The sequence below is a fragment of the Pituophis catenifer genome, unplaced genomic scaffold (genome assembly GCF_029215685.1).
Source record: "Pituophis catenifer annectens isolate HBS135680 unplaced genomic scaffold, rPitCat1.0.hap2 SCAF_1, whole genome shotgun sequence".
Classification (NCBI taxonomy): Eukaryota; Metazoa; Chordata; class Lepidosauria; order Squamata; family Colubridae; genus Pituophis; species Pituophis catenifer.
In genome coordinates, this window is record NW_027256881.1 from 198,787,282 (window position 1) to 198,931,460 (window position 144,179).

At 39.1% G+C, this 144,179-nt stretch overlaps 2 protein-coding genes across 2 annotated transcripts; one reads left to right on the forward strand and one right to left on the reverse strand.

Annotated features, from left to right (window-relative positions):
* The first annotated feature begins 8,840 nt into the window (after positions 1–8,840).
* STK39 (serine/threonine kinase 39) lies at positions 8,841–96,188 on the forward strand. The gene is made up of 14 exons (XM_070956925.1): positions 8,841–8,878; positions 19,605–19,714; positions 20,533–20,634; positions 22,419–22,552; positions 26,287–26,335; positions 26,437–26,502; positions 47,443–47,565; positions 47,662–47,691; positions 48,426–48,488; positions 50,924–50,991; positions 80,858–80,910; positions 83,219–83,287; positions 90,978–91,042; positions 95,616–96,188. The coding sequence occupies exons 2-14, from the start codon at positions 19,691–19,693 to the stop codon at positions 95,688–95,690; spliced, it is 921 nt and encodes a 306-aa protein (XP_070813026.1). The 5' UTR covers positions 8,841–8,878; positions 19,605–19,690; the 3' UTR covers positions 95,691–96,188.
* A 39,669-nt stretch (positions 96,189–135,857) lies between these two features.
* On the reverse strand, positions 135,858–136,850 carry B3GALT1 (beta-1,3-galactosyltransferase 1). The gene has a single exon (XM_070956926.1). It carries the CDS (start codon positions 136,848–136,850, stop codon positions 135,858–135,860), a length of 993 nt encoding a protein of 330 aa, XP_070813027.1.
* Positions 136,851–144,179: the final 7,329 nt, after the last annotated feature.

Below are 144,179 nucleotides of genomic sequence, written 5' to 3' on the forward strand. Positions count from 1 at the left end.
TGTCAGTCCTACAAGAGATTGGACTGCCATTAGATGACCTACAAGGTCCCTTCTAATTCTGTTAATCTGTAATCTAATCTGTATGGTTGCTTCCTTTCAGCCCCTAAGAATGGCATCTACTACATCTTGCCTTTATCCTTTTATTTCTATGTGGGTGGATTTTTTTCCAAATATACTGCAGTGTTTTGCCATTTTTATTTCCTAAGATTGTCTGTCCAGCCCAGAACCATCCTTGTAAATAATCACAAGGATGTAAACTGCTCTGATTTTCAGCATGGCTGCTTCCCATTTAATGTTTTCATTATTTTGGGTGGCAACTATCCTTGGAAATAATGCTTGGAAAGAAATACGACTATACCTGTTCCAAATAGAAGTACTGTAGGCATAAACAAATGCATTCAAAATAACAGCCAAGCTTTCAGTAAGACATAGTTACACACAATTCTAGTGTTTGCAGTGAAATCTTTTCATATGTTTTAAATTATTCCAAAGTCCAAAGCAGGTAAATCATTCATATTGAGTAATATTAAGCTTCACCTTTGTTCTTTGTCAGACCTGGTCATCTCATGGCTGTGTGCTGCCTCTCACATCCCTGATTTCTTTTTTTGAGGCTTTCAAAATCAAAATCATGCTGGGGAAATATACTGCCCTAATTTTTGCACACACACACACACACACACACACACACACACACACACTGACAAACAAAATACCTATGCCATACCTCTTATAGCCTTAATGCTCCTATTTTTATGAATTCTCCACAAGTGCATATCTTGACCTCCACAGGGAGATCACAGCCTACAGTATTTCTGCAGTTTATAAATATGTGTTAAATAATATCGAGAAATAAATGATGTTTCAGATAGCAATAAAGAAATTCTTCAGAAGCAGTCTGGTCTAATAAGGAAGGCGCTTGGCAGAAGTTGACCATAATATTCCAAAATAAGCGGGAACTTAGTGTGCAATCAGAAATGGCCCTCAAGGAGTCAGTTACTATACAACTTAGAAAGGAGATATACTCTTGAATTTGGAAGCTTCCTTGGCCTACATGGCAATGCCTTGGGTTATTGTTCAACAAGTTAGGGTTAGGGTTTATTGGAGGTATGTTAAAAGCTAAATTTGGGGTTGTTTCTGTTTAATTACAGTAAGTCAATATAATTAATAAAATGGTTTCCTAGGTACAGTATTCAACATTTTTGCTTTCTCTTTAATTTGCATTAATGTTTTGGGGAAAACCTGGAGTTGCATTTAATTCTTTGGAATGGGGCAAGAGCCCATTGGGCACATACATAAATAACAATGTTCCTTGTAGCTATGATTTGGAGTACAGTGTGAAGGGTGACTGACAAACTCTTTCTTAGGCTGGTCTTAGTAGAGATGTGCTCCTGAGAAGCCCCAGGTTGTTCTTTTAAAGAAGACAGGTTGGAAATAGCTGTGCAAAACTTAATCCATTGTTTCTTTTTTCTCTTTCAGGCAGTGGTGCTACCGCTGTAGTCCAAGCAGCGCTCTGCAAACCCAGGCAGGAACGCGTAGCAATAAAAAGAATCAACTTGGAAAAATGCCAGACCAGTATGGATGAATTGCTTGTAGGTAGAATGAGCATAATGAATGAATGAATGAACGAACGAACGAACGAACGAACGAACGAACAATAAATAAACAAGCTGATTGATCAACCTTTTAAGAGTTCTTCAGTATCTTATAAACAATACTTGCATATGATTGTTCTACCTGAACTGGGAACATTAATTATAGTAAACTGCTGTGAATAAGCAATGTGGATTTTTATGGTCGATTATATCTACATTTTATTGTAGCTATGGTACAGGTAGGCTTCAATTTATGATCATTCATTTAGCAATTGTTCAAAGTTACAACACTGCTGAAGATAGTAACTTATACAGGTAGTCCTCAAATTACAACAGTTCACTTAGTGGATCGTTAGAACGGCCCTGGAAAAAAATGATCATTGTTTTTTCACACTTAACCACTATTGCAACATCCCCAAGGTCACATGATCAAAATTCAAACACTTGGCAACTGACTCATATTTATGACAATTGCAGTGTCCTGGGGTCATGTGATTAGTGTTTGGGACCTTCTGACAAGCAACATCAGTGGGGAAGTCAGATTCACTTAACAACTCTATTATTAACACTGCAGTGATTCATTTAATATCACTTGCATCACACTGGGTTTTCTCTTTTGTGTTCAGAAGAGACATTTGTAAAAATCTGCTTCAGAACTGTGGGAAGATCTTACAAGGACACACCAGGCTGTGCTGTGTTGAAAGCTTATGTTCACACATTGATCTTAAAGATGAAGGGACTTTGGTTGAATGAAATATGACTTACAAAATCATCACTCAAGCCATTATTGCTGCGTTTATCCTAATGATATTTTTTTCTTATTTTGCATTGGATAAATACAATGTCAAAGAAATTTTAATCTTACTAAACAAAGAGATGAAATAGTCCATTAAGGCAAGAAGAAAATCATTGTGATATTTAAAAATGCAGATGTTCCGAATTGTATTTTTATCTATAATATACCAATAAGAGAGAATATTTGTAGTTCAAGGTTGAAATGAGGGGTCCTTGGTGAGCGGAGCTTGGTTGTTTTCTTGCAGAAATTTCATTACCCAAACTAGATAGCATCATCAGTGCTAGATTAGCACCTAGTTTGGGTAATGAAACATCTGCAAGGAAACAACCAAGCTCAAAGCACCAAGGACCCCTCATTATCTATCTATCTATCTATCTATCTATCTATCTATCTATCTATCTATCTATCTATCTATCTATTCATTCTAGTGTGTTATTATTTAGATATAACAAATATAATTTCTGAAATATTTAGAATTTGTTGGTAATATTAAAGTGACTCAAGCATTATTAACAAATCATATTTTGGATTATCAAAACGTTTTATTTGACTTGAGCAGAAAAAAAAGCTGCATTTTTCTTAAAAAATAAATTGGAATTGTAATTAACTCATCAAACTGCCAGAGATGATGGAAATTGCAACTCAACATCTCAGAAGGACTTTCCTTTGAGAGACATTCAGTTTAGTTGCATTATTTTTCTCTGAAATTTCCAAGCACAATGTTCTTAAATGATGAATATACATTTCCTAATCTCATCCACTGTATTTATTTCCTGACGGCAAATAGCTACGATAACCTTACATTTTTCCTTGCAAGACTACTATGTCATATTTTGCCTTCTTAACAGAAAGAAATCCAAGCCATGAGTCAATGCAGCCATCCCAATGTAGTTACGTATTATACATCTTTTGTCGTCAAGGATGAGCTTTGGTTGGTTATGAAACTACTAAGTGGAGGTGAGTCTTCATACTGAAAATATGAAAATGCAGTCCTGTGTTGGAATGATCTTTTCTAATCAATCAGTGTTTTTCAAATAAAGTGTTAGATGGGTCATTTTATTTACAACTAGTTAATATCTGTAGGAGAGCCAGTTTGGTAATAGGCATCAGGCTAGAAACTAGGAAACCGTGAGTTCTAGTTCCGCCTTGGGCACAAAGTCAGCTGAGTGTTGTTCTGACCCAGCTCCCCAAACATGACAAACCCTTTGTATTTAAATCAATGATTCCTTTATTAGGAGCGCCAGTAGCCCCTGCAAAAAAGTTTCTCTCTCACCACAGGCTAACAAGTCCGACTGGCCAGGAGATGAGTAGTTGTCTGCCACATCTATTCATCTCTGCCCCCTGCCTTTTATTCCCAGAGCTAGGGTGGGGCTTCGCTAGCAGCGGGAGCTTTTCCTTCCCAAGGATCGACCCACGGATTTCCACTGCTTTCCTCTGCCTTCTGTGCATCCACGTGTCAGATACTGGACCCAGTTGTTCCTTCTCTTCCTCATCAGTCATCTCCAGACCTAGGAGCTATTGACTCTCCATCTGAGGGCTGATGGACAACCTAGGCTCGCCCCCCCTCCCCCTCTAGCAGCTCCATTCCCTCTTCCCCCTTGGAGCTCTCAGATTGCCTTGATGCTGACCCTGACTCCCACACCTCCTCCTCCTCTGAGTTGGCTGGGTTGGTTGGTTGGTTGGTTGGAGGGGCTGGTGGCTGACAGGCCATAACATACTGTCATAACATTCACAGTTGTGTGATTGTTATTTGTGGCTTCTCACAAGCAGAGCCAATAAAGAAGTTGGTAGTAAAATTGCAAATCATGATTATGGGATGTCTCACCTAAGAACCACAGCTGATCTGCTTAACAGACAGTGAATTGACATAAGTCTGGTACGCTTACATGATGTTTCACTTAAATCCACAGTGATGGAGTTGCCATTCTCATTTGTAGTGATTAAATGAGGACTACCTGAATTGATCTTTAATTGGTGGCAGATAAACCTGAGGATTTTAATTGATTTTTTTTCATCCCAGCTTTCTGGCCAGAGGAACATTTTGTAGGTGTGAAAATTTCTGAAGAAATTACTTGTGACACATTCTAGGGCTTAATTTAAAAAAAATAATAAGGAAAATGCTTTTTTGTCAGCCCTTTTGTCAGCTGTGAACAACACTCTGTATTTTGGCAATTTCAACAGTGTCAAGTTTTGCAGATAATATTCTGAAGAGAAGGCAGGAGGTTGGCCACATTCCTCCTCTTGAGTAAATTAGTAGAGAAAGGGGAGCATTAGGGTCCAGCTAAGGCAGTAGAGAAGATACATACTCCTAAATTGAGGCAAAATAACACAGAAGGCAGGCCTTGCAGAGGAAAACACAGATCAGGATGTTGACCCCAGGGAAAAGTCCCAAAAGAGGGTCAAGAATTGACCAAGGACATGCTGGCTGGTAGACAAGATGGAGACTACTGGACAATGCAGATGGGGCAGCAAAAGTTTCAGGAAAAACACGCTGCTTGCAAGGTAGAAAGTTCCCAAGGAGGAAAACTGCTGCTTTTGAGGTGGAAGTAAAACTGCAAAAAGGCACATAGAGCAGAGATAATGTTGATCCAGTAGAGCAGGGGTTCCCAACCTTTTCTATACCCCACTCCCTTAGAATGCTTCTGATATATTCTCGCACCCCTTTAAAAAATAAACAATTATATGCATATAATTATACGTATACACTATAATTTTGAATCTTCTAAATCCAAGTTTTCGCACCCCCTGGAATATTGTCTCGCACCCCCGGTTGGGAACCCCTGCAGTAAAGGATTATTTCATTATTTCATCATGAACTTCACTTGGGTCTAAATAACTAAGGAAGCACAAAACTCTTGAATACTAAGAACGGGAGAAGATAGTGTCCTCAATAGATAAATGCAGGATATAAAATTCAACACTTGAGAGGTTTATTGACGGTGATACTTTTGCTGTAGGAAAGTGGGAGATGTTTTAAAATATAAATTTCATCCCAAGCTGGAACCCACAATAACTCTGTGAATCCTCATGTCCCTGGGCCAAAATGCCAGATTCAACAATAGTTGAATTGAACAGAGAAGAGGTTATCCTTACTAAGAGGATAGTTGCCATGACTATGAATGGCTAACTTTTGGTGATCAAGAGAGACATGGGGTGGATACTTCAGTAGTGCACAAGTTGCTACTGATGATGATCTACTGGTGGAAGCTGAGATAATTTATGTGCGTGGGGTAGGTAGGCGGGCTAGAAGTAGGAATGCTTCTAGTCATCAAGATTAGAGGTTGGAAAGAACTATGGAAGTGTGCCAGCTAGGACTGTGGCCAGATAGCTATACTGCTTGACCATGATTTGGCCCAGCATTCATGGAAAATACTTCTTCTGGGGAGCAAAGGATTTTGACGTTGGTTGAGTCATAGTTTGACCTACCTACCTATGTGACCCACCTGTGGAAAAAGAGGAAAACTGATGCAGGTCAGCTGATTCTACAGGGAGGAAAGCCCTAGTGTCAGGGTTCCAAGTAACATACCCATAGCAAACAAAACTCTGAGGCAGACAATTTCCTCAAAGAATAGGTTTATTGGATATGTCACATTGGCACAGGCTGGTGAAAACTGACTGATTATTCCTGCAGTTTTCACCTAATTCAAAGTAAACGTTTGTCACTTTCTCAAAACAATCAGTCACATGGTCCAAACAGGATACTGTCCAGTTGCTAGGTGACTCCAGTCCCCTCCTTCCGAGCACCTGCAGGAATGTCCTTGGTTCCCAAGAGAAAGTATTTTGTTTTTACTACAACACCCCAACTATCTATATTCTCCCCACCCCCCATCCCTCTTCTCCAGTGTGTTCAGCACTGAAGTCTCAAAATGGCCTCAGGCCAGCTTCAGGGTTGACACCCAGAGTGTCATATGTGCATGCATGCACAACCCATGACAACTTCCTGAGAAAGAAAAGAGAAGACAATTTTGAGGGAGAGTTGTTGAAACTTCTCTGTCTTCTAGAATCCAGAGGCTGGGGCTGGCTAGAGGGGGTGGTGAGATGGTGATGGAAACACAAGCCAAGTCATAGTGCAGAAATTGGTGGAAAGTGAGAAGAACCCGAGAGCCAAGGTGTATCAGTTTTGCTTGAGACTGCTGAATCTGACTCATGACTGTCCCGAGTCTGGTATGCTTCAGCATTTTTTTTTTATTGATCGCTTCTCAGAGTTGCAGATGATTCAAAACTAGGGGTTAATTAATGTGAAATTCAAAGCAACTTTGGTAGGTTAAAATCATAGAAATGAAATTCAATTGATAAAAAGGCTGACAAATAATAGAGTGAAATATAAAGATTATGAATAGTAAGATCTCCACTTAGGAAATAGATAACAAATGCCCTGTTACGGGAGATGCTAGCTTGGTAATAGTAAAAGTGAAAAAAAAGTTGGAATGTGGTTCATTGCAAGCTGAATATGAGTCAGCAATGTGATGTAGCTACAAAAAGGCATTTGCCATATTAAGCTGCATCAGTAGCTTCCAATTCATAATCATTGAGGGAAATAAAATACATGCGAAAAAGCACAAGAAAAATGATCATCAGAAATGCAACTAAATCTTATGAGAAGAGACACTGGCAGTGGGATGCTTAACTTGAGAAGAAAAAAATGAGGATGTGATAACATTTTTCAAGTACCTGAAGGGATGTCATGTAAAAAAAGGTGGTTTTTTTTTAAAAAAAAAAAATCCTCTCCAAAAGCAGAACAAGTTGCAGGAAGGCAAATTCTGACAGAATGTTAGAACAAACTTTATGGTGCTCCCACTTTCATTGAATATGTTCACGTGGATCCTGGGCAATCAACTACCAAGAATAATTTAATTTAAATTTCTGTACTAAGCAGAGGATTAGATTTGGTAGTCTACATGGCCTCTTCCTATTGATTCTAATTTCTTTCAAGTTTTTGGGTGAGGAAAATGTACATGTTGCTTGTGACCTGACAGTTATGTTTCCTGTCAGATATTCTTAAATGCAGTTACCTCTAAAAAATCTCACATGGAAGTTGTTCAGCAGCAGTGGGCTGCTGAAGCAATTAGTCAATTTAATTACAGGTTTCTTATACTTCCTATAATTTTGTTGCACATTTTGAACCTATGATTTTATGATCCAGTTCTCTATGCTTTCCATGTACTCAGTCTTGTTGATGTGTCCGTGTATTTTAAATGTGTGCAACTTTAAGACTTGTAGACTTCCAACTCCCAGAATTCCTCAACCAGTCTGGGAATTGGAAATCCACAAGTCTTAAAGTTGCCAAGTTTGGAGACCTCTGGTTTCTAGATTTGTTCTTTCGGTCTCAGAAAATTTAGGTTGAAATCTAGAGCAACTTAAATACGTATAATGGATCTTGGAATACAGGATGAAGAGATTGGTGTTCTAATTTTCTTTTGTAATTTCTCTCTTTCTCTTTCTCTCTCTCGTTCTCTCTAGGCTCAATGCTGGATATAATAAAATATGTGGTGAGCAGAGGAGAGCACAAGAGTGGTGTGCTTGAGGAATCAATAATAGCCACAATTCTGAAGGAAGTTTTGGAAGGCTTAGACTATCTACACAGAAATGGACAAATCCACAGGTACTAGCATGTTGCTTCATTGTGTGTGAGTCGAGAATGCAAAGTTTCATTATTAATTCTATTAACTTGGGATGGCTATATAAATTGATTAAATCAACCAGTAAATTCAAGGCTAGAAGGCTAGGGTCTGATAAGCCAAAGGGCTCTGATCTAACCTTGATTGGGAGGGGACACATCCCATAAATTCTTCTATACTATAGTTGTGCAACACAACATGAGGAGATATGAAATCCTAATCTTAAATTAACCATTTAGTTGATAATGCTTTCTCCATTCGCAAAATCATCTCACCCATGTTAGCAATTATTATTAGCCTTTCAAAGGGGATGATCAAACCTAATCTCTTTTTGATCTATTGTTTTGATGAGGAGATGGCAGAAAAATTGCTGCTTTCTCTTTGAAACTGCAAAGGGTGGAAGTTTCTTGTCTTGACAATTATTTTTACTCCATTTCTTTCCCTCATGCACAGTAGCAAATGGGGATTGATTGATTAATTAATTGATCGATACAAAGCCAGCTGCAACCCTTGATTTCCTGGGTGAATATAATAGAGTAGTTTTCCATGAGATAAGCGGCGTGGTCTGAAGCACAACAGAGATTTTCCGGTTTGCATAAGAACGAAACGATGAGCTTTTTTGTAAGTTGTAAGAACATATTTTCCCCTCAATTTGTCATCTTTAAAATGAAATTATCTGAGATTGTACAACCAGAAAGTTTTTAATTCCATTCAGTGGTATTGTTCCACAGCAAGCTTCCCCTCCCTCTTCTTCCTCCTCCTCCTCTCACATCACATCTGAATTTAAATGCTTTTTTTGTTTATTCCTTTTTCTAGAGATTTAAAAGCTGGTAATATTCTTCTGGGTGAGGATGGCTCTGTACAGATAGCAGGTAATCATCATTATTGTTAAAATTTAAAAATGTGTGATGGGAAATTTGAGATATTCCAAGAGATCTCATTAATGTTTTAAATGGTTAGAATTTGTTAAGTTTAAGGGTGTTTGATAATCAACTATAAGCTAAGCATTCAGTTTTCCTGAGGAGATTTTTTTTCTTAATGGAGTGTATCAGTCAGCTTTTCAAGAAACAACACAGTTGTTCCCAGTCTGTTGTGCTCCATAATTTTGAACTATAGCTTTTATTTTTCTCACCTGGCAAGTCAGAAATTTCTAGAGGACAGCTAGTACAAAATCAAAGTAGATTGGCAGCCAATAGTGTGAGCTGCCAAGACTTCAGTTGATATTTCACCTCCAGCCCCATATTTATTAGGGAGGCTTCAGCATGCTATGTTGCAGAGGTAGATTTCAGCAGGTTCTGACCAGTTCTGGAGAACTGGTAGCAGAAATTTTGAGTAGTTCGGAGAACCGGTAGTAAAAATTCTGGCTGGCCTTGCCCCCATCTATTCTTTGCCTCTCAAGTCCCAGCTGATCAGGAGGAAATGGGGATTTTGCAGTAACCTTCCCCTGGATTGGGGAGGGAATGGAGATTTTACAATATTATTCCCCTGAGGTGGGGAGGGAATGGAGATTTTACAGTATCCTTCCCCTGGAGTGGGGTGGGAATTGAGATTTTACAGTATTCTTCCCCTGCCACGCCCACCAAGCCATGTCACACCCACCAAGCAGGGGTGAAATGCTCCCGGTTCAGACCGGATCGCTTGATCCGATAGCAAAGGCGGCAAGTGGTTCGGAGAACCGGTAACAAAAATCTCTGCACCCCCCCCTCCCCATGCCCAGCTGAGCCACATGATCATCAGAGGCTTTTTTTTTTTTTTAACTTTTAAAAGCATTTTTTCCTGCAACCTCTTCGGCTGAAAAAATGCTTTTAAAAGTAAAAAAAAAAAAAAAGCCTCTGATGATCGCGCGGCTCAGCTGGGATTGTCAGAGGCTTCTAAAAGCATTTTTTTCTGCAACCTCTTAAGGTTGTAGAAAAAATACTTTTAAAAGTAAAAAAAAAAGTAAAAAAGTTGGCCACGCCCATAATCATAATAACAAGACCAATCAGAGAAGATAGTAGAAAAGATGAGAAGGATAATAGTAATATAGCCATACTACATGGGTAAATATACTAGACATAAGATAGTGCTGAGGGAATTAGGTTTTCAGCAAAGTGATTGCACCACGAGGGGAAAAAACTGTGTCTGGTTTTTGACATGCAAAACCTACCATACTATGGGCTCAATCTCAGACAATAGGATTCCAGCTTATTTCCGGTACACTTCCTCACTTACGGTGCTGGAGCAGATTGGAAGTTGTGTATGCTGTGTAGAAGAGGAGGAAGAATCTGTTTTGTCAATGGCTTTGATTTTTCTGGCAGTGAGTCAGCATTGTGTGTCATTTCCAACACGGCTTTGATGACATGGAAAATCTTCTGGTTCATAGGGAAAGCATTGGCACTCAGGGTAGATAAAAATCGATGAATTTTTTTAAAAAAATTTAAACAGATTTTTTTTTATTTTTATCATATTTATTTTAATAAAATGCTTTTGTAGTAAAAATCTATCTAAAGATAGTTTTCTATTTAAGATACATTAATAATTTAGTTTATTCAGTATGAAATGGAGCTTAGTTATGTAGCATGAGGCTATATATTCTGCAATATTGGAACTGTTGGCAAGTCAGCAGCGGGTCAGAGGAGGAGCTGCTGCAGGATAGTTGCTCTTTAAAAATTACAATTTATATTGAGTTATAACTAATATAATCAAGCCTTTTTACTAGTGATTTAAATCATGATTTAAATCAAATCCACCCTGTGGGCAGTTCAACTTTTTCTCTTTTGATAAATTACTTGAAGAAGGGCTATTCCGAATTATCCTGTTTCCCCCAAAATAAGACATCCCCTGATAATAAGCCCAATCAGGCTTTTGAGTGCATGGCAATAAGGCCAAGCGCTTATTTCAGGGTTCAAAAAAATAAAAGACAGGGTCTTATTTTCGAGGAAACACAGTATGTGGCTGCTGATCTGTGTTCTAGAATTCCATTTCTCCACTTACGGGTTGCGGGACAACAGATAAAGAATTGTGCCTTTCTCGTCCTGGTTTCTGAGCAGGCTTACCTCTTTTGATATATGCCGAATGCAAAGCAACATGAGGTTCCAGAGCCCTGGATGGAACCCACATGTACTTTTTGGCAGAGAGCCGGTTTGGGGTAGTGATTAAGGTATCAGTTTGGAAACTGAGAGGCTGGGAGTTCTAGTCCCACCTTAGGCACAAAGTTGGATAAGTTACTTGGCTCAGTTAATCAACTGCAGGAAGACAAAGGCAGTGATAAATCACTTCTGAAAATCTTGCTAAGAAAACTGCAGGGACTAGTCCAGGCAGACTCCAGGAGTCAACACTGACTTGGAGGCATTAAAAAAAAATCATATAAAAAGCACAAGAGCCTTACCACTTAATTAGATCTGACATTCATTCTGCAGAGGGAAATGCAACAGCGGAGAAGGGAGAACGGATGAGAGCTGCAAATCACACAGCGCATCTATGCTAGGAGAGAGAAAAACAAAGCAGCTTAAAGCAATGGTACATGCTGCACTCAGCAATGTTTTAAGGGAAGTTAATTTAAGGCCAGGAAATTCCATGAATGAAAATGACTGTCTTCAAAAACAAAACCCCAATTTTAAGCTTATGCAACATAAATTGCATAATATAATACAACACAACACGATACAATGCAATATAATATATAATCTGCTTACCTTAAAATGTGTTTTTAAATTATACAGGATTTCTTTTTTTAAAATTAGTTTATAACGTAAAATACAAAAATACGAAAGAAAATAGTAGGAAAAGAGGGGAGGGAGAAGAGAGGAAAAAGTGTAGGGAAAGGGGGGAAAAGAAAGACAAGACATTGACTTCCAACACTCTTTGGTGCAGTAAAATACTCAACTTTTTCCCTTCATCTTTACCTTTTTATCTTCATAGTATGAACTAGCCATTTCTATAACAACAAACCTATCTAATTGGGAAAAGCCAAAATCAAAGTCATTTTTTTCCACCTCAAGCATAAAGTCCAGAAGCGGTTTCCAAGCAGAAACAAAAGTAATTGTGCTTTTTCTTTAATCAGACCAGTCAATTTAGCCATCTCTGCTATCTCCATCAACTGTTACAACCATTCATCCATTGTGAGAATCAAAGTGTCCTTTCATTTTTGTGCATAAAATAATCTTGCTGCTGTCAACATACACTGTATAACATCAAAGTTCCACATTTCTTCCCCAAGTCTTTTTCCATTTAACCCAAAAGAAAAGTTTCTGGTTTTATTGTTATATTCACTTTGAGAATCTTCTGTATTATGATGTGAATCCTACTCATTTTACTGGGTTTCTTTTGACTTGTTTCCCATGAAATATTTTTATTTTATTTTATAAAGCTCTATGGATCTCATTGTTTTATTTGGTGTATAGATTAGAAATCAATTATTGAAAGTGAGTGGTCTGTTTATTTCAGCCAGTGAAGGCAATAGTTTAACACATGAAGATGTCACACAAATTCATTTGAGTATTTTAAAGAGTCACAGTATCTCAAAGTCTATGAAACCCTTTTTTCTTAGCAAAAAAGAAGGTACAGACTCGGCACCTTGGCAAAGAATTTAAATTTCAATAGTCTTAATTCTGTGGTTTGTTTAAATAATGCAATGCATAGAATGCATAGCCTAACGTTGCTTTGTAAAAGCGATAAAGTATTAAAGACTTTGGCAAGTTGCTGAGTTTTAATTCTGGAACAATAAAAGTCAGTGTACCAGCATTGCAATTCCTGACTTGAAACCATCACAGAATTTGCCTGATACTAAGACACTAATTACAATCTTAATGACCTGAAGCTTGTAGTTGTTGACCTATGCCATCAGCTTGATGGCTGCCTAGTTCACCATAACATTTTGTCACAATTCAGTTAAGGCTTATTGTTAAACAAGCCACAGTGGCCTGTTATGATTAAGAAATAATGATAAACTATAATGGGTAAACACTCACAATTTGTTAAAGCAAAACAGTACAAACACATGGCAGCTTAATATGTACCAAACCAAAGTTGTATTTATTTCTCATATTTGTATGCTGCCGTAATCAAGGAGTGATTCCTTTTTTAAAAAAAATAAGCTAAAATGGTTCTATCGTCTTTATTTTTCCTCACAGAGTTGACTGACCTCAAATGCTTATAGTATTTTCATTCATTCTCTTGGTTTGTACTGTAAATACTTCTGTTTCAACTGTAAGATGAATATGAGGATTTTGTCTGCATTTCTGACTTGTAAGGGAAAGCTTTTAATTAATCTTAATTTCCCATTTCAGAGGAAACTGGAAACCATATTTTTAATATTTCAGTCAACCTAGGCACTGAACCATAAAGTTCATTTAACATTTTGGCTTTTTGTGAAGTTGGTAACTATGGCAAGGTTCAGGTGAAGTAGAAATCTGGATAGTTTCCAAAAGGATGGCTTTATTTAATGTTGGAGACACGCAGACACATTCTGTGTACAATCCGCAGGTTCTCCTAGTCTCAGAAGAGCGGTTGTAGCGGTCATAGCTAAGGGGGCCTTTGTGTAACTTCGTGGTGTGCACCTGTTGTGCCCTGTTCCTGGCTCACGAGGCCCTTTGTGCAGTCAGTCATGCTCTGGCCATCTCTTGGTTGGATTGCTGCAATGTGTTTTATTTAGGTCTACTCTTGAAGAATATTTGGAAGCTACAACTATACAGAATGTAGTGGCACAGACAGTTCTGTAGACCCTTGAGTGGTATATATATGATATCGCTGTTATGTGAGATAAACTAGTAGCAAGTTTGCTTCTGGGTTCAATTCAAGGTGTTGGTCATTACCTTTGAAGCCCTTTGCAGCAGGGGTCCCTGGGCCACAGTCCACTACTAGGCCTCAAGCCCTTCAGAACTGGGTCGTAGAAGAGTCAGGTGAGTATTGCATCCCCACTTGACCGAGCAGCAAGCAAACATGGGTGCCCATGCTCCATTTGTGTGAGCAGCACTTTCCCGCCTCTCGCATTGAACCACGTGCTTTCCCACCTCTTGCATTGAACCACCACCACCCAGCTGGTCCACAAAGCTGGAAAGGTTGGGGAACTCTGCTTTATGGCATGGGTTTCTGAGGTGTTGACTCTCCCCAATGGGACTAGCCTGCCCCTCTTGTTCCAGTGGAAGAGGGCTACTAAAAGGCTTTCGGCTGGCAGGGTCCAGTCTGCTGTGAGTCCCGCCTTCTGGAATATCTTCCCACTGGAAATGAGATATGCCTCCACATTGCTGGCCTTCTGGAGGAGACTAAAAAAACTGGCTCTTCTGACTGGCCTGGGGCCCTGACAGGGAAATGTTACATTGGGGGAGAGAAGATCCCCATCCCCAGGTCATCCATCGTCTTGGTTTCTAGCTTTCCTATTTAACTCAAGAGTCTTGATAGTACAGTGGTTTAGTGCACCCTGTTATTAACACAGCTGCCTGCAATTTCTGCTGGTTCGAATCTCTCCAAGGCTCAAGGTTGACTAAGCCTTCCATCCTTTCTAAGGTAGGTGAAATGAGGACCCAGTTTGTGGGGGCAATAAGCTGACTTTGTATAAAATATACAAAAGAATGAAGGCTATTGCTTAACGCATTGTAAGCCGCCCTGCGTCTCCGGAGAAGGGTGGCATATAAGTCAAATTAAAAAAAAAAAAAACCTCTCCTCATTTTAATTGCCTCATATTATCTTTTAGAATTTTTATTATATTATAAGCTGCCTGGAGTTGCTATGTCAATGAGATGGGCAAGATAAAAATGTAATAAATAAATAAATGTGTTGTAGTTGAACAAATTAAATCTTTCTGCCTCTTCAATATTAACAGATTGATTATAGCACAACCATGTGTAATAGGATTTGAGTTCATTGGATTGCTGGCATATACACATTGCTGGAAAGAATGGACATGAGGCAATGTAATTAAATAAAAATAAAATGGTTTGTGACAGTCAATATGGCGGCGCTGGTGACAATGCAAACTTTGGCTTCAATGAGCTAATTTAGCCTTTGAGGCAATGTTGACTCCTGATGACTGCCTGGACAGCTCCCTGCAGTTTTCTTGGCAAGGATTTCCATAAATTGTTTGCCATCGTCAATCTTCCTAGGGCTGAGAGAGAAGGACTGGCCCAAGGTCATCCAGCTGGTTTGTGCCTGAGTCAGGTCTAGAACTCACCATCTCCCTGTTTCTAGCCTTAATCGTACCTTAATCACTAAGCAAACTGGTCTAGACACAAGCCATGATATAAAGATCCAAAAAGAACCATTATTTTGGTTGAAGGTAGAAAAAAGTAGAAAAGAAACCCTGCTAATATATTGAGAATATTTTTATTGCTTTGCCCATCAAGGCATGTACAGTGTCTTATTACTTAGGTTTGCAGCATGCTGTGCATGTATCCTGTAACAACTGCAAATTCTGGCAATTCATTTTCTATTGGAAAATGAAGCTCAAATAAAAATACCATTTGACCAATGTTGAATTAGTAATGATAACGTTTCCACCAGAACTGTGATTGACAGTTTAAGGAAAGATATTTATAAACAGAGCTATTAAGTGATCTTCATTCTTCTCTTTCAAAATTAACTTGGATCCAATGCTCAGTTTGTTCCTGACAAATCATTTTCGTTAAACCTTTAACTGTGTTATTTAACGAGAGCCTTGCTTTTCAAAACAGAATGTGAGTATATACATCACTATAGTTTTGTTCCAAGTTACAAAGAGTTTAGACAGTTGAAGTGATTGTATAACAGAGAGATTTCATTGGAGGTGACTGAACAGAAGCAGGCCCTGATAAAGATGCTGCATTCAGTGAAATTGTGTTGTGTTTCCTGAAAACATTGTCGCTCATCTTTCTAGGGGTTTGCATATTTTCACTGTAGCTCAGTTTTTCTTTAAACTGTGGTGTGAGGATCCCTGGAGATCCCCCAAGACCCTCTCAGGGAATGGTGAAATCAAAAATATTGCCACATATTGAAAATATTTGCAGAAATTTTAAAATGGTCACTCTTCTAATTATCCTTTGTTTGTTAAAAAAGAAGATTTTTTTCCACAAAAAATAATTTACATCACTATTTAATGCAAGGGTGTCAAACTTGCAGCTCACAGGCCAGATGCGTTACATGCCACGCCCCTCCCAGCTCCGCGAAGGGAAAAAAGTCACGATATGTCATGTGATGGCAGCGTGACACCACAAGTTTAACACCCATGATCTAATGGGTTTAATATTGTTAAATATGAACAGTTGGGATTGTATCATTTCGTAATGTAGGTGAGTGATTGTGCGTTTACTTTTTAGTGGCTGTAGCTGGGTGCTACATTTTCACAACCTTTAAAATGCTGTTAAGAGGGCAGGAATGAATAGGTTAAAGCAATGGGAAAGCAGTTTTAATTGTTTCAGGGACACATCTTGTAACAGATTGTAAGGGCATTAGACAGCCTGAGAATGCTGGCAATAATGGGTGATACTGTTTGAGTATTCATGTTAAAAACCTGAAATAGTACTTTGAAGTCAACCCAGCAGCTAAGAGTTGGAGAAAGACTAGGTATAAATTAGTCTATCCTTTAGCATTATAGTTCCAAATTATTACTGAAAAAGAGTTTTTCTTTTCTTTCTTTCTTTTCTTTTTTTTTTTTTGGATGTGTAATTGCTAGTGATATTTTAACTTATGAATGGTATCATTGCAACCTAGAAATAATTGCTGTAATAAATGTAGACTAGCACTTAGATTTATGACTTTTGTTGTGTCGTCCAAAGTGTTAGAACTAAAGAGAATTAAATTGCACATTAATATAGAATGGAAAGGAGAAATCCCCTCTTTGCTTTGATGTAGTGCATTCAGTTATTAAGAAGTGATTGTTTCTGAATATTATATAAGCATTACTAGCTTCAAATAGTTCCTGTGGTTTTGGGGGGAAAAAACTTGCTAAGAAAAATGACTTCATTCCTTCCTTGCAAGTTTAAGACCAGAATGCATATTGATATGCATAATTCATATGTATTGGCTCACAGCAAAGAGTTGTAAAATTCTATTTGTTACAACTATCACCCTGTTTAAAATAAGTAATTTTAATTGTGTATTTTGGGATGCTTTTTTAAAAAAATTGTCTGAACATAAGAGTGCTCTATGATTTCAAGATGGGTGCAGATGTTCTGTACTTAGTTAAATTATTTAAAGAAGAATATAAGAACCCTGTTAGATGAATATGTTGAGCCCAGCCTGTTGTTTTCAAGTAGTTCACAAATAGGACAAAAATGCAAGATCATTGTCCCACTTCATTAGAGAAGGACTACATCTCCAAAGATAGCCAAAGAAATCATTCTCGGACACCAAAACATTCAGGGGTTAATAAAACACCAAGGCTTGGGCTTGAACCCACACAGTTAGTCAAGACAATGGTATCTTGTGGTCATAACATCCTGTCCCCATCGTTACCAGTTGGTAAGCTTTCACCTCTAGTTTGGACTAAGTGAAAGGTCCAGCCTACTTCAGAGGTAATGTCAGGTACAAAGCATTAGGTAATCCCAGAGAGAGGAATATAATGTGAATCTGAAGCACAAATTAGCACCACATATCTTGAAATAGCCTTTACTGCACTTTCAAAAAGTATAGTGAAAAGAAATAATAGGTAATAAACAATAAGTTTGATTGTACATCTACAGCCTGAATAGCAATGACATTTAGATGTATATACCGCTTCACAGTGCTTTACAGCCCTCTCTAAGTGGTTTACAGAGTCAGCATATTGCCCCCAACAATCTGGGTCCTCATTTTACCGACCTCGGAAGGATGGAAGGTTGAATCAACCTTGAGCCTGGTGAGATTTGAACTGCCAAATTGCAGGCAACCAGCAGAAGTAGCCTGCAGTACTGCACTTTAACCACTACACCTATTAGGAGTTCATCTCTACATGTATCTGATTTATACTGCATTTGGTATTTTGTCATCTACTGAATGTCTGCTTTTATATAAACACATGACTTGATCTCAGAAGTGGCAATATTCGTGTGTGAACTATGCATAGCGCTGTCTACATTCTTCTGGGAGGCAAGTCTTCCTAAACGATCTTCTAGCAATGATAGGCAACCAGCAATCCATACCTTTAGAATCGAGATGTGTTTACAAAAAGAATAAGGATGGGGTCACTGCTGATGATTCGAATATGGTGCTGCCCTCCTCCACACATGCACATTGATAGGTATAGGCAGTGGTGGGTTTCAAATTTTTTTACTACCGGTTCTGTGGGTGTGGCATGGTGGGCGTGGCTTGGTGAGTGTGGCAGGGGAAGGATACTGCCAAATCCCCATTTCCTCCCGATCAGCTGGGACTTGGGAGGCAGAGAATAGATATGGGGAGGGGCCAGTCAGAATTTTTACTACCGGTTCTCCTAACTACTCAAAATTTCCGCTACCAGTTCTCCAGAACTGGTCAGAACCTGCTGAAACCCACATCTGGGTATAGGGAGTCCTGCATACAAGCGTGTGCACATATGTTCCCTGTGTCATAAGAATGTCTTGCCATTGACATTTTTTGCCTGATAGTAGGAATCTACTTCTTGCTCCCATTTCTTGCCTGTGACTCATTTCCTTCCATTCCTAAAGCCACCTAGTTCGCTACTATAACATATTCCATCTAGGCCAGGATCTCATTGTAAGATGTGATCCGTAGCTATTTCTTGATTTGCGCAGACACTGTTGCTACACTTCCCTTGCAACATTTGACCCTTTAATCAGGTTTCTTTTCCCCCGAAGCTTTGCATGGCTGTTCACATTTTCCCTCTGATCTTATGTCTTCATAAGACATTTGAAGCAGAAATAGATGTCAGGCTGCCCTTTTTTTTTTTTTTTTTTGCTCCTACCCTGCTGGAATTTTGATGTGGATCTAATAATAGCATCTTTACATTCTGAACTGAGTGTAGGGGAATGTTGACCTGAACCGGTAGCGTGAAACAAACAGGTTCCTTGTTTAGTCTCTGTATGGATTTTATGGTGCTATGAAGGAGACTAAAAATTTTTACAGACATGATTCATAGATGGAAGAGAGATGTCTCATTTCTAAAACCTACATAACATTTTAGCTATCGAGTAAACATTAAATTAACCGCTTCATTTACCGTGTTTTTCGGCGTATAAGATGCACCGGAGTATAAGACGCACCTTAGTTTTTGGGGAGGAAAATTAAAAAAAAAAAGCTGATTAGTAGGTAGATCGGCCTCCCAGAATACCCCCAATCAGCTGTTCCCAGAGGTGACTTTTAGCAACAGGTTCCTTGGTTGTGAGCTCTGTGCCTTGCTTTTTTTTTTGTTTTTTTTCCTGCCTCTGAAAGCCTCCGAAACAGAGCTTCAGAAAAAAAGACTCTGAAGCTCTGTTTGGGGACTTCTTTTCTGAAGCTTTGTTTCTGATGCTTTTTTCAGCCTCTGAAACCTCCATTTGAGAAGTTGGGCAGGGCTACATTCAGAGTATAAGACGTACCAAGATTTTCACCCTCTTTCTTGGGGGAAAAAGGTGCATCTTATACTCCAAAAAATAGGAGTCTCATACTGAAGCTGCATGCTTTTAAATAGGAGCTTCACATTTAGAATCAGAGTTGATTGAATGCTAAAAGAATGTCTGTGTTTTCTCTTCCTAGACTTTGGAGTTAGTGCATTTTTAGCCACAGGAGGTGATGTAACCCGTAACAAAGTAAGAAAGACCTTTGTTGGCACTCCGTGTTGGATGGCTCCTGAAGTCATGGAACAGGTATAAGACCCAGATGTTTATTATGTGATATAAATAAAAGGTAAAGGAGTCCCTGTGGATTTTACTCCGTTTGTCAGCATTCTGAGTAAGGCACCCACTGAAAGCAGAACTCCAAGGCAGGTAGATTCCTCAAAGAACAATTTATTGGATATATCATATTGGCACAACTGGTGCCAATATGAAAGTTGTTACGGTTTTCACCTAATTAAAAAGTGAAAGTTCCCCCTTCCCCCGTCATTAATCACATTGTCCAATACCTGGTTGCCTGGTTACTCCACTCCTCCTCTTCCCAGCCACTTGTTGGAATGCCCTTGGTTCCCACAAGAAAACTTTTTATTTTGACAGCAAAAGCCGAGCTATCCAATTTTTTCCCCTCTCTTTCTTTCCCTCTGCCTTGCGGCAACCATGAAGCCTCAAAGATGGCCTCAGCCCGGTTCGCTTCAGGGTTGACACCGCTAGTTGTTGCTGACTCTAGGGGGCAGTGTTTATCTCCGTTTCAAGACCATTGAGCCAGCACTATCTGAAGACATTTCCGTGGTCATGTGGCCAGCATGACATCACGGAGCGCTGCTCCCTTTCCACTGAAGTGGTACCTATTTATCTACTTATATTTGCATGCTTTTGAACTTTTAGGTTGGCAGGAGCTGAGGCGAGGACAGGAGCTCACCCCATGACGTGGCACTTGGGTCTTGAACTGAGGCTGCCAGACAAGCCCAACATCTTAACAGTCGAGCCACCGTGCCACCCTATTATGTCATATACTGATTTACTATACCATTGCTAAATTAACTTTTCTGTTTTATATTTCCCTTTGATAGGTGAGAGGCTATGACTTCAAGGCTGACATCTGGAGCTTTGGAATAACAGCCATTGAATTAGCCACAGGAGCAGCACCTTACCACAAATACCCTCCAATGAAAGTAAGCCTAGCTGGAAAATAAGCATGAAATCTAAAGTTGCGTAACTAACATTTCAAGTTTGGGTCTAGAGCTTGTACAAGTGAGATCTGCATCAGAAGTGTATGCTGACCTCGTAATAGCTGGGACATGGTTTAGGATCCTAGTTATTAATGCTCCCAGATATAAGCTGTCAGGGGCTGAAAGAGGTTGATTCCCTGCCATCTCACCTCTCCATTTTTTTGTCTACATTTGTCTCCATCTCCAGTGATCTTTTTAGACAGGGTTTTCTTTAGCCGGGTGTGGTTGTTGCCTCCCTTTGTGATTTAAAAATGATGGTATAGGTAGTCTTCAACTTACAACAGTGTGTTTAGTGACCATTTGAAGTTGCAACGGCACTGAAAATGTCCGTTCTTCACAGAGCCATTGCAGTATCCCCTATCAAAATTCAGACACTTGGCAACTTGTTTATATCCATAAGGATTGCAATGTCCCGGGGTCATGTGATCATTTTTTGTGACCTTTTGACAAGCAAAGTCAATGGGGAAGCCAGATTCACTTAACAACCAGGTTACTAATTTGGCAACTGCACTGATTCACTTAGGTGGTAAAATGGGACAAAGCCAACTTAACAACTGTCTCACTTAGCGATGTAAATTTTGGGCTCCGTCGTGATCATAAGTCGAGGACTACCTGTATTTCTGGGTACTACATGCTTATAGTTCTTTGGTCCAAGTCAGCACAAGAGTGCTTAGTTTATGTATGTGTATGAATGTCGCAGCATGTGGCCTCGGGATGCTGGCAATGGCTGTAAATATGGTCTGGTTGTTGAGTGCCCCCAAATGAAGTCACATGACTGGGGAAAGCAGATGTTGTAATTTTGGAAACTGGTTCATAAGTAGCTTTTAGGGGCTCCATCATAACTTTCACCAGTCATAAATCGAGGATTACCTGTAGATCTTTCCTACTCCATGATATTAAAGGTTCCAAAATTGTTATTTCTTACTTAATACTTGTCCTATCAAGGATCTCTGGATGGTGAATATCTCTTCTTGTTTTTTCTTCAGAACACCTGAGGTAGACTGGAATGAAAGATGTTGATTAGCGCCATAATCCATATTCAGGTGGCCACTTGAAAATTGAGACTTTCTAGTCCCACCGGTCCCACTCCCCAAATCTTCAGGGTTATTTTTAATTTCTGAAATTGTCATTTACCGTATTTTTCAGAGTGTAAGACACACTTCCCCACCCCCATAAAAGAGGGTGAAAATTTGGGTGCGTCTTATACTCCGAATGTAACCCCGCCCATCCACTGGCCCCCCGGAAAATGGGACATGCGGAGGCGGCAATAGGCTATGGCAGTCCCTGCAGCCTGAAACAGCTGATCTTCAGGAGGCCAATCCAACTGACAATTAGCTGCTTGTGCTAATCAGGCTGTGCTGAAATTGAAACGGGCTGTTTGCTGCAAGGAGGCAAATTGCTGGGAGGCAGAGGCAGATTTTTTTTTTCTTGTTTTCCTCCCCCAAAAAGGTAAGTGCGTCTTATAATCTGGTGCGTCTTATACTCCGAAAAACACGGTATATTTAGGCCTTCATGCCTAGTTTCAAATGGATTGGTATATATTCTGTAAAGTGGTACGGTAGTTTAGAGTCAAGAGTATTTATTTGTGTTTCTACTTTATTATGTACGCGTTGAAATTATTGTCTAGCTTTCTTTACATAATATTGTAATTTAGCATTATTTAAATCATGGTTAATTTGGCCAAGACTACTCTCCTAATTTCTTCTTTTTTTTAAAAAAAAAAATAGGTATTAATGTTGACCTTGCAGAACGATCCTCCAATCCTGGAAACAGGAGTAGAAGACAAAGAAATGACCAAGAAATATGGCAAGTCCTTTAGAAAACTAATTTCCTTGTGTCTTCAAAAAGATCCTTCTAAAAGGTATGGTGTTTTTAAAAAGGAGAGATATAAGAAAGTGAGGCGAAGCTTTTAAATGAGGATATAGTTTTAAATAACAAATATTTTAAATAATAAAATATAGATTCTTTTCTATTTAAGTGTAGAGACATCAAGACGTCCATCTGATTGCTTGACCCTTGCTTTTTCTGAGTGACATAATTGGACATACTTATTTTATATTTATTTATTTTATTTATGAAATGTATAGATTGCTTCAGTGTGTTATGACTTTGGGAAACTCATATAATACGCAGTAAAAATACAATAAAAAGACAAGAAATGATCAAAAGTTCCGAAAAAGTCAACAATAATTTAGGAGTGTCAAATTGGCTGGATGGGTCACACGCAGGCCACGTCCATCCCAGCGCCGCGAAGGGGGGAAAATGTCACAATACATCATGTGACAGCAACTTGACGGCAACGTGACTCAACTTTGACACCTGTGATTTAGAAGAATCAGAACATCACACAATGAGTTTATCACTCGCTCCAACTCAGAGTCTGAAGTGAAGTGATCAATAACTCCTCGTGTTTTCCCTGTGTTTAAAGGAGGGAGTAATGAGTTCATTATTAGAGAAATACTCTTTGACCCAGAGGGTTTCCGTAATTCTAGAACATTCTGTAATACAGTATTTCGTTATTGGGGAGATGATTAAGAAAAGTCTATCTCACATGTTGACTCTCTTCAAAAATCATTTGTTCCCTATTTTCAAAATACTTAATTTTCTTACCGTTTTAGGTAGAGGTAATGATGACGCTAACAATGGAGATAGCGTCCCATCCTTTTTTCAGTTGCCACAGGTGCTGAATAACAGCACCCCAGAAACCAATGTACACATCACATCAGATTGCCAAAGGGGTCTGGAATAGGTAAATGATAAAGAGTATGGAAAATGGGAAAAGACATTTTACCACAATCTATGCTATAGGAAAAGAATATGGAGGATGGAGCTGTAAAATTTGCCTCTTTTATTTGAGGCAGTTTATTTCTGAACTCGGCTTCATTGGACATCACTGTGTCTCTGGAATAATATATTTAAAGGCAGAAAAGCTGTTTTGTTGGTTTACTAGCTATGCTGAAATAACTTTGTTTTTGACATACATTGTTGCATGTCAAATAAAAATAATAATAAACAAGACATATACTGTTTTTAGTAAGGGTTCTCTGGCAGAACTAAATAACTTAGATTTCCTCTTGTGCTATATATGTTTTAAGTGTATAAGCTACATGCACATTTTTGGGGAAACTGATTTTCTTTTGTTCGACTCTGGAGTTCCTTTGTAAACTTATTTCTAAACCATTTGCCTTTCGCTGTGTCTCATTAACTCTACATCCCTGGGGCACGAGCATTAAGCTAAGGTCTACCACTTGGCTAGAGATAAAATGTTCTCCGTACTTCAGCCTGAAATGCTTTAGAGAACCTGTGTTTATTAAGATGTCAACTGCACCAATGGCTCCTTATTGCAGCATAGGATTAAAAAAATAGCATTGGGGGGGGAACGATAAACACTATAATTCTAACCATTTTTATTTATTTATTAGAGCTTGTTAATGTTGACAAATCTGCTATTCTTTATTTTAAATTCAAAAGCATTGTATTCATTATTCTGCTAACATGACCACGTAAGGTGATTTCCAGTTTTATTTTAAGTATCAGAAAGACCATTACTTATTGTATGGTGAGAAATGGTTTCTTTCAGACTATTAATGGCATCAGAGTCCTAGATAATGCTTTATCTTCCTATCCTTTCTCTCTCTCTCTCCCATCCACATCCCCCAATTAAGAAGAAATCAGCATTATCTTGTTAGCAGTATAAATAATTCCATCCTTATGTGGTTGCTGAGAATATTTCTAGCCACTAGATGGTGGAATTGCTGAAGTCTGTTCAAGGCTGATCAAAATTAAACTGATTTTTTTTTCAGAATCAGCAATCTATTGCTCTGGGAAGAGAGGGTTTAAATCCTTTATGTTAAAAGTGAAGTTGGATTGAAAATAGTTCTTGGATAAGAAGTTTGATCCTACTTTCGCCAAGAAACATGGAGGGTTATATAGAATTTATTGGTGCTTATTAATGCTTGAAAAAATATTTTATTATTTTTTAGGATTTACAGACATTTTTTCAGTTACCTATGTATTAGAGTTAGTCCACTTCTTCCACCTGCTCCTGGATAGCTATGTTGAAGTCTTAAAGAGCTCAAGAGAGATGCTGATAATTGAGGATTTCTGCTCCTATTTCATGCTTGTATTAGATATTTCATACTGTCGTTTAGTAATAATAAGCCAATGTGTTGGTCTACACCATTTCTGATGCTATTTTCAGAACTGAAATTGTTGTTATGCTAATAGACAAATTACCTATTTGATACAGGTGATTTCTAAACAGAATAAGAACGTAATAATTCTCAAAGTGGGATAAGCATCTTCTTTACATCCAAAGTTGGGCTAATTCTGAAACTGCATAAACAAACTTATTCTAAATCTGGGTTTTTTCTTTCACCATTTATAGCAGTAAACCTGCCTCTCCAATTTCCAGGGAAGAAGTTTCCTAGGTCTCTATAGCATAGCTGGAGTAGGAAACCGAATAGGAGGGACAATTTATTTGGATTTATGGATTTAATGGATTTATTAGGGATATTGATTCTGTTGCTAACAGAATATCATTACAACTAAATTTCAGTAGTATAACCCTTTTATTAATGAACTAATTCAAAAAGAGGTGGTGTTTCTTCTGAATGTCCATTAAATCCAAAGGTATGATATTCATGGTGATTTAAATTATTAGTATAATGATATATTTATGCAACTTATGCAAATGTGTCAACCCTCACAGAGTGGTTGTTGTAGGAAAAATAGGAGGAAAGAGAATTAAGTATATTTGCCACCTTCAGTTCTTTATAAAAACAATATAGGTGGGATAAAAATGAAATAAATAAATAAATATCTTAAATGTAAATCAAGCTGCCTTATCTTGGCTACTTTTGATACAACTGATTGCCCGTTTTAAAGTGACAGTTGAATGGAAATTTTATCAATTGCATCTGAAATTTATTAAATGTTTATTAAACTGAGATTTTTACTGTCTGTAAATAGGTTGGGAGATGCTTCATTTATTTTCTTTTTAAAACAATCTTCCCACATAAAACAGTACATTGGATTTATATTTATGACAAAATATGAATTCTTCTCAAAGGAATGAGTCTACATAGCAATAGCAATGGCATTTAAGCTTATATACGGCCCCATGGAACTTTACAGCACTCTCTGGGCAGTTTACAATGTAATCTGGGTCCTCATTTTACCCACCTTGGAAGGATGAAAGGCTGAGTCAACCTTGAGCACCATTAAGATCGAACTCCAGGCTGTGGGCAGAGTTTGCCTGCAATACTGCATTTTAACCACCGCACCACCAGGGCTTCTGGGAACAGTTGACATAGGTTGTAAGAAATTATTTAAACAACTTTTTAATATGGATAGCAATATTAGTAAATACATGTTTTTAAATCTGGCATTTTCATCATTTTGATCTTATATATAAAGTGTAATTTATCTTTTTTTAAAAAAGAAAAACATAGGATATTGAAATCAAGTATACATTCTTAATACTTTTCACCGGATGTTGAATGGTGAATTTTCTAAATAACATGTAGTAGTCCTGGTCCATCAACACAATGCTTGAATGATATTCTAAATTGCCTTTTTTAATCTATTTTTTAGGCCTACTGCAGCAGAACTTTTAAAATGCAAATTCTTCCAAAAAGCAAAGGTAAAATATTTAATTCAGCAAGTAAACCCTGATTTGAGATCAATATGAATGCTTCTGCTTCTTGGGGGTAGACTTAATTATAACAATCTTGATCTTTACAGACTAGAGAATACTTGATTGAAAAACTACTTACAAAAACACCCGATATAGGACAGAGGGCAAAAAAGGTAAGGTTCCTTGTAATTGCTTTTAACTATGTTTTTTTCCTTTTTTGAAAATTAATGCATAATAAAGTCACAGTTATATTACTGATGATCATTGCCCATAACTACAGATAGTCCTTGATTTACGACTACAATTGAGCCCAAAATTCCTGTTGTTAAGCGAGACATATGTTAAGTGAATTTTGCCCCATTTTACAACTTTTCTTGCCACAGTTTTTAAGTGAAGCACAACAGTTGTTAAATTGGAAACACGGTTGTTAAGTGAATCTGGTTTCCCCATTGACTTTCCTTGTCAGAAGGTCCCAAAAGGTGATCACATGACCCCAGGACACTGCAACCGTCATAAATATGTGTCAGTTGCCAAATGTCTGAATTTTGATCACATGACCACAGGGGATGCTGCAATGGTCATAAGTGTTAAAACGTTAAAACCGTTAAAAACGGTCATAAGTCACTTTTGTCAGTGCTCTTGTAAATTCAAACTGTCATTAAATGAACTGCTGTAAATCGAGGACTACCTGTATAATGCTGTTAAAGGGAAGACAATGGGTGGCAGCTACTTTCTTATGATAATTCTTCTTGAGCTCCAGGTTCAGCATTTGGACAGCTACCATGCTTGAATGCATAGAGAACTTGTGACTAAATATTGCTGAATCACAGCTCCCATTATTTCTTATGATTTACTATGGGAACATCTGGTGAATTATAGGTTTCCCATTCCTGCTGTACAGACACAGAACTGCTATGCTAAGTTAGCAGAACTGAGGCCTTGTGGGTTACAGAGATTGGCAATTTTATTATACTGTATTGGCATAGTTATTGTACATAGTGGTATAGTAACAATAGTGTATTTGTATGTTTGGTGGGGAGTGAAAAAGCAGTGCAGATGAGGATGGGTTTTCTAGAAGATTGTCTTTATTACTGCCCAACCTCATTTTAGCAGTGATTATTAACCTTTTTCATAGTTTAATTATTGTTAGCTCCTTTGAGTATATTAAGTGGAATAAAAAGTTGATATACAAATAGTGTAATGAAATAAATGTAGCTATTCTTTTAGATCCACTTTAAGGTTTAGGAGGCTGAGATTTTCTTCTGGGACTTTGGGGCTTTAATTTTTCTTTTCGTATAAAGCTGTTGTGGCATTTGCAATCAAGGAAAACATCACATTCATGGTAAGAATAATAGTACAGTGGCCCAGAGATGATTCTTCTCTTGAATTCTAATCAAAAGAAGGGAAAATTTAATTGAATCTCAACCTGTAAGTAGATCCCCAACTAAACAATATTGACATCTCTTTGCTGTGTGATAATATCTTGTTTAACCTTCTCCAACATGGGTAGTTTAATCTTGTCAGCTTCAGTCAAAGTGGAAATCATATGGGATAAGGAGAATTGTTGTACAAGTATTTGAACAATTAGTAAAGACTAGCAAAACAGGCATGTTACATAGCATTGATTGCAGCTACTCCCTATTTCCTTTTCTATTATGTTGCTCTGTGTAGGTATGTGTGTGAGAGAATGTGCCAACTCTTTGAGGGGAGGCAAGGTCAAGAAACAAAAGCCTCAGGGATTCCAGAAATTATTTTTATTGTTACAGGTTACAATAACAAAATCTTGGAAGCGTATCAGTTTAACTCTACTCCCTTATATATCAAACAAAATCAAGGCAGGGCTATTTTAAATTTCTTTATCACATTTTTCACTTCCTCGGGACTGTGTTTTGACAATTGTTTTCCCTTAATGGTTGTTTGCGCCTTTCCTCCTCCTCAAGGGCAGGTCTACATTCTTTCATAGAGAGACTGGAAGAGGGAGATTTTACCTTAAATTAGCTCTTCAGCTGTCACAATACTATAACTCCCCAGAATTCCCCTCTTAGCACCCTTCTGTTTTAAGTCATTTGTGTTTCTTTAGCAAAAACGGATACAGAAAAAAATTAAGTTACCCTGGATTCTGATATTTCTGACAGAACAATGCCTCAGCGCCCCCCCCCCCCCAGTGATCCGGTGAAGTCTATAACATTTTTTTAACCCTTAAGGAGTATATAGATCATTTATGGGCATATCTTTTTAACAAAGGTCATAAATAATAAATCTAGCTTGAAATGACTTCCTTTGCTAGGCCTGTGACATTGGGGATGGAAATTGCAAACTGGTTTGAATTGTTTTGATAGCTCTTCAAGTAGATCTAAGATGTCCTTAGCATTTACATAGCAAATTACCACTCAGTCTTGTTGTTCTTTTAGTACAGAAAAATGTACTGATAGGAATTCAGCTTGTTCAGGGACAGCCACTAGATGGAGCGGATTGCATGTTATTTTTTCAAATAAGTCAATAGGTACATTCTTGTTAAGAGTCCTAACTTTGGTTGTAGTTGGCAGAGAGTTGATCTTCTATAGATAAACAACAAATCTGCTTAATCCTATTAAGCAGTATACAGTAGCCTGTATTTGAAAGCCAAAACATACCAGTACTTTTCTTTTCCATCTCAATGCCAGCTAGTAGGCCATTTTTGAAATTGGAGATGTCACAAGCAGAGCTGTTCCATAAACAAAGCAAAATTCTGGGTTTTAATTGGGTTGGTTAGGGTTTTCAATTCTACTTCATATCAGCAAAGCTGATATGTTAAAAGTATCTTTTAACATAAAACATTCACTTTGAAAATTAGAGGAAAAAAGTTCCCCTTTTGCTTTCTGTTACCAGGAAAAAATGATGGTATTGTGATATATAACTTATTCAGAAGAGGCCCTTTGTAAAATGCAAACATCTTAAAGCAAGCTTGTCCTTCAGAAATCTTAAAAGGCTATTTTTGGAAACTGATTCTGGCTCTCTCTTTGTGTGTATGTGTGTGTGCACATATGTGTGTATCTGTGCATGATTTGCTGGTGGTCTCATTGGAAGTCTTGTCTTTCCGAGGGTTCTGCTTTAGAATTTCATGGAAACACGTTTTACTCAACTAGGTTGCTTTGCAAAATGCTACCATTGAATGCTTTGCAGAACTCAAACATTGTGTATTGCTCAAATTTTTCCTTTTTCAATTTTAAGGTGTTTATGGGTGTCTTGATATTTGTAAATAAACATAGAGCCTGATTGAGTAGGTATTATGTGCTTGCAAGCCTACAGTTTTCTGTTGGAAAGATATTTAAACATGGGCTTTATTTTTTCATGGAGATAAAAAAGGCCCAAATTCTTTCTGAATATTTCAACTGAACTTGGCAAAGGAAGCTTGTGTAATTTTTAACATTTTTTTGTTTGATTGATTCAAGAATCTGGCTTAACATTAGTATGTGTCAATACACTTGAAGGACAGACCTGAAAATCATTGTGTATTGTGCATTTGCTTATTAATTACTAATTGCACATAATTATTTCTTTTTAAAAAATTGTAAATAACTGCTTTATCAGTAGCCTGAGAGAAGCATTTGTTACAGTGAATTGTTTTTTGTATTTATTCTTAAAATATACAGCAGAGGGCAGTAGTACATTTGCTAATAATAGTCTGAAAATTGTTTTCAAAATAAATTCTGTGATTTGTCCTTGATATATTGGGTTTAATATGGTTCTCTTTGTAGTGTATATTCAGGGCAGCTTTTTTCCCAACAAAGTGCCAGCCAGATGTGTGACACCAACTTCCATAATCTCCATCCGTGTGTGGAAGGTACCATTTTAGGGAAAGACTGTTTCAGAGCTTGACTTATGGACTAGGAGTTTACTCCTTTGGAGTTGTGCACATGGGTTGTGAAATATTATTTCACTTGGCAGAATTAGGAATTTATAAACTGGTTGTACATTGCTTCTTTCCTTTCCCTATCTTGTGCATTTGCTGTAAGCATCTGAAACACATGATGTCATTTTTGTACATTTAGCATAGATTGGAGGGGACACTCAAACAAGAGACTTAATTATGGTTGCCACTAGAGGGAAAAGTTTAAAGACATCATTTCTAAGCCCACTTTGAACTCTTTTAGGCTTCTTTTTTCAGCCTTTAAGTTCTTGTGGTTGGGCAAAAATGAAAAGCTCAATTCCCTATAAGGTTCCCCTTATTTATCCAGTCTTCTATGTTGGCTTATCTTGCAAATATAGTAAGCCTTTGGAGTCATAAGTGCTTGAAGGCAGGACAAAATAGTTAAGGGCATCTAGTAGTAACAACCACGGTGGCGCAGGTGGTTAGAGTACAGTGTTCTGCTGCCTGCCGGCTGCCTGCAGTTTGGCATAGTGTTTACAGCATGACTACTATTTTGAGACAACCAAGGGCGAAAATACAGGACACAGAGATTGTGTCATTACAAACAGTGGTTTATCTACAAGTTTATTTATTTATTGGTTTGATTTATATGCTGCCCTTCTCCGGAGACTCAGGGCGGCTTACAATGCGTTAAGCAATAGCCTTCATACTTTTGTATATATCTGCTTAGTAGGGCTTTTGGCTCCCCCTAAGTGGTGTTCTTTTTTATACAAAGTCAGCTTATTGCCCCCACAATCCGGGTCCTCATTTTACTTACCTCGAAAGGATGGAAGGCTGAATCAACCTTGAGCCTGGTGAGATTTGAACTTGCAGTAATTGCAGGCAGCTGGTGCTACTTAACAGCACTTTAGTCTGCTGCACCACCAAGGCTCCTATATATGACACACACACACACACACACACACACACACACACACACACACACACACATATATATCTCACACACACACACACACATACACACATACACGTGCTAAGCAAAGCCAGGCAAACAATCAATCTTCAGCTCTACACAGAGAACTACAATGCAGATATACGTGACAAGAAGAATAATACACAAGGAGAGAGAGATGCCCTCTAATGGCCTCCCTTATATAGGCAGCTTCTTAAAGGGCAGTAACCCTGCTGACTCATCCTCAGTCTTAAAGGGGCTGGTCAGCTTTAAATCATCATTACCCTGACACAGTTCGAGTCTCACCAGGCTCAGGGTTGACTCAGCTTTCCATCCTTCCGAGATGGGTAAAATTAGGAGCCAGATGGTTGGGGGCAATAGGCTGACTCTGTAATCTGTTTAGGGAGGGCTGTAAAGCGGTATTGCTAAGTGCTATCTAGTAGGATAAACAGAACAACTTTATTTGCCGTATCCTGCTAGCTAATCATTGTTATCCTATGCATAACTTGCTCAAAGCAGTCAAGCATATCATATTAGTTACTGCATCTAAAAAAGTAGCCTTAATGTTGGGTGCCAAAATTGGGTAATTGCAGTTTTGTATTGTGCCACAAAAACTACCGCTGGTTGCTGTTACTGTTAAATTCCTTAAACTGAGAAAAACAGATGAAACTAGCATATTCTACACTCACAGCTTCTTATGTAAAGTAGAAAAGTAGAATGTGAATTATTCATGTTTTTCATTCACGCCCTCTGAACAGGACAAACTGTTCAAGTCGGCAACATTTCATGATCCACAGAAGAATGGATCGTGCTTCTTGTTTCCCGAAGGACTTCTAGTCTTTTATTAGTTCTAATAGAGTCTATGGTTGGGAAAAGCTTCCATTTTAGCGGTCTGTTAAGTGGGCTAGTAGAGTTCTGTGTTGAATTCTCAATACAGGCAATCCTTGACTTATGATCACAGTTGAGCCCCAGAATTTCCGTTGTTCAGTGAGACATTTGTTGAGTGAGTTTTGCCCCATTTTACGACCTTTCTTGTCTCAGTTGTTAAGTGAATCACTGCAGTTGATTAAATTAATAACCCAGTTGTTAAGGGAATCCAGCTTCCTCATTGACTTTGCTTGTCAGAAGGTTGCAAAAGGGGATCCAATGACCTCAGGACACAGCAAGTAAGTATGAACCAGTTGTCAAGCATCTGAATTTTGGATCACATGACCATGGGGATGCTGGAAATATTGTAATGAAAAATGACCATAAGTCACTTTTTTCCGTGCTGTTGTAACTTTGAATGGTCACTAAATGAACTGTTCATAATAAATGACCAGGTCTTTGTACCTTTTACTCTGACATAGCTCTCAATAATAGAATGACTAAGGCATTTTTCTGAATTATCTGGCCAGCATGGAAAGTGAAACTATGAAACCAACTTTTTCCCCCCATGGTCATTGCAGGAAGAATGATGTCAGAAATTGGTGCTTGAGAAATACTGTTCAACTTTTTGTGGAAGTTGCTGCTGTTGTTGTTGTCGGGGAAGTGGGGAAAAGGATGAGAGAGAAATAGAGAAATCACCGTTTATTTTCTCTATATGGCTGAGTTTCCAATATCTGTGTCCCAGATTTGAGGAGAGATTGTCTGGAAGTATGGAGTATACTCAGGGGTGAAATCCAGCAGGCTCTGGAGAACTGGTAGTGAAAATTTTGAGCGGTTTGGAGAACCGGCAAATACCACCTCTGGCTGGCCCCAGAGTAGGGAGGGAATGGAGATTTTGCACTATCCTTCCCCTTGGAGTAGGGTGGGAGTGGAGATTTTGCAGTACCCTTCCCCTGTCACACCCACCAAGCCACACCACGCCCACCAAGCCACGCCCACAGAACAGGTAGTAAAAAATTTGGATTTCACCGCTGAGTATACTTCTATATATTGATGGTCCCCACCTCTATATTTCTAGTTTGAAAGGACAATGGAAAATGGTTGCAATTTTTTTGGCTTTTTTTGTTTACTATTGATTATACATTATTGGGTGTTTTTGATTGTTGAGTTATGTTTTAGGGAACTTGTTTTCCTTTTTCTTAGTTTTGCTATTGCTAGTAATTTGTTTTCTATTCCTCCTTTTAGAGGTCTTTAACAGATAGAAAGAGAATACAGAGAATATTGTGATGATTTTTTTTCCAGAGATATGATAGTTCAGCATACATTATATCAGAAGTGGATTCTGAGTGCAGGAGAGTTATGCATGGGGATCCATTTACTCAATGTTATCTCATTAAATGATGAGCAAGATACAGAGGAATCTCTATAATATACAGTATTTTTCCCATATCATTATTCTTTCCTCATTTACAGAGTAAAGCAAAAATCTCAGATTCATGTCTGAAATCAAGATTGCCACGTGCAATAAAATGCAGTAAATGTATGCATTAAAGAACCCTATTCTTTTGTAGCTAATAAGCAGCTACATTAAAAAATCTTTGGTGAAAGGACCTCTTTTAAACCGTTTTTCTTCTTTCCCCATAAATGTTCCTAATTGTCTTAATTAAATGGGATAATATTCATTTTTATAAACATCTTTTATGGTAATTCAATTATAACTGAACAAATGAATATTTGATGATTCGCTTGTAGTGCAATAATGACATCAATTTGCAAATACTTTAAACTGAATTCTAGTGGTTTAAGTCTGAATGAGTTTATTTCATCATTCATAGTTGCCGTTGCTTTTACTGTAGTTTATTATCATATCATAGTGTTTTTCCCCCGCTCTTAAAAATTTTTTTACACTCAGATGGAATTATCTTTATTGGTACTGCTATTCTCAATTGGTTTCAGTCACATTAGCAAAAATATCCTCCCCGTATAAATTCATGAACATTTCTCCATCTTCTAGCTTCTTCTTGACTTGTAACCAGAATAATTGCGGGGGACAAATCTCACAAAAACATATCTGCCTCCAGCAAAATTGGGTTTTCTTGTGGTCACCTTGCCTTTTTGGCTTTTCCCACCACTGTTTATTTCATCCTCTACTTTGTCCTGCATTCTCTGTTACAGCTGACATTCATCTTGTCTTCTTCCACAACTGTGGTACCCTGGCAGGTGCTTGTTGATCCTGCACACATACACAAACACAGAGTTTTTGGTTTGGGTAGTTTAATGTTGGTCACTCTTGCTCCATTTCTTTCACCTGTGTATTCTTGTGAATGAGCTGTATGTGTGTATAATATATGACCTGTCTCTTTTCTTACCGTAATATGTTAATTTGTCTTTCTAAGATTGAACATTCTTATTATTTCCCTGATACATTTACAAATCATTTGTCCTTTCAAGCAACCCTTTTGTTTCACGGAAATAAAAGAAACAAAATTAGAAGTCTGCTTTCTTTACTCCTCGGCCACAATAATATTAACTGTAGCGCATGACATGACTTAGTTTAGCCCATCTCTGATAGTAGATTTCCTTGGAACAAAGGAAGAGAAAGTGTAGCAAAAGTGAGCCTGTATTTCCTAATGCATAGTGGTTAGCATATTAAGTTATGATTGGGAATTAACCGAATAAAGTCTCCCTTGAGTTGACGTTGAGTTTTTTGACCACAGCATGGAACAGTATTGAGTTGGTGTAGGGTTTGCCATTACCTTCTCAAGGAAAGTTTCTTCAACTTCTTGTACTACTTCTCTGCCTTGGGATTTTCTGATACTTTCCTATCCAAATGAAGGCCAAGTATTACCTTGCATGGCTTTTCAATATTTGTTATGTGTTTCCTTGCAAAATTAATTAGAGCTAATCCTTGCTTAATGACCACTCAAAGTTACGCCAGCACTGAAAAGGGAGATTTGCGACCAATCCTTGAACTTGCAACTGTTGCAGCTTATCTATGGTAACTTGTTTGTGATTCAGGCACTTGGCAAATGATGAACATTTATGACAGTCACAGTGTCCCATGGCCATTTGATCGCCATTTGCAACCTTCACTGCCAGATTCCAATAAGCAGGTCAGTGGGGAAACCAGCAGGAAATCCCAAGTCATGGTCATGTCACATCACACTTAACTACTCATGGCGGTTCATTTAACGACAACAGCCACTGTCACGTGATTTTTTTCACTTTATGATTGCATTGCTTAGTGACAGATTGGCTGGATCCAATTGTGGTCAGTAAATGAGGGCTACTTGTACATTAGACTTTTATGTCTAGTAAGATGTACAGTACTTTGTGTGTGTGTGTCTCTCTCTCTCTGTGGGAATATCCACTGCAGGAGGAAGGAAGGTCTTCTCATCAAAAGCTATGGATGGTGATAGACTATGGTGGTCCAGTGAGGTTTGATAGGTAGATGTTTCTCAATTTCCCAGTCTAAATAAAAAAAAATCCAACTTTGGAAAGGTCCAAAGTTGCCCAACCAGCTTCCATGCCCAAGAGAGAACTAGAATACAGAGCCTCCTGCCTTCTAGTCCAACGTCTTTTAACTATTTACACCAAACTATTTTTCTGTTTGTACATGTATACACATACATATACACATACATGTTAAATGCCTTATGCCTTCACTTAATAAAAATCCTCCATGGAGTCCCAAAGTTCTCTTATACAACAGGTGGAGTATTGGGGGTCCAGCTCCTCTCTCAGAAGCCCTCCGAATCTTCACCTTCTAGTCCAGTGGTTCTCAACCTTCCTAATGCCGCGACCCTTTAATACAGTTCCTCATGTTGTGGTGACCCCCAACCAGGGGTGGGTTCTAAATTTCTTTTACTACGGGTTCTGTGGGCGTGGCTTATTTTGTGGGCGTGGCTTGGAGGTCATGTGACCGAGTGGGCGTGGCTAGCTGGTCATGTGACCGGGTGGCCATGGCTATGTGTATAGGGACTACTCAGAGGGCTGAAAAAAGTCATTTCTGACAGGTCCTCGCACTTTTGACTGGTCCTCACACTTATGACCATCCTCACATTTATGCCTGTGCAGCATTCTTAACAACCATGTCACTCATTTCACAACTGCTTCTCTTCACCATGGTGACAAGATAGGGCAAAAACGTAAAATGTGAGGACAGTCGTAAGTTCGAGGACTGGTCAAAAGTGCGAGGACCAGTCAAAAATAACTTTTTCAGCCCTCTGAGTAGTCCATATGCATAAAAGGATACAGGAATAGAGAGGGATGAAGGAAGGGAAGGGAAATTAGAATAGGAGTGAAGGTAAGAGAGGGAGGAAGAGAGGAGGAGAAGGAGAAAGAGGAAGTAGGGAGAAGAAGAAGAGGGGGGGAAGAGAAAGTAAGTAAGAAAAAAAAGACAAAGGTGGTAGGTTTGAGGAGAAAGATTGCTGTACAATAAAAAAGATGAAAGGGAAGAAAGCCAACCCCAAACAAATATAAAGATATTAAGATAAAGAATGAATTGTTAAACTTTAAAGAATAAAAGAGGACAAATAGGAATAAATAGCAATAATTAGAAACACACATACAAACATACAACATATTTTCTTTGAACAGAGTATTTGGCCAGTTCACAAATTTAAACAGTTGTAGGAGGTTAGCAGCCACCCCTTTCCTAGAAGAATGAAATATTTTGGGAAATATTAAAAAGGCAGAATATTATATTTCCCTGGATGAGAAATGGAGAAGCATATTTTACAGACAAAGCAGCTCCCACCTTCCTGCCCCCCACCCTTTGTTAATGGGCCAGAGGCAGAAAGTCAATCCTTTGTCAAAGGACATTTGCAACACAATAGCAACAGAAACTAACACAATGGGCCCCATCAAGCCATGTGATCCTGTCCACTATTAAAACATCTTTCCAAACAGTCTCCATGTTTCCAGTGTCTTTTTCCCCACTTGGAGCAGAACCCAGAAGGATATTTCTTCCAACACAGTATTTAGTCATTTCAATTAAATTTACACTTTCTATATTTCCTTTTTACCATATTTATTCCTCAACTATTTTTTTAAAAAACCAATATTACCCTTCATCCTCATCTTAATCTTAATCAAATTCAATTTTTCCCTTCTATTCTATATTATACCCCTTTGCATTGTCATCTATTTTTATATCCATCCTCACATTGGTTAATTATGTAATACAGTTGTTTAATACAAATTCAACATTTTAATATAAATCAATTAGTTATATAACTATCTTTTTTGTATATTTATCAATATGAACATGAATATTCCAATTATTTCCATGCAATCCAATTTCTTACAAATTAATTAATTATATTTACCAATAATAATAAACCAAATAATTTCCCCCATATATTCCTCCAAACCACAACTTAACCATTTCTGCTTTCAACACAATATACAATTAATAGTATCTCAATTATTACAATTCCCTAGTTAAATAGAGCTTTTTTTCTTTTGTGTTTTAAAATCTTGAACCTCCTCTTGCCTTAAATTTCCCATTTTTGCAGTTTTGTACCTACCTTTTTTGGTGAGGAAAAAGAAAAAGAAACCTCTCTGCCTCATTTTGTCACGTTGCAGCTAAGACCCTGCTTTCTCTTTCTCTTTTCAATATAGCTAGGGGGAAAAAAACTTGCTCCAGGAATTTACCTCTTTGCAGCTAGCTCTTTGAAGCCCCGCAGCAAGAATTTAAAGTTTTTTTCCCTCTAGCCATCAGCTGGGACTCCGGAGGCAGCAATAGATTGGGAGTGGGCGGGGTAAGCGAACCGCGACCGGGCGATCCAACAGAGGGTGAGGGTGAGTGAAGGTGTGGGGGGGGGGGCGAGAGAGGGCTTTGGCGACCCCTGTGAAATGGCCATTCGACCCCCAAAGGGGTCGCGACCCCCAGGTTGAGAACCGCTGGTCTAGTCCATCTCCTGGGGTGCGGGGGAGCGTACCTCAGCTAGCATGGGGCTTTGACATCTTGTTTTGATTTTATGACGATTAAAAGGGCAGAATGCCTAAAGTATAATCATATCTATAATGCCATTTTCTGGCTGCGAAAGAGTTCATCCCATTCTCTCTCACTGTGAAAAATACACCAGTTTCCCTTCTCTCCAAATAGTAAAACATTAATAATAAAAAAGAAAATATAAAGCATTCATTTAATCTTTAAATATTAAAATGCCAATGTTCGATATTGAAGGAGATAGATTAACAGAACTATTTAGATCTTGGTCTGCTTCTTACAAAAGCAGAAAATGGAAAAGAAATGCTCCAAATAAACCACAAGATGGCGCTGATTTGTTTAAAAAATATTATTTTGGGGGCACAATCTACAGGAAGTATCTGGAGAGGTATCAAATAATTATTACATATTTTTTAAAAAGTATTTGTACACAGCCAGAAGTTGTTATTATTATTATTAGTTCAATTTATATGCCGCCTTTCTCCGGAGACTCAGGGCGGCTTACAAAGCATTTAAAAAACCATTATAAAAACATTTAAAAATTAAAACATTAAAACCAATTCACACCATTCATGGCCGGATCTCACAAGATCGCAACAGTGAGATCAACGGCCCCAGGCCTGCCGGAAAAGCCAGGTCTTCACCGCTTTTCGGAAGGCCAATAGGGTGAGGGTGGTCCGGACCTCAGGAGGTAACTGGTTCCAGAGAGCTGGGGCAGCCACAGAGAAGGCCCTCCCCCGCATTGTTTAGCTGACGGGTCCCGGAGGAGACCAACTCTGTGGGATCTTACCAGTCGCTGGGAGCTATGTGATAGAAGGTGATCTCGAAGATAACCTGGCCCTGAGCCATGTAGGGCTTTAAAGGTAATAACCAACACCTTGAATTGTGCCCAGAGACCAATAGGGAGCCAGTGCAGCTCGCAGAGAATTGGTGTAATGTGGGTGTAACTAGGTGCACCCACAATAGCTCGCGCGGCTGCATTCTGGACCAACTGTAGTTTCCGAACACTTTTCAAGGTAGCCCCATGTAGAGCGTGTTGCAATAATCTAACCGTGAGGTGACAAGGGCATGAGTGACTATGAGGAGAGCCTCCCGATCCAAGTAGGGTTGCAGTTGGTGCACCAGGTGAACCTGTGCAAAGGTCCCCCTAGCCACACCTGTCAGATGTTGCTCTAATCTTAGCTGTGAGTCTAGGAGGACACCCAAATTGCAAGCCTGTTCTGAGGGGGACAATTTCTCCCCCCCCCAAGAACCAAGGATGGACAATCAACATAGCCATTCGGTCTTGTCTGGGTTAAGTCTGAGCCTGTTGACTCCCATCCAGATCCTTACAGCCTCCAGGCACCGGCACATCACATCCACTGCATCACTGAATTGACGCGGGGTAGAGATATACAGCTGGGTATCATCAGCGTATTGCTGATATCTCACCCCGTACTGCTGGATGATCTCACCCAGCGGCTTCATGTAGATGTTAAATAGTAAGGGAGAGGAGGGAGCCCTGAGGCACCCCACAAACAAGGGGCCTAGGGGTCGATCTCTGTCCTACCCTACCAACACCGACCGTGACCGACCAGAGAGATAGGAGGAGAACCACCGTAACACGGTGCCTCCTACTCCCAACTCCCTTAGTCGTCCCAGAAGGATACCATGGTCAATGGTATTGAAAGCCGCTGAGAGGTCAAGTAGCACCAAGATGGAGGAATGACCCCCATCTCGGGCTCGCCAGAGATCATCCATCGGTGTGACCAAAGCAGTTTCCGTGCTGTAGCCAGGCCTGAAGCCAGACTGAAAAGGGTCCAGATAATCCGTTTCATCCAATGACTGCAGGAGCTGAAGTGCCACCACTTTCTCTACAACCTTTCCCACAAAGGGTAGGTTGGAGACTGGACGAAAGTTCTTTAATTCTGCTGGATCCAGGGAAGGCTTCTTGAGGAGGGACCTTACGACCGCTTCCTTCAATGGTTGCGGGAAGGACCCCTCCCTCAAGGACACGTTAGAATAAAGAATGCAGCTGAATACTCGAGTTCATAAGTTGTACAGAAAATAAAAGATGGGAGATCAAAATCAAATTCTTCGTATAAATTCCTACCTTCACCTGTTAACTATTTCAAAAATCTTATTGAAGCAAGATCCTTTAAAAAAAAAAAATAAAACCCCAAAACTAGACCCCCTCCAGCTTCTCAGGGTATTCTAGCTGTTTATCAGAGGCTACTCCCCATTCCTTATCTAGTTTCTTTCCAAAAACTTCTGAGTTTGGCGCTTTATTATAAAACCACCATGCATTTCCTATCTTCAGCCAGGGAGGTGGGTCTCAGGTCTCATTACCCTATATATGCAGCCAAGCATCCCTTTCTAATGGATATGTGGGTTGACAGTCTGGTAAAAGGGGTTTGCAGTAGGCAATATTCACGTCACCATATCAATCTTTGAAGAAGAAATTTGAACTTTCATTGTTCAAGTCTCTCAATTATACATGTTGTTATTGTTGTTGTTTTCTTTAATTCTGCCAGGATTATATCCATTGGAGGAGGGAAACTGACTGTCCTTCTGGATTCTTTTGCTAAAATTAATTTCTAAAAATGCAATTGTGTTTATGTAAACAGAAATATCTGGTACTAATTTCAGAGTTGTTAATATGTCATGATTTTACACTATAGATTACACTGCCCACAAAGGTAGGTTTTGTAACCCTTAAGCAATAAGAGAAGCATAGATTAAAAGAAATAAATTGAATTAAGTAATCAAATGAATTTAGAGAGAATGGCTGGCATGTGCACCATTTATCTGTTTCCAAACCAACTGAGTCCAGGAAAAGAATTTTTGATCCCATTTGTTTGAGTTAGGCTAAACCTCACCTCTGCGAAGGTGTATGTGGGGCATTGAGAGCAGATAAGTTTTGAAGATGAGGTACATGCTTCCCCTTTGTATGTATAGAAGGTTCATTCTGGAATAAAGATTGGGTTCTGTAATCTATTAAGTGTTGAGGTACCTTCAGGAATAAAGATTGGTTTCATTTTGGGGAAGGAGGAATAAACACAAGGGTAATGAATCTTTCTCTCAGGAAATGATGAAAGGTCCAGGCCTGTTGGGGACATTTACCATGTCTCAGGCTTTTTGGATTAAAACAACAAAGCAGCCATGTCACTGCAGTTTCAAACCTTAACATGACAAACTCTGTAGTGGGAGCAAAGAGGCCAACTTAATCTTACTGTGGTGTGGTGAAGCATTTTATTGTAGCATAGAGTGTGAGCAACAGTTTACAGCAGGAGTGCCCAACTTGACAGACTCATGGACTTCAAATCCCAGAATTCCCCAGCCAGTCATGGTTTACCTATAACATTAAATCGTGAATTATGGTTTACAAACTGGTGGCTAAATCAAAACCAAGCAAGCCATTGTATGGCTTAGCATAGTGTTTGGGTCTAGGTTATGCATGCAGGTAGGCTCCCCTGAGGCCATCAAGTGTTCATGCTTTCTGGAGCATGAATTTTATGCAAGCACTTAATTTTTTGTTAGGTCCCTGAGATTTATTTTTAAAGGATGAATTTTACCTCAAACCATAGTTCATCTAGATCAAACTCATGGCGTCATGACAGCGTCATGTGACATATCGGGACTTTCCCCCTCCCTTCGCTAAACTGTGTGTGGGCATGGCAAGCGCTTGATGCATTCAGCCCATGGGCCGGGAGTTTGACAGCTCTGATATAGATCATACTTCTGAAGGCTAAGGGAGTTGTTTCCACTGGCCATGTTTTGGATAGCTCTTTTCATGAATGCTTCTTACCGTTCTGGAACTAATATTTGTCAGGTGCAAAAAACCAGGTCCCTACATGAAGATCCAATTAAACTGATTTATTACTAAAAAGCCTATGCACAGGATTCAACCTTTAGCGCCTGCTAGAAATTAGATAAGGGTTAATGGAATTGAAGAGAAGTTTGTCTTCGTCCACTTGTGACTATGTAGGGATTCTAGACTGATTCCTCTTTTAACTCCACCCCTAGGTTCTGCCACTTCTTCTCCTACAACATCACTACCACAGGTTATTTCTTGTGTCTGCCTCAAGTTTATTAATAGGTCTTTGGGGATGATATGAATTAATTTATTCTCTTCTTACTAAGGAGCAATTTTACTTACCAGTTCTGAGAAGCTCTGCCAAGAAAGATGGTGTCTCTCTATTTTATTTTATTTTTTAAAAATAAAGGGACCTGGATAATAACACAGAAAATTAAAAAGAAAGTGGTGAAGGGGCGTATTGACTTTTAAGGCCAAATGAAGATTACATTGTGTTAAATTTCATGATCTCCATCCATTTGTTCAGTCTGCAGTATATTGCCTGGATATCTTTTTAAACGTGAATAATTTGTGTTATATGTTTATATGCAGCTCCTCATAAAGTGCAGATTGGACTGGAAAGGTCAAAACATTGATGAATAGGTTTTATCATTTTCTTACACTCTTGGTATTTTTCTGCATTCCATAACTTATAATAAATCTACTTGAGATGCAAATGCATACAGCATGTGGAAATAGGGAGGCAAACAGAGAATCAGCTTGCAATTTTCTTTCTGCCTAGAAGTTGTAATATCTATGTGATTATAAGGGCAGCTAGAAATACTTCAGGCTGAATTTTCTGGTTTTTTGTTTTTTTTTAAAAAAAGGAGAGATTATGTGCAAGGCATAAGAAAATACATTAACTGCATAATTGCACATATAAACTCTATATATTTTTTTAAAAAAATAGCATCCATGAGGTCTCACAGTGTGTTTTCATTAACACTTAATTTAGAATTTGCAGGACAGATACCACAGAAGGAGAACGCCAAAAGATATGCCTGGACTTTTAATACATCTTTTAAAAGTTTTATTAAGAAATTGTCCTTAAATACATCACAGCGTCAAAAGGATATAAACCCAATCAGTTGGATGAGCCCTAACAGTGGAGAAGTTCCGTGTTTTGGAACTTGACTAAAAGGGAGCTGGGAAAAATGGGCAAATCTTGTAGTCCTTTTCCCTATTTCTCCACCCTTCGGAATTTTCATTTCTGGGATAATTAGCAAGGGAAAAATCAGTGTTTGTATTTATAGTCATTGGAGAGAAAGGGATTACAAGACAGTAAGTACCGTATTATTCAGACTATAAGATGCACCTGACTATAAGACACACCTAAATTTAGAAGAGGAAAACAACAAAAGTTTTTGACCTACCTTTTTTGGGCCTTTTTCCAGCCCTTTTCCAGTCTTTTTTTGGCTGATTCTCAAGGCTTTTTTCAGCCCATTTTTGAGACTTTTTGCAGCTCATTTTTGGAGCTTTTTTGGCCCATTTTTGAGGCTTTTTGGGCCCATTTTCAGGGCTTTTTTGGGCCCATTTTTGAGGCTTTTGGGGGGCCATTTTCAAGGCTTTTTGCGGCCCATTTTTGAGGCTTTTTTAGCCCATTTTCAAGACTTTTTGCAGCCAATTTTTGGAGGTTTTTTGGCCCATTCTTGAGGCTTTTGGGGCCCGTTTTCAGGGCATTTTGGGGGCTGTTTTTGAGGCTTTGGGGGGGGGCTGTTTTCAAGGCTTTATTTGGCCCATTTTGGAGGCTTTTTTCACCCTGTTTTTGATGCTTTTTTCGGCCTGTTTTTGAGGCTTTTGGAGACCGTTTTCGAGGCTTTTTGCAGCCCATTTTGGGAGCTTTTTCCAGCCTGTTTTTGAGGCTTTTTTGGCCAGTCTTTTCCTTAAAAAAACGGGCTGAAAAAAGCCTCAAAACTGCCCCAAAAAGCTTCAAAAAAGGGCCCAAAAAAAAAGGCCTGAAAATGGGCCAAAAAAAAAAAAAGGCCTGAAAATGGGCCGAAAAAAGCCTGAAAACAGGGTGTGTGGAGGCAAAAAAAAAAAAAAGGCCAATGGGTGGGCAGGGCTTCGGCAATATTCGGTCTTGTACAGACATTTTTGCCCCCTTTTGGGAGACAAAAAAGTGCATCTTATAGTCCAAAAAATACGGTAAGTACACAATGGAAAATATACAGTAGTCCTTGATTTACAGCAGTTCATTTGATGACCATTCGAACTTACAACGGCACTAAAAAAGTGACTTATAACCATTTTTCACACTTAGAATCATTACAGCATCCCCGTGGTCACGTGATCAAAATTCAGATGCTGGCAACTGACTCATATTTATGGCAGTCACAGTGTCCCGGGGTCATGTGATCACCTTTTGCTACCTTCTGACCTGCAAAGTCAATGGGGAAGCCAGATTCACTTCACAACTGTAGCAAGGGTTCGTAAAAATGGGACAAAATTCACTTAACAAATGTCTCACTTAGCAACAGAAATTTTGGGTTCAGTTGTGGTCATAAGTCGAGGACTACCTGTACCTTAAAAAGAACATCTTGTTCTCAGCAAGCGTAACCTGCTCCCCACTTAGGATACAATAGGAAGCTTTTAGTGTGGGACTAATTAGGATTTTGCCAATTCCCGATAGCACAAACTGGTCCTGGGCGTTAATTAACTAATCAAGGTTGCAGAGCTGAGTTAACTTGTGGTTAGCACCTTTCAAGGAAGTGCAATCTGTGCAGCAAAGCAAATATTAATTTAAGAAGAGATAGCTTGTCCAAGCAATTTATGCCTTCGGAAATTCTGCAAAGGGGACAGGGAGGGGAGGAATCTAAAAAATACGAGTGAGGCAGTCAGGCGCAGGACACAGTCTTAACAGTATGTTGTTTTCCTGATGAATTTTCCCATAGTATAAATCTGCTGAGGATGAATTTTAACAACTTGAGTAGACTGAAACATTTAAATCTTAGAGAAAGATTTCCTCTGTGGGTAAGAGTGTCTAAAGGAACAATATAGTCAGGGTGCAAACAAGGGTGCAAATTAGCTTCACTGCCATCTCTCCCGCTAACTGAATAGCTTGCAACCTTTTGGTTTCCGTTTTTGTTTTGAATACCTGGAACCAGCAGGCACCCTTTGAGTTGTGGAAAATGCCTCATAGATTAAACTTGATACCTGCCTGCCTGCAGAGGAAGGGCCTGTCTGGAACCGGGGGAAGCCTGGTTTCCGAGATAATTTGAATTCACACAAGACCCCATTCCCACCTTTTCTGAGAGATAGAATGGAACTTAAGACTAGAAGGCTTTAAAACGCTCTTTATTTTCTTACATTATTTTTTTTTCTCCAGAATTTTCCCCTCAAGACAGAGGCTGAGACCCAGTAGCATTATAGAGTTGTGTGGTAGTTTTCTTCTCTTTTTCCACAATGGCCATTATTCTTTCACTGGCAGTGAACTGTTTTCTGTTCTTATAAGTACATATTTAGCCCTCGCTTGCTTCTGCTGGCTGTGAAAGACAGCAGAGACAAAATCAGAGTTTGTAAGTGTGTACTTCAGTCTAAGTAGGAAAAAGTAGTTGGGGTAAAGGTGTCATTTCAGAAAATGCATCTTCCCTATTTTTGTGACTGTAGACCCATCAACATTAGTCACTGATTTAGAGACTTGGGTTGTGTTACTGGCCGCCGCTAGTTCTTCTGTGATATCCAGCAGTTTGACAATTGAAAACATTGAGCCACCTTACTCAATGGTGAGTAAAAAGCCACCAAAGTGGTGTCATTAAAAAGCCGCATTAGCCTGGTTCCTAACAACTCTGTAATCTTAACACCATTAGCCTGTGTTAGAAAAACAAGTATTGAAGGTTTCGTCTTAGTAAGGCCCTTCCTTCAAAGGCAGAGAAAATATTCCTTGGCACTCCTCTTTCTTTCTCATCTTTCGGTGTTGTAGCTTAATGAAAGTAAATTGAATAAGAGAATACTTTGAAAATTGTGGCCATTGGTGATCCTCATTTGTAGGCAAAATCCTCATTACCGTACTTTTCAGAGTATAAGACACACTTTTTCCCCCCTTAAAAGAAGGTGGAAATGTTGGTGCGTCTTATATACCGAATACAGCAATTTTTGGCCTCCCGAAACCTCGTCCTGTGCGTCCCGTTTTTGCCAAAAGCAAGCCCATTTTAGTTGCAAAAATGGGATGCGCAGAGGGTTTGGGAGGTCTGCAGAGTGCTCCTGGGGGCTGGGGAGGGCAAAAACGTGCAAGAGGTTTGGGAGGCCAAAAACCGCTCCATTTTTCATGAAAATGGGCCTGTTTTTCTCAAAAGAGGATGTACAGAGGGTTTGGGAGGCCTGCAGCGTGCTCCTGGGGACTGGGGAGGGCAAAAATGCGACACGGGGATTTGGGAGGCCAAAAGTGGGCCACCACCCCCCCCACGTGTCACATTTTTGCCCTCCCCAGCCCCCAGGAGCACGCTGCAGGCCTCCCAAACCCTCTGCACATTCTGTTTTTCGCAAAAATGGGACACAGAGGGTTTGGGAGGCCTGCAGTGTGCTCCTGGGGGCCAGGTAAGGCAAAAACAGAATGTGCAGAGGCCAAAAACTATTTTTTTTTCTTGTTTTCCTCTTTGAAATCTTTGTGTGTCTTATAGTCCGAAAAATATGGTAGATAATATAAAAGACAAACTAATACTGTGTGGTGGGAGCCTCCTCTCCCACGTCCAGGTAATCAGTTATTTTCACTTTGGCATTTGCTACTCTTGTAATCAGTTTAATAAGTAGGTTTCCTTTGAATTGCTGATAAGTAAAGTCTGATCATTTTGTGTAGCTTACTTTTAAAATTAAGGCATCGGATGGAGAAAATGGAGTGAAATTACACTTCAGCACATACCGTATTTTTCGGAGTATAAGATGCATTGGAGTGTAAGATGCACCTTAGTTTTTGGGGAGGAAAATAAGAAAAAAGCTGATTGGCAGGTGGATCGGCCTCCCGGAATATCCCCAATCAGCTATTCCCAGAGGTGACTTTTAGCAACAGGTTCCTTGGTTGTGAGCTCTGTGCCTTGCTTTTTTTTTTTTTCCCCTTTTTTTTCTGCCTCTAAAACTTCTGAAACTCCATTTCAGAAAAAACTTTTTTTCCTGTCTCTGAAAGCCTCCGAAACAGAGCTTCAGAAAAAAAGCCTCTGAAGCTCTGTTTGGGGGCTTTTTTTCTGACGCTTCGTTTCTGATGCTTTTTTCAGCCTCTGAAACCTTCGTTTGAGAAGCTGGGTGGGGCTACATTCGGAATATAATTCACACCCAGATTTTCACCCTCTTTTATGGGGGAAAAAGGTGCGTCTTATACTCTGAAAAATACAGTAGTCTTTATTCTGACTTAAATAATTATCTAAGTCTCTTAGATCTTTGGGGATAAGAGCAATCCAATATATTGTAAATATTAAAACATAAACATAAGTAGCTGACTCTTCATGGGGTTATCAAAGCAACAACAAAGACAGCTCAGATGAAGAAAGAAATCCTTAGTCCATTGTCACAATGTCCCTACAAGGATTGCTTGGATGGCCACAGGTCATCCAGTGAGCTCCATAGTTAAGTGAGATTTTGAAACTAGCCTTTCTAATTCTAGGCATGTGACTTAATCATCACACTTTCATGCCTCTTTTCAATGTTGTCTTTGTCCTTTTGTTAGGTTAGGAGAGTACCGGGTTCTAGTGGCCATCTCCATAAGACAGAGGATGGAGACTGGGAATGGAGTGACGATGAAATGGATGAGAAGAGTGAAGAAGGCAAGGCCGCTTTTTCCCAAGAGAAGGTAATGTGGGAAACCACATTGCAGTGATAATGAAGTAAACATTCATTATTTTGATACTCCGCTGGTAACTAATTAATTATGATGCTTGCCTTGCAGTCACGAAGAGTAAAAGAAGAAGATGCAGAGGTAAATAGTTAATTTCTTTCCCTTTGTGTGTAGGAGTGTGTGTTGTATTGAATTTTTCTCTGTATTTACATGAAAATGAATGGTAATTTTCAGTAATATTTTACCATTTGAAGTTCAGTGTCTTTTTAATATTTTCAACGAAATGTAGATTTCAGTTTTTAAAAACGCATACTGCTTTTCCCTAATAACTAGAATCTGAGGCACAATTCATTGATGCATAATGTGACAGTATTAGTTTTTAATAAGATTGCATGCATTAGTTTTTGTATGCCACTTTTAAATAACTCCATATGTGTAAGTCTATAGTCTGTTGTTAAACTTGAATTATAAAGCTAATATTTAGCAGTTGGTTTTTTAGCTATTCAGAATTTATTAATGTTCTTTGTAATTTAGTACTTTGTCCAGAGAATTTGTGCTCTTGAGTCAATTTGAAGTATAATGATAAATGAATAAAGATTTAATGTTTCCTTCCCCTTTTGTTCTTTCTGTGCTAGCTTAATCTGCAGAGGAGGGTTTGAGGGCAGACAGAATTTCGGTGACACATAAGACTTCTGTTCTCACAAATTTATTATGCAGGATTAACAGGCTTTATTTAATGGAAATACAGCATCAAATCTTGTTTGAAATCCTGCTTGCTATTTTTTTTTATTCCTGGTTTTTACTACTTTGCATTGTGGATGTATTAAGTAACCTGTTTTGTGCCATCTTCTAAAGATTTAAACTCTTCTTAACAGATATCCGTGTATTCCAGCAATATCCCTGACCAAATACAGAACCTGTCTATAAAAGGTTCTCAGGTATTGTTACTATTAACATTAGATATTATGCATAGATTTGTTGGTTAATTCAAAGTTCCCCAACATTTCCGGTTTTGCGGACCAGCGGGAGAGAGAGAACGGTTGGTTCTGCACAAGTGGCTGGTAAGCCTGTGCACGTGTGCGCAGCTCCATTTGTGCGAGCGGTGTGCACACACACCTGCCGCTCACTAAAATGGAGCACATGCGTGCACGCTCGCCTGCTGCTCATGTAAGTGAGCATGTGTGTGTGTGCGCTCGTTGGCCGTTTCTGCAACCCTGTTGCAAACGCCTCACGGTCCACTAGTGGGAACCCCTGAGTTCCTTTGCACTCAAATTGTGTCATCTAGTACAGGGGTGGGCAGCTATGGCCCTTTTATGACTTGTGGATTTCAACTCCCAGAATTCCTGAGCCAACCATGTTAGCTCAGGAATTATGGGAATTGAAGTCCACAAGTCATAAAAAGGCCATAGTTGCCCACCTCTGATCTAGTAGATACAGACTTTGACTGAAGTAGCCTTGTAATAGCTTCCTTGCAATCCCAGTTTCTCATTAATTACAGATTCACTAGGCCACAAACTGATTTAAAGATTGACTGGGTTCTCAAATTATGTATTTCTTTCCTTATGGCTAGTTCAACAAGCCACAGTGTTCTGGTTTATACAATGCTCAGCCATGAATCATTGACCATTAACCAGTCGTAATGGTTAAATCCACGCCATAGGCTAAGCTAAAAATACATATATGCATTGCATATTTGTATTTTGCATTGTATTGCATTAAACATTTATCTAGCTGCCCATCTTATACCAAACTCTGGGCAGCTCCCAATCAAGAATTAAAACAACATAACAAAGTATTTAATCTATAAACATTAAAAAAAAAAAAGGCCAATTCACACTTCCACCATGCCTTTTGACCTCATCCTTTCCCAGAGCTTGGAGGAAGCGCCGAGTCTTCAGTGCTTTTTGAAAATCTAGGAAGGTAGAGGCCTGCCAAGCTTCATGGGTCAGAATCTTCCATAGGGCTGTGGCTGCCACAGAAGAAGCACATTTCCTAGCTCCCGTAAGGTGGCAATGTTTTAAGTGAAGGGACTGGAAGCATGCCCACCCTACCTATTCTGGTAGGACAGGTAGGCAGGAAGGAAAGGCAGTCCCATAGATAACCTGGTCCTGTCTCATATAAGGCTTTAAAGGTGATAACCAGCATCTTAAATTGCACTGGAAGAAAACTGGAAGCCAGGGCAGTTTCCACAATAGAGGTAAACCTAAAAAGGGTGTTCTTAGGTTTATATGGGTAAACCTAAGAACACCCATCACGGTGTGCAATGGCACATTCTAGAACAGTGGAAGCTTCCAGATGGTCTTCAAGGGTAGCCCCATGTGGAGGCCTTGCACCTCTGATTCGTAGGTGACAGCACGAGTGACTGTGAGCAAGGTTTCCTGGTCCAGGAAAGGTGCAGTTGGCTTGTTAGATGAATCTGTGTAAAGGCCTCCTTAGCTATGGCTGCGATTTGCTCCTTCAGCAGGAGCTGTGAATCCAGGAGGGATCCCCAAATTGCACACCAGCTCAGTCCAGAGAAGTGCCAGACTTGATGATTTAGTGTGATGTATAAAACCAACATTGATAATGTCTATGGAGATTCTCAGTCATCCTAGTCATGGTTATCCCAAAGGTGCTTTTTCAAAAGGCAACTGGACTTTGTTTTCCCATGAGGACATTTCGCTTTTCATCCTAAAAGCTACTTCGGTTCTGACAATTCTGACAGAACTGAAGAAGCTTCTTGGATGAGAAGTGAAACATCTTCAAGGGAAAACAAAGTCCAGTTGCCTGTTGAAAAAGCACCTTTGGAATAGCATTGATAATGGCTACTGGTTGAGGAAGCTGTTTACTTAGTAGTCAAGCAAAGTTGACTGTTCTCATGATGATTTGAAGGGAAGATGTAGTGTAAACACATTATTGCTGAAAGTCATGTGTGAACAGCGTCACTAAATTCTGTTTATATCAAATGTGAATGTTTTAATTGTCACTAAAGGCTATGGCTACTTTCCAGCTATTTAATCTTTTATTTTATGCAATAAAGTTGCAAACAATAATCACTGCTGGGATTCTCATAAAATGTACTGCTCTGTTAAATAAACAAGAAATTTGTTAGTAGTACCCCAACGTATTAAGTTGGGAAAGTGTTTAAAATTCTAAGGGCTTTTGTTTTTAATACCATACATTTATCAGATTAATCAGGGGAATAGACTTATATTAGTTTTTCCCTTTGCCACCTTACTGTAATCTGTGCCAGTTTTAATATCTGACTTGCAATTTCAGATTAGTGATGACCTCTAAGTTAAACTGGATAATTATTACCTTAAAGAATTGAACCCATCCCAGTTTTTAATATGGCAATTTAAAAAGATGTATTCCCTCCTCCTTTTTCATTAAGGCACGTTCCGCTATTACAAATGAATATAGCTCTGTTCCATGTGCTGTGAATCTTGTTTTACGACTAAGGTAAGAGGAATAAGCTCTCTTTATCTTCATTTCCTTTTTTTTGGCCTAGTCAAATCTGTTCATGCATGATTCTATTCATTAAATTCTCGTAATATTAACAAGAGAAATGTTAACATGGATGGTCAGCCTCCCAGTATAACCAGCATGAATGGTGTTCTCACAACTAATTGCTCTCCTTTAATTGCTTTAAAAAATTAAAAATGGAAGAACAAAATACAGACAACGGAAAGATCTTTAGACTAAAAGCATTCTTCATTAAATATTTTGGAGTTTTTTTTCCTTCTTCTTTCCTTCCATTTCAGGATCATAGAGATTTTAAGGAGCTTCTTTTACTCTATAGCAGTCAGCCAGTAACAGAAATAATCATTGTTACATTACAAATTGCTTGTTGAAAACATTTTTATTGGGCAGGTTTGGTCAACAGTGAGAAGAGGTTATGAGAAAAATAACTGATATATTTTTCAAGCACATTACCATTTTTAAAACGATGCAAATACGGCTGTCATAGTTGTTTGGAAGGAGACTGAGGTTGATTTCCATTTTAAGAAAATGAGTGATTCCTAACCAGGTTTTATGGACAGCTAATTAATTTTCTTAGGTTTAGAATATTTTTTGTATATTCCTAGTTTAGTTTCTCTTTTCTTCTAATCTACCTAAAGTAACTGGAAAATTAAAACCTCTTCAAAGCTGATTTGTATCTTTATTATTGTAAAGAAGTGGTATTTCTCCCAGTTTCTCTGAGGAATGATAACCTAACCATCTGTTCTATGCCATTATTAGTTCTATGCCCCTCCTGGTTGCCTGGGAAGTGATGTGTGGTTGGACCTATGTAGTAGTATTGGCAAAATAGAATACAAGAGAATAGAATAGAATAGAATAGAATAGAATAGAATAGAATAGAATTGAATTGAATTGAATTGAATTGAATTGAATTGAATTAATGGCCAAGTGTAATTGGACACACAAGGAATTTGTCGTGGTGCATATGCTCTCAGTATACATAAAAGAAAAGATACATTCATCAAGAATCATAAGGTACAACACTTAATGATAGTCATAGGGTACAAATAAGCAATCAGGAAACGATATCAATATAAATTGTAAAGATACAAGCAACAAAGTTACAGTCATACAGTCATAAGTGGGAGGAGATGGGTGATGGGAACAATTAGAAGATTAATAGTAATGCAGACTTAGTAAATAGTTTGACAGCGTTGAGGGAATTATTTGTTTAGCAGAGTGATGGTGTTTGGGAAAAAACTGTTCTTGTGTCTAGTTGTTCTGGTGTGCAGTGCTCTATAGCGTCGTTTTGAGGGTAGGAGTTGAAACAGTTTATGTCCAGGATGCGAGGGATCTGCAAATATTTTTTTTTTGAGGGAAGAACTGGCCATTGCCTCTCATTTTAAAGAAATATTTACATATTTCTCCATTGTTCGTTTGCAGTGTAGTCCTGTATAAGGTCTATGGGTCAAACCTATCAGAAAATGCTAAGACGAAGGCTTTTCTTTTATGTAGGTTTTATTTTGCATTCCTTATGTAGTTGGTGAAAGGAAGAATGGGTTATGCCTCTTGTAACAGCCAAAGGTCTGTGTGTTTCACCACAAAATACACTTGGAACTTTTTCATTTGATAATCATGAGAGAAAAATATGCACGTACGAAAAGATAAAATGGATTGAATTTTTTGTTTTTGTTTTACTCTTCCTTTTTGTCAGGCATCTACTCTAAGTTAGAAGACTAGAAGGCAAAAAAAGCCCCTTCCAGCTTAAGGCCTGCAACATTGGTTTTGATAAGAGTACGCTTCTGTCCCTTTGGTTATAGGAAAGGGGATGTTGGGTGTATCAGGAGAAATGTAAGTTAAATGGAATGCGTAAGAAGTATGTGTCTTTGTGGTAAAAGAAGAAGAAAACAGATAATAAATAGGTACTAAATGAGCGTGGACGAATGTAAAACATCAGTAATTAGTAAAAAAAAGAATATGTTGATTGGTTTGGACACAGAGAAAGAACTAATAGGGATCAAATCTCATAACAAACATAAGAAGAAAAGGGAAGAGAAGAGTCATGGCTGGATGAAGTGGATGAGTTCCTAAAAAAAAGAAAGATGAAAATTTTAAATAAAAATGAGTACATAAATTGGTATGTGGTTATGGTTGAAGCACTTTAATTTAGGTAGTCAAATACCAAGGTTGTATTGAATACGTTTAGAAAAGTGAGATTCAAAAAAGGAAAGTATAAATAACACAAACTTTGTATTTTAAGAATAGCCGAAAAATTTATGCATTAGGATTACTGAGAGAATCTTCCTCTATAGCAGTGATGGCTAACCTTTTTGCCGTGGCGTGCCAAAAGCAGGGGGAGTGCGGGGGGGGTGCGTGCACGCCCACAACCATAATTCAATGCACTTCGCCCCGCATGCCGCCCCCCAGGCATGCACGCGTGATCTCCCTACACTCCCCCCGCTTTTGGCACGTGATGGCCCGGTAGGCCCGGTTTTTGCCGTCCCCAGGCTCCAGAGGCTTTCTAGGAGCCTGCGGAGGGTGAAAACGGCCTTGCCCACCCCCTCCTGGAGGCCCTTCAGAGGCCAGAAACGGCCCATTTCCTGACTTCCGGTGTGCCCAGAAGGCCTAAAAATCAGCTGGCCAGGAGCTCTGATTTCATGAAAATCAGCGCACTGGAGCTTGCGTGCCCACAGATATGGCTCCGTGTGCCACCTGTGGCACGCGTGCCATAGGGTCGCCATCACGGCTCTATAGTAAAATTCTAAGCAGTGCTGGAAACTGACTTAGTTTTACTATAGAATTCTGTTCGCTGCTATTGTGGGCTTGTGTGTATTCTTCTTCTAGAGGCAAATATGAGTAATAATTCTTCTCCAGTGAAATTTATATCCAGAGCTCAAAGAAAAGGCTTTTATTTGTGCTAGTTTCCTGTATGTTAACAAGAAATAATTCTAGTCAGTGTTGAAATTGCATAGTCTGTCTTGCTGGCCAAAGAATCGGGCATTTGGTTTCAGTGATTCTTGTTAAAGTCTTAGTAATAAAATATACTTGCCACAAACACAAGTGGAGTCTAAGAACAGTGGGAAATAACAGTAATAATTTCAGTATTGCCTTTACTTCTATCATCCCTTCTGCCCTGAGAAAAGTGCTACTATTTTATACGTGTCCTGGCATTGTGTCTTAATTTTACCTGTGGTTTACCTGTATCAATTCCCAGAGTCAATGTGTCTGAAATGTTAGTTACTGAGGAGCAAAGAATAAGAAAGTTGTCCACTGTAAGTCCTGCTTGTGAACTTCTTGAATCTGTCCAGTGTGATCCAGGATAATGGGACTATTTAGCACAGGATCCAGCAGGATAATGTTTATGGAGGTGATGGTGGAGAACATGAATGATTAAGTGCTATCACGTTGCTATCAGCTTTCGGCAACCATAAAATGAGGAGAAGCATGATAGAGGTATATAAAATTATGGAAATTTATCTATGGATAGAGAAAAAATATTCTCCCTCTCTTCTAATTTTACCCATTGATAATAATTACAGTTTCCCAGATTTGCTCTTACTTTCAAAGAATCTTAATCCTAACATTTATTAAGCCAAGACATTATTATTCAAATTCAAATCCTGGAATCCAATTTTTGACAGCAGCCTAGCCTTGCAATAATATACATTGTACTTCTCTGTCATAGAAACAAAACAAAAATTTTTTTAGAGTGATAAGTAATCATTCTTATGTTAGAAATGTATTTCATGTATCTATTCTGCTTCTTTCGGATTTCATTAAATTGCAAAACAAATATCTAAGGAGTTATTTTCAGGGCATTCTCCACAAAGATTCCCCCTCTTTTTTTCTCAGGTAAAGTGCTTCATTTTTATCAAGGTTTCCTGAACACAATAGAGCCTAAATCAGAACAAAATAATGTTAGGTTAAAAAGAAATAAAGACTTTTGTGATGCTCTTATCAGCAAATCACTGTCCACTGAAACAGTGAACTCATGATAGTGGCCTTGAAATAAATTTTGAAAGAATGGTAAAAGACTTAATTTTTTATTTCCTTTTCTTCCATTCTACAGAAAAGAAAAACTTTTCTGAGCATCTAAAACTTTAATATAATTGTATCAGACTAGTCAAGGAGTTCTGTATTGAGTAACCATCATCATCTTAATAGATGTTACAGGTTGATAACAAATCTGGGAATCACTTAAGGAAGTAGTATACTCTGATGTTTCTCATTATAGCAAATTGGGGTGACCTGATAAAAATGACACTTCAACATTTCTAAAACTAGTAGAACTTGATGTCCAAACCAGCATTATGGAATCTTAGCACAATTGAGTAAGGCATTGTAATTTCTACAAGCAATTCACTATTATCAGTCATGGAGGATAGCTATTTTCAGAAGTGGTTTGCCATTGTTCTCATTCTAGGACTGAGAAAGACAGACTGGCCCAAAGACACCCAGTTGGCTTGATGTCTAAGATGGGAGTAGAATTCATTGTCACCTAATTTGTAGCCTGTATTTTAAGCACCACCACAAGCAGGCTCTCTAGGGCCCTCATAAGGGGTCCCTTTTTGTTCTCATTGGTTTTAAAAAGTAACATGCAAGTCTCATTCCCACCCCAGAATCAAAATTGGTCAATTTTTTATTCATGTCCAAAGGGCCCAATAGCAAGATGCAAATATAATCTAGACTTGGCATTAGATAAAACAGTTTAATTAGTAAAATATTTAATAAATATTAGATAATAAACCTAATACCCTAACTCATTGATTTGTTATTAAAGAGCCTTGCTTTTATAGTCATAGTTTAAATTCTGGCTGTTGCCACTGTAATCTTTCTCATTAGGATGTAAACAAGCTGAACCTCCCGACAGCCCAGCTGGAAAATACTTTTTTTTTTAATACTTCTGGCCAATTTTACATCAAACAAAGTGATTAAAGACTATTTTAGTTAGAAAAAAGCAAAGGCAGTCAATTCCTGACCTTAGAAGATAACATCTTTACTACAACAAATATTAAGATACCAGCAGGAAGTATTGATTAAAGTCTATAAAGATTTTGAGAATTATTAACAGTTGCTTTGCAGTATATGCTAATTTAAATTAAGAGATAGAGTTACAAATTTCTATATATAACAGTTCTCACTATATAACTCGGTTTGCAATCTTTAACATACGAAGCTGGACTAAAGAACTCACAACCGAGGCCCCAAAGGTGTTTTTTTTTCAAGTGGCAACTGGACTTTCTTTGTTTTTCCTTGAAGGTGTTTCGCTTCTCATTCAAGACGCTTCTTCAGTCTGACAATGGTGGGGAATAGAAGGATTTATATTCCTTGCAGTCATCTGGTCATTAGCACTCTTTATGAGAGTCATTGAGGCCACTTGGAGGTTTATCTGTGCCCTCAGGGTCACCTGAATAGTGCAGATGGGTGTGGAATCTTTTTGGAACTGCTGAAAGGACCGTGTTGGAAACAGGAGATAGTGATTGTTATATCCCTCCCACTCTGTTGAGAGAGGAGGGCTGTTCAGTTAATGTAGATCAGGGCTGTCAAATTCGCGGCTCGTGGGCTGGATGTGTCACGCGCTAGCCACGCCCACGCCCAGTTTAGCGAAGGGGGAAAAAGCAACGTTACATCACCGTGATGATGCAAGTTGGACACCCCTGATCTAGATGGTTTCTTTGACCTCTCTTTCAAACTAGTCCCCTCTATCCAGAATGTGGACTTTGCTACTTGTTAAACTCTAATAACTATGAATGCAAAACAGTCTTTATACCCTTCAGCACCAGAAGATATGATTAACTCTGCAGTTTTCTTAGAGAGGTTTTTCAAACTGCCGTAAACATAAGAACATCATTACTAAGTTGTTTAATATACCCAGGGAATCCTAAACCTCAGCTTAATAAATTGGCCTTCATAAATTTATTTATTTATTTATTGGTTTGATTTATATGCTGCCCTTCTCTGGAGACTCAGGGCGGTTTTACAATGCATTAAGCAATAGCCTTCATACTTTTGTATATACCTGCTTAGTAGGGCTTTTGGCCACCCCTAAGTGGTGTTCTTTTTTATACAAAGTCATCTTATTGCCCCCACAATCCGGGTCCTCATTTTACCTACCTTGGAAGGATGGAAGGCTGAGTCAACCTTGAGCCTGGTGAGATTTGAACTTGCAGTAATTGCAGGCAGCTGGCAGCTAAGTGCTACTTAATAGCACTTTAGTCCGCTGCGCCACCAAGGCTATCCAAAACCTAAAGGATGTTTCCTCAGTTGGAACAGAAAATGCATTTTGTTCTATTGATCCAATGTTTAATTCCATCCATCGCTATAAATTTGATTAGTAGGGTTGACTACTTATTTTTAACTGTTTTAAAGCAAGAGCAATTGTTACATTCAAAACTGCAGAAACAGCAGATAATATAGTCAGTCTCAAGGATTCTATTTATAAAAAAATCCCTCATAGCATTTCATTTTTACAAAATTTAGCCAATTGTACATCAGCCCTACAAACATGAAAACTAGCTAGTCAAACCATCAAGGAAAATAATCAACCAAGCAATTCAAGCATGTAAGCAAATGGCACAAGAAAAGAAGCAAAAAGATTTCAGAGTAAAGCTAATATTGAATCTATTTCAAATTGGCAACAAATGAGATACCTGGATAGCAGTGAACTAGGTAGTAACTCAGACAATCCACTGGTCTTTACAAAGATCCCCAAGACCACTCAAAACTCATCAAGTCATGGAAGCATTAGATCACATTGACATTGAAGATTGACTATTTTCAGAATATAGTCCTAAGCATTCAGTTCTGAAAATAATTTCCTGGAATATAGCTGGTTGATTTAATAAGTATGATGTTTTATTGAATCAGTATTGTTGCAATATTTTCAGGATCAGACTCAATAAAGATAATAGAAGTTATAGGTTTAAATATAATTCTCTTTAATCATAATAGGCATTCTATATTCGCTGAATATTCAAGATAGAAGCAAGGAAAATGGGGAGGATGGCTCCTTTTATATACAAGGGGCGGAGCCAGGAATGGGAGTGGTAAATTATGAATACATTAAAGCTCAAGTAATAAGTTAACCCCTGATGTTCCATATATACATTATTTACACATTAGAGAATAAGGCATTTACATCTGACAAATCCCCCTCTAAATGCCGGTTCGTTATACAACACCAGTTACATTCAGATTCAGGACAATATAATACATATAATTTAGAAGTTAAATATTTGTGTTGTTTAGAAGGTAAGGGTTTTGTTAATATGTCAGCTAATTGTTCAGAAGTATCACAATGTATTGCTTTGATGAATCCGTCTTGAGATAGTTGTCTCACGTGCTTAAATTTTATATCAATATGCCTGGACCTTTGTCCAATTGCATCGGATCTAGAAATTTCAATGGCCGCTTTATTATCTTCATGCATAATAAATGGTAAAGTAGGTTTCTTCCAAACATCTGTGATCAAATCATTGAACCATACAAGGTTATTTGCAGCTTTAGACAAGCAAACATATTCTGCTTCTGTGGTAGAGGTGGCTACCAGTTCTTGTTTACCAGTATACCAGTAAACTGGACAATCGTTCAATAGAAAAACATAACCAGAGGTACTCTTTCTGCATGATGTATCACCAGCCCAATCTGCATCAGCATAACAAGTAATTTTTGGTTCTTTGTCATTATTGGGTTCCAATATTAAACAAAAATCTAATGTACTTTTCAGATATCTTAAAATTCTTTTGACAGCTTCCCAATGATACAAGGTTGGTTTGCTAACATATCTTGACAATAAATTAAGAGGTAATGCAATATCTGGCCTAGTCCAATTAGATATATAAAGGAGTGAACCTATAACTGATCTGTAAAATGTGTTGTCTTTAAACTCAGGGGAAGATTCATCATTGTTTCTAAGAAAATCAGTTTGCATAGGTGTGTCACATGTTTTGGCATTATTTAAGTTACATTTGTTTAGGAGTTCAATGATTTTATCTTTCTGAGTAAGTTTGAATCCCCTTTTTGTTTTGTTAATTTGTACACCAAGGTATTTATTCACTCTACCTAGTGATTTCAATGAGAAGTGTTCGTTTAACTTATTTACAAAGATTTCCCTGCTCTCTTTATGCTTTCCAATATATAAAATATCATCCACATAAATTAATACAAATTCAATATGATCATTACTCTTTTTTACAAAGAAACAGTTATCAGCAGTGGTGGCGTTGAAATCCATGGTCTTTAGTACTTTTACCAAACAATCGTACCATCTTTTGCCAGATTGCTTCAATCCGTACAGACTCTTATTTAGTAACCAAATTTCGTTCTTATTAGTGTATTGACTGTGTGGTGCTCTTACATATATTTCCTTATCTAATTTTGCATGTAAGTATGCAGTCTGTATGTCATATTGAAACACGTCTAGATTGAGTGCAGATGCTACTACAAGAGCTGTTTTGACACTCTCTGTTCTCACTGTGGGTGAATATGTGTCAGTATAGTCTTCTGGATATTTTTGTGCATAACCTTGTGCAACTAGTCTGGCCTTGTATAAGGTATTACCTCCTTCTAAATTCTTAATTTTATAAATCCACCTGGTACCTATAATTGTTTTATCCTTAGGTGCGATCGCAGGTGTGAATACGTTTAATCCTTGTAAACTTTTCATTTCTTTTTCCATAGCTAGTTCCCATTTTTCTCTTTCTTCACGGGGAAGTTTCAGTACTTCCTCATATGTATTAGGTGTTATTTGTTCTCCATCCATATGCATAATATAATCTTTGTATTTATTTGGTATTTGGTTTCTATTATTTCTAATATTTCTTTCAGGTTTGCTATGGTTGTCATGCAAATATCTGGCTTCCTTTTTTGTTAATGTGTCTGTCTTTATTTTGTGCTGACTATTTGTCCAAGTTTTGGTTTTGTTCTTACTTTTGTTAATATTTTGATTTTCTGTTGTTCCTTCCTCGCAAGATATATTATCTTTGCTTTTATTAGGAAAAATTTCATTAAGGTGCAACTTAGACCAATTGGCCTGCTCATGAAACACAGCTGTTCTGGATACTATAAATTTGTTATTATTATCGATGAATCTGTACCCTTTGGTTCCAGTTTCGTATCCCATGAATCTTAATCTCCTGGATACGTTTTCTCCCTTTCTCCTCAATTGTTTGGGTATGTGCACGTCTGCAGTAACTCCAAATATGTGCATGTGTGCTAATTTAGGTTTTCTATTGTACATCACCTCATATGGTGTCTTATTCACAATACTGGACCATGTTCTATTTTGAGTGTAATTTGAATAATGTAAGGCTTCTGACCAAAATTGTTTGCCTAAACCAGCATCCTCTAATGTGCATCTAATCATGGTTTGTAGTGTGGAGTTCTTTCTCTCTGCAATCCCATTTTGAAAGGCAGAAAATGGATTGGACGTGAAATGTAGCATCCCTCTATCCTTTAACCATTGGGAGAATTCTTTAGACATGAATTCACATCCCCTATCTGTCATAATTTGTTTTATTCTGATATTATGTTGTGTTTCTATGCGTTTGTAGAATTCCTTAAATTTCTGAAAGGTTTCATCCTTGTGCTTTAATGTGTAAACAAAACCATAGCGACTGTAATCATCCACTATTGTTAGGAAGTAACGTTTTCTATAGGTAATTGATGGAGTTAATGGACCAACTAAGTCCATATGTACCAAATCAAAAATATTGTTAGTTGATCTGTTAGATTTTTTTGGTCTGGGACTGGTTTTTAGTTTGGTGGATTTACATACTGAGCATTCTAAATAATTTTCACAATTTTTTATTTTTACACCTTCTGCGTGTTCAGTCATTTTTTGTACTACAGGAAAGCTTGCATGTCCTAACTTCCTATGTAAGATATGAGCACACTCATCATGAATTGGTTTACCTATTTTTGGTCACTTCTCATTGTGTGTATTTTTGTTATCATGAGTTATTTTACATTCATCATTGTCACTGTTACTGACATTTTCATCATCTGCTTCAATACTATCTTCCATATTTGAATCAATGTTATGTAACCATCTTTCTTTGGTTATCAGATAGGGTAGACCCCCTTTTATCATCACAGTGCCTACATTTGTTTTGTTCTTTTCTATAGTTGCTTTCCCCTTTGAGAAAACTATATTGATTTCAGATTCTCTGCTTAGTTTTATAGCACTTAGTATGTTGTGAGGTATTTCTGGGATTAATAATACCCCCTCTATTTTTCCTAAACCAGGCAAGGTCACATTTCCTCTGCCTAATACTTGAACCTTTTCTTGATTAGCTACCTTTATCACAAACTTATCTTCTGTAAATGAAGATAATATACTTTTGTTATTAGTGGTGTGATTTGTTGCACCAGAATCAATAAGCCAATTATTGTTCTCATCTTGTTGTGTTTTGGTGCTTTCTTGTTTATTTAGCCCATTTAGTGACCCAGATTTTCTCTCTTTTGAATTTTCTCTACCCCCTCTACTTTCTCTGTAGTTTGGTGGACTTCTATATTTGTGTCTATCTGTGGAAGATTGTCTGTGATTGTATTTGCTCCTATATTCTGGCCTATGTCTCTCCCTTGGGACTTTGGGACAGTCTCTTCTACTGTGTTCCCTGGATCCACAATTGTGGCATCTAAAGGCCTCATTATATTTATCTTGAAAGACTACTTTCCTAAAAGATTTGTGTTCTGTTTGGTTACTGGAACGATTTTTTCTTGAATTGTCTTCTGCTATCAATTTGTTAGATAGACTTTCTATTGATAAATATCCCAAATTAATGGTATCTAAGTGTGACATAAAGCTATCCCATGATGGATCAAGTGAATTGATAATAACACTTTTCATAGTTTGATCTGAAATCACTTCCCCCCTCAATTGCAGCTCAGCTCTTATTTTGTTTAGATTTATCAAATGTTCACTTATAGAAACCCCTGGTTTCACTCTAGAAGAAAAGAAATCCTTAGACATTCTTGTGGTTGTGGCTACGCTATCGCTGTGAAATAGATTAAACATGCATTGAATTATTTCTGATACAGTTAGGTTTGGTTTGATGCTATGATACATTGCAGGAGACACGCTAGAAATTATTATGAAAAATGCTCTATGATGTAAACAGTCTATTTTTAAAGTCCAAGGTCTTCTTGGAGGACTAGTTATAAAGAATAGTAAATTTTCTTTCATAAAAATAACCTGAAGCTGTTGGTACCACTCTTGTAAATTAATGCCATCAACTCTAAGTTTTGGGAAGTCACTGGGTAAGTTCCCCACATTATTTTGTCCATTACTTACAACCTGAGGCAGTCCGTGGTCTCTCAAGTGCAGGAAATTACAGAACGGCATTGGGATGCTTGTAACGAGTCTGCGCGGTTCTCTGGCCAGTTCAAGTCTTTCGGGGCCGTCTACGTAGTTTTGCACATGCGCGTTGCTCATTTCTTCTTTGGCGCCGTTGTGGAAGGTTCTCTCCATTTCAGCTCTCTCGATCCGCTCCTCTTCAGATGAGTCGGTCTCTGGCTCGGTTTTTGGGGCTTTGGTGATGGCGGCGGTTCTTCTCTTTCTCTTGTGTGTGCTGGCACTCGATTCTGTCTGCGGTGTAGGACGGAATCGGCATGGCTCTCTGGGCTCGGGTGTCGTCGTTTTCGAAGTCATGATGGGAGCGTGCAGGTCTTGAGTTGTCGGTTTGATTTCTTGCTTCTTTGTTGATGTCTTAGAAATTTTCAATCTTGGCCCAAAAGCAGCAAAAAGTGTTTTCATTGCTGACTCTACTTGAGACTTTGTTAAATCGTCTTCACTTTCTGATTTTGGTTCATCTGAAGAGTTTGAGACTTCTTTTTCACTTTCTTCGTCTGATAGCGTTTTTCGCGCCAGAAATTTTGAACTGAGCGTTTTGATTGGCTCTGCTTCACTCTCTTTTGAAGTTCGTTGAAACCAAGATGGCTGCCGTTCAAAATTTCGCGCGGGGTCACATTTTTTCTTTTTTACAACTATTTTCTCAGTAGTCATTTCACTCACAGTTTTTTGATCTTTGGGTTTTTCTTTAATGATGTTTTTCTCTCTCGCTGCTCCGCTGTTCCTCAGCATCTCCTGGAGGTCCGCGATGAGGCTTTCATCATTCTTTTGGCTTTTTAGTATTTTTAATATTTCTGACCTGAGTTCGTTATTTTCTATCTCGATTTCTTCCTGGTCGTTATTTTCACTCATCAGTTCTTCTTCTTCAGTGGTGTATTCTTCGGATTCTCTCGAAATCGCATTAGTGGATTCGTTGATCATCTCTTGATCAGTTTCTATTTCTTTGCTGTAGGCCCTGGTGTTGGGCCTATCTTTCTTGGACATTTTTAATTACTTATTGAGTCAATTAACCATCCTCTGCTACCAGCTTGTTGCAATATTTTCAGGATCAGACTCAATAAAGATAATAGAAGTTATAGGTTTAAATATAATTCTCTTTAATCATAATAGGCATTCTATATTCGCTGAATATTCAAGATAGAAGCAAGGAAAATGGGGAGGATGGCTCCTTTTATATACAAGGGGCGGAGCCAGGAATGGGAGTGGTAAATTATGAATACATTAAAGCTCAAGTAATAAGTTAACCCCTGATGTTCCATATATACATTATTTACACATTAGAGAATAAGGCATTTACATCTGACAAGTATTGAAGTAATTTTGATATTATTCTATTAGAAGAAACATGGATGGACGATCATTTTTATTTTCGGGGCTTTGCTTTGTACTACAATTTCCAAACAAGGGCGTTAACAATGTAGAGTTAACAATCCTTGTATGAAGTGTTTTAAAGGCAGAAACAACCTTAGTAGGGCAATATAGGTAATATTTATTATCCAGTTAAAATTAAAAGTATTTTGGTTTAATAATTTATTCATCTTCCACCAGTTAAAACAGGACCCCAAATTAAACATTTTTGAATGGAATTGTAACAGTTTATATACATTCTGCTTTTAAAATTCCCTTATATACATTTTGTGATGCTGGGCAAATTAAGCACCAAATTTACCTTAATAGTAAAGTACTGGTAGCTAAGTTTCCTTGTTTATTTGCCAAAAATGGACAAGTGGATTATATGACAGGCAATCTAAAGATCACAAAATCAACTGTGTGAATTCTTGTTTAGCCAGTGTTTGTAATAAGTTAAATATACTAATTTAAATGGTACATCATTCTGGTGAGTCACATTTACTTGCGGGTGGGGAGCAAGCATGATAGATAGGTCAGATTATTGGTCAGTATTAGATCAGAGAGTGATCATCAACCTATAATTTTAAGCTTTGTAACCAACGATAAACCCAGAATCTGTTTAATACACCTTGGATTCTAACATTTAAGTAGAACACTAATTTCATGGAGAATCTTCCTTTGGTAGAAGGTCAATGTTCCTGATGCAGTTATTATTGTCCCCTTTCTCAGATCTTTTTCTAAGAGTTGGAGAATCTCTAGAACAACATAAAAGGTGATACAGGGGTCTGTGACTAGGAGGGGAAATCAAGAATATACATTTCCAAGATGGAAGCCTTCTCTGGATCAAATGTGCTTCTGCGGAAAGGGGGAATTCAGGACTTAATTTATGTCTTTGTTCCAGCTAAATAGCAATAGCAATAGCCCTTAGACTTATATACTGCTTCACAGTGTTTTACAACCCTCTCTAAGCGGTTTACAGAATCAGCATATTGCCCCCAACAATCTGAGTCCTCATTTTACTGACCTCGGAAGGATTGGAAGGCTGAGTCAACCTTGAGCCTGGTGAGATTTGAACTACCAAATTGCAGGCAGCTGGCAGTCAGCAGAAGTATCCTGCAATACTGCATTCTAACCCCTGTGCCACTGTGGCTGTAGTCAGTTGGTGTATAAAGTAATATATTTTATAGGAAAAGAGTTTTGGTAATGTTAGTCTAGTTAGTAGAAACATCACTGATCTATGACATAGAGCCGTAATAGTGAACCTATGGCACATGTGCCACAGGTGGTACATGCCGCTCTCTTGGGCACGTGAGCGCAGGGGTCATGCACGGGGGAGTGTGGGGTTGTGTGCGCATGCGCACAGGAGCAGGGGTGTGTGTCACGCATGCATTGCATTATGGGTGCCAGCACGCACGTGCGTTATCGGCACACAATGACAAAAAGGTTAGTCATCACTGACATACGGTTGTGTTGAGTTGTGTTAGCATGTAATGCTAGACTTTTGCTTAGCTTTACAAGGATAAGTAGGGATGTGCAAAACATCTTGAATTAAGAGGATTGTGCATATGGTAAATTTCCATGCCCTAAGCCCCTGTGCCCTCTCAAATCTTGTTACATTGCCTCATTGTGGTGTGTGGGGGTGTTCCTGGGATGGATGAGCAAAGAATAATGGGAGTGTATACCCAACACTACATATTCCCAGCTGGGTCACCTGAGGTAAAGGCCATCCCAATTGCCTAGCTAAAGCAAGCAGGCATCTATATCGAGCAGCAGTAATAATAGAAGATATTGGAGGCTGATGATCACTTTGGTGGCAACCGCAGAGACGTCATTTCATGCTGTGCAGGAGAAGGCAAAAGGATTCGCCATTTTTGTTTCTGAGGGAGATGAGAAACATTTTTATCTGTGCATTTAAATTAAAATATACACCTCTCCTTTTCATCCCCATTTCCTCCACCAGATCTAAAAGTTATAAACCTGTATCTTCACATTAGAAAAATCTTTATACAGGAGAAATTTGCCTCAGATCGGAGGTGTTGCGGCTGTCATTATTGACAGATTCAGTCGTGGCTCTTACAAGAAAAGCTTCCAACTGTGCGAGATGGTTAACAAGAAGAGATTCATAGCTACTGCAAATAGAAGTTTTCATTTAATTGGTGATTCTGTCTGTGGAGATAATGCCGCCTTTCCCCAACTGCTGTTACTTGAGAGCTCTTGCATAATAACAGTTCAAATGGTAGATGCTGTTTCCATACAGAAAATTTAGAACTAATCCGTAGGGAAAGTCTTTGGCTTTGTGTCTAATTTGATAGCGTTCAGCAACTGCTGTGTTCCTTTCTGCTTGTGGTGAGGCCGTAGTTGCAAGTTACGAGAACAACGAATCCATTCCTTTGTTAAACTGCAACTAGACAAGAGACTGTTCCTGGAAGTGGAAAAAAGCAAATCATAAAACATGTCACATTATGTGTTTCTTCAAGGACTTCTGTTCTGAAACAACTCTCGGCTAGAGGACGGGACGGATTAAATGGTGACTGAACATGTTCAAATTCTGTAAAGGCAGTGTTTTCAGTGAGATGTGTCTCCATGCCTTTTGTCCCAAGCCCATCTGTATTCTTGCAAGTTTGGAGGATTTTTCAGGCACTGCCAACCGCAAATGCTTTAAATTTGTATGACAAAAGATTACAGTAGAATACATTTGCATTTCCTTACCACTGTTTTCAGTATTGGGATAAATTAAATCCACAGCTGTATATAGCCTGATCTTCAGGGGTTTTGCCTAGCTTTATATCGTTTTGAATTCAGAGATTTTGTCCCAAGGACTAAAGTCCTGTAGGACCCCGTTAATGAATGCAAAGGCTTATCCTGAAGTAAGGTTGTGCCCAAGTCATCCAAGTTGAATCAGATAGATGCTATGATCAAATTATCTTTTTAAATTTCCACTCCCACCCCCTCCCCGTGTAATATCCAAACCAACAAATTAGTAGTAATTTTAGACACAGTCACTCTCATTTATGTGCAATGGAAATGATCCTTTGAAAAGAAAGAAGACATGTAGGGAATGCAGCTGCCTAGATCAGCTTGCAGGTTTTCAAGTCTTTCTCATGGTTTACCTCTTTATCATCTGATATCTTACCAGAGAAAACTTTGCTTTCTAGGAATTCAAGGAACATGCCGGATGACCAAATGTAGAGATAGTGGCTCATCCTTGCAAGCACTCTGGTAGATAGTTTTCAAGGACTTTTCCGTAAGGACAGAGTTCTGGGGGTTTAATTGGAGTGAAAGAAAATCTGGACATTTATTTTATGAATAAAACAACTCCAAGAATATTAACCAGATAACCTTCCTTGCCTTTTCATTGAAAAAAATAATAATTCAAATCTTAACAGGTTACACTTATTCAGTTATTCATTGTTGAAAATCAGTCAATTGATTTTTCATTTTTGAGATAGGTTATTTGATTTTTTCTGTTTCTGAATTATTACTAAGAGCTAGGATTTTGTTGTTGTTATTGTTAATTTCATTGTTTTATTTTTACCTTTACTTACTTTCAGTTTAAATTATTTATTAATAGGCACAATGTTCTTCAGGTTACTTAATTAAAGCAGTAGAACTTTCTAGAAACATTTTGAAGAAGAACAAAATAAAATAAAATAACCAGGACTGGAAAATGGAAAACAAGTATTTCTCGACTTACATCTGGTCCTTTAAGGACTGTTTGAAGTTACTTTGGCCTCAGTAAAGCACTTCGGCCATCGTAAAATGTCACACCAACATCCTTCCCTAATCAAATGACTACATTTCTGGCACTTGATAACTAATATTTATGACTAGTTGTAGTGTCCCACCATCACATGACCACAATTTCTGATGGGATTTTTTTTTGCAGTTTCCAGCAAAGAACATTCATTTAGCAGAATGGGTTTTACAACCATGTGATTTTACTTAATAATCATTGTAAAAATGGTCAGAACTTAGGCCCGGTCATGTGAGTACCTCAACTTACTACCGCAATGACTTATGACTAAAATTCCAGTCCCAACTGTTGTAAATCAAGGATCACCTATATATGAATTCCCTATTTCAATGTATATCAAGCTTTTACAATCAAGCTAAAAATAAAATTGTAGAGACTTCTGGGGGAAAAAATGGCTTAGCAAGAAACAGTTATAAACTGGAATGGTTTCCCATCTCAAAAGCAAGGCCTTTCAACTGGAAGGCTTATAACTATCTGCCTCACTTCTCCTGATGCAGTGAAGTTATCAGAAATAATGTCAAACAATATTATGTATCATTATTTATTACTCTTTAAAATGTATTTAAAGTTGTGCCACTTTATTCTCCTATTGGCTGTCACGGCAGTCAGGAGTGGGTGAGACATCGGCTGTTGTCCAATAGGACCGAGTCTAAGCTCCGCCCCTTCCTGCTTGGCTCCAGTTTTTTGACTTGGTCTGCCAGGACGGTCGTGTCTATAGAGTGCTCTCTCTCAACATCGCTTAACTTGGCCTTTTGAAATCGGAACGGACTGGACTCATCTTTTGTTTAATCCCCACAACTTTCGGCCGCTATTCCTTACGCTAGACTGCTGGCTGGCAGCTCTTTCTAGCGCACGCACGAGCTTGCTCTGCCGCGTTTCCTGGTGCTTCCATCTTTGCTCCTATATAGTGAAGACTATGCGGCCAAATCTGTCCACCTCTGGATAGGCTGGGGATAGACAACCTGAATAGGTTCTGCAGGGAAAGAAATAATAAACTTAATATACCATGGTAAAGTCTCTGAGCCAGGCCCAGGTGTGATTGTCGGTTGACTTCAAACACATCTATGCAGGGGTTTTTTGTCGTCAATAACAGAGAAGTAATTTCCCATTGATATCTTCCAAGATATTTTTTCTGGATTCCCCGGCTAGCCTACAAACCTGGGATTTCATGGTGGTCTCCTATCCATATACTAAGCAGGCTCAAACTGTTTAGCTTCCTAGCTGAGAAAGATTGTCCAGATGCTATTACCTGCTAAAACACTGAACGTAGTATACTGTTAAAATACAGTCTCCTTGCCCTATTTTATGCTAAAAATTTGCTAAGTAGCTATACAGTGCGACTAATACAATAGATTGTACGTATGTGGGCTCCATTGGGATATTGCATTCCTGGATGGGCAATTCTAGGATACATAGAAGGTCATGTTTTCAATCACCAATAGCTCTTTGGGCCAAATTGAAAAATTATAGTAACTGCTTCTGTTCCTAGTCCCCCCATTATTACAGATACTTATTTAAAAATCATTATTTTTAAAAGTTTTATCCCCCCCTCCCAATGGCTCAAGCGGATTCTGAAGTGATCAGACTGATAATTGCTATGTCTTGGAAGATGTTGGTTCAGTGATGTACTTTTTTATGATGCGATAAATATTGATCTCTTCTTTGGGTGAGTGTTGAGACCGCTGGGCCGAATATCATTGTAACTCTCCTATAAATAAAGTAGTGTTTGTTTGTTTAATTGAATTGCACTTTGCTGCAATCCTTGTCAGAAGTTTATTTCATAAATAACTTCTTCACTATACAGAGAAGTGCCCATATTAATTTAGTGCATTGATTAAAATGGTTTACATCACATCTATGTCTATATACTCAGAGGTAGTCTCATTAAGATAAGTGGATCCTACTTCCCGGTATTTGGTTTATAAGATTAGCATTTTATCCATTCCTCTTCCCTCTTCTTCAGAAGGAGGATGGGAGCCTGTGCCCAAGAGAAAAGTATAAAGTAGTTTCATGCAGTTTTCAGAATTGCTGATTTAATGATATTTTTTCCGAGAATTCTTTAAGGAGCCTCCAGCAGATGAAAGGAATTAAAATAAATGGGATGAAATTATTTGAGATGAAAATGAATTGAGGGTCTGCTGGAAGGAATATTTTAGACATTTGTACGGGAACATTGTGACATGTTGAAGATTGAAAAAAAATGTTATAAAGGTTAGTGTGCAAGAAAAAAATAAAAAATAATGTCATGATGCTGTGAGAAAATGGTAAGGTTGCAGGTGTAGGCAGCGTAGCTGGAGAAATAGCAATAGCACTTAGACTTATATACTGCTTTACAGTGATTTACAGCCGTCTCTTAGCGGTTTACAAAGTCAGTATATTACCCCCAACAATCTGGGTCCTCATTTTACCCACCTTGGAAGGATGGAAGGCTGAGTCAACCTTGAGCCTCCTGAGATTTGAACTGCCAAATTGCAGGCAGCCGGCAGGCAGCAGAAGTAGCCTGTAGTACTGCACTCTAACCACTGCGTCACCATGGCTCATCATAAGATAATGGATATATTTTGCTTAAGCACTGGTCTTATAATTTGTCAAACTTGTCTTTGAAGACTATGTATGTGCCTGAAGATTGGAAGACTGCCATTATTATTTCCCTACCTAAAGAGGAAAGATGGCAAAAGTACCAAACTATGGGTTTTAATTTGTTAAGTACACCTGAAAGGTGTTTGGCAGAATTCTGACAGAAACAACAGAACTGGTGACAATGAACAAAATACATAAAGCACATTATAACATTGCACACCAGATTTTCACTTTTCAGTAACTCAGTGATTCTCAACATTTTCTTCACCATGGACCTCCTTTAAATATCTTTTTTGGTCACGGACCCCCAAGACGTAGCTCAAAATTTAAATCATAACATTTCTTCAAACCTTTGCAGACTCCCTATGACAACATTGTCCCTCCCCAGGGGAGAGGTCTGCAGACCACAGGTTGAGAACCACTGCAATAGCTCATTAAGAAATATGTGTCGGGAAGAGAGTTTTTTTGTATGTAGGTTGAGTCACAAAAAGCATATATTAAAGTGAAGAGGCTTGAATTATGGACTGTTTTGCATGATTATGGAGTTGAAGGTTAGTTGCTGAATGCAATAAGGTAAGATAAACGTGTGAGAATAAATGGAGCATTTAGCAAGAGTTTCAGCATTGGGCAGAGTAAGAGGAGGATGTGTGATGTCCTTGGTGATTTAATGTGCTTAAGGATCCATATATAAGGAATGCTTATGGAGATACTAGAGGTGTGTTGATTGAAGACTATCATTATATGTGTGCTTTTGAATGCAGATGATGTATTGTTGGGTGAAAAAGTGAACGATTTGCAAGGAATGCTTGATAGATTATACAATGCAAGGTGTATAAACCTGCACATTAACATATCAAAAACCAAAGTGCCGTATTTTTCGGATTATAAAATGCACTTTCCCCCCAAAAAAGTGGGTGGAAATGTCTGTGTATCTTACAGAGCAAATATGGGCCTGGTTTTGGTCTCCTGAACCCTCAGTGCATCCTGTTTTTGCCCTCCCCGGCATCCAGAAGCACTCTGCAGGCCAAAAACAGGCCAGGGAGAGCAAAAACGGGACCCGCAGAGGCAAAAAATTTATTCTCCCGCAGCGCACCGAGAAGAGGCGTGCTTTTTTTTTCTTGTTTTCCTCCTCTAAACCTAGGTGCGTCTTATAGTCCGAAAAATATGGTAATTGTGTTCTACAGGGGGGGAAAAATAGTGATTGGAAGTTATACATAAATGTCAAAAAAACTAGAGCAAGTAGATGAATTTATGACTATGGTAGAATGTTGACTAAGGATGGGAAAACAGAGAAATTTGAAGATAGGCAAATGCTGGTAAAAAAAGATGGTGACTAGTAAGCTAAAGGTAAACGTTTTCCCCTGTCTAGTTATATCCGACTCTAGGGGTTGGTGGTCATCTCTGTTTCTTAGCCAAGGGAGCCAGCGTTGCATGAAGATGTTTCCATGGTCATGTGGTCAGCATGATTGTATGCCGAAGTGTACAGAATGCTGTTATCTTCCCACCAATGTGGTACCTATTTATGTACTCACATTTGCACACTTTCAAACTGCTACGTTGGCAGGAGCTGGGGCAGGAACGGGAGGTCACCCCGTCATATGGTAGCTGCTTGGATCTCCAACTGCTGACCTTCTAGTCTAGAAGCCCAGCACCTTAACTGAGGTTGCAAAGAAGGAGTGCTTGTCAGGAGAAGCAAACATGACTGTGCATAAGAGTATGCTTCTTCCTTCTTTGTGATACAAAATTGAGAGTTGTGTATACAAAGAGAAATAGAAGGGTAAATTGAAAAGTGTCTGTGGCAGGGTGGTTTTGATTTAAATCGAGTTGATTTAAATCACAATTTAAATCATGATTTAAATCACTAGTAAAAAGGCTTGATTTAAATCAACTCGATTTAAATCATAATTTTTAAAGAGCAACTGTCATCTCTGCTACTCCTTTGACCCACTGTTGACTCACCGATAGTCCCAGTGTTGCAGAATATACAGCCTCATGCCACATAACTAAGCTCCATTTCATGCTGAATAAACTAAATTATTTACGTATCTTAAATAGAAAACTATTTTACGATAGATTTTTACCCCAAAAGTTTTTTATTAAAATAAATTCGATAAAAATAAAAAAAAATCTGATTTAAATAAAAAAAATTCTGATTTTTTTGATTTTTTTAAAAAAATCATTGATTTTTATCCACCCTGGTCTGTGGTAAAGGGAAAGATGGTCAAGAAAGAAAAAGTGCTGAATGAATGTAGATGGAAAACCAAGCATGAGCGACCAATACAAGCAAGGCTTGGTCATTTAGAGAGAATGAATGAGGATCAAATCTCAAATCAAATTATGAAGAAAGAGAAAGTGAGATGAGAAGAAGAAGAAAAACACCAAGGCAGTTGCGGTTGGATGGAGCTGATAAGAGAGAGCTGATAAGTTTAAAAAACAAAAGAAAATGTATGAAGATAGTGAAAAGAAAGGTTTGTAAGAACAACCTTTAAAAGGTCTTCTTGTCTTCTTGTCCTCTGAGAAAGAATAAATTATAACTTTGTCCGATATTCAGCAAGCATAATTTTAAAAACACATTCTCTTTTTTACTTTTTCTCTTATGTGCATTTCAAAAAAAATTAAAATAGCTGAAATAGAATGATGAGTCTAGCTGTAATATAATATATTAATATTTAAAAATGCTTTTATTTGCTGCTTTAGAATGTATTTGTATGCAAGGTATACATGAGGCACAATTTATTTTCTGTAACTCAACATGTATTCTTGAATTTCAATTTTCTGTGACATTGCAACATTCATGTTGGAGAATATTTCTCATTTTACCAACACTGGAAGGGGCGTGTGGATAACTTCGTTCAGTACTCTAATTTGAAAAGATAAACCACATAATCCAAAATATGCTTCAGTACATGAAGTTTAATTACTGGGATATTCTGCTTTGAGAATTACCTTCCAAAGGAGAGCTTATGAGTTAATAGTTCTGTCATGCACAATATCTGGTAATATCTGAATGCATCCATTCCCTGTTTTATTATAGTTCCATATAGCAAATTGTCTTGGAATTGGAAAATCAAATGTAAATTAATTTTATGTGCAGTCTGCATTAAATAAAAACTACTTTCTTGTTAAGGGAGGGAGATGAAATATTCTTTTGAATGGAAAAGACCATTTTTACTATATGCGTGACACTTCTGCACTTTCAGAAGATCTCTGTCTCTGGTTTGAGTTTATAATGCTAATAGGCAAAGAAAAGACTGCCCTACAGCAGCCACGTGATGAGAAGAAACTAGCAGTATTAGCAAATTGCAGCCTGAAATAATCCATCCATTGGCTTTTTATAGTTCTAACAGGAGGTTCTTTAGTGAAGATTTGCCTGGGGCCTTTTTTCTCCTGAAATAATTGTAGGCTCTAACCTATCCAGAGATTTTTGTGGCAAGTTATTGTCCTTTGATATCAGGATAAAGCAATACAGGTAGTTCTCAACTTATGATCATGATTAGAATCGGGACGTCTGTCGCTAAGCAAACTGTCATTAAGTGAATTGCACCCAATTTTAATGTCCTTTTGCTATGGTTATTAAGTGAATCACCAGAGTTAAGAGAACTTCTTGGTCAACTGGGAAGGTTGCAAATGGCAGTTACATGGCCACGGGATGCTGCAACCATTGTAAATACATTCTGGTTGCCAAATACCTAAGTTTTGATCATGTGCGGAAATGTACCGAGTTGTCCTAGATCCATGGGACAGAGACATGCATGTTGTTTGCTTCTTTAAATGATCATCACTGGTGACGCTGGGGTTGAGCTTCATGAGGCTCACTCTTTGCTGTTTTATGGCGGTGACATGGTGCTGGGTGCTGGTGCTGGATTTCTTGGTAGTGATGGTCTCAAAAGAGAGCATTTTGCTGGCAGTGGTGGCTGAAGGCTAGATGATGCTCCCTGATGCAACAGTGACAACTGTCACCTGGTTGATGGCTCTGACTGGCATGCTGTCCAGGAAATTCTGGGAGTTGAAATCTACACATTTTATGGTTGATCAGGTTGAGAAATTCTGAAGTAGAGAAATGCTTATTGCTGATGTTACATTTATTGGATAGAGGGATGTTGGATAGGGGGAAAATACTCTATTTTGGGACCCAACTAAAATGTTCATCATTTCTCAGCAAAAATATGTGCTTAATTTTTTTTTTTATTGAAAAAGTTTTACAATTACATTTTCTCCCCATTTCCCCCCCCTACCCTCCAAAACCTCCCTAACCTCCCTAACCCCCCCTAACCCTCCCTAACCCACCCCTCCCCCCCGGACTTCCACAGAATATAATCCAAATCAAAATCCCCTTTTTTATAAAACTTGAACCCCTCCTCCCCCAATATATTTTTTCATCTTCACAAAATTCAAATATTTCTATCTTTATATAATACTTTCAGTTAAAAGCTATCTGATACTTCCTGGTCTATCTACTTTTTCCACTCCCATTCATAAGTCTCTTGTGAGCGATCTTTTAAATATGCTGAAATCTTCGCCATCTCTGCAAAGCTGGCAATCTTCAATGTCCATTCCTCAATAGTGGGCATGTCTTCATTTTTCCAGTATTGACCTATCAGTAGTCTCGCTGCAGTTATCATATACAATATCAGCTTTGTTTCACCCAATGTAAAACCCTTAACTATACCCAGTAAAAACAATTGTGGAGAAAACTGGATTTTTTTCTTCAAAACATTCTGCATGACCCACCAAATTTTTATCCAAAAAGCCTTCACTTTCTTACAAGTCCACCACATATGATAATATGTAGCATCTAAGCAATCACATCTCCAACATTTTGGTTGAACATTAGGGTACATACACGACAATTTCTTAGGATCTAAATGCCATCTGTAAAACATTTTATAAAAATTTTCCCTCAAATTCTGCGACTGTGTAAATTTAACATTCTGAACCCAAATTTTTTCCCATGTTTCCAACATCACTGGCTCTGCAAAATTTTGTGCCCACTTAATCATACAATCTTTAACTAATTCAGTTTCTGAATCCCTTTCTAACAAAACATTATAAAGTCTTTTAATATGCATTGGACCTTTCTCTTTTATATGTCTAACCAATTCTTCCTCATGTAACATAATACCAGTTTTTTGGTCCTCTTTTAAAAAAATATGTGCTTAATTTTGAACAATAATCAGTTTTTGCTTCTCTGAAAAGGTTGTATGCTAAATAGTCTAAGATTCTGCCCAGAGGAGAATTTAAACACTATATAAATGAGCTTTAAGAGGATTCTTCAGTGTTTATATTTAGTAGACTTCCAGAAGAAGAAATGGTGGACTGAAGACAACTCTGTGAAAAACGGGAGTTGAGGACCATAGCTAAAGATTGAAGGGTCAATGAATAGACCGGCTCTTTGGAACTTCTCTGGACAAGGAGAAGACATGAGTTTGTCCACATGCACATTGAATAGTTGTTCTTCATGTGGATATTCCAAGATAGCAGTCCCTGGTGAGTTTTGAGCACTGGGAGATGACAAAAATAGGCATCTTGCCCACAAGCACAGTTGGCCGCCTTTTAAAGGGCGCTAACTTCACTAACTTCACTTTCCAATTGTATTTGGAAATTGCTAAGAGGGGGTGAAGAGTTATGGAAATACCATTTATGATTGCGATGAAGTTGGAAGTCACATCATTATGTATTTCTTTTCTTTGCCTTTACTATATTCTTACCTTCTTTTCTATTTTCTGCATTTTTCTTCTCCTTTGCACCTTCCATTCTTCTATTCCCTTTTCTTAGTTAGTAATAGATATTGCTATTTTAATTAAAATCCTTAGCATTTAATTTATTTTAATAAATTAAATTATTAATTATTTCATGCATTTTAATTTAATTAATATTTAAACCCCTTAATTGTTCCTTATGTTCAAATAGATAGACAGAGAGGCAGGGAGGATTTTTCAGTATGTGTAGTTTTATTTTTAAATATCATATGGATTCGTTCTAGAACTAGAAGAAGCAAGGTCTGAAGAGACTCCGCTTACTAAGACAATAAGTTCTTTGTCTGGCTAAATGCTGATAGACAATTTTATTGGTTGAAGAAAATGTGGTATCTTCAATTGCATTTACATTATTACCTTATTGTATCTTCACTGATATGGAAGGAAAGGTCAACCTATTTACTTAAGAAGCAGGGATAATGGGTCTCCACAGAGGAAGGGATAAATTTCTGTCTTGACTCTAAGGGCAAGTTAGGGTATTGTGTTGACAATGACAGATACATTCACTTTGACATGACCACATGTATATAGAACAAAGTATTCTCCACCAGAGGGTATAAGGAGGGAACATTACAACCAGCCTCCATCCCTCCTGGTTCACCAGGAGGGATGGAGTAGTAGTCATTACTGATTTTCTGTAGAACTATGGCCCATAGACTCCATCAGAAGGTCAAAATTTCAATTCTCTTCTGAGGGCCCTGCAGCTGTTAAGTCTCATGGAAACAAGATCTTTCAGAAATAGATTTAGCTGCAAGTTTGGTTGAATGGATGCAGGCAAGTGGGGTGGGATGGGGTGAGGAGAGGAGAGGAGAGGAGAGGAGAGGAGAGGAGAGGAGAGGAGAGGAGAGGAGAGGAGAGGAGAGGAGAGGAGGTGGTAGATTGCTCACTCTTTCCCCAGGTCTGGTATTACCTTTCCAAATGAGAAAAACTCCAGTTTCCAGCTAGGTGTTCCTGTGCTGAGTGCAAATTTGCTTAATACTTTAAATGATTGAAGAAAGCAGATGGGCTTGTTCATTGCACGCATAATGATTAGAACAGTTTTGCGCGATTGTTTTGCTGCATAATATCCATTTAATTGGGCAATAGTGTAAAATAACAAGGAAGTAAATTTTCCTTTTGAATTGGACCAGGTACCCCGAGCAGCTGGATACCGTTTTTAGATTTTATTTTATTTTATTTTGCAAAATTTCTGTCTGTGGCCTTGCTGATCCATTTTGGTTGTTCTCACATGATTCTGCATTTGTGACAGTGTGACATTTTCTTAATAAGTGTTTAGGAAGTGATAATAGTTCTGAGTCATGGCTGACTGTGCCTGGCTGTTGGATGTAGTTTTCGCACAGTGAGACTTTATGGCCTGATTCACTGAAATATGAGACTGCTTACAGATTCCATGCTGAGGAACAAAAGAATAATGGACCGCAAAACACATTTCACTGCTATTAGCTTTTCAAGCAGATTGAGCCATTCGCTAGTATGCTTGGGCAATTATGTTTGCATTTGATCTTTGCCCGCTTCCTGTTTCCAAAAGTGAGATACTTGTTTGCTTTTCCTTCCTTTCTCCATCCACCTTTGACCTGAGGCAAGGAAATACATTGGATTAACTGGGGCAAATTGTCAGCTAAGACTAAAGTAGAGATGAAAATTGACTGCATTGTCAATGACATGCCTCCAGCATATAATTTGTGTATATACTGCTGTTGTTTCCTGGTGTGTTTTGAGCCCCATCTAGTGGCCGGGGACAAATATTTCATTGTTTGGAAATTGATTTGATGATGTTTGACCCAGAGGGCATCTATCCTCCCACCATCCCTCAATTCTGGAAAAAAACGTGCATCCTGAGAAGCCAGACTCTATTTTGAGATAACAGAAACATCCAGAACAGGGTGTCAAACTCAAGGCCTGCAGGCCCAATCTGGCCCATGGGGTGTTTAGATCTGACCTGTGGGCTGCCATGGAAATAGTGAAGGACTAGCCCACGGTGCTTCTGCCAGCGAGAATGGAGCTCGGGAGGGCTGTGCGTGGCCCTCTCAGGCTCTGTTTTTGGCCGCGATGGCCTCCTACAATCTTCTGCCAGCAAAAACAGAGCTCGCGGGGGGGGCACGGGTCTCCCCGGCCCCATTTTTGCTGGCAGAGGGCTAACAAAACAAACTAAAAACAAAACAAAAGGAGAAATGTTTCTCCTTTTACATTTGAGCATCCAAAAAGGCATAGGAAAGGAGAAGAGAAAGAGGAAAGACAAAGAAGAAGATGGGAAGAGAGCAAGGAAGGAAGAAGAAGAGAGGGGAAGGAGGAAGAAAGGAGAATGAAGAGGGAAGAGGGAAGGAAAAAGAAGAGGGAGGGAGGGAGGTTATAATGAGAGGGAGGTAGGGTCTGAGGGAACTCCTGCCTTAGCACTTGGCCACCATAGGTGCCCCCTGACATGAGTGACATCAAGCTGGTCACGCCCACCCTGGCCCCCCAAGGTCAAACACAACCCTGATGTGGCCCTCAATGAAATCGTGTTTGACACCCCTGATCTAGAAGAATCCATCTTAGTCCTTCTGAAGATAAAGTCTATATCCCATACACGGCATTTCTGTTTTACCTTATCCTGTTCTTTAATAAAGTATCAAGATTTACATTTACGGTCTGGCTTATTAAAGGATAGGAGGGTTTAGCTGCATGTCGATCTACACACAAAGTAACGTAATCAGGATAGAACAGTCAAAACACGGAAGTAATGTATAATATGTGGAAAGCTGGCCGGTCATGCTTCATCATGCATTGATGTTGAGCTGCGCATCACTGGCAAAATAGATCATAATAAAGAACCATCAAAGATGCTGATTTTTGGGACATATATAGCCATCAAAGATGCTGATTTTTGGGACACCGGGAAATATATACTTGAAGGAATCATCAGGACCTGTCTAGAATTTTTTGAACATCTTTCTTACACAGAAGATTGCCATAAAATTATTGTTATTCTTTTTTTCCTTTTTCTACCAAAATGTCCACTGCAGATACTGTGATGAAAACAGACTGTTGATTGAAAGAATCCTGTAGGATGTATATGTGTGACTGGGGGCATCATCCATTTTTCAGCAGAAGACAATTTGGCAGTTTTACTTCCACTGCTGTGGGTTCCCGAGAACTTGAATCTTTCAGATTTTCCATTGAAAGGAAGCCCTATAACCGTGATGGCGAATCTATGGCACATGTGGTGGCACACAGAGCCTTCTCGGTGGGCATGCGCGCTGTTGCCAATTGCTCTTCCTGGTTCCATTGCGCACTCGAGTGAAGACCAGCTGGCTGGCGCACATGCACGTACCAGAACCCGGAAGAGAGCAGCTGTCTAGCGCGCATGCACACAACGGAACCCGGAAAAGCAGCTGGCTGCTGTGCAAATGTGCACTTTGTTTGTAGCAATATTTCCCAACCTTGGGAATTTCTAGGAGTGTAGACTTCAACCCCAAGAATTCTCATCAAAAACAAAATTAAAAGAGTTGAAGGGATCTTGGAGGTTTTCTAGTCCAATCCCCTGCTTAATCAGGAAACCCTACACCCGTGATGGCGAACCTATGGCACACGTGCCACAGGTGGCACACAGAGCCATATCTGTGGGCACACAAGCATTGCCCAGCTCAGCTGCAGCGTGCATGCGTGCACCAGCCAGCTGATTTTCGGCCCTTCTGGGCCCATCGGAAGTCAGGAAACGGGCCCTTTCCGGCCTCCGGAGGGCCTCCAGGGGGTGGGGAAGGCCATTTTCGCCCTCCCCAGGCTCTAAGAAAGCCTCTGGAGCCTGGGGAAGGTGAAAAACGGGCCTACCAGGCCCACCGGTAACCTTTTTGCAGCTGCATGCCAAAAGCGTGGGGAGTGGGGGGGGGTCGCATGTGTGGGGGGGGCATGGGGGAATTGAATTATGGGTGTGTGCACACATGTGTGCGACATCCCCCCCCGCACTCCCCCATTTTTGGCACGCAACGGCAAAAAGGTTAGCCATCACTGCCCTACACCATTTCAGACAGATGGTTGTCCAATCTCTTCTTAAAAACCTCCAGTGTTAGAACATCTACAACATCTGTAGGCAAGTCGTTCCATCTAACTGTCAGGAAATCTCTCCTTAGTTCTAGGTTGGTTCTCTCCTTGATTAATTAACTTTCCATCCATTACTGCTTGTCCTGCCTTCAGGTGCTTTGGAGAATAGGTTGACCCCTTCATCTTTATGGCAGCCCCTCAAATATTGGAACAGTGCTGTCAGTGGTCATGCTGGCTTTAGAATTCTGGGAATTGAATTTCACACTCCTGGAAATTTTCAAAGTTGGAAAACCCTGGTTTATAGACTGCCCAGAACAGACTAATCATGATTTGCACCCACTTCTCTCTCCCCCACATAACATTTCTGATATTTTACCTTCTACATGCAAGTAAGAAACTCTGAAGCTTTCAAAACATTCATAGTTGATCTTGTAGCTTTTGTTAGCCTTTTAATCTTAATCTTTTTTCATCGTTATCGAAAAGTAAATAAAACTTCAAAATAATATCTGATGCTAGGAAGGAAATATAACATTTTAGATTCAGATATAATGACTGATGTGCCATAATTTAGGAGTGCAATGGAGGATTGGTTGGATGGGGTTCTAAATATATCGACAGAAGTGAAATTGTTGGGCTGAGAAAGAAGGATAGTCCAATTGAAGAAGATCTGATCAATGAGCAAGACCATGAAAGAACTCTTCATCAAAATCAGCTGTGCTATATAGTTGCTTTCCAAGGCACAAAACAAATTTGCAACTCCATTTTAATTAGATAGTTTCCTTCATAAAAGTAAATTATCATCAACTTTTTATCTCTAAAATGCATTTTAGCTTTTTTTTTTTGTTAAAAAAACTTTTATTCCCAGTACTTTCTCTTATATTGATATACTTGCAATACACTTGGGGATAGTCGAGACTATAAAAACTGTAAAATACTGCCTGAATATTAACAGCAACTTATTTATGAAGCTAGAATACATTTAGAATACAGAAGGAGCACTTCATTACATTTTGATGTGTTTACCATGGCTTCATCCCTCTCCTTTTTCCCTCCCTCCAGGAATTCCAGAAAGGAACTTAATGACATACGATTTGAGTTTACTCCAGGCAGAGGTAAGACTTTTAATTGAAATTATGTTTTTATGACTCCAAATGGAATTTCAGAAATTGATTTCTGTTTTATCGGCTTAGTATAAATTAGCTCTATGAAATGTATCAACCAAATGTTTTAGACTATCCTAGTTCACCAAAACAAATCTAGTGCCAAGTGTGCATGTTTTTAGTGGCATAGTTATGGATTGAATGGTTGAATTCAGAGGATGTTATATAGGCGAAGAACTATCTGGTACTTTTGCTTGATTTTAATCTAATGAAGTAAAGTCCATTACTGCCTTCCTGCTGATAGCTGATCTAAAAGTTTTATACTAAATACAATGTTATGGTATGCCAGTAAGTGGTCCTGATGTAAAAACTAACCATAGGCAGAATATAAAATATGTCAAAGGCTTGATAATGATGCTTTTAATACCATCTCCCATATTCCTCTAGGAGAGACTATAATGTGTCCCCTAGCAACAACAAGGAAAACATAGCTGTTGAATACTTTAATCTTTGTAGCATACTTCAAATAGCAGCAGCTCATCTATTGTCAGGCACAAAAAACCACAAGTGAAGGCCCAATTAAACTGATTTATTGCTAAAAATCTCTGGTGACAGGAATCTACTCAACTAACTGGTCAGCACAGTTAACAGAATTCAAGTGGGGTGGGGTTGGACTTAGTCTGCTTGCGGCTATGTAGGGATTCTAGGCCGATCCTTCTTTTAACTCCGCCCCCAGGTTCTTCTACTGCGTCTCCTATAGCTGAATGTCCTAAAGAAGTATTTGTAATTGCCTTTGCTGTACAGGTGGTCCTTGACATACAACCATTCCTTTAGTGACTGTTCAAAATTACAATGGCACTGAAAAAAAAGTGACTTCGAACTGGTCCTCGCACTTATAACTATCACAGCATCTCCACAATCATGTGATCGCCATTTGCAATCTTCCCAGCTGGCTTCCGATAAGCAGAGTCGATGCAGGAAGTCAGTTTCACTTAAGGATCATGCAATTGACTTAAAAATTTTAGCCAAAAAAAAAAAAAGAGTTGTAAAATCCAATATGACTCACTTAGCAACCATCTTGCTTAGCAGTGGAAATTCTGATCCCACCTGTGGTCATAAATTGAGGACTACCTGTAATGGGCATAACAGAAATCCAGAGGGAGGAAAAATACTGACTGCATGGATAATAGTGAAGAATGCTAGATGCTGTAGGAACAACTTCTCCCAAGCTACAGGCTGCCCCTTTCTGCTTTAAGTAAAGCTTGTTCAGGTTTAAGCTTTGTAGATAATTTTTTAAAAGCTGCGGGTATTCAAGACAGCCGTGTTTTAATTGACCTGTCCTTTGGAAATCCTTTTATTTTTATCATTGCACAGCTGACCATACTTTAAAAGCAACCTCAATGCAAACGTAAATAAAACAACAGTATTGGGTCTCTGTCTGACATCTGCAATATACACAGTTGAAGATACAATGGCTAGATATAGTTCTCCTAACATATGCATTTTGATTGTGGCATAAAATGTTTCCTCACTGAAAATATCAGAAAGCGGGGTAATACAAGAATATATCAAGTTGAGATTGTTGGAACAACATAGCTTAGGAAGGCTAGAATAGACTATGAACAATACTTACAAAAGGTACAGCAGCTTTCTATATTAATGTGCAGCTATAGGCAGTTTTTTTCTGATGAGGAAATGCTAGTGCTGTTCTTCAATTGAAACTTTTTGTGTAGACCAGGGGTGTCAAATTGGCGGCCTGCCAGCCGGATGTATCACACACAAACCACGCCCACCCTAGCTCCATGAAGGGGGAAAATGTCGCGGAACATCACGTGACAGCAACATGACGCGGCGAGTTTGACACCCATGGTGTAGATCCAGTAGGAGGCTTCCAGGTTACAATAATGTTTAGCTTTAGATGTTTTGGGTGAATGGAATTACTCCTTTTAAATTGGGGAAAGGGAATAAAAATATTATGTCAGGCAACCATGCTTGTTTAACAGCATTCTTACATTTCCGTATCTCTTTGAATAAAGATATCCAATTATGTATTATGAGAGAACTTCGGTACTTAAGCAATAGGCCTTTATAGGCTTTGTGAAGAATGTATCAGTGGGGTCCTATCATGTTGAAACTGCAGAGTAGTAAGTAATGGAATGCAAGTTGTTTTTAATGAAAATAGTTTTGATTTAAGCACATGTTGGCAATGGATGTTCATAGAGTAAATATACTTCTTACACAAATTGCCTTGGCTTATTGTTATTTTTCATTTTTTCTCACTTTTATTAGGACTAATGCCTATTCATTTCACATTTTACAGACACGGCAGATGGTGTATCTCAAGAGCTGTTCTCTGCAGGCTTGGTTGATGGCCATGATGTAGTTATAGGTAAATTATGTTTCATTCTGAGATTATGTTATACCCAAAACTCAGAACATTAAATGCATACAGGCCCATTCATAATAACATCTGTGCTTGGATTTTTATGGAACACCCCCCCCCCGCCCCCCACACACAAAACATTCTTTCTTCAATTGACAATGTATTTTTCCTGATATGATTTAGACAAATGCTTCACCTTAGTTTAATTCAGGTGTTCTTTCTTCACTTTGATCTTTATGTTCTAAAAATCTTATATTAGTACCTCTGTTTTTCTGTCCTTTCTATTCCTTCTGTCATGTCCCTTTGGATTGTGACTATTGTGCAATTGTCCCTTGCCAGCCTTAATAACTTCAGTAAACCTCAGAAAATCAGAGAAAGGATTTAAATTCTATAGGATCTTCATAGATGATGGGTAACTATCTTTCACAGCAGCAGCTACTTGGGAGCTTAAATTATTAAAGTGGTCTTTCCCAGCTTGGTACCAATCAAATGGGAAAAGTTGAAAGTATGTTCAAAATTTGTGATTTCTCTCTTCTGTAACTCAAGCTCTCATTTTATAATCTGAGGGTGAAGAAGAATTAAGTAAAATCCTCAATTTGAGTTTAAATCAGGAGGACAATAGGACAATAGAATCTTGAATTTACTTTAATTCCACTTAATATTGTCAACACTGTTCTGCATTTGTCTTTACATAGATACTGGAAATTGTTTAGGACTTTGATGGGAAAGATCTGCCAGAAAATGCCAAAAATCTATAGCACTGTTTCTCAACCTCAGCAACTTTAAGATATATGGACTTCAACCCCCAGAATTCCCCAGCCAGCATGCTGACTGGGGAATTCTGGGAGTTGAAATCCAAGCTTCCTAAAGTTACTGAGATTTAAGAAACACTGATCTGTAGATTCATTCAGTGAAATAGACTTAACAGTGTCATTTGTGGACCTTCACACATTTGTCTTTTTTATTATCTATGTGTATACATAATATTTTTAGAAATTATGAACAAGGGAGACATATAATATTTCATATTATCCCATGAGAGATGCAAGTTGCAGCAAAAACTTGTTTTGTGGAGAGAGAGATATATAGCCATACCCTTATTTTATGACTCCTCCCTGTAAAGGTGAAATATTTATTTTGTTCTTTTATTCGTATGTTTATATGTATATAAACATGGGTTTATATATATAATTCTATCAAACAGAAGAATTTTTTTTTTTTTTAATTTGATTTATATGCCGCCCTTCTCCGAAGACTCAGAGCGGCTTACAATGTGCTCAGCAATAGCCTTCATCCTTTTGTATATTTATACAAAGTCAGCTTATTGCCCCCACAACTGGGTCCTCATTTCACCTACCTTAGAAAGGATGGAAGGCTGAGTCAACCTTGAGCCTTGGCGAGATTCGAACCCTGCAGTAATTGCAGGCAGCTGGTCTTAATAAGCTTAATAACAGGGTGCTTTAAACCCCTGTACCACCAAGGCTCTTTTACCATTTCTTATAGTGTATACCTCCTCGTTTATAAACAGTCCTTCCTGCCATCCTTCAAATCAATATTCTTCTGTAATTTGAAATGGCAAGGATAAATTGAACCTTTTTTTTTCCAGGAAGGAAACATACATTCTTTCCCTCTGTTTGCATTTCAAAGAATCCTGTGAATTACATGTCATTTTTCAGGTGAAATGTGCAGAAAATTGACCTGTTGTTGATGTGAGAAAAATACAAAAATTGAATTTAGTGAAAATGCTTTGAGATCTGAGATTCTATTTATTTTCTTCATGAGCTATAAATAATAGAAAATTGGAAAACACAGATGAGCAGGGCAATATTTTTCTCTGACCTAATATATCTTTATATTGTATATTAATAACTATATCGAGTAAACCTGAAAACTTCCAACAACATGCAGAGATAGAAAGTCTTATTGTATGTGTGGGGTAAGCACACTTTCTGTGTGGTGTTGATTTAAAGGAGGCTTCAAGTGGTGTTTAAAAAGATTTGATATGAGGCTCAACATAGGTTTAAAAATTGAAATAATAATTTCAAGTCAGCGTATCTGTAAAATAAAGAAACTTGAACTTTTTAATGACTTTTTACTTCTTATTCAAAAGATAAATCTTACATGTGGTACAAAGCGCAAGTAACTTTGCTTGAATTCATCAGTTCTAGTTATGTCTGTCATTTCCACTCTAACTTAAATTTAGATACCCTTTTCAGAATAAGAGTCTCTTGGCTTATGTCGAACCATAAATCAGCACTTAGCCTGATGCCTCTAATAAAAATAAGATTTATGGCCCATTTCCTAAAGCAGGGTCATCCATGAATTTACTTCATTCATTCATTTAGAAAACATTGCTTGCATTAGCCATAAATAAATTGCTCCAGATCAGATGATTTTTTAAAGAGTAAAAGTAAAAGGTAATCCTCTCTTCCTACAGACACACTTACATGCACGCGTGCGCACACGCAACATGTTTATGATGCTGGAGAGACATCTGCATTCATTTTTTACCCTTGCCAACATGGCCAATGATAAGCGAATTCAATAAACCTGGAGGGGCACCAGCTTGCTGCTTGGGTCTTAAAGTTCTGTTGTGCCTTAAAACCAAAGTAACCACTTCTTGAATAGCAGCTCACATTAGAGACAGCTATGCCCACATCCAGGCATGTTGGGATAGTTGTATTCCTTCTTGTGATCCTTCCTTTGGGGTTGTGAATGTAATTGGGCTCAAAGGACAAACTCTGAATGAGATTCTTGTCAAATATTTTCATTCAGGGCCCAGGGCTGATTAAGAGACATCCAAAACTTGTTTGAATGTTAAGTCTTAATCTCTTATGGAAGATGAGAACATTCTTCCAATGTACTAGTCTTCTACAGCCATCTCCCAGATGTGTTAGGCCAGGGGTGTCAAACTCAAGGCCCATGGGGTGCTTAGATCTGGCCCGCAGGGCCACGACGGCGTCTTGCAGCACTCTGCCAGTGAAAATGGAACCGGGGGGGGGGGGGGAGAGACTGCGCGCAGCCCCCCTGGGCCCCGTTTTTCCTTGCAGAGTTCTGCAGAAAGCCATCACGGCCAAAAATGGGCCCGGGGGGACAGGAAAGGAAAAAGGAAAGAGGAAAGACAAATAAAAAGAAGGAAGGATGGGAAGAGAGCAAGGAAAGAAAAAAAGGAAAGAGGGGAAGGAAGAGGAAAGGAGAATGAAGAGGGAAGGAAAAAGAAGGAAGGAAGGAAGGATCCCCCAACTTCTGCCTGGGCCACCACAGTACCAGACATGAGTAACACTGAGCTGGCCCAGCCCCCCAGCACCCCCCCCCCCCCGAGGTCAAACACAAGCCTGCTGCGGCCCTCAATGAAATTGAGTTTGACACCCCTGTGTTAGGCTGATAAGAAAGCATAACTTTCAGTAGTTAACACTTGTTAATGTGAATCAAGAAATCTATAAAATCCCTTTTAGTTTTAGCTGTTATTCCCTGTCAAAACTGCATTTTAGTTCACTGAAGATTGAGTATGAAGAGATGGGCTTTTTTCGGTGGCCAATGTATGTAATGCTAAACATATACTATAAGAGGAGGCTGAGCTGGAGATACAGCCAAGAGAGGCCTTGCTAGGGGGAAAAAAACTACACTTAGCAAAGTTAAGTGTTCCAGCTATAACTAAGTGATTTTGGCAGTAAACTGCAATGATGCCTCTACAACACAATACATAACATGTTCTGATGTCATTATGTAAATGCTCTGAAGATGTGTGAGCGTTTGATCATCTGATGCAGATATCAGTCATCTCATTTACCTGATGACATAATCACACAGGCTTTGTTATTTGCCCACTCTGCTCTTCCTGCAAATGCTAAGGGGTCAGCTAGAACAGGGCTGTCAAACTCCCGGCCCGTGGGCTGGATGCATCACACGCTGGCCACTCCCGGTTTAGCAAAGGGGAAAAAGGTCCTGATATGTCACATGATGCCACCGTGATAACGTGAGTTTGACACCTCTGAGCTAGAACCTTCAGTAGGCAAAGGGTCCCCCCACTTAACCTTTATTGTCCTGAGAAGTAAAAGTCTTGTGCCATTGAACCCCTAAGTTTAACATTCCAGCAGAACAGCTAAGAAGGGCCTAACTAATCAGAACTGCTGTACTTAGCTTGCTAGATATTATAGTTCTTCCTGCTAGGCTGAATGTGAAATCTCCATTGTAAAATAATTGTATATTTTAGTGAAGGAATATTCTCCAGTGCCACATTTGCTTATGAAAGTTATATTTGATTTTTCTTTCTGAATACGTATACAGAGAGCAAGAGGTGTTAAAATATGCATGAAAAAGATTTCTGGCAAGAGTGAATGAAGGGCTGATTGTTAGTTTCATGCAAAGTATAGTAAAAAGAAAAACAAAAGTTAACTGAAATGGCACACTATGTAACATTATTATTTCTCAGTAACTCAGAAAGATCACCTGCAGGAGTTTGCCCTAAAGCGTGGATTTGCTGAAGGATAGAAAAACAATATAGTTTCTTTTGAAAAAGCCACAGTGGTTTTATTCTGTGAGTCTCCTTTCTTAAATGTAAACATTGCTAAGTTTGAGAGTTGAAACATTGCTAAGAGTCAACATTCAGCTTCTTCCTAATTAGCAAAGGTCTTCGTAATTCAAAGACAAGAGACTATTTGAAGAACTATCAATACCTGCCATGTTTTATTTTATTTTATTTGTGTATTTATTTTCCCTACCTTGTCTCTTGAAATAGACATCTAGTTGATGTCTTTATACGTAACTTTCCCTCCTGTTCTTTAAGGTCCCGTGGTTCCTAATTACAGGAAATCCTTAAAGCCCTGGGCAACCCTACAAGGCCAAAAGCTAAATGTTTAACATTATTATGTGATTTATATATATAACTGTATTATATACAGGTAGTCCTCAACGTAACGACCACAGTGGTACCTAACATTTATGCTACTATGTGAGAAATTTGTTAAGTGAGTTTTGCCCCATTTGATGACTTTGCTTGCCATATTTATTAAGTGAATCACTGCAGTTGTTAAATTAGTAGCACGGTTGTTCAGTGAATCTGACTTCCCCATCAGAAATTTGTAAAAGGTGATCACAGAACCCCAAGACACTGCAACCATCATACCAGTGGTGGGTTCTTCCCAGTTCGGCCCGGTTCCACCAAGCCGGTAGCAGTGACGATATGACATCACCAAACCGATTCTTTTTGTTCGGGAGCTGGGCCCTCCCGCCCCTCCCCCTTCCACATTATTCTTACCTTTTATTTGGCCCTGCCCCCAATCTATTTGCTGCCTCCCGAGTCCCAGCTGATCGGGTAGAAGGAAAAAAACTGTTTAAACTCTTGCCGCGGGGCTTCAAAGGACCGCCCTACAGCTGATCAGTATTAAAAGGCAGTGTGGCAGTAGACTGGTGCCTCCAAAAACAAATGAGTAGACTGGTGTCTCCAAAAACAAATGGATAGACCGGTACAGCTCTGCAAGCAGTTAAAAGCCTGGTAGACCAGTACCTCTGCTAAATCCTAAAGAATTGTCACATGACCATCAAACCACGCCCACAAAATAAGCCACGCCCACAGAACCGGTAGTAAAAAAATTTAGAACCCACCCCTACATCATACATATATGAGTCAGTTGCTAAGCATCTGAATTTTGAGCGTGTGACCATGGGGATGCTGTAATAGTCGTAAGTGTGAAAAATGGTCATAAACATTATTTTTAGTGCCGTTGTAACTTCGAACAGTGACTAAATGATCTGTTGTAAGTCGAGGACTACCTGTATTAGCATTTTTTGACACCAAAGCCGCTTGGGCTTTTGATGATAAAACTAGACCCAGGAATATCCTTGGATTGTGTTTTTTTCCTTTAGGAGAAGGACAATTCCACCCCATTGTATTCATTTTGAGAACCAGCCGTGCACAACATTCCAGTAGTTATTATATGGTTTCAGTTCATTGGCTATCCTCCGACCAATTATACTTCCAAGGACAGATTCAATACACATGTGACTAATGGCAAGGAGCTTGTAAACTAAGCAGGGTCGGACCTGTTTTTTTACATGGACATCCCTTGGCTGTTGGTTAAACTGAGACATCAGAAGTAATTCCAGAAGGTAATGGCAAATGTTATTGATACTTTTGCCATTACGGGTAATCCTCGACTTGCAACCATTTGTTTAGTGACCATTTGTGAAACAATCAGTCCTGGTATCAGCTGAGACAGTCCTGGTCTCATGCGATCAAAATTTGGGCGTCTTGCAACTAGCACGTATTTACAATGGTTGCAGCATCAAATGGTGTCAGGTGATAACCTTTTACAGAGTTCCCAGCCGGTTTCTGACAAGCAAAGTAAATGGGGGATGCTGGATTCAGTTAATGACTGTGCAATTGACTTAAGTGACTGCAATCCAGGGGTGAAATGCTCCCGGTTTGGACCGGATCGCCTGATCCGATAGCGATGGCAGCGGGTGGTTCGGAGAACTGGTAGCAAAAATCCCTGCCCCCCCCATGCCCAGCTGAGCCACGCGATCATCAAAGGCCTTTTTTTTTTAAACTTTTAAAAGCATTTTTTCTATAACCTCTTCGGCCGAAAAAATGATTTTAAACGTTAAAAAAAAAAAGCCTCTGATGATTGCGTGGCTCAGCTGGGATTGGCTAAAGAGGTTGTAGAAAAAAATGCTTTTAAAAGCCTCTGACGATCCCAGCTGAGTTGCCTGATCGTCAGAGGCTTTTAAAATGATTTTTTTCTGCAACCTCTTAAGGTTGTAGAAAAAATACTTTTAAAAGTAAAAAAAAAAAAAAAAGTTGGCCACGCCCTCCCAGTCACATGCCCACAGAACCGATAGTAACAAATTTTACATTTCATCACTGCTGCAATCATAAAGGTCATACAGTTGGGCATGAATCACTTAGCTGTGTCGATTAACGAATTTCAATCCCTATTGTGGTTGTAAGTCGAAGTTTACCGGTAAACCTGTACCTTCTTCAGTTGCCTATAAAACCTACATTGATGTATCCATGAAATCACTACAAGGAACTGGATTTGAAGGAGGTATCATTTGTCCTCAAGACTCTGATCTTGCCCCGAATCCTCCAATGAGCTCAATACTTGAAAACAGGAAGGGCAGAATAGAACTGAAGGATCTTATTTTACATTTAGGCACTTTTGGTGTACAAGATTCCCCATTCTGGAAATGATGCTGGTAGCAGCAGCAGTAGTTCTTCCACTTCCAGTACTTAACAATGAAAATTAGGCCATATTCAATATTCTCGACTTTTATGTGTATACAAAGGATGCTGATTTTGTGGCTTGGTTTTCCATTCCTAGCCTATTCATGAAAGCAATAAATAATAGATTTAGCAATAGTTTGTGCATAGTAATATCAGCTATTGGGTTGTCATGCTCATTCAAAGTGAATATAAATGTAAAATTAAAGGCATGACACAGACATGCTATTTCTCAACTTTCTCTTTATGAAGCCCAACAAGGAGTGACCCTGATGAAGGTACTCCTGAAAAATTACATTATTTTTTTTTTTTATTCTAGGGAGGAAAAAATTACGTTAACCTTGACTTCAGGCTTCCTTTTATAAATGTTTCATATCAAATGCCCCATTCTGCTCTTCGTACGTAAATGCCTTGTATTTATTAACTAAATACCTTGTAACTTGGTCCATGCTTTTCATGCTTTGTTTTCCCCAGTTGCTGCTAATTTACAAAAAATAGTAGATGACCCCAGAGCCTTGAAAACATTAACCTTTAAACTGGTAAGTAGAAATACCGTTGGAGGTGAAATAATGTAAGTAAATAGGAAAGAATTACTGATCTTTTTGAGCAAGGTACTTTCTTTATTTCTGGCCTTTATTAGTCTCTCTTTTTTTTTTTTAACTGAAAGCTGACCTTTCAAGCATTTTATTAGTCTATGCAAAATGAAATTAGAAAGCAGAAAACAGCCTTTGTAGCTTTTTTTTTATTTCACTCGCTGGAAATCATAATTTATCAGAAAGGAAAAGAAAAGCCAGCACTCCTCTATCAATCTCTGGTGAGCTGACAAACCCTGACATATATCTTGTGTCCTTGTATCTCCTGGTGCCTCCCATGTATTGGCTGACAGCGGTAAGACTTTCTGATTTGTGTTAGTTGAATCCCTGAACCTACAATAATTTATTTCTTAAGAAGACAGTAAAACTAAGCTTGGGCATCTGGCGTGAAGTTTGCATTTTTCTGGGTAAATAGCTTACTGTTTGGGAATTGTAGAAATCATGATGTATTTCCTGAAGTCCAGAAGACAATAACAATAGCCGTGCTATAGGATGTTTAGCTGCCCTCAGCTATAGTTTGTTTGTTCACCCATCATGCTTCCCCTCGCTTTTGCTATTTTCATGGAGCCCAATTCACCTATTTGATCTGCATCGCTCCCATGCTTAATAATTTGCAAATGAAATCATGGGTTCCTTCTGAAGGTAACATGTTGGCTTGGACCCTCAGATAAAATACAACACTTTTTGAATAATTTTTCCCCTCTTCCCATAGCCATTTATCTCACTATAAAATGCTCCTTGTAGAAATGGAGAGACGGGTTGAAAAGTGCTCATGGATAGTCAGATATTCCCATATGAAATCAAAACGTCCTGATTGAACGAACTTCTCTTGCCTACTATTATTCCTCATTGTTGAAGGAAGCCCTCGTTTCATTTTTATTTGTTTAAAACATTTATATTAGGCTTCCCATTTAAAGAAAAGAGTGGTGTGTTTTGTGATGATTCAAGAGAAAGAGGGTCACCATTCCTGGCTTCCCCCCACAGACTTTGCTTGTCAGAAGCTGGTTGGGAAGGTCTCAAATGACTCCCGGATGCTGCAATTGTTATAAATACCTGCAGTTTCCAAGTTTCCAAATTTTGATCACATGACCATGGGGATATTGCAGTGGTTGTAAGTATGAGGACTAGTTGCGAGCCAATTCTTTCAGTGCCGTTGTAGCTTCAGTTGGTTGCTAAACAAATGGTTATTAGCCAAAGTCTACCTGTACAGTAAAGGATTAATGTGTAGATATGTCTGTGTGCTCTGTGACCTCATGTTGGCTACATAATCGCGGAAATGTCTTTGGACAGCGCTGGCTCAACTGCCCTTGCAATGGAGATGTGCACTGCCCCTATAGTCGGCAGTGATGTGCGAAGTAAAATCTGCACAGACTCCTTATGTGTCTGTGTTGTGAACAGTTGCCGAATAGTTCAAAAGAGGTGCCATCAAAGAGATCAACCAGCAGTAATTATGACTAAGTGGAATGTCAGTTTTATAATTGGACTAGGAAACAATGTAATCACTGTGTCAGAATAATAACATATAACACATTCAGGTTCCTCAGCAGCTCCCCCTCCAAGTCATGATCTAGAAACAGTTCTGTAAAGCCATCCTGTTTAAATCTGAAGAACTAATTTTTCAGTAGCTGAAGTGGCTTATAAGTACTGTATCAGACTCGGGGTGATCTTTGCAATTGGTCAACGGTAGCAAATTGTTCTCCTTATATTGTAGATCAGCAGCCCCCAACTTTTTGGCTACCAGGGACTGGTTCCATGGAGAGAGATTTTTCCACAGACCGAAGGGGATGTGGTTTTGTGTGCTACCTGCATCCTGTGGATGGGGCTTCATTTGTTTCTGCCGGTCCATGGACCCCTGTTATAGATAGTTATCGGCTGACTTCCATTTGTCCAGCAACCCTTCAAAGTTCTGGCGGTGCTGAAAAAAATGGACATATAAATGGTCCCCAAAGTTCTGGCCACCACAACACCCCCATGTTCATGTGATTGTGATCCAAGCACTTGAGTGCCCAGCTCACAATTTATGCTGTCACAGGGAGCTGTAGTTATGCAATCATCATATGCAACCTTCCCAATCATCTTCTGATAAGCAAAGTCAAATGGGCAAGCCAGCAGGGAGACTGCATGTTGCTCTGGTAAATGGCTCCCACCTGCAGTCTCCGCCAGCCCTTCCTCAACCTGCACTATGGAAAATGACTCACATCTTTTGGGATTATGGTGGCAACTGGGACTGCCGGGATTGCCAGCACTAAGCAATTATGGTCATGTGACATCACCCTTTACAACTGTAATAGCAATTGTGGTCCCAGTTGCTTTTGTAACTTGAGGGCTGCCTGTACAGTGTTTTGGGTTCTGCAGGTGAAATCTGATTTATACTTAGCAACAAAACCTCCCCCCCACACACACAGTTCTTGCAATCAGCAGTGTACATTATTGTTAGTAATCCCCACTAACAATAGAAGAATGAGCTTTCCCAAACTCAACTATTGTTGAGTAATTTGAAATCCACCAGTTAACCAGAGAATGTTCAACACAATGAGCTGCCCGTCTTACAATTTTGGAAATAAAAGATATCAATTCAGGCTCTCCAGCAGTAAAAGCATCTGCTGCGATCAGTGGCAAAATGTATAGCTTCTTCATTGACAACTTTCTCTAAAATAGTTTCCACATAAAGTGATGCCTCAGCTTCTTCCTACAAAATATGACAAAACTGTGTAGACGTAACAACATAACTTGTGACCGCTTCAGCAAAATTGATCTATGGATGCACAACTTGATGAATGTTGGGATGTATTATTATTTGTATCGTAATTTTATTGAAAAGGCTCTAGAGGCAAGTTCAGTGCACAAAACCCCCTTTGTTGCCTGTAGTGTAAGTATTTTTTATAGTAATGTTTAAGAGCATAATTATTGACACTCACTCACTAAAACATTTGACAATGCATGATTAATGGCATCCATAGCAAATTTGCCTTCTTCATAATGGTATCAATCTGTGGTTATGCTGGACAATCTGAAGACTACTTTTTGAAATCTAGCCTGCTTTAAATAGAAAGTGTACATGTTTAGACTGTTGGTGTAATTAGTAACATTGATTGAAAATTCTGTGTCAATAAATTTATGAGAATTTTAGTTAACAATAATCAGCTATACTGACCCCATTGTATTCAGTAGCAAATTGGTCCAGGCCAGTTCAAGATATTTGAAGTTAAAGTTACTGGTTTATTTGGGAGTTAGTTTCACTGAATTCTGTTACCTGACTCTGAATAATCACATACAGTATAAATTTTCATGAATTGTCTAGACATTTAAAACACATAGACAATAGCAGTAAATTTAATACAGTACTACCAAACCTGCATATAGCATTTGAATCACCCTCTTAGGTAACAGCCAAAGGACTATTCATTTATATTAAAAGCTGCATTGCTTCTATCACAAAGTGTACCTAAACCTCACTTTTGCAATGGTGATGTCAAATAATGGTGCAGGAAGAGAGGAAAAGAGTTGAAAAGATAGCAGATTAAATCTTCTTAACTGCCATGTTCACTCAAGGCTTCTTGACTGAATATTTCACCTGCATACATAAAATACACAGTAGTGGCCAAAATTGTGGAAACCTTTTGGGAAAAGTGTATTTTCTAAAACTAGCTAATAACACCACTTTTTTGGGGAGTACTAACATAAAAATTTTTTATCAATGGAAAGATAATTTAATCAAGAATGTAATGCAATAACTTCTATGAAGGATTTGCTATTAGAATAGCAGTTACAGTATAAAGAAGAAAAGTGAAACACATAGAAAAAAATGAGATATACAAAAATTAGCACCATAGAAAAAATGAGATATACAAAAATTATCACATCAGTTAAAACTTAGTTGGGTAACCTTTAGCATGAATTACAGCCTTACAGCGTCTTCCCATGGAGTGAACCAAGTCTTTTAGTTCTGCAGCTGTTATAATGTGAAACCAAGATTGATTGAAGGATTGCTTCTATTAACTGGGTTTTTTTGCTGGGTCACTTCTGACTAACAAGTTTCTTTAGTCGGCACCATAGATTTTCAATTGGGTTAATGTCTGGGCTATTCCCAGGCTATTCCAGCAATGGAATATGGTTATCTTGAAACTCAAAAATAAAGTGGTGTTATTAGCTATCAAACCTCAAAAATACACTTTTCCCAAAGGTTCCCACAATTTTGGCCACTATTGTAATTTTAAAGCGCCAGGCTTAGCAAGAGACCCATGAATTCAAGCCAGGCCTTAGGCATGAAAGCCAGTTGGGTGACCTTGGGACAGTCAATCTCTCTCAGCCCAATTCACCGTGCAGGATTGTTATTGTCGGGAAAATATGAGGATGAAAGTGTGTTGGAAATGCTCACTGCCTTGAATTATTTGTAAAAAGGAAGGGAGGAAAGAAGGAAGAGGGAGGGAGGAAGGAAGGTTGACTTTCTCTCTCAAGAATCTCTCCCAGCCTCCTTTAAGCACCTCTAACCCTGTTCCTTTGGCATTGTGTTTTTCAGGCTTCTGGTTGTGATGGTACGGAAATCCCCGACGAGGTAAAATTGATTGGGTTTGCTCAGTTAAGCGTCAGCTGATGCCAAAGCACCTGAAACCCCTCCTCCCCCAGCAAAAGGGTGTGATTGCGAAGAGGCCAGCTTTACATTGTGAAGGAAATTTTTCAAGCACCACACACGGAGTTCCGCTTCATCCAGTAGCACCTCACCAGGTTGGAACAAGCGAAAGCCCACCGCTCCACCACTCCTTGCTAACATTCCAGAAGTCACTCAGTGCTCCTTCAGCAGTTGGGATGGATTTCCCTGACAAGAGAACAGATGGATCGGAAATGCACTCAAGTGGCTGCATCCATTGGTTACAAAAAGAATCTGCTGCCAGAGCTATTTCTTCTTTAATTCAAACAAAACAGTCATTATTTAGTGGACAATTCTGATTCGTTGGTTGTTATGTAGAATGAACGTGATTATAAACGATAGGGTTTATTAGCCAAACTTGAATTCCTGATTTAAAACCAACTGTGAATTCCCCTCCCCCCTTTTATTTATGCAATATATATCTCCTAGCTGTATGAAATTGGACTCCCCCCCTCTTTTCATGATTTATGTGCTAGTTGCAGTTAAATTATGTTTATTTAAAGGGAAGTAGAGATTTCTCTTTGAAGTATTTGTCACAATCCCTAGTTTTGAACTGATGTAGGCATTAGTTTTGGGTTTTGTTTGGTTTGCGTGTTCCTTTAAGCATCCCTCATTGGATTGTCAGTGGCGTGGGAGGTGCCTTGCAAATATTAACGTTCTAAGATTGTGCCTGAACCTATGCTAAACCAAGCTCATCTCATTTTTAGTCACACACCGTGCTTCAATTTTCTGAGTCATGAGAATGAATTATTATAGCAGAGACTCAAAAGACAAATAAATTATGGCCTACTTTGTTGGGGGAATCTATAAGCTGAACCGTGTAAACAGTTGCCATTAAGCTAAAATGCCTTTGTTTTACCCGTCATGGATTTGGTTTGTTATTAAGAGATAGGAATTGTTTCATAATAATAAAACTTGAAAAGAATCTGAGCTTTACTTGAAATTCTGCAGAACATCCAGGTGGAGTGCAAATAATAAGAAAGGGCTTTGTGCAATGATTTAAGTGGTGAACGAAAATCAAGAAAATGAAACAAGAAGAAGGTGTTACACAATATTTAAACATTTCTGACCAAAGTAGTCATAAACTTAATCTGTGGCATAGATATTTTGGAGTTAGTGATTTTGGAATGAGATTTCAGTCTGATGCATTTTCAAAGGCGTGGACTTACTGGATGTCCCACATAAAACCAATTCCTTGCTAAGTTTAGGTAAACGGCAGCTCTCTAACCTAAGGGGAAAATGGCAAATGTGTTATTTAAAAGTTATTTATAATACCTTGTCATTAATGTTTGAGGTGTTCTAGACCATTGGCATACAATTCAATGTAATTTCATTCCATTCTGTTGTTTACACAATGATTACTTAAAGACTGACTGCAGAGGTAAAGGAAAATAAAGGTGTATTGCACAAATAGATTGCTGACTTTTCTTTCATGATGAATCTAGATTTACTTTAAATTATTCTCTCCTTATTTTCTCATGTCTTAACTACTAGCCATCCATGGATTGAAACACAAAGGTCAGTTTCTTTACCCTTTTTGTCATTCTTTTTGTTCATTGTGTGTCACAGAAAGTGGCATTTCAAGCCAATCTTGACTGATCTTGAAAAAACTATGGAATTTAAATCTGATTAGTATTTGGATAGGAGACCACCATGAAATCCCAGAGCTGCAGGCTACTTTGGAAAGTTGAAAAAACAATCCTGGAAAAAGAAAAAATAATAAAGTGCTTCTGTTCTATATTGCCAAGGAAATTATAGGAACCTATCAAAATAATCTCCAGTGGCTGAGTTTGGTGGAAGGGTCTCCATCCACAAATTCAGTTGCAATTTCTGTTAATGTAGTTGTTCAAAGCAAGTGCACGCAGCCGTGGTGTTAAATCAGGTGAACTGCAAGATACCAAAACTGCACGTGCTACTGCATTCTGGACCAATCGCAACTTCTGGATGGTCTTCAAGGGCAGCCCCATGTAGAGTGTGTTGCAGTAATGCAAACAGGAGGTGACTGGCATGAGTGATTTAAGAATAAACCAGGATGTATGGCTTATGAATAGCTTCACTTAACATGCTAAGCCAGGGGTCTGCAACCTTAAATACTCAAAGAGCCATTTGGACCAATTTCCCACAGAAGAGAAAACACTGGGAGCCACAAAACCTGGGTGGGTGTGGCCAACTCGATGTAACTCACTTCCACCAGTCACATGACCCTTTCCCTAGCCACGCCTACCTAGCCAGTCATTAGGGCAGAGAACCAGTTGTTAAAAAACACCAGGAACCACAAAATCCTTTTGACATGTCTCTCTCTCTCCCTTCCCTCCCTCTCTCTATCTCTCTATGTCTCTGCCCTGGCTGCTTCTCCCATCCCCTGCCGTCGCCCTTACCTTCTCAGGCCAGGCGAGGAGTGACTGGGAGGGGAGGGTGAGGGGCGGGGCCAGCCAGTGGTGGGATCACCTGACAGGGAGCCACAGCAGAGGGCCCAAAGAGCTACATGTGGGTCCGGAGCGGCAGGATGCTGACCCCTGTGCTAAGCCAAATTGAAATGGACCATGTTATATCTTACTTATGAACTGGTTATTATTAGGATGACATACATGTACTGCTGCGCCTTTGACAATTTTATGAAAAATATGCTGGTGCAGATGTGGATTCCCCCCCCCCCCAAGGTGGTATTCAGCCAGTTCGGACTGGTTCTAGTGAACCGGTAGCGGAAATTTTGAGTTGTTCAGAGAACCGGCAAATACAACCTGTGGTTGGCCCCGCCCACCCCGTCCCTTCCAGGAGTCCCCACGTATCCCATTTTGGCTCCCAGGGGGCTTCAGGGAGGCCTAGCCTATAAGGCTGGGGCACCCAATTGATCTATTCGCTACCTCCCAGGTGATCGGCTGGGTCTTCTTTTGTTGCCCTGCACAGGAGAACGGAGCTGGAAAGCAGGTTAGTGGGGTGGGGAGGGAATGGGGATTGTGCAGTTTCCTTCCCCCGCCACACCCACCAAACCACGCCCACAGAACCGGTAGTAAAAAAAAAATGAATCCCGCCACTGCCCCCCCCTTCCCCAGTGGTGCTGGGGCTAGATGGTTTAATTGTTGCCAGGCCTACTGTGCTCATTTTAACCCAACAGCTTTGAAACCGTTTGGGGTTAAGTTACTTCAAAGACCCCTTTCCTCCATACCAGCCCATCCAAAGTTTGGAGATTGGTTCAGATGTCTTTTGATCTGGATTAGTGCCCTTCTTAGTTCATTGTTTCCTGGGGTACAGGAGATTTCTTTGTGATGCTTCACTGAAAGAGCTCTTAAGACACATTCCCTCTGAGCCTTTCTCAAAACCTCATCATCGCTGCCACTGCTTATTGTGTGACAATTTCGCAATTATGTTTTTAAAATACATGACATACTCAAAGGCATGAATTAAAAACTCTTACCGCTCTTAACTTTGCAGATTAAACACAGAAAGTCTGACTGTTGTGGCATTAGGAAAAAAATTAGGAGTGCAGAGGGCAAAAACTCCTTTTCAACAGGAAAAGTTGGTTTTCTTTCTCTGTGGACTGATAAAAACCACCGGCTACAAACTTGAAATTCTCACTGAAATTCTCCCAATTTTGGGGCAGATTCCTTTGCCAGGTCTTTGAACATTTTTTCCCCTCTTACTATCTTGTTAGCTGGATAGAATTAGTGTGCGAGACTTTTGTATCATTGCCACATTTGTCTTACTGGAACCCTACAGAAAGACGTCTGCTAGTTTGTGAGTCCCCACTGGCAGCATTAATACATTTCTCTCCGTCTGCTCACAGTTCTCTAAATCAGGGTCTTTGTACAGTAATTCTCCAGGAACAGTAGTTTAGATACCTGAACTCCTTTATATAGCTACTGTTGACAGTCGAGGCCATGCTAATACCCCAAGAGAGAAAAAATATATCAAGTGGAAAGGCAACACTGCCTTTGAAATTAAATTGTGGTAGCTAATGCTCAGCGGTGTATTAATGATGGCATGGAGGGGCATGAATACTTTCAAAGGTTTACCTCAGTGGTGGGTTTCAAAAACTTTTATCACCGGTTCTGTGGGTGTGGCTTGGTGGGCGTGGCATGGCTTGGTGGCCATGGCAGGGGAAGGATACTGTAAAAAGAGCCTTGGTGCAGCGGACTAAAGTGCTGTTAAGTAGCACTTAACTGCCAGCTGCCTGCAATTACTGCGAGTTCAAATCTCACCAGGCTCAAGGTTGACTCAGCCTTCCATCCTTCCGAGGTAGGTAAAATGAGGACCCAGATTGTGGGGGCAATAAGCTGACTTTGTATAAAAAAGAACACCGCTTGGGGGGGCCAAAAGCCCTATTAAGCAGGTATATACAAAAGTATGAAGGCTTTTGTTTAATGCATTGTAAGCCGCCCTGAGTCTCCGGAGAAGGGCGGCGTATAAATCGAACCAATAAATAAATAAACAATAAATAAATAAAAATCTCCATTCCCTCTCCGCTCCAGGGGAAGGTTACTGCAAAATCCCCATTTCCTCCCAATCAGCTGGGACTGATCAAGATTTAAACGGGTGCTTGCCAAATTTTTTATATTTCCTTCAACAATTTTGATTCAAGCCGATGAGAAAGAAGGAGCTTTTGATTCTGGTTTCCCCTCTTCTGGCATGTTTGCCATTAAATGCCCTCTTAATTTATTGTATCTGTCTTAAGAGACCCATGAAAATAACACAATTGCTGCTATTTAGTACGGACTTTATTTGGTGAATGAGCCTCTGTCCGGAGCCCATTTATTGGGAGAGGAAACACACTATTAAGCTGTCTGATCAAAACTCACAAACTTTTATGATTTACTTGGCTTAATTGGGGGGGAGGGGAGCTGGGAGTTGGCAGAAGTGTCCCAGATACAACATGGATGTTGAATTAGCCATTATCCAGTCTGTGGTACTACACAACCAGTTGCATTCCTTCAGGTGAAGGTATCCTCTATGCCAGGGGTGTCAAACTTGTGGCCCGCAGGCCAGATGCATCACATGCTGGCCATGCCCATCCCCATTTTAGCGAAGGGAAAGTCACAATATGTCATGTGATGAAAGCATGATGCCGTGAGTTTGACACTCCTGCTCTACGCTAAATGTTCCTTGTCCAGTCATTTAGCAGGAGTGAACCCACACCTATGGACTATACAGAACAACAACATCTAGCATGGAGGACACTTATGCCTGAAGATTAGGCTTATTCATCTTAATAAGGAAGAAACTGCTTTTGTGCTGCCACTGGTTTGTCTTGAAACCTCTGGCTTGAGGCCTAGACCAGGGGTGAAATGCTGCCTGTTCGGACCGGATCGCCCGATCCAGTAGCGATGGCGGCAGGTGGTTCGGAGAACCAGTAGCAAAACTCCCTGCGCGCCCCCCCATACCCAGCTGAGCCGCGCGCTCATCAGAGGCTGTTTTTTTTTACTTTTAAAAGCATTTTTTCTACAACCTCTTTGGCCGAAAAAATGCTTTTAAAAGTAAAAAAAAAAAAAGCCTCTGATGATCATGCGGCTCAGCTGGGATCGTCAGAGGCTTTTAAAAGCATTTTTTCTACAACCTTTTTGGCTGAAGAGGTTGTAGAAAAAAAATGCTTTTAAAAGCCTCTGACGATCCCAGCTGAGTTGCCTGATCGTCAGAAGCTTCTAAAAGCATTTTTTCCTGCAACCTCTTAAGGTTGTAGAAAAAAATGCTTTTAAAAGTTAAAAAAAAAAAAGTTGGCCACGTCTACCCAGTCACATTACCCCACCACCACCATGCCACACCCACAGAACTTGTAGTAACAAATTTTAGATTTCACCCCTGGCCTAGACTAACACCTTTCAGAAAAAAAACTATACCTGGACAGTATATATGAAAAGAGAAGTCGCATAGCTTCCTTAGACACAAATTTGTTAAGTAAGAATCCATCTTGCAAACACTGAAGAAGCTGAATGAAATACAGGTAGTCCTTGTTTATGACCGTAATTGGGACTGGCAGCCACTAAATGAAACTGACTGTGCTTATGACCTTACAGTACTTCAGCTTTCCTTTGCTTTACAGCTGTGAATGTAAGGATTGGTTGTAAAGTTATTTCTTTATCACCATGGTAACAGTGAACGGTTGCTAAATGAAGCAATTGTTAAATGAGGACTATTTGTAGTTGATTGCCCATTGCCAGTGAAAGGATGCAAGAGCGTCCCATTTCCCCAGAGTGGTTCAAACCAATATAGTCTTTTATTTTCCCTACCTTTCCCTCGAAGTCACAGACTGCCTGATGAGGAAGATGAGCAGTTGGAAACTATTTACATAATAGTCTTCTCTGGCCTCAGAACCAACGGCTCACACTTTACTTCTCTCATCTACGAATACATATCTATAGGAATAAATAGAAATTCAGAGCAAAACAAGAGAAAGATAATAGAAATGACTTTCCATTTCTCAGAACACAGAAACTTACTATTCCTAACATTCAGGCTTGCATTTTGCAGTTGTGGGTGGGTGTGGGTGGTTTTTTTTTCTCCCAAATTGCACTGAGTACATTTTGCAGGGTTTTAGGCATTCTTCCAAATCATGAGATTGGATTTACTTTTGGCTTAACCCAGCTATTGAAACTTGCAAACCATTGTAGATGGATTAGAATGTATTTTTGAGGCAGACAAATATCCTGGTAAAGGACTAGTAATCTTTTCATGGTTGGAGTCCACATTTATCCTGTGAATCCAAGGAGAGGCAATTGGTCTGATACTAGAGGTTTTCATGTGTTTTGTGGTCCAAGATGTAGAGGATTCTCATTCCAACAAATTCCAGCAATGTGTGGTTTCTGTGTGAGATCATTTAGACGGCGCATTTCTCTTTTGCTTCTACCTTCTCAAGGTGAAATGGAGCTTGCTTTTTGTGCCAAGTTTCAGATGATATTTTGGGCTGGTTGTAAGTTTGGAAGCAGAAAGCACATACTGGGACTTGCTTCAGTTCTTTGAAAGGCATGAAGTTGATAGGACCCTGTACAGCAATGCTAAGGTGCAGAAAAAAAGAGGGGGGGAAAACCATTTTTTTTCTTCCTAGTGTTTTCTAGCAAGTGCAAGCTCTGCTTTTTTCAGATCAAGGAGTGTTGATCCATTGATTGTGACAGGAATTGACTGCCTGGCTTGTCAGAAAATGCTAGGTGGCGTTCCAAAATAGCCTCCTAAATGCCAGATTGCACATCTGAATGTGAAGTAGAATATCGATTAAATCACTTGGGTGATCATCAGACCCAAAACACAGACAGTTGTTCAGTTGAATAATTACAGGGATGTATCTCTCTTGTTCGATGGGGCTAATGAGCCTGCTACGCAATTAGTATAAAATTTGGCCCAGCTGTTTGGAATGAGCAATTAATCAAAAAACAGATAAAGGTTAAAAGGGAAAAAGTCAAACTCTTGTGCTGCTGTGAATGGATTAACCTTCCTTTGGCTGAAGTTTTCCTGCCAGGATTTGGGCGTTTTCTTGAGGGGATATATCAAACTTTGAAATGTTTTGTGTGCTGAAAAAGATTGTGTAGAACTGATCGTTGTACTCAGCTGCTCCTGATGTTCTGTTACTCTGCCGGGACCTGAAACTCCCCAAATTCTCACTCTGTGAAATTCTTAGCATCAGAAATCAACTGTGTGTTTTAGGCAACTTGTAAGCTGTTGATTCAGTATCTGATGTCGCATAACATTGTCTTGTTGTTCCTCAAATTCAGTCTGTGCAAATAAGTGGATGCAGGAAGCTAACTTGGAATAGAGGTGGTGAGATCTGCAGATCCGAGAGTGGCGCAGTGGTTAGAGTGCAGTACTGCACCTACTTCAGCTGACTGCTAGTTCAGCAGATCAGCAGATCAAATCTCACCGGCTCAAGGTTGACTCAGCCTTCCATCCTTCTGAGGTGGGTAAAATGAGGACGCAGATTGTTGGGGGCAATATGCTATTTAGTATACTGTCTTTGGTGTAAGCCGCCCAGAGTCCTTGGAGAGTGGGCGGCATAGAAATATGACAAACAAACAAACAAACAAACAAACAAACAAACAAACAAACAAATAAATAAATAAATCTCATTAAACTACAGTTCCTACCATTCCTTACTACTACTAATTGGCTGTTGAAAATAGATTTAGCAACATTAAGAGGTGGTTTTTCTGTCTCTTATGTAATGATCATTATCTATTCCTCAACCTTCCTACTCCAGAAATAGTTCAGTTTATTACAGTGTATATCCTGCCTTCACTTCTAGGGTCCCAAAATTCTGCACGTTAGGTTAAGAGGGAATACTAGTCTCTAAACTTTTTTATTCGTGCATTTGGTTTTTACAGCTGCCCCCTCATGCAAGGCTGAGCAGCTAAAACCCAGTGAGTTTAGAAGGAGTAGAATTTTTGAATCCACAAAGGTGCTTTTTTCCAAAAGGCAACTGGGTTTTCTTGGGGTTTTTTTTGTTTGAAAATGTTTTTGCTTTTTATCCAAGAAGCTTCAAACAAAAAACAAAGTCCAGTTACCTTTTGGAAAAAGCAACTAGACTGCCATGACCTTGGATGACTCACAATCTCTAGAGACAGTCCACGACTTCTCAGTCTAAAGTCAACATTTTTATACTTCTTCCTTGTTTCTGAAAGAAAAGAAAAAAAGAAAAGCTGTCTGAATTCTGTTCAGAATCAATCATCCTTTCAAATTGGCATGAAGGTTACTTCTGTGTCACGCACACATGCACACACACCTTTATGAATACAAGAGTTACCTGTGCTGTTTCATCATCTTTGTAAACCATCCAGCCCAAACATTCAAATTCCAAGGAAATATATGCTCTTCTAAACAAGTAGAAGCCTTGGCCAAGAACATCTTGGAGATCAAATTGCGTCTTCCTTGCTGGTTTTTAAGGAAAAATGTGTATATTTAATTATTTTGGAAGGCTTTGTTTTAGTTTATATTGGGTGCTGTCTTATTCTTTTCCATATATTCCTTATTTGTTACCTTTATGTTTATCTTTTTGTTTACTCTGGGTTTTGACTGCTATTACTGTTATGATTGTGGCTGGTTTTCAATGGACTGTGGATGTTTTAATGTTTGATTTATACACACCAAGCTACTAAGTTATTTATTTGCAATGGGGTAGAAGACAGGTAGTAGAGATAAAATAAATTTCTTTTTTTCTCTGGCCCCATAAGCAGATTGTTCTTCCATTTGTGACCCTCTAAAAGTGTTTACCTATTTTTAGGCATTTTTTAACAATTTTTAAGCTAAATAAGTTTCCAATACAATAGTTTGCATTATGCTTTGGGTAGTGGGAGCAGGTTTTTTGTTCTCACTTTGATTCCTTTAGCAGGTGGCTAAAGGAATACTTTAGGTGCAAGGTGGAATACTTGCAAAATTATTGTTCTGGTGGTGTGCATTCGTGAAGGAAGCATTTGTGCTCTCTTAACACCTGTGCATGCCACACTTCACTGGTCTTCATTCTGTTGATATTGTCTACACTCTTTGTAGACTATGCGTGCGTAACAACAATCCCCTAGTCTCCCCTCTTCTCTGGCCCTCAAATAATCTCTGATCATGTTCGCTAAAAAATTCACAGCATAAATTCTTACTGCTTCAAACTGCAAATGGAATTTAATGGAATTTAATTTTGTAATTTAAATATCATCATTAAAAAGGAAACGTCCAGAACTTTCTCATACACAAGAGCAATATGTGGCTCTCAAACCCTTACATTGAATGTGAATGTGAAGGCAAATATATGTGCCCACATTCTGATGAGATAGAAGTTCCCTGAGGAGCGGCTTCAGCACGAGTCGGAAAGTCAGAAGACTAAACCTCTGGTCCTGGTGACCGACCCAGACTGGATCCTACACTAAAAAGTTGATTTATCTCATTCTAGACCAGGGATGTCAAACTTGATTTCATTGAGGACTGCATCAGGGTTGTGTTTGACCTTGGGGCACTGGGGTGGGCATGGCCAGGGTGGTGTCATCACTCATGTCGGCACCTGTGGTAGCCCAAGGGCTCTGCCAGAAAAAATGGGTTCCCGAACTCCGTTTTCGGCTGTGACAGTTTCCTGCAGTCCTCTGTCAGCAAAAACAGAGTTTAGGAGTGCCGCACGCAGCTCTCCCAAGCTCTGTTTTCTCTGGCAGAGGCACCATGGGCCGGTCCTTCGCTATTTCCAGGGCGGCCCCGCAGCACAGATCTAAGCACCCCGTGGGCCAGATCCGGGCGCTGGGCTTTGAGCTTGACACCCCTGTCCTAGACATTGCTTTGCCGCAAGCTCTGCTGTTTGCTTCCAGTTCTGCCTCAGAGATTGATTACTCTATTTTTCATTTGCACGATATGAGAAGTTATAAGGATTGCATCCCTTTTGAGTTAGTACACATCAGTTTTGACTTCAGTGGAATGGAAATTTTTATTGCCAAGAAACTTCAATGCCCCATAATCGTGTGTGTTGATCTATTCGCTAAATTTCTTTTTTGCTTCCTAAAATAGTTGGTGCCAGTTAATCACAAAGGTTCATTCTGTGAACAAAATCAGCACTTCTTAACGTTATACATATAAGTTCTCAAAGTCGTTTGGCAGCACCCTCTATCAGCTCAGTGCACGGAGTAAAAGGCTGAAAAATAGAAGATTAAGCATTCAAGTTCCATTGCGGGGGAAAACACACTCACCAAACTTTAATGAGGTCACTTGTTTCTGGATACCAGGTCTTGGGGAATGTCAGTTTGATTAACCTCATATCCTGCTCATGGGCTTCCGAAAGACATCTTGTAGGAACAGCATACTGGACTACATGAGCCTTTCGTTTTGTGCCCATAAAACTAACTTTTGCTTTTTATGCATCTTTAATTCTCCGCTAATGAACTGTAGGATTTGTCCACATAAGCAAGAAAAAAAAAAAAACCCTCACAAATGCTTTTTTTTTTTTTTTAGTGTTAGAAAATCTCTTTTGTTGTTCTTTTTTAGCTTGTCCTTCTTTTGTACCGCAGCCAAAATGATTAGGTATCTAGATTGAATAGCTGAGTTCTGCAACACGATCTGACTCATTTTGCCATTGCAGATAAACTCAACCTTACAAGGGACATTAAAAATAACAACAAAACACTGTAGTTTTATGTCTGCTGTTTATGATTGCTGGATTGCCACTTGTCAGGCTTATCTGCATAGCCAAAGCAATCAGACCTGCAGAATGAAACCAAGTTAATGGACAGCTTCCATTGTTATGGGAGACCGGGGGCACTGCTGGATCATCATGCAAATGAGATGTTCGACAGGTCCATTTAGAAAACATGCCCCCAAGCAAAAGTTGGCTAAACTGCCCACATCTTTGTCATCTTTCTGCTTTTGTTGTCGTTGTTGTTGCTTTGGCATGAGCTGACCTCTGAAAACAGGCCCTGCTCTTTATTTCTCAGTCGGATGTCAGAGGGCCGTTATAGCTGATTATAGGAAGATTACAGAATTACGAGGCAATTATGTTCCTATGTCATATTTAATCCCTCTGCCTATCCACCTGTTTTCTCTCTCTTACTTTTTTAGAATCAATGACTTTTCATTGCCTTTTCTTTACAGTTAGGCAATCTGTTGAGCTCCAAAGAGAATTCACTCGTTGGCTTCACTCTTGTTTATATTAAGATCAAGATTTATTACACAACTTAGCTTATATCTATATCTGAGGGGTAAGAGAGTCCAAATGTGCACAAGCTGTTTAGGGTTGATGGTGCTCCCTTCCGAACACTTTGGGGCTCCCTGTTGTTTCAGTGATTTATGAAAGCTAATTTTTTTTTTTTAAATTAAGCTTATTTACTGTGCCTACAGCTACATGGTTCCCACAGCTTTTAGTTCTCTATATCTTTTCAGTTCAAATTTGGGGGATTTGTTTTTTTGATCATTGTGTTGCTATAAAATAAAATGTCTACGAAGCCAAAGGCATTCGAGTAAGTAGATGAGATCTATCCAGCTTTGGCTACTTCCAAATGAAATGTGGAAAGATAATCAAGACATAACAAAGTGAGTGAAATCACAATTTTAAGGAGAGCCCTTCTTTTAAAGATTAATAAAAACAAACGATAAATCATGAATTGTCATTTGCAAAACACTGCGAGGGAGCTGGGAGAAATTAATGAGCCAAGGAGTCTGGAATGATTGCTTGCGTTTCTGAAAACTTAAAGAGATCTCACACTGGGTACAGCAATTTGGCATGCTTGTCCCAAAGATGGCATTGCCAACACACTGCTTTTTAATCAATACGTTCAGCTTTAATACACATAGTCCTTGATGTACAACTACAACCGGGACCAGAACCTCTGTTGCTAATCAAGGCAGTGGTGACGTTTTCACCCTATTTTATGGTGACCTTTTTTTGTCATGGTTCTTAAGTGAATCACATGGTCCTAATGTGAATCCAGCTTCCCCCATTGACTTTGCTTGTCGGAAACTTGGCTGGGCCAATTGCAAATGGTGATCTCATATGACCTTGCAATGCTGCGACCGTCATGGAAGAGCCTTGGTGGCGCAGCAGACTAAAGCACTGTTAAGTAACACCAGCTGCCTGCAATTATTGCAAGTTCAAATCTCACCAGGCTCAAGGTTGACTCAGCCTTCCATCCTTTTGAGGTAGGTAAAATGAGGACCCAGCAATAAGCTGACTTTGTATAAAAAAGAACACTGCTTTGGGGGGGGGAACGAAAGCCCTACTAAGCAGGTATATACAAAAGTATGAAGGCTATTGCTTAACGCATTGTAAGCTGCCCTGAGTCTCCTGAGAAGGGTGGCATATAAATTGAACCAATAAATAATAAATAAATGACTCCGAACCAATAAATTAAATAAATAAATAATGAATAAATGACTCGGTGCCAGTTGCCAATTTTGTTCCGTGCCAGTTGCAAATTTTGATCATGTGACTGTGGGGAATGCTGCAGTGGTTATAAGTGCAAGTCGTTTTTTTCCAATGCCATTGTAACTTTGAATGGTTGCTGAACAAATGGCTATAAGGCAAGGACAATCTCTAGTCAAGTGTTGGTTTCCTAACACTGTAATCGCAATGGCAAAAAAGTTAATTTTTTTTTTGTTTAAGTTAGAAGATCTATGTTACACCCACATAGTGAGGGTTCTCTGATTCCTATCTGGATGTGTTAATGCTGCCAATAATAAATAGGGCACACATAACTCTTGTTAAACTGTTCGGATAAGGCTAGAAATAGCAGCCAACTTTATGCAGCTCTCCATTCTTCTCTAACTTCACTGTCCCACCCGTATGAAATCCAAGTCTTCAATAATTCCTTCCTCTTGTTCCATAGTTTCCATTTCTTCCTAGTTGTACAGCAGTGGTGGGTTTCAAAATTTTTTACTACCGGTTCTGTGGGTGTGGCTTGGTGGGTGTGGCATTGTTTGGTGGGCGTAGCAGGGGAAGGATACTGTAAAATGTCCATTCCCACCCCAATCCAGGGGAAGGTTACTGCAAAATCCCCATTTCCTCCCTATCAACTGGGACTTGGGAGGCAGAGAAGAGATGGGGGCGGGGCTAATCAGAATTTTTACTACCGGTTCTCCGAACTACTCAAAATTTCCACTACCGGTTCTCCAGAACTGGTCAGAACCTGCTGAAACCCACCTCTGCCGTACAGGCTGAGGAACTGAAGGTTACTCACTCTTGAGGGTGGATCCTTCCTTACAAGCATGTCAGATCCTGCTGGAAATCAACTACTGTATCTCTTTGAGGATGAACTAAAATTGCTTTGAAGAGAGATGCTGGTTTTCAAGCAGTCGTGAAGGGAGATCATGGAAGAAGAATAAATATGGCCTTTTTCTGAGTTCCTATTTTATTTTTGGAGATAGAGAAGCAGTCGCAACCGCAGATGTCGTACTGTTTTTCTTCTTGTTGATGTTAGGAATGGGAGTGTGACAACTTCGCTCTAGTGCGCAGAAGTTTTCCACCACAAATAATAGGCAAATAGGCTGGTGAGTCAACAGGGTGGGGAATCATGGGCCTTTTATGACTTGTGGACTTCAATTTCCAGAATTCCATGCTGGCTTAGGAATTCTGGGAGTTGAAGTCCACAAGTCATAAAGGGGCAATAACTTCCCCATCTCTGCCTACAGTAAATAACTGAAAAGAGCCATGATGAAAGAGCCCAGCACTAATTTTGCCAGCAAGCAGGGGTGCTATTTAGCAGGCTCTGGAGAACTGGTAGAAGAAATTTTGAGTAGTTCGGAGAACCAGCAAATATCACCTCTGGCTGGCCCCAGAGCGGGGTGGGAATGGAGATTTTGCAATATCGTTCTCCCTGGAATGGGGAGGGAATGGGGATTTTGCAGTATCCTTCCCCTGCCACGCCCACCAAGCCATGCCCACCAAGCCACAGAACCGGTAGTAAAAAAAAATTGAATTCCACCACTGGATGAAACTCTACAAGTTTTCATCAGGATCATGACTTTGTGGAAATTGGGAATTTTATTTGAATCTTTTCCTCCCCGACATCCTTCTTTTTTCCCCCTCTTTAAGGGAGTTTTATGGATGGGAAGAACTTTCAGGACACTGTTGCATTTTTGTTCCAGGCATATGAAGGAAGAGGAGGAGGAAAGCTATTGGGAAGCTTATTATATAACTGGCAAACAGGATGGTTGTTTAGCCAAATTATTAGCTCAATTTAGAGAAATAGATGCTCTCTTTGAAAAAAAACATGTAGGTTACATTCCTACAAAAGTACTTACTTAAAAATATAGGGAGTCCTCAGTTTACAACAGTTCATTTAGTGACCATTCAAAGTTACAACGGCACTGAAAAAAGTGACTTATCGTGATTTGGAATTCAGACGCTTGGCAACTAACTCGTAATGACGGTTGCAATGTCCTGCGGTCATGTGATCCCTTTTTGCGACCTTCTGACAAGCAAAGTCAATGGGGAAACCAGATTCACTTAACAACCGTGCTGCTAACTTAATAGCTGCAGTGTTTCACTTAACCAATGTGGCAAGAAAGGTCCTAAAATGGGACAAAACTCACTTAACAAATGTCTCCCTTAGCAACAGAAATTTTGGGCTCAATTGTGGTAGTAAGTCAAGGACAGCTTTTGAATTATTGTTGAAGTTAAACTTTCCTAAGATTATGTTATCTGTGGGGAGGGGTTTTTGACTCTTGCTGGCTATTCCCATCCGTAAACGATCTCAGCAAATTGTGATACTTATTCATGAGCAGGAAACATTGGAAAACTTCATGGCTAACGCTGTATAACAAGTCTAAATGATGATACTAACAAAGGCCATAGCAATGTATTTTTGCAAAATGCCAAAAAAAAAAATTACTCAAAAAAGCTTTTACTTTCATCAATACTACCACCACTTTATATCCTGGGGTTAATTCTATGCCATTAAGATTTTATTCCATTTAGAAGCTGTTCAGTAATTACGTCTGTGCCATTCAGTTGATAAATCTATCCCCAAAGGTTTGAGACTTAGTAGGATATTCACATTTGAAGTCTGTAATCTTAGTGGCAGATGTTAATAAAACCATGCCATTGTGTGAGAAGTTATGGGGGAGCGTCTTACTATGCAGTAAAGATCAAACTTCCCCCTGCATTGCTTAAATGTTTTATTAGGACTTTGGGCTTTTTGGACATAAAGTCCTAAAAATTAATATATTATTCATCAGTCCTAAAATTTCATCTGTCCTAAAAATTAATATATTAATATAGAAGGAATCTGCACTGGATGAGAAATTAATATATTTATAAGGATGGAATCTGCACCGGATGAGAAATGTATCTACAAAATATGTTGGTTTTCTCATTATTTTCAGTGTTCGTTGAGCATACAATCCCTGAAAAATGGTTAATGCTGGGAAAACTGTTCCATAATGGTCAGTTTCATGGTGAATCTTGATTTTAATATTTGCATCTACTCACTCAACAGCGCACTGTACAAATTCATTAATCCCTTCATTCAACAGAAAAATATGGGAGTACCCATCCTTGTATTTTATATTTTATTTGCCAGTTTGTGAGCCAGTTTAGTATAGCGATTAGGGCAGGGGTGTCAAACTTGATTTCATTGAGGCCCACATCAGGGTTATGTTTGACCTCGGGGGGGGGCTGGGGGGGCATGTTCAGCTTGACGTCACTCGTGTCAGGGCAGCCTGTGGTGGCCCGAGCACTCTGCCAGTGAAAACGGAGTTCAGTTTTCACTGACAGAGGCACTGTGGGCCGGTCCTTTGCTGTTTCCAGGGTGGCCCTGCGGGCCAGATCTAAGCACCCCGTGGGCCGGATCCAGTCCACCAGCCTTGAGTGTGACACCACTGGATGAGGACATCAAGACTAGTAGAACTTACCCTAATTTAAATCTTACATTGTTTTGATCAGTAATTCACCTCACAGCAATTGGTGCTGTGAGGTGTGGCTATGAAAGTTTTTGCCTTTTAATAAATGACTTTAAATGTGTTAATAGGAAAAGAGGCTATCAGATTCCTCCTGAATTATAGTCACAATGATATACTGTGAGGAGGCCTTTAAAAGCCCGTTATATAATGCTTGTCTTTTTACTTAGGAAGAAAATGCCTTCCCTCGCTCTTTCTATGCGTTTGTGTACGTGATAGAGATATTTATAACCAATTGAGGACATTTGCCTCTGTTTTCAATACCTTTCTTGTGTGATGGTGGCCTCCTGCAAGTCCTCATACTTTTCAGCTGTGTGAGCGTGGTTTTTGTAAAAATTTTAAAGGACCAAGACAGATCTTCAAAAAGGTTTACCAAATGAAGCCAAGATGTATGTATTCCCATACCTTAACTCTGACCCTTCCCTCCTAGCTCCTTTCTGCATCAATATGGATTAATAAAGTCAAATCCTTGTTTCTTAAGCGATCTGTATATCTCGGCTTCATTTCAAAGGAGACAATATTTGAACACAGTTGCTGTTCCATATGCAGCTCGAATTGCCACATTTTGGGCTCTGTCACGAACTATTAAATTATGTGGTGTGAAAATGCAATAAACAAGTAAATTAAATTTTATTTCCTTGCTTTTAGCAATTGTTCCATTTGGGTCTCCAGGGTATTTTCAATTGTTCATCCTATATATAATATATCTTTCTATCACTGACACTTCATGCATCTCAGCAATAATTTCTCATTTTCATTTCCCTCTTGCTTTAAATTGCAGATCATCTATACTCACTTGGTGATATTTAACTGTTTATCCACGAGAGTTGAGACTTGTCTAACTTTAATCCCAGCCATTCTTTTTTCTCCTACCTTATTCCCATAATGACCAATTAAAATTTCTCATTAGAGTCTTTCTATTTTATTAGAATTCCCCAACATTTAATTTACTAGCTCCTGTGGAGACACAAACAACCAGTATAGATTCCCTTTCAAAAGTAAAATTTCCCACATCTGAGAAACATTCAAATACTCCCAGGATTTTTCATGCTTTTGTGACTCAATTCTGTCTTTACCGTTTTTGGTTGAGATACAAGTAACTAAGATGTTTACCTAGAAGTTTTATTTAGTTCTTAAAATGGAAGAAACATTCCTCTTAAGAACAGCCCAAAAGATAATACAGCACAGTGAACATGGTAGTGATGGATGAGGTTCTTCCTTCCCTTCCTCCTTTGTGATATTTGTAAGTATCTTGATATCTAGCATCAAAAGCAATTCGGGAATGTCCAGCATGGAAATCTGGATAAACAAATCAACCTTTTCCAACCTGGGTGTTCTTCAGATGCAAGGGCTTCAACTCTCTAGCTAGCATCACCTTTTTTGTTCTGACAGGTCTCAGGTGAGTGAAGGTTTCCTGGTTTCCTGGTTCAGGTGGGTGAAAGTTTCCTCTTCTCAGGTGAGTGAAGGTTTCCTGGTTCAGGGTGGGTACTTTGTCCCAGTGCTGTATTTCTGTTCAGGATGCAATCTAATACATAGTTGGATACAAAGGTGGGTTCTACTTACCTTTACTACTGGTTTGCAACGGTATCGCGCACATGCTTCTGATGATGTCAGGGTCAGTGGGCGGAGCCTCCCGCCAGTTTTACTACCAGTTCTATAGAACCGGTCCGAACCGGGGGCAACCCACCACTGGTTGGATAGGATCCCCCGAATTGCAAAGTTTGTTGCTTTTGTAGTCGTGTCAGAAACACCAAAGCACTTCTGGGTTGAAAGGATTAACTGGTGATATCACCAATATCCTGGGGACGTCCTTTTCATTTCCCTGGCAGGAGTTGGAGTTTATTTATTTAGCATATGGCAGGTGTTAGCCAGGGATCACTGAGGCGGCTGGCTGCCTCTGTGAAAGGAATTTTTTTGGGCGGTGTTATTGTTTACCTGTGGGACGCCTGAATGCTGGTAGGAAATCAGGGGAGGCTCCTTTCTTGTTCCTTTGCAGTTTATTTGCTCACGGGAATCGAACTGCCGAGCTGCTGACCTCAGTGGTGGGCAGGTGCAGCCTCTTACCACGTGAGGAGCTGGAGTAAAGGACAAGAGCTCAACCCTGCTCCACGTCAGCTCTCGGGTCTCGAATGCGGGCTTGCTAACCTCCTGCCTTGCATCCCAGCCACTCAAGCCATGATGGTCCTACTTTGTTTCTAGATAAATGTGTATAATGCCCAATAATCACTACCAGTTTTTTTCTTGTTCTTTTCTACTTTTTCTTCCGAACTTATCCTTTTTGTAGGTACAAATAAAAAGAGCAGAAAATAGATTAAAAGGACACCATAAAATTGGAAAAAAAGAATCTAAAATATGTTTCTGTTGGAATAACTTGCATCAATTTGAAACTGTATGTCAATAAAGTCTTAATCAGGTTATTATGCAATAATTAACAACATAATCAGTATACCTCAAATCATAAATTATAAATCAAAATAAAGTGCAAGAATTTGTAACAAATCTAAAAAAAATTGACAAATGTTATGTTAGATGTAGAATAGTGTTAAATTCTGTATCAGGTTTGTTTTTCAGATATAAATTTCATTTTAGCGTTGTTGCACACTCCCATAACTTAATTTGCCATTTTTAATGGAATGTGTTGTTTCTAATTGTAATTTCCAATGAGAAGGATAATCAGTTTTTAAGATCTTGTTAAGACAGCAATCATAAAACCTCACCCATCCTCCAGGAGGTAATGGTATGACTCTTTACATCTTGAACTTCAGGTATTACTCCATCAGTCTAAATAGATTTGCATACAATTAAAGTGATAAGATATAATGAGATTACAACAGTCTTGAGTATGATTCCCATTCACAACGACTTCATACAATACACTGTTAGGTGGTGTTTGTTTCCTTCTTCTGTCTTGGGCTGCTACTATTTGTATTTGTATCTGACTATATAAACAACACTTTGCACTGTGTACTGGAATAAATTAGTTTTAGGAGATGAGGGTCGGGATGTCCAATCCACACAGTAAACCTGTGTGGTTTACTGACATGGGAGCATGGATGGAAGGTCTCCTACTGGATTAGGTACCGGACTCAATTATTTTGTATATTTACTCTCCTCATCAACTGGTTAATGTTGTACTGTGACAGATGGATGCTGTATGCTTGGAGTCATACAGATTGTGTCCATTGTGTTAGACCAGCGGTCCCCAATCCCCAGTCCATAGATCAGCACTGGTCCAAGGCATGCCAGAAACCAAGTCTTGCAAACAAGCAAAGCCCCATTCGTGGAATGCAGGCAGCACACAAAACCACGCCCCTTCCGATCTGTGGGAAAACCACTCTCCACGGAACCAGTCCCTGGTGCCCAAAGGGTTGGGGGCTGCTCTATTAGACCATTGTCTATCCTTTACAGGGACTGTACATCCTTTATTATAAAAGACAACCCTTTATTTCAGGAACTAGTCCTTTAGACTAATTTCTCAGCCTATAAGACCCTCTGGACTATAAGATGCACCTAGCTTTTGGGGAGGAAAACAAGAAAAAAAATCTGCCTCTGCCTCCCAGAATCCACCTGGTATTCATCTGGCCCGTTCGCCGCAGCCCATTCGCCACCGCAGCCCATTCACCACCATTTGCTGCCACCCATTCGGCGCATCCCATTCACTGCCACTGCCCATTCGCAGCGGCTCATTCACCACGGCCCATTCACTGAAGCCTGTTTGGCGTGGCCCATTCGGTGACGCTGCAGCCCATTCGCCGTAGCCCATTCAGCACGGCCTGTTTGCCACTGCCGCAACCCATTTGCCATGGCTCGTTCGCCGCTGCAGCCCATTCTAAAACAGCTGATCAGTGCCACACCAAGCCCCTCCCCCACCGCAATATTCGCTGTATAAGACGCACAGACTTTTCCATCCACTTTTTTGGTGCATCTTATACTCCAAAAAATACGGTAATTTGATTAGGTATTTTCCTGCTTTTGCTCTGGAATTTTCCTCTGTACAGCAAAGTTATAAGCATAAACAATTTTTAACATTGCTGAGCACATTGTAAGCCGCCCTGAGTCTTCGGAGAAGGGCGGCATATAAATTAAATTAAAAAAAAAAAAAAAAACATCTTATGATCCACTTTCACATTTGCCCCCTTTTCATATTTACCTTTTATTTTTTCCAAGAAAGCATAGTCATTGTTCTATCCTTTTATGGTAGTGACAAATACTCTTTAAATACTGCTCCCCAGTCCTGACGATTTGGCATCAGGTTTTCCATTTCATTGTAGACAATCAACTAACTCCCACTTCCCTTGGAATCTCAATCCCCCAAATCATAACCATCTTTGTTGATCTAATTTTCTTGCAGATGGGAAGATGGCACAGCCTTTGGGTTCCTGCCTGTGCATTTCTGTCTTTCAGAATCTCAGGACAGTGCATCCTTGTCCCATTCCAGTTGCCATTCTATTCCGGGTATCTTCTCAATACACCCAGAAGTAAATAAAATGGAGAGTGAGTGGTTGACTCAAATTATACTGTGACCAGTATAATTAAGGAATGAATTTAACCCAGCTTCCCAATCCATCCAACCTGCTAACTATTATGACGCATCTGTTTTTTTTTTTAAGACAAAAAGAGTCTTCGTAAGGGAATGTGGCACCTAATAAAGTTCAAATTCTTTATTTCTAATTCCTTCTCCCCTCTCTCCACTTCCTAAGCCTGTAGTGACTTCTTTGTTTTCAGATTGGTGTGGCATTAAGGATGTTAATGCAGGAAGTTCTTGACTTAAAACCATTCACAGAGTAGAATAGAGTAGAGTAGAGTAGAGTAGAGTAGAGTAGAGTAGAGTAGAGTAGAGTAGAGTAGAGTAGAATAAACCTGGAAGGGACCTTGGAGGTCTTCTAGTCCATCCCCCTGCTCAAACAGGAGAACTTATACTATTTCTGATAAGTGGCTGTATTTTTCTTAAAAACCTCCAGTGATGGAGCGCCCACGATTTCTGAAGGCAAGCTATTCCACTTGTTAATTGTCCTCACTCTTAAAAAGTTTCTCCTTAATTCCAGGTTGCTTCTCTCTGGTTAGGGTTGATGATTGTTTGTTTGATTGTTTGAAGTTACAAGGCCCTGAAAAAAGTGACTGTTTTTCACACTTAACAACTATTGCAGCATCCCCTTGGTCACGTGATTGGGACGCTTGGGAACTGGCATGTATTTATTATGATAATTGCAATCACGTGATCCCCTTTTGCAACCTTCTGACAAGCAAAGTCAATAGGGAAGCCAGATTCACTTAACTGCCATGTCACTAACTTAACAACTGTAGTGATTCACTAAACAACGGTGGCAAGAATGGTCATAAAATGGGGCAAAATTCACTTAACAACTATCTTGCTTAGCAACGGAAATTCTGAGCTCAGTTGTCATCGTAAGTTGAGGACTACCGGTACCTGTATTTCAAAAAACATGTGGAAGAATCAAACTAGGATCCCACATGCATGCAAGCATAGCTTTGCTCGTCTTATGATATCAGTGAAAACAGCCCCTCTTTATTCAGACTGCACAACCACAACATTGTTCAGCCTTAGGCAGAAGCCTGAAAAATCAGGGGCTGTTTTAATGAAAAGTGGACTGTGGTTTTGCAAAGACTCAAGGATTTCTCCCACATCCTTTTTGACGTCCAGCCCTATTGACTGCTTTTAGTCTGGTTCCTGTCATTCAAAAAGGGAAGGATCACTAAGACAATAAATATATTATTCCTCTGATTATCCTGTTTTGCAGGTCTTCTGGAGCCTAACGTTCCCCAGTGGAATAAACTTATCTCCCTTCGAATAAGTTGCCTTAGAAATAATCTGTGAGTTAATAACTCAAGGACATTTTAATTTTAAACTCTAATATTATGCATAAGATCCAGTCAATGAATTATGGAGCTTATTGATTGTATAGAAGTTTGGAGTAAACAAATAGCTGCTTGAGAATTGTTAAGTACAAATATTTGCTTAGATGTCAGCTACAACACATGATTTATCCAGATAAATACTCTAGAAGTATAGCAGATCATAAAGAATTAAAAAAGAGATGCCAAAACCTTATTTAAGCATAACCCTACATTTGAAAGTGACACACAGTCATTAATACAGGCCTTGATGCTGCTGAATTCTTCAATTCCTTGTCATGGCTTTTTAAAAAATTCAACGTGGTTCCTTTTTTCTCTTTTATAACTTGTCAAAACAATCCCTTGAGCAATAAAATGTTTCCCAATCTCCCTCTTAATAATATTCAATAATTAAAGCCTGGCTAAAACGGTAGGTTTAACTCTGTGTTACTAACAACTGCAGTGATTTGTTTAACAAATGTGGCAAGAAAAGTCGTAAAATGGGGTAAAACTCACTTAACAAATTTCTCACTTAGCAACATAAATTTTGGGCTCAATTGTGCTCATAATGTTGAGGACTACCTGTATTGATTTTATTATTGGTTCAACTCTTGTTCCCCAAAGAAGTTAATTCTATCTTTACATACAACATTCAGGATCGTGATTATATATGATGCTTGTTCATTAAGCAGGACATTCTCTTCTCCTTCACCCTACTGCTTCGTGGCTCCCTGAAAGCATCTCTGGAGGATCTCAGAAGATTCTAGAACAGATTTTGAGGGAACATTGGAAGGGGCTGAAGGGTGAAGGGAACAACTTCTCTGTGACACCAACAATGGAATGAGTCTTCTAACTTTGTCAATGAGAGAGCTCAGAGGGATAAATCCTTTGAATTATTACTATTATTACTCAAATGATTGGACAAGATTGTTGTTAGCCACAAGTTTGATTCTTGCTAATGTATGGAGATTAAAAAATAGATACAGATCTATTAAATATACTTCATCTTAGGTAACGGTATTAATATAAGAACTCAGTTAATTAAATAATTTTACTAACTTAAACATCTGTATTTGATTAGGAACATTTAAACCAAAACATGTTTGTATGTTGCCAATTCCTCAGTGAATAAAAAGCCCTACCACCTATTGCTAAAGAAAATTTCTTCTGTTCTCCACCCCACCTCCATTTGGAATTTTCTATTACTGCGAGACACCAGAGTCAAAACAGCTTCAAACTGCTTTAGAAAAATACATTTCTGATCGCAGTAATGGGGGGGGGGATCCCATCAGCTAAACCCAATCTTCTGAAAATGAATAATAAAACCCTACAGTATTACAGTGAATTACAGAGGAAAATTTGTCCATCATTTCAGATTTTACAACAATAGAAACCCTTGGTAGAATTTCCAGGGTATATAAATAAGGTATGAGCATGGGAGAGGAGCAATATTTTGGACAGAGAGGTGTAACTTTATGCAATTCTTGACTACTCAATTTCATTCTCTTGATAAAAATGCTCAGATTGCCTGATTTAAGTCTTAAGTTTTCTTGCCCTCAGTTCTGGGCGAGAAGCCACGTTCAAGCATCCCTAAAAGTTGGCCCTGTTCACCTTCACCTGCCACATTTTATATCTGAATTGAGATTGGAAGTCGTAAAACTACTTAGTGATTCAACATGCTTTTCTTGATCATGAGCCAGTTTTTAGTTTTGTTCACCCAAATGAACAGCATAGTTTTGCAAAGTCCTAATTTATAAGTCTTAAGCATTTGGCTTCTACTTCATAGTTTGCTGTGTTTTCCAGAATGAAGAACCTGAACTGGTACATCATTTGAGTCCTAAAACTATTTGCTAAATAGTAATCTATGTTCACCATGCAAGAGCTTTCGGTGTTGACCATCTTTTAATTGTTTTTGGTTAAGCTGATGCATGTGGATTACGCTGACATGTAGCCAGTGCAATTTTATTGTGTGTCTTGCGTTTACTTTCAAAAAACCAGAACAGTGCTCCCTTTACGCTTCCAAAAAAGTTTTGAATGTGGTTTCTGCTTGCAGTCATCAAATTAAGATTGGTTGTATCATCTTTCAAAAAGTCTCTTAGTAGAATCTCTGAACCATTATGTAATTTATTGAACTTAATTAACAGAAGCCAATATTTTACATAAGTAATTAAATGAGTTGAAAGTGTTGCATGACTCTCCCATCTGTTGGAAGCAACAGCTAAATTGAGGTACAAATTAAAACACAGACTGCAGGTATTCAGTGTGCGGCTATACACCGTTTCGAGGATGTGTCTATTTACATATAAATTATGCTGTTTAAATAGCTTGCAGTATATCCTTCTTATTTTGAACTGTTATTTTTATCTTCGACTGTGGAAATGCTGAATCAAAACAACAAGGTGGGTAAACAATAGCATTTTAATGGCCATTTTAATCAACTTCCCTCCTATTTTGGCATCCATTCAAGCTGACTGTTTTTGTTAAGCGTTGTAGACTTTTAAAGAAGCATTTTCAACATAGCTGTGAAAAGGACCACCAATTTATTTTCAGCATACAGCTAAACTTAAAGAAATAGAGAAATTGGCTATCTGATTACACACACACACACACACACACACACACACACACACACACACAGGGAGGGAGGGAGGGAGAGAGAGAGAGAGAGAGAGAGAGAGAGAATATATATGCATATATACAAATACATAGCAAAATTTTAAGCACATTATAAAAACACATTATAAAAGCAACAAGGTTGACTCAGCCTTTCATCCTTCTGAGGTCAGTAAAATGAGGACCCAGATTGTTGGGGGCAATAGGCTGACTCTGTAAACCACTTAGAGAGCACGGTAAAGCACTGTGAAGCAATATATAAGTCTAGGTGCTATTGCTATTGTATTCAACTTTCATCTTATGCCATTAAGTTTGGAAAATGTAAAAACATGGTCTGAGAACTACCAAGTGAAGTATAAGAATATGTTGAAGGAAGGCTTTATTAAGTCACAGCCTTCCCTAACCCAGTGCCCTCTAGTTATGTTGGATTTCAACTATTATAATTCCAACCAGAAGGGTAGAACATCAAGTAAAGAGGGGTTGGTTTTATCAGTCAAATAGAAGAAAGAATTTTAAGAAGTGTAGCTTCATAGTCTTACCATTTTACATGAAAAGTAGCGCTTTTCTTTTTCCTTCCAAGCAGAATGATAGAAAATGTGATCGGATGAGGATTTTAGTGATGCGTTTGGACCAAGGCAACCTTTGAATTAAGCGTGGGAACACTCTGGCTGATTTTGCTTACACCACCTAAAATAATGAGTGTACGTGCTCTAAAATGAATCAGCAGCTCATCAGAATGCTAGGAAATGATGCTTGTGATGCTTGTGTACTAACATCCTTTGTTAAAGCTGCCAAGGGCTAATTGGATGTTATATTCCCTCCTTCCTTTTCCCTGACCACTAGGATGGAAACTGTGTCTCACACACGCATTCACACCCCAGAACATACAACAGCTTCTACCTTTTGATGAAAATGTGTGACTTTATTGTTTAATACTGTCTATCAAAAAAAGGTCCCATTTTCACCCAATTTATATTTCTGATCGTTAGAGGAACCCATGACATTAAATGTTTAATGAAACCTGAAGGATTCTAGTACTGCCTTATTCTTAACAAGGTAATTTTCTGAACGTATAACTATCTTTTTCGCAAGGGAGTTTCTCTTCTTTTAAGTAGCCTGTTTTGCAGAGGACAGTCATGTAAAATTAAAAATATGTCACAAGAAGAACAACTAATTGACCACTAAGAGTTATTCTCACATGACCCATTGAGCAGGCACATCATTTCTGTACTAGGATATGCATCTATCATATTAATCTAGTAGTTCTTCTTGTCAAACTGTCAAACTCGCTGCATCATGTTGCCATCACGTGACGTTTCACAACGTTTTTCCCATTTGCGGAGGTGGGATGGGCATTGCCTGCGCATGACGCATCCCATCCATGGGCCGCCAGTTTGACACTGCTGGACTAGAGTAATGCTTCTTGACTTTATATCTTTTCATAGAAATTGATTGAACACATTGACCATAGGAAACTCCACACTCTGTAGCCATTTATTTGTCATCTGGAGATTTGTGGTCCAGCTATGGCAGTGATGGTGAACCTTTTCGGCACCAAGTGCCCAAACTGGAATGCGAGCGGTTGGAGCATGTGCTGGTGCACCGGAAACCCAAAGATAGGTGACCAGCGCGCACATGCGCTCCAGCCCGCTGGTCTTTGGGTTTCCGATGCTCCAGCGCATGCAAAGACCAGGTGGCCAGTGCGCATGCACATGCCAGAAACAAAAAAAGCAGCTGGCGATGGCGCGCGTGCCCACAGAGAGGGCTCTGCATGCCACCTCTGGCACATGTGCCATAGGTTCGCTATCACGGAGCTATGGGTTCCTTAGGTGATACCACTGTGGTACATATTGCTAAAGTAAAGTAAAGTAAAGTAAAGCTTGAAGGTATAGATATCACCGTGGGCTAAATATTGGTATGGATTATTTTTAATTAGAAATTTCTAATTTAATATTTTCAACGTGACTCATTCATTTTAATATGACTCAAAGGTGCTTTGAAAAAAAACACACCTTTTTTTCCCTTCAAAAGGCAACTGGACTGTTTTTTTTTTCCTTGAGGAAGAAGAAAACTTTTTGCTTCTCATCCAAGAAGGTTCATCAGTTCTGAATTTCTTCTTCCTCCTCAAGGAAAAACAGTTCAGTTGCCTTTTGAAGAAGAAAAGCGCCTTTGAGACAACTATGACCTGGATGACATTCTGAACCATGAGTTTTCCATTTTCCCTCTTTTCCTGTATTTAATGTCTTTCTAGCCTTTGTTTGCTGAAGATATGTGGCACTGAAGATTTGATCAGGAAATGAGGGATTGTGTTTATATCTTTGCAAGTATGGAAGTGGATATTTATTTATTTAGAAAATTTATATTGCCGCCTATTCGCACATGTTAACTCAAGGTGGCTTACACAAATATAAAAACATCATATGTAAAAAATAAAACTAATAGAAGAAAATAATCAAATAATAAAGTAATAAAGTAATATAATAGCCTCCCACCTCCCTACCTCGGCGACATCAACACATCACACAATAACCCTCTTAAAAATGGGATAAAAGAAGATGGAATCTTGATCAATTTTACAAAGCTAAAAGGAAAAGGAAAAGTTGCATTTTCTACAATTATCTTCTTTTATACAAGAAGGCAGGTACAGAATTTCTGGCCTCATATTTTCCATTAATTTTTAAGTCCAGCATGTTAATAAATCAAGTATCTATGCTGTAGTTTTATATAATGGTGCAAGTCATTCATTGTTGCCTTTGGTTGCTGAATTAAACATTTGGAGAAAACATTCCCAAAGCAGAAGTTCTGATGCATGTTTCTTTTTTACAAAATGCACAATTGTTACTTAGCGTAAGACAGAAATACTGAATTTTTTTTCAAAGGCATGTAAATAGATTTTCTAAAAACTCTGTACAAGACATTACTCTGCAGCTAATATAATTGTTAGAGGCAGCTATTTATTTAACAGTGAGAAACTAACAGTAAGAAATGAAACAATTCTTTTAGGTAAAGTTTCTTTTTGCATATATCTGTTTTCAGGCACATTGTTCTCTGTAGCCTCGTTTCAGTGCTTTTATTGCCTTTTGCACAGCACTGTAGATATGTTCAGAGATCCATGACAATTAACTAAATGAGAAAATAGAGTACTTGTAATTAAGATAATCAAACTCTGAAAAACCCACCCTGCTAATACTAATAGCCAACCTGCTTTAAACTGTACATTAATTAAACCTTAGGTAACAGTTGCAGTCATTCTTTGGCAATTTGGGGGAGGGAAAACTGAAATAATTGGTCACATAAAAGCAAAATTGCTTCTAAAGCACCTAAAAGTGTCATTGGCTTCATCTGAAATAGGTTGGTTGCCAGCAGGACCTCAGCTCTGCTTTGATTTTTCAAGTCTTCATTCTGCACGATACCAAATGCATTCAATCTCTTGTTCCATTGTGTAGTTAAGAAAAAGGTTTTGAAACTGTGTGTCAGTTCATTAGTATGGGACTCAAGCTAAGGTTATAAACTTTAATTAATTAACTGCGGAACAAGGAACAAAAGATTGCAAAATCCAGGCAAAAACAAAATCTAGGCCCAAAGTATCAGAAGTCACTCTTCCTTTAAAGCAGGGGTGTCAAACTCAAGGCTGTGGGCTCTAATCCGGCCCGTGGAGTGCTTACATCTAGCCCTCTGGCTGGCCTAGAAACAGGAAGGGACCGGCCCACAGTGCCTCTGCCAGCAAAAATGGAGCTCAGGGGGGCTGTGCACCCCCCCCCATAGCTCCATTTTCACTGGCAGAGGGCTAGCAAAACAAACTAAAAACAAAACAAAAGGAGAAATGTTTCCCCTTTTGCATTTGAATATGCAAGAAGGAACAGGAAAGGAGAAAGGGGAAGAGGAAAGACAAAGAAAAAGAAGGGAAGATGGGAAGAGAGCAAGGAAGGAAAAAGAAGGAGAGGAAGGAAGAAAAAAGGAGAAGGAAGAGGGAAGGAAAAGGAAGAAAAGGAAGGAAGGAAGGAAGGAAGGAAGGAAGGAAGGAAGGAAGGAAGGAAGGAAGGAAGGGAGATTATAGTGAGAGGGAGGGAGGGTCTCAGGGAAGTTCTGCCTTACCACTTGACCACCACAGGTGCCCCCGACACAAGTGTTGTTGAGCTGGCCACGCCCACCATGGCCATGCCCACGACTGCCCTCCGAGGTCAAACAAAACCCTGATGCGGCCTCAATGTAATCGAGTTTGACACCCCTGCTTTAAAGATAAATGAGTCTGCAGATTTTACTCCGCTAGTTTGCAGATTACAGGGGGCAGTGCTCATCTCTGTTTCAAGGCCATTGAGTCAGCGCTGTCCGATAACATTTCAGTGGTCATGTGGCTAGCATGATGTCATGGAGCACTGTTACCTTCCCACCGAATTGGTACCTATTTAGCTCAGTGGCTCAGTGATTAAGATGCTGGGCTTGTTGGCTGGAAAGCCAATAGCCCCAAGTTCAAAACCCAAGCGCCATACAATGGGGTGAGCTTCCATCCACACATCCCAGCTCCTGCCAGCCTGAGCAAAAAGTAAAGTCTTCAAGGCCCTCTGAAGTACCACTTGGGTAGGAGACACCTAGATTTCAGGAGGAACCTCATTCTGTGTGTGTGGGGGGGGGGCATAACTTTCTAGATTATTTGAACCCTTTAAATAAACACAATGTTAATCCATATACTAATTCAGATAAGGCCAGCTCCAAAAGAAAAATAAGGCCATGCCTGCAAATTGTTTCTTGCAAATATTGTAAAACAGCCCTCTGGTAAAGTAGGAAGGTGGTAAGTGAAGTTGTTTAAAGCTACAGCAATAACTTTTTTTCTCACTGCTAATAAAAACTCTACCAACTGTGAGTGTATTTCGCAAGTAAAACAGAAAAGACTTTCTTATTTCATTTCTGAAAGACAAAAGAAGAAAAATATTCAAAATATGCTGACCAAAGAAACCTTGGATTGTTTATATTTTGGAATGACAGGTTTTATTGGATGCCCAGAATTCCTTCTGAGGAATGAATTTGGTTTGTGTGAGATAGATGGTTTGAATAATTGTCAAGAGGAACTGAGAGGTGTAATGCAAAAAAATATTTTAATATTGGATGCTCCGCAGAACATTTGTTGCTCAACAGGAAGTAATCTACTTACATGTGTTAATATTTGGTGCCAAAACTTACCCAATGTCACCTGGCATTGTTTTCTTTGAAAATTGTATGGGACGCAACAATGACATCAGAAAAGAAAAAGAATTAGATGTTCTACCTATTCAAATGATAGGTAATCGTCCCGTACCCCAGTCTCACTGAAAATTGATGTCATCCAGATGTTAGTCATTCTGACTGAAGAATTCTGGGAGCTCAGGTGCATACTTTTTTGGGGGGGAACTCTGGGGGGGTGGGTTAAAGTTGATGTGTGTTTGGCATCCGATGTCGCAGCTCCAATGGACATGGTATTTAGAATGGAATTGTCTCTTCTCCTTTATGACACTGTAATGTTCCAGCCTGGCAAAAGTGCTGGGATACATTAGCTAATCTATGAAACCATGCATAAAAATGTGTAAGTGATCTTTATAAATCATGACTGCTGTCATGATTAGCCTGCCAAACTCACAGATATCACATAATTCTTATCAAAAGCATAGGAGGTGCGGAGGAAAGAAACACGCACATCTTAAAATCTTACTCTGACACTTAATAACAGAAAACTGGTACTTTACTTAGAAAAACAACATTATTTAGGTCTTCCTTTTTCCTCCATGTTGGTCAAAATAAAATAGTTGGAGAAAGAGGTCTAGGTAGCAAAATTATCTTGACAGCTGAACGACAGATAAATTCTGCAGCAGCTGCCGATGATCATAGTGGGAAATGAATTTGTCTTGACGAACTTCATGAGGAATATATATTCACTTGGATATGTTTTCTCAGTCACCTGCTGAAAATTCATACAATGAAATTCTATAGCTTCCTCTAAATAAAAGTTTAGCATATCTTTATGAGTTTTTTTTCTTATGTTGGATTTTATGTCTTCCTTCCTTCCTTCCTTCCTTCCTTCCTTCCTTCCTTCCTTCCTTCCTTCCTTCCTTCCTTCCCTCCCTCCTTCCTTCCTTCCTTCTTTCCTTCCCCTCTTGCTGCCAGCCAAAAGCATTCATCATGGCTCTTGAACAGAACTAGTAGAGACCAGAACCATACAGCCTTAGTTCTTGCATTGGCCTCTAAAAGAAGCAAGAGTTTGGCCGGTGGTGTGGTGACCTCACTGGAGCTATTAGGACTGGAATTTCTGCCCCTTTCTCCTCCCTCTTCATTTTGTGGGATTAGGGCTTTTAACAAAAATTAAAATACATGGGTAGAGCCTAATGGAGATTTAGGGTTTTACAAAAATATTAAAGAACATGTAATCAATATTGGCAGCTTGTCATTGAGTTTTGGTACTATACTTCTGGAGGGCTCTGAAGGTTCCTGAAAGGAAAGGAGTTTGGGTTATAGATTATCCATCTTTCATGTAGCTTAAATTCTCAACTATTTCCTGTCTCTTGCATGCTGATGTGTCATAGTCACAGCTGTCCCCTGAATTCTTTCTCATTTGTCAATGTATTATTTGGTTTAAGAGATCTGACAAGTTAATAATAAAAGAACTGCCAAGTTAATATTCCATTATATTAAACACTAAGCCAGAAGTAACTGAACATATGCTTCTGCTAAATAAATCCCATATGATCTAATTTGCTTACAAATGCGTGGCTGCAGTTCAGAATTCCAGAACATAGTCAATGCAAGAAATTCAGATAATTTCTGAGAAAGTTTTTTTAACCAATGATGACTATATACACAAATGCTGTTCTTTAATTTATTTCCCCAGTTTTTAAAAACGATCAGCAAAATAACACTCCATCCTCTTCTAACATAACTATAGTTGAGCTTCGTGCTATCAGAAACCATTTTATTTTTCTGTAAGGAGTGACAAAATGGAACCTGTCTGAGACATTTTCCATTTCCATAGGGAAATATTCAACTTGATCAGCAATTTGGCTGGCATCTCTATAACTCCAAGGTAACATTTTTCAACTAGAAGAAGCACTTTTTGACAATTACATTAGATAAAACAATATATACAATTTTGATAAGTAAATACATAAATACAGCCATTTGTATATAATAGTACATTTACACTTCAGATAATGTCATGTTTCTTTAGTTTATTAGACGTTTCATTGCAAATCAGCGTTCTGTATATAGATCTGTTTTAATCCCAATAAAGGATCAATTTATTGATTGAATCTCAATGACTCTGGAATCCTCCAAAGTCACCCACTAGGAATATCTATAATAAAATAGTTCTCCAGAAGATAAGGCTTCTGAAAGTTACTGGCAATGTCTTCTTTGTCCACTTACATTTCAAAAATAGAAATCAAAGGGGATTTTTAAATTTAGATTGGGATTACTGTGATGAAAAGTGTTTTGTTCCAATAATTTCCCGTTATGAATAAACCATATGTTTTATAAAAATAATGTTAAAGAACTTAAAATAGACGTAAAAAACAAAGATTATTTTTTGGTTCTGAACAATCTTTGACCAAATGCTGCCAAGACTAGTGGGGCAGGGAGACCTTAGGAGCTTCAGATATTGTACTACGTTTCCCAGCATCCCTTGCCATTGTCTGAGGCTGCTGGGAGTTGAAGATAGCAAATCTGGAGGTCCCTCCCTCCAGAACGAAAGAAGCTTGTATTTAGTTATAAGGTCCCAGTGGTTCCCTTTGCTGATTCCATCTTTTTTCTTGTTTGCTCAAAAGAATTGAGAAACAGATGTGTTTTTTTTTAAATCACTTTTAAACATCATGTACATTAAAAAAAAATTAGGGCTCTCATGCTTAAGGATCTTGAACACTGACAGAAATTTTGATGCAGCTCCATGCATAACCAAATGTTACATTGCAAGTTGGTTCTACACACACACACACACACGCACACGCACACACACACACACACACATGCAGTGGGATAGAGAAGAAGCTGACTTAAAATATATACAGCATTTTTAAAAGATGAATATTTACAAATCTGTCAAAGAACAGAAAAAATAGAAAGAGACAATCCTAAGCGTTAATGGACATCTGGAGAAGATGTAAACATTTCTGGGCTTTGGTCGATGTTTGTTGCTAAAGGGGTTGTTTTCCATAGGCAGTGTTGCTCCATAGGCGGTGTTACCATTATTAGAGCCCATGGTTTGCAGATGTTAGTCTTAAAATTACTTGGGAGTGATTGTATCTCACAATACTGCAGACTATGACTCAATGCTGTGCTGAACTCACCTCTCTGAGCGTCCAGCTTCCTCTTGTGCTAAGGAAAGCTAACAAACCAGTTAAGACATGACAATCTATGGTTTAGGATCCTGCATGCAAAGAAACCTACATGGGAAAGGCTCTATCAGGGGTCAGGCTTTGGATCAGGGTTCCAACCATACATTGTCTCCAAATGATGCTTTCTATTGTACTCTTTTTGCTTATTCTTTTTTTGCATTTAATATCCTATGACTATGAAGCCTGCTGAATCCTTGCTGGTCTTTCGATTGCCCTACTACTGTTTTGTGTGTGTGTGTGTGTGTGTGTGTGTGTGTGTGTGTGTGTGCGCGTGTGTTTTTAAAAAATGAAGCTCCATCCTGAATGCATGGGCCTATCCCTCTTGCACTTTGGTGGTTTCATTTAGGCCCTCTTGGGATTTTGATTATGATATGAGCAAATTGCAGGAAGGGGGTGATATTTGCCTCTTTTTCAGAGGGTGAATTTCCAGCCCAACCTCTCATTTCTGCACATGCCTCTCCTGTCAGTATCATGCCATCCTGCTGCCCAAGAACTTTCCGTAAAATGTGAAATTAACACATAATCCATCTTGATCCCTCACATGATAAAGTGATATGATAGTAGGACTATTGAGAGAGTGGAGTACAGTGGTAGAAAAGTGTTACGTGGAAATACAGTGGACATCTACAGTAGCATCCGTATATCAGACTTTCTCAGCCTCATGTTCTTCAAACTCGTGACGGCAATTTCTTTATAACCAACAAGGATGGCCAAAGAAGACTGACCATTCCCCTACCACCACAAATACCGACTTATTGTAAAGTGTCACTGCTACTTTGTTTTTCCTTCATATCACAAAAAGAATGTCTACAAGAGGAAAATGATCAGCAAGCCATTTGGAGAGCTCAAGATTTGACATGACAGAAAAAGTTAACAGTGTCTTTAAATTCTCAGCTTACATTGTCAACGTTCTCTTATCTAAGCAGTGGTGCACATTTCCTTTCGAATGTGGCTTTATAAAGGACAATTAAGAAAAACAGGAGACACTGGACAGGCCAACTATTTGAGACAAGAAGAACAAGTTAGTACTTTAAACATTTTAATACATGTTAATACGTGCTCAGTGCAATTTAGAGCTTCTTTGTGGCTTGAATTCTGCTCTTCGGTTTCTAGGCCTTTTGACCTATAAGTGCAATTGATCCTCTATCAGGCCACAGGGTGACATGATAGCAGTGTTCCAATATTCAGGGGCTGCCACAAAGAAAAGGGAGTCAAGCTATTCTCCAAAGCACCTGAGGGCAGGGCAAGAAGCAACAGGTGGAAACTAATCAAGGAGAGAAGCAACTTAGAACTAAGGAGAAATTTCCTGGCAGTTAGAACAATTAATCAGTGGAACAACTTGCCTCCCAGAAGTTGTGAATGCTCTAACACTGCAAGTTTTTAAGAAGAGTTTGGACAACCATTTGTCTGAAATGATATAGGGTTTCCTGAGCAGTGGGACAGCAGGTTTCCTGAGCAGGGGGTTTCCTGAATGGGAAGTTGGATTAGAAGACTTCCATGGTCCTTTCCAACTCTGTTATTCTGAAGAACTTTTAGGCCCTTGAGATCTTGGTTGTGGCTGTATTATATGCCTTCTGATAGGTGACTGCTGGGACTTGATTTATTTCTTTACTTAGAATACTTAGAAGTGACTTCCTTTGCAAGGACTATATGAAAACTATGTTAAGCAGCGAGCCGAGGTGGCGCAGTGGTTAGAGTGCAGTACTGCAGCTACTTCAGCTGACTGCTAGTTCAGCAGATCAGCGGATCAAACCTCAGCCGCTCAAGGTTGACTCAGCCTTCCATCCTTCCGAGGTGGGTAAAATGAGAACGCAGATTGTTGGGGGCAATATGCTATTTAGTATACTGTCTTTGGTCTAAACCGCCCAGAGTCCTCAGAGAGTGGGTGGCATAGAAATATGACTAATAAATAAATAAAATAAATAATAAATAATGATTGTTTCTGAAACAAATTAATTATCTAACAGTATGGATTAGCAATTTAGTGAGTGACAGCCTTGCTCAATGGATAAGATAAAAGGGATTAAGCAGTTGCCTTTCTGCTTAAAGAGGAGTTTCTATCAAGCAACATCCATCTCCTTTGGCTGGCTGAATTATGTAGTTGCTGCACGTGTCCATAGTAATTAAATAATAGCATATATGGTCTATGCAGGGAGTTTCATACACTTCTTTGATCACTGCAATCACTGAACACAATAAAAAGACATTCAGGACTCAGGATAGACAATGTTTTTGAGTTAGTGAATTCCTGAGACCGTCTGCGGTCTTTCTCACAAAATGGTTGCTTCAGCAGGGGATGGCTTCCCTCTTCACAGAATAATTGCCATGCTAAACATTGACATGAAGCCCTTACTTCCTAAAAGGTGTTTTTCCTCAATTGACCATATCCATTTACCTTGGCAACTAAGCATACATTGGAACAAAACATGGGAGTGTATAGGCTTGTGCTAGGCTCTAAAGCATTCCTAGACATGTGTATACGTCAAGGAGGGTTGGGAACTTAGTAGGTATTAATGAAGGTGTTCTTAGACGTATCTCCAGTATTCATGAATTATGATTTAATCCAATCATACTGTAAGCATGTTCAAAAAGATGCTAGCATCTTTGGAGTAAGATGTCCAACAAAAATCCAATGAAGGGTGCCTAAAAGAGGTCTTTGGTTCAGGATGCATTCAGTCACTGCAGCTTTCTATTCATCTCAAGGAACTAGTCCTCTTATTCATTCTGATTAAAATCACCACATTAGTTATATGGGAAGGGAAAGAAGTGACTACAAGTAGAGAGGATTCAAAGAGTTTGCATAATGTTCTGTTTCCTTCCCTTTGAAACAAGTTGAATTGGCACTGTCTGAGTTGCCATTAATAATTTGGATGGCCAAAGAAGGAAAAGTTCAAAGGATATCTAAACAATGTCCATCTATTGGATATCTGCCCAACGTCAGATGCTACTTCTGGAAAAAAAATGCATCTAAGTTAGCAACCAACATTTCCTGTTGGTGGAATAATATAACCTTAGAGAAGAATTTCCTCTTTTTTTTATTCATCCCATCTTCCCAAATCCACTCTAAAGCAATCCAGGGCCAGTGTAACGATCACATGATAGATTCATGCAGAGGAGAGCCAAAGGACATCCTACTGCTGAAATTCCCCATGAGAAGAATATATGAAGTGTTGCAATAAAGATCCACTATACTATTTCAGTTCATTCTTAGCTTCATGACAATGGCATAAAGTGAGGGGTGGTGGTGGAAGCATGGTACTGTATATTGTTCTATCCAAACAAAGCTATTGCATATGCTAGAAATGTATGAAGCTGAATTATGAAGACAATTCAGTCAAAACATCCTTTCGATTAATTTTGCTGAACAGATTCAACAGTTCAGAATTCAGTGGAAGGATGTATATGTACTCAAGCATCCAGATTATTAAAATGCATTGATTGTGTCAATCCCATTGCAAATCTGAACCAGGTCAAATTGATTCCTAAGATCAAGTTGCAAATTCACATCAAATGAATTAGCTGATTTGCACAGCTCTAATATATGCACAACAAAGCAAGAAGCATTTATCACCTATTCATTCGTTCCAAAATATCTTTTAATTCTGATTATCCCCCCAAAAGAAAAGCAAAAGTGTTATTAAATTATAAATATTTTTAAAATCCTTAGGAATGAAATGTAGTTTTAGATGCTGGAAAGATTCCAGAGTTGGTCCAATGATAATAGGTTGAATTGAAGGTCTTGCTGATGAAATTCTATCAATAGGATGTTTAAACATGTACTTTTTAGAAAATGGTCCATCGAACACACAACATAGAATCACAGGGTTGGAAGGGAGACCTCAGATATCTTCTATTCCAAACCAGCGGTGAAATGTAAAATTTGCTACTACTGGTTCTGTGGGCGTGACTTGGTGGTGGGGGGTTAATGTGACTGGGTGGGCGTGGCCAACATTTTTTTTTTACTTTTTTAAAGCATTTTTTTTTACAACCTATTCAGGCGAATAGGTTGTAAAAAATGCTTTTAAAGGGTAAAAAAAGAGGCTCTGACGATCACAGCTGTGGCGCATGATCGACAGAGCCTTTTTTTTAACCTTTTAAAAGCAGGAAGTAACAACACCCAGGTGGGTGGGCGGAGCCACACACCGCCATCGCTTACAGGTTCTCCGAACCATCTGCCACAATCGCTACCAGATTGCCCGATCTGGTCCGAACCAGCTGACTTTGTATAAAAAAGAACACTGCTTGGGGTGGGGGGGGGCGAAAACCCTACTAAGCAGGTATATACAAAAGTATGAAGGCTATTGCTTAACACATTGTAAGCCGCCCTGAGTCTCCAGAGAAGGGCGGCATATAAATCGAACCAATAAATAAATAAATAAATAAATTTCACCCCTGGTCCAATCAAGGCAGGAGCCTTATACTACCCCGGTCAAATGGTTGTCCACTCTATTTTTGAAAACCTCCAGTGATGGAATATCTGCAACCCCAGGAGGCTAGCTGAGTTATTACTCTCACTGACAGAACATTTCTCCTTATTTCTAGGTTGGATCACTCTGTAACAAACTTCTACCACATATCACTTCTTGTCCTGCTCCTCTGGTGCTTTGGAGAATAAGTCAACCACCAAACTGAACTTGGGTTCCATAAACATGGTATCTTTTGGCTTTTAAAGCCATTACCCCTGTCCATAATGTCACATGGAGTTTTGTATTTTAAATGAATAAAATACCAGCATGTCTGTCAAATAGTGATGCTTGTCGACTTCAAATGTTACTATTGATAACGCCATTTGAAAGGGCACAAATGAGAAATAAATAAATTCCTATTTAACTTGTGGAGCTTTTTGTTCCCTCCCCCACTCTTCTTTACAGCATACAGATCTATAATTCCAGTGGGCATTCATTATAATTAAAAATACACCTGAGCTCCTTAAAAAGCAAAGTGTTGCAATAAACTGTCCCAAAGATACTTTTTTCCAAGAGGTAAGTGGACTTTCTGGTCCATCCAGTCAGAGCTGAAGAAGCTTCTTGGACGAGAAGTGAAACGTCTTCAAAGAAAAAGCAGAAAGTCCAATTGCCTCTTGGAAAAAAGCACCTTTGGGACAACCATGACCTGGATGACTGAGAATCTCCATAGATGTTGCAATAAACTATGTTTTTAACAGTGTTCCATTCAGAATTTTGGCTGTGAACTTTCTTATCTTCCAATCCATAATTATACATATTGTTTATTAGCATTTGGTTACATCACAGTAATGTTAATTCCTTCCTTAGTTATGCGGTATTTCTACTGATTGTTTAACACTATTCCTGCAAATAAAGTGGCACCGTTGATTTTCAATTAGTAAACAACATTAAAAGCAAGTACTTCAATTGTTAAAAGGGAAATAATGACAGCATTTAGCAATTTCCCCCTTTAAACACATGTGAGGTTTCAAACATCTCTTCATCACTAAATTGACATTATTACCAATACCTTTTGACACCTTCGTTTATAGTTGGCAAGGAGCAGATCTGGCAAGGTTGTTACAATGAAGAAAATTATATATTACTACATTCTGGAGAATATTTTAAATTGAGACAGAGCAATCTAATTTGGAATGGTTAGCCTACCCAACTGTGAAGGGTATGTGATCTCCGTGCTTTGAAAAACAGTAGGAAAGAGAGAAAGATGTTTGCATCAACGTATTTTTAAATTCCCTCTTCCACAGGATGGAATAGTGGTAAAGAATATAGGTTCTATTGTTCCCTTGCTACACTTCATGGACCAACTCCTTTAAAAAACTTGTCTAAGATTTCCAAGAGTTTTGATCCCAGATCAGCTGGTTTTGGATGTTATTTACAATGACAGTTTAAGAAGGATCCAACCTCAGGTTTCCTATTCTGAAGTCAATCTCTCTCTAATCTTACTGGGGGAAATTAGACATCTCCTTTGGTCTCTGGCACTTCTTCCAGAAGTTGTTGGTTTGTCCATACTGTTTATAGTTTATAGTTAATCGAAGGAGATCCAATAGGGCCTACTTTTGCTAAGTGGAAGTAGAGTTTTTAAATGAGGAGACAGGGATCCAAAAGGTTTGTGTTCAAATACTGAAATGTTTCTATATATAAAACAGTAACTTTTAAAACAAATTACTTTTAGCTATGGTCCATTTATTACTTCAGCTGCTATTCATATCTGAATTTAGGGGAAAACGGTTGGTTCATTGGAAGGAGTGATGCATGGACAGAAATCTACAAAGATTCATTCTGAATCCTGTCATAGCAAAAACTTTATACTGACAAATATAAGAGCCGAGGTGGCACAGTGGTTAGAGTGCAGTACTGCAGGCTACTTCAGCTGACTGCTAGCTGCAGTTCAGCAGTTCAAATCTCACCGGCTCAAGGTTGACTCTCAGCCTTCCATCCCTCCGAGGTGGGTAAAATGAGGACCCAGATTGTTGGGGGCAATATGCTGACTCTGTAAACCGCTTAGAGGGGGCTGTAAAAGCACTATGAAGCGGTATATAAGTCTAAGTTCTAAGTGCTAACTAGACTTTGAGGAGAAAGTGGCATCTAATTTGGAATAGAAGTCCATCATGGCACCATTTCAGTTTGCGTTTTTTAAAATTAATTTCAGTGAGGATGAATTTTCCTCAGAACCAATGACCCACCATTGCCTTAGAGAAAGGTTCCTTTCTGACTTTCTAATGGGAATGAATTTTTATGTTATGCTTGTTACGCTCATCTTCTTATGCATACGCTTGATAGACTAGACAAGACAAATGCCTCTTTTGTTTGTTTGGACTGATGCGGATAACACCATTATGTTAGGACCTGCAGTTTGTAAACCAGAAGTTACAGCTGGGGAGACCAGCCAAACCCAAAATATTATTAAGGTTTTTCCTCCTAAAAGTGAACACCCCATTGTCTGTTTGCTCTCTATTCGTATAACAAGAACCAAAGTATTTACATCTCAAAAAGTTCTAACATCTGAGATGTTTCTTGCTGGACATATCATTCCAAATCCTGTGCATTTCCTCAGGGGATATCTGATGTACCGTAATAACACGCCGGTATCTGCACAGGCTGTAGGCCATCTTCCAGTGATTGAAGCCACTGTTTTGGAAAGGATGGATGCCAAGCTTCCGCAGACAGAGTCCCACATACACATCCTCAAGATGAAGGAGTCTAGTATGGAGGGAAGTTTTGTAAATCATTTCTGCTACATCGGCAGAAAATATATAGCCTGTGCCTGAGCAAAATGGCGGATAGTTGCTGTCAGGATACAAGTCCCTAGGCATGTACCATTTGCTCCGAACATCCCTGATGGGGCCTCCGTTGATGACGTAACCAGTAAAGTACCTTCGTCTTGGTTTGGTGTTCGGTTTGAGCAACTTGTAAATGAGGTTGTCCATATTTACAAAAATGTCGCTGTCTGTTTTCATGATATACTTGGCTTTCGAACAAAATGTGGCCACCCACTTCATTCCCATTAATGTTTTCAGGGTCAGGTTATGATATGAGTCAATGAAATCTTCCACAATGATGTCATGAAAAATTTGACTTTCTTGCTCAACCATCTGATTTAACACAGAGTCTGTGTTTTTCCCCAGAAGAAAAAGAGTGGAAATCTTAATACCTTTGAAGTTGTTCTCATCTCCCCATGTCTCCCGGATGGCTTGTCGAGCATCGAACTCTTTGTGTGTTGTGCTGATTAGAATAACCAAAAAGGGAGCGTTCTTCTCACACTTCTCTGGCTCATTTATGAGAAATTCAAATGAATGTGGGTTTATTGGTCGAGTCCTTATGTTCCCAAAGGAAACATTTTTTCGAGCCATTGAGATGCTGTCATAAGTTTTGTGAACAGTGTAAGATGAAGTGTAGGAGGAAGTGGGACGTGTTATGCTTAAGTACCACAAAGCACTTGCCCAACATACAACTGTCAAGACATATAAACATGAGACTTTTGAAGGCATTGTTCCTGAAGCTCTTCTAATCAACAGAATGAACCAATTGTCTTCTTGCCACTTGCTTCACTTGGTCTGACAGAGGCAGCATGTTATTTTTCAGATCTTAAAAATTTGACACAATAACAGCATGGCACTTGTTCATAGAAATCCATGAAAAGTTTTTAAGAGGGATGTGTTTAATGATAGCTTCCATGTCTTGGGGTGAGGTGTTATTTCTGAAAAACATAAATGAAAAAAGGCTTATTGATGGTGCTGTTTTATTCTGATATTCGAATAGACTATCTACAAATGCTAAATTATAACCGTCCCATTTTGTGCGGAACATAACAAAGTGATATGAATGTAAGAAACACAGTTTGCTTAATTACTTTAAGAAATATAGTATTGGTCTCCAGTCCTTGTCCGAATGATGGTAAACAGCTCCAAATCATTCCTCCTTCAGCAAACCATAAAATATCCATCCCAAAAATGATATTCAAGTTTGTTTGGTTTGGGGCAAAGTCCTAGCATGAATTGAGTGACATGAACAACCATCTTATAAATGGAATGAGAGAGTATGGAATTGTTGGACCTAATAGATATTTAAGAGCAGTCTTATATCCATTAATCTGACAGTAACTGTAGTTGAACTCCACGGTCTGGGAATAAGATTGCACTGTTAATTATTTAAGGTACTTCTCTGTTGTAATTTCTCAGACAACTCTAAGAAGCTTAGAGGAAAACATATACAGTACTACATACTATAAAAGTCAAGAAAACCATTTAATACAAAGAATTTATATTTATATAAATATCACTTATAATTATAGATGCTTTTATTTGCATGTATTCTGAGTCTATAATAAAGTACTTACTATCACTCTACAAAGAATAATATGTTAAGATCTGACGATCTTAAATTTAAAAAGAGAGACGTTTGGCCAGACCTTGCAAGTCTGGATAAATAAATAAGCATATATTAACGAATTCTAATAATAATAAAAAATACTTTTTCCTATTGCAATTAGAGAATATTCAACAGTGGTAAATTTTAGAGATTATAAAATTTATGAAATGAGAATGGAATGTAGAATTCATTATGCTTATAGACCAAAAAGACCATGATTTCAAGACTACATAAGCAATTAGCAGGACAGAGCTTTACACACATATAACAAAATGTAGTAATATTTAGGGTTACGCAATTGATTTTGTTATCTAAAGGCCAGCATTTAAGATGATGAGAGCAGGTGGTGACAGAGGTGGAGTCTCTCTTTATCTGAATGCTGGTTATAAATGGCTGCTCCCTTTTGGTTTAATTGCCGTGATTAAGTGGTTTTTCTATTATTGTCTGCATTCTATCAATTGTTTTAAAATGTTGAAATTATTATTTTAGCCTGTATTGTTTTTGGCTTGGTGAGACAATGCACAGTGCTGGTAAGATCAATAAGGGCATGATTAAATGTTTAGCAGCAATCCCTAAACAGGTAGTCCTTGTTTAGTGACTGCAATTGGGACCGGCACTTCAGTCATTAAATGATTGCAAAGTGAAAAATCACATTATCACAACTGTACCTAGGATTTTACTTCAGCTTTCCATTACTTTTACAGCTCAGAAGATGCAACCCCAAACAGCTGGATGAGTCCAAATGGCAGGGAAGGTTTACAGATTTCAACTCATGAAGAATCATGAGGGAAACCTTATAGGCCAGAAGGGTCAAACTTGCAGCCCGCAGCCCAGATGCATCATGGGCTGACCACGCCCATGCCCAGTTTAGTGAAGGGGAAAAAAGTTGTCACATGATGACTCCGTGACAACGCGAGTTTGACACCCCTGTTATAGGCCTTTTCCCCTTCCCCCCCCTTTGGAATGTTCATACTAGTGGTGTATCTACATTCAGTGGAGAGAAAGGGATTGCAAGAGAGTAAGCAGGCACTCCCTGGAGAATAGACATTGAAGGAAGTGCCCTAGACTGACTGCCTAAACTGATTAGGGTGTTTTTTTTAATTTTAGTCAATTTTGGCTAAAAGCTGGCAGCACATTCTAATCATCTAATTAAAGTCCCAGAGCTGAGTTTTGTTAACTTGCAGTTAGCACTGTTTAGGGATGCGCTACAGCAGGGGTGTCAAACTTGATCAGGCTTGTATTTGACCTTGGGGGAGGCGGGGGGGCATGGCCAGGGTGGGCATGGCCAGCTCGACATCACTCGTGTCAGGGGGCCCTGTGGTGACACTCTGTCAGCAAAAACAGGCTCCCGAGCTCCGTTTTCGGCTGTGATGACTTCCTGCAACCCTCTGCCAGTAAAAGCACCCTGCGGGCCGGATCTGGCCCCTGAGCCTTGAGTTTGACACCCCTGCACTATAGAGAAAAGCATTTCAGGAGGACTTAGCTTGTTTAGGCAATCCCTCTACTCTGCTGGAGACGGGGAGAGAAATAAAGGGGTCAGGCACAGGACAATACCTACTAACTGAATGCAATGGGGAACATATGTCTGAGAGATTGGCCAAGAATCGGACACAACTGAATGAATATCATCATCATCATCATTGCTGCAAAGGTTGTAACTGGGCATTGGTCACAAAGTTGCTTCTTCATTACTGTTGTAACCACAAATAGCTGCTGTCTGAGGCAGTTGCTAAACAAGGACTACGTGTAAAGAAGAAATTCATCTCATCTACCATCCTTAGTGTACATGGGATGGTAAGATTTATCTTTCTTTCCTAAAAAATATCCCTAGTCTGTCATAAAGTTGGTTTCTTCCAGATATCTCTGAAATTCCAAGACAGAACGGTTCATGCCAGGGAACACTGTCAAACTGCACAGAGGTTGTACAGTTAAAAACCTCATTTGCCTTCAGAGATTCATGTTGCAACCCAGCAGCATCTCAGAGGATCAATAATCTTCGTGGGTTCTATTTCATATGAATCAGCCACAGAAAACATTCAAATATTCACATTTCTAGTAAAACACAAATGACAATTGCCATGGGAGGTTTCCAGACCAAAAAGCTGTTCTTTGTAGTTGAGGCTGCAAAGATGAAACAAGAGGTGCTTTACTACAAAGAGCTGTGCGGTAATTGTTCAAACACTTTTTGTACAGAAACAGACCTACACCAGAGGTGGGTTTCAGCGGGTGGGTTCTGACCAGTTCTGGAGAACCGGTAGCGGAAATTTTGAGTAGTTCGGAGAATCAGTAGTAAAAATTCTGACTGGCCCCACCCCCATCTATTCTCTGCCTCCCAAGTCCCAGCTGATCGGGAGGGAATGGAGACTTTACAATATCCTTCCTCTGCCATGCTTACCAAGCCACGCCCACCAAGCCACACCCACAGAACCAGTAGTAATAAATTTTAAAACCCACCACTGACCTACACATATGTCATGTCTTAAAGTCCAGCTTCATTCTTTATTCACAAAGGTATTTGTTGAAAATAGGATCACTCGGTAAGAAAACAAAACAAGGAAATGCTAAGTGTTGTAAGAAAAACTGTGTTGCCGTTAAGATGATTTTTAGTTGTTTTTTTTAAAAAAATATGATTTTACAAATGCTGATTTTCTAATTTATATTGCCAAAATCCAATGGAACCTAGTCATGTTGATCATTTAATGAAATCAGAGGAATGATTATTAGCAATAGCACTTAGACTTCACAGTACTTCACACCCCTCTGGGCATATTGCCCCCAACAATTTGGGCCCTCATTTTACCCATCTCGGAAGGATGGAAGGCTGAGTCAACCTTGAACCTGGTGAGATTTGATTTGCCAAATTGCAGTCAACCAGCAGTCAGCAGAAGTAGCCTGCAGTACTGCACTCTAACCACTGCGCTACCGTGGCTCTTGGGATACTTCTTTTAAGTCCCAAAAGTGCTTTTTCAGGAGGCAACTGGACTTTCTTGTTTTTTCTTGGAAGACATTTTGCTTCTCATCCAAGAAGCTGAAGAAGAAAAACCAAGAAAGTCCAGTTGTCTCCTGAAAAAGCATCTTTGTGACAACCATGACCTAGATGACTGAGAATCGCCATAGACTTTTAGCTACTTATTTTAAGTTACAATGCTTTAACTGTTCAGCTGCTATTCAATTACAACTTTTGGTAGCTTTTGCTCTTAGTTACCAACCAGCCAGCATGGCCAGTCTTAGGAACCTTAGCACTAGTTCAATAACCAGTTCTGGAAAAATACAGGTTCCCCAATCCTGCTTTAATCGGATTGGGGAAAATTCACACAGACACACACGCCATGATGACGTAACTGTTGTTTCCAATGCTGTTATTGAGAATTAGGGTTGCTGACAGAAATCTGTGAAATTGCTTAGATTCCACCACCGTCATCACCATTACATTAAGGAATTTGTATACAAGCCTTCAGCATAAGTTTAAAAGATGTAAAAATCTAAGGGGTAATTAAACTAGTTTATGCAATTTTTCTTTTTTGACTTATTCAGGAAGAAAAATATAATAAAAATATACATGCCACATACATTTTAGGAATAGCAAGAGTGGGAAAAAAAATGTCATCTGGAAATCAAAACTGGCTATCAACTCTTTAATAATTCAAGATATACAGACAATACCACTTCGTTAGCTGACTGTGAAGAAGATTTAGTTGTTATAAAACTAAAAAATGGACTATGACAAAACAGGCTAATGTTAAATATGAACTAGAGAAAAGTAATGTCCAACTGCGCATAAATACAATTGACAGAGGGAAAATATGCATTGTTTTTATCAACACTAAAGATAAACAATGTATTGGAGAAGTGTAAGAGGAAATTACCGGCAGAAAAAGCTATGACAAATTTAGATTAGTGCATGAGGGGTCCAACGCCAACAGATATCAGAATGATCCTTTCAGTAGTAAAGAATGACTGTGAAAACTGGGTGCTTTTAAAGAGTGAGAAAGAGAAACGGGTGCAATTGAATTATGAATTTGGAAACAGTTACTATGAGGATCATGGACTGGAAGAAGAAACCATCAACCAATCCTGAACAAAGCAAAGACCGGTTGCTCACTTGGGGTAAAGATCAGCCAGCAGGAATTCACATTCTTTGGGCCCATGTAAGCTGACTATATTAGGAACTTGGTGGCTCAGTGGCTAAGACGCTGAGTTTGAAAGGTTGGCAGTTCAGCGGTTTGAATCCCTAGTGCCATGTAACGGGGTGAGCTCCCGTTACTTGTCACAGCTTCTGCCAACCTAGCAGTTCAAAAGCATGTAAAAAATGCAAGTAGAAAATTACTACTTTGGTGGGAGAACCAGTAGCGGAAATTTTGAGTAGTTCAGAGAGCCGGTAGTAAAAATTCTGACTGGTCACGCCCCCATCTCTTGTCTGCCTCCCAAGTACCAGCTGATCAGGAGGAAATGGGGATTTTGCAGTAACTTTCCCCTGGATTGGGGTGGGAATGGAGATTTTACAGTATCCTTTCCCTGCCACGCCTACCAAGCCACGCCCACCAAGCCACACCCACAGAACCGGTAGTAAAAAATTTTGAAACCCCCACTGATCTGAATGCCTGCCTGCTCCCTGTTCATTTTAATTGCTTTGCCATTGAGATCTGCAGCAGAAAACATACTGTAGATATAGCCTTTTAATGAAACTATATTTTAGCAAAAATCTCAAGCAGGAAAGGAGGCGCAGCAAGAATAATAGAGAGAAGCACTTTATATGTTATGTGCTGGTTAGTGCTGGTTCTTCAGAGTTTTGAGTGGGAGTCTTTCTCAGGCTTTCCTGGAGAAGGCCAAGAGAGGAACCAGAGATCTTCTGCATACAAAATATGTACTTTGCCATTTCTTCACCTTTATTATACAAAATTGTATATTTAATATATGCTGTCCCAGAAGCATCAAGCTTTTCCTTTCCCCTTCTCCCAGCCTCCTTGAAGTATTCTTAGAATTTCCCCAGATTCGGTGTTGTATGTTAGGTCATCCATGATTACGTCAATCCCAATTGGTTACAGCGCTAACAATGTAAATTGCCTCCCAGAGGGCTTACACAGTGATGCAAATTACACATTTCACCTTCAGTTACCATAGCCACTGAGATTTGTTTTCTTTAGTGAGCTCGCTCTCCTTCTTATCTCTGTTAAATATAATAAAAAACTTGGAGCAGCAAACACAAAAGGCCAGTTCTGCGTTCCCTGAGCTCTTTTCTTTTCAGGCAAGAACTCTTTCAACGCCCATTAACAAACACTCGTCTTCCCAATAACTCTGTTGACAATATTTGCCACTAGTCACTTCAATTATCTCACAGTAATAAGTCAGCCTTTCAGACATGGGGTTTCTCTCTGCTGCAGGTCTAATGTCTTTGATGTTCCTAAAGATGAGAACGGATGTGGCAGGCTGGGGGGCTTTGATTTTCCGAAGGGATGATTATGGCCTTTATGATACAGAAGTCTTTGCTGCAGCCAGGTTTTCAATAAAGGAACGACCTGAGAAATCCTGAAACTAATATCAGGGTAGCTGAAATATTACCTAAACTGTATGGGGAATAGGGAGGGATGCACTTATTAAACCGGATCATGACATATAAACTAGAGATAAATCCTTCCAAATGTTGGCATTAAAAGAACAAACGTACTTGGGAGAATCCTGAAGATCACAGATCAATGTGTCTCCTTTTAATTCTTGTGGGACAAATCAGGAGTTGAGTTTAACTGGAAAGAAGCTTTAGGCCAGGGGTGTCAAACTCAATTTCATTGAGAGCAGCATCAGGGTTGTGTTTGACCTTGGTGGTCCGGGGTAGGTGTGGCCAGCTTGACGTCACTCATGTTTGGGGCACCTGTGGTGGACAAGTGCTAAGGCAGGACTGCCCTTAGACCCTCTCTCCCTCTCATTATAATCTCCTTCCTTCCTCCCTCCCTCCTCTTCTTTTTCCTTCCCTCTTCATTCTCCTTTCTTCTTTCTTCCACTCTTTCCTTATTTTTCCTTCCTTGCTCTCTTCCCATCTTCCCATCTTTTTCTTTTTCTTTCCTCTTTTCCTTTCCCCTTTCCTGTCCCTTTTTGCATGCTCAAATGCAAAAGGGGAAACATTTCTTGTTTTGTTTTGTTTTGAGTTTGTTTTGCTAGCCCTCTGCCAGCAAAAACGGAGCCTGGGAGGGGCTGCACATAACCCCGGGCCCCATTTTTGGCCATGACGGCCTCCTGCAACCCTCTGCCAGAGAAAATGGATCCGTGGGGAGGGTGCATGGCCTTCCCAAGCTCCATTTTTGCTGGCAGAGGCACCGTGAGCCGGTCCTTTGTTGTTTCCAGGGTGCCCCGCGAGCCAGATCTAAGGACCCCATGGGTCGAATCTGGCCTGCTTTAGGCATATCTGAGGATCTATCTGGAGAACATGGCAGCTACCAGTTGAGGCCTCTCCATTA

Excerpts from the sequence above, each read along its gene's own strand:
- STK39 (XM_070956925.1), top strand. The coding sequence starts at position 19,691 with ATGGCTCCTGAAGTCATGGAACAG. Across the intron at positions 47,566-47,661 it reads CCGCTTTTTCCCAAGAGAAG|TCACGAAGAGTAAAAGAAGA; the intron begins GTAATGTGGGAA and ends CTTGCCTTGCAG. Across the intron at positions 48,489-50,923 it reads TGTCTATAAAAGGTTCTCAG|GCACGTTCCGCTATTACAAA; the intron begins GTATTGTTACTA and ends TTTTTCATTAAG.
- B3GALT1 (XM_070956926.1), bottom strand. The coding sequence starts at position 136,850 with ATGCCTTCAAAAGTCTCATGTTTATATGTCTTGACAGTTGTATGTTGG.